A 111041-nucleotide genomic window follows, 5' to 3' on the forward strand; every position below is an offset into this window, starting at 1 on the left:
TCTGAATCTTTGAATGACAGCAGCTTCCACAGGACTATTTATGGTCTGCACTACAACCCAGAATCCTCAGTAGCACTTTGTGCTGTGGCTACTCCCTTTCTCATCCCCTTGTGCTTCTGCCCAATGCTATTCCCCAGCATGTGCACCAAGGCACCCATACATTTCTTCTGTGTCTAGACATTCTTCCCTGGACTCTTGTGCCTTTGTATGGCTCTTATGTACTTCCAGACTGTGCAAATGTCTCTTATGCTCCACCTCAGATGCAGCTGCATTTAAGTGATGGGTAAGTGATATTATCAAGACCTTATTTTCAAACCCAGTTACTTAAAATTAGGCTCCTAAATCTAAATGTAGGTCCCTGAATAAGTTGAAGTCAATTGTAAGTGTGTATCAGCACTGAAAATAAAGGCAATGTTCACAACTGAGCACACAAATGTTGAAGTCACTTTTGAAAATGTGGCCTGTCACTTTTTAGAGCCTCGGTTCCCAATGTGTGAGAAAGGTGTTGTGAGAACTGATTAACTCTTTGCAAACCGTTTCATAGATGTAAGAATAAGTACTAATCACGAGAGACCTACGCAGAAACAAAATTTGTATCTGTATCTAAAACTGTATCCACAAACATGAGCTACAGATATCCGCACTGACATCAGTGGATGCGGATACTCGCAGATATTCACAAATTTGCAGGAATCACAAACTGCTGTGATCCAGTTCAAGTGTTAAGGCCCTTCTCAGACTTTGCTAGCTGCAGTTCTCGTCTGCTGTCCCACAGACAGGAGCCCAGTACAACAGAGGATGTGAGGGCTGCAGAATCACAGTTTTGAAAGCAGGTGAAGGAAGTTAGTTTTATTTTCATTGCAAAAGAAGAAGCTTTGAGGAAACCTCAGAAGGGTCAGGTCAGGAGAAAAGTACAACCCAGATTGTTAGCATGGGTAGTGAGGCATGTTTAATACTGGTACAGGGGATTTAACACCAGGGGGATGTGAGCTAAAAATTCAGACACTGGAAGTAACTGATAGAGGCTTAGCTTGAAGTTATTTCACACAGAGACAGATTGGCTAGAACACACACCAGGATGCTATGCTACACACATGGACCATCCGACATCGTTCCTCTTCTCCAAAGCAAATAAATCCCACCCTCTCTCAACCCACAAGCAGCCTCCTCCCACACTGTAAAATAGTAATAGAGTGGTCATGCCAATTTTCTTCCACAATTTGATCTGAGGAAGTGGGTCTGGCCCATGAAAGCTCATCACCTAATAAACCAGTGGTCCCCAACGTGGTGCCCGCGGGTACTATGGTGCCCACTGGGCCATTTCTGTGTGCCCGCTGAGTGATAGGGGCTGCCAGAGCAAAGCCTCAGAGGCGCGGGCCCCCCCGCGGCTGCGGCTTCAGTCTGGGAGCCTGTGGTCTGCTGGGGACGGACCCCAGCAGACCACAGGCACGCAGATTGAAGCGGCAGCAGCGGCGGTTCCCCGCCCCTCTGAGGCTTTGCTCTGGCAAAGGCTCAGAAGCGTGGGAACCCGCCCGGTGCCCCCGGGCTGCTGGAGACGGTCTCCAGCAGACCAGGGGCACCGGAGCAGCTTACGAACGGGGCTTTCTCGCCCCGACTTCCGGGGCCAGAAAGCCCCGTTCGTAAGTGCGGATCCGACATAAGTCGGATCCGCGTAAGTTGGGGACTGCCTGTATATGATCATGGTGGTCTCTTCTGACCTTAAAGTCTATGAGTAGACTCTTGCTTTAATCACAGGCTGCTACCTGTGTTTCTTTGTGAAGAACCACAAAAGGGTTTGTTACCGAACATTGGCCTGGTCCTAAAATCATGACACCGTGTAAGAATTCCAAAGATGAAAAAGCAGAGGCAGGGACAAGAGATGTGCAGTAAGGAATCTTTACAGACAGGTGCATTTCACTGTAGTTTGAACATACACAGAGTTTTTCATCAGCCGAATACATTGCTGCATTAGTACCACTGTCTATGGCTTGACAAAGGAATCAGATTTAGGAACTGTTTTCTAAATGACTATTGACTTTGTTCTTTTTATACTGTTGATTTGCCTCCCTGATTCTATTACTGATTGTCTCTCACATGCTCCATGATCTTCAGCAGACCTTGCCAGGTCTCTTCTGCAGTAGGAATGATTTGACTGGCTGGCAGAAGGAAGCCATAACGACCTGTGTCTCGCAACTCAAAGGCGAAGGAGTATTTGATGCCATAATCATAGGACCAGTCAATGCTGCCTCCGCTGGCTTGGTCTGAAAGAGAGAGAGAGAAACCACACTGGGTGAGATGAAGACTGTACTTAGCTAGCTTGCCTCCAGGTGCACCAGTGCTGGCCAGTGGATGGAATCAACTGGAAATGCTTGGTACCTTTCAGGACCTGGTCCTAAATGAGGATGTAAATAGGCTTAATAGGGCCGGATGTGCCCCCACTCAAATGGCACTGAATTTCTGGGACAGGGCCCTATAAAGGTAACATCGGTGTGGGTCAGGCACTGGCCTATCAACAGGAGAGGGCAAAAGGCAGCAGTTGCCCCAGCGTCTGGAGATTCAAAAGGATCTGGGGCTTGTGGCCACCACTGCTATTGCCCTCCGGCCCTTTAAATTGCCACTGGAGCATGGCATGGCAGGTCTGAAGTCTGGCACAGTGTGGTCTGGGCAGTGCTGAGGGCAGGCGGTCCTGCCCCTTCCACCTGGGGACCTGCCCCTTCCAGGAGCATGGAGCCTGTCCTCCCCCCATCTTGCCAAGGGGCCCAGCAAGTCTGTCGGCCTCCCTGGTTAGGCATTAGGTCAGCTTATAAGGGATCAGTTGGCAATCAGTGAGGGATCCCATTAAGGCATAGTTACAAGGACGGACCTTCTAGTGGGATGTAGTCCCCATCTTGAGGAAGGAAGAGTGGACCTTTCTCCCAGTTCTGCCCATCAAATTCAGAGCTGCTAAATACTTACAGATAGTTGAGCAAATGGTCCCCACTTTATATGTTGTGCCATACAGTGACTTCAGAGCACTGGCAGCAGCTTTCCCCACCGCATTCTAGAGGGGTCACAGAAGAGTTGGGACGAAGTCAGATGATGAAAATTAAATGTTCAAACTCAAGCAAAGGAGCATTTCAGCCCAGGCCTCATTTAAGAAAATATCCAAACTGGTTTCACACCAACGCTCACCCACCAAAAATTAGTTGTATTGAACCTGTTAATGTCTTAATTGCTGTATAGCAGCGAGCATCCACAATTTTTCCAATTTTCTGGCAGGTGATCATAGGAATTGCCATATCAGATCATCCAGTGGTCCCTCCAGGCCAGTATCCTGTCTGGTGGTGGCTGTACTAAGTATTTTAGAGGAAAGTGCAAGAAAGCCCCATGGACAATTATAGTATAATCTTCCCATTGAGGAAGTTTCTTCCTAATTTCTGTGAGTTAGTGGTTGGCATAAGCTTTGCAGCATTCAGGAGTGCAGTTCTTCAAAAATATGACTATTGATATTGTTTTATCCTATTAGCATAACGGTGGATGTTCTCACACTTAAAGAGAACCAGCAAGAAGGGACTAGACCCAGTGTGTACTGAAAACAGCGTGAGGACACACCACCTGTCCACACAACTAGGAATTTCAAGATAATTATCTTCTTCCTTGCATTTCTCCTTTTAAAAGGACTCTGCTCTATGAGTCCTCTCCTTCCAAAATGATCTGTTCAATGTCAAATCCTTTCTCATGCCACCAGTTAATGAGTCTCCCTTTATAACATCTTGGGTCGGCCTCTCTGTCTTTTTCCTTCAGCCTTGATCTATTGGGACTTTCTTACCTAGATTGCTGTCAGGAGTGTGCTTTACATTCCCAAACCATCTGAGTTTGGACTCCCTCATAGCAAGACACGGGTGCAAAATAAGTAGAGGGAAAACAAGATGGTATATAATTTCAAGAAGAGGAACATGAAAGATTTATCCTTGACACTAGATGATCAGGCAACAACGACAATACAAAGTTTCAATTATTTGGATTCCAGAAACAAGGAAATTGGAAAATGGAGGACAAAGTTATAGGCAGTATAATAAATTCCTGGCTTAACTGGAAAGAGAGAGGACGTGTAGCACATGTGTAGTGGTCCATCTCCATCCAGTTTAACATATGGCACCAAGTGTTGGGCAGCAAAGAAGAAACATGAGGAAATTATCTGTACCACAGATGTATGAGTGTTAAAATGGATGGGTGGTGTATGCAAGAAAGACCACCTGAAGAATGGAAATGTTAGAGACTTGTTCAAGGTAACACACATAAATGACAAAATGAGGGAGTGAAGGCTCTGATTTTAACAATATTGTTTGGGGCCAGGTTCTCATTTCAATTATACTTGTGCAGCCACATTGCTTTTAATGGTGTTACTCTTCTACATGTGAGGGGAAACTTTAGCCCATGACTTTTATCTTGAAAAGGCTATTTGAATCGATGGTTCTCTAGCACTCAAAATATGGAGGGCAACTCAGTCAGGACAGAGGAAGGCTTAGGGTCAAGAAGCTGCTGTAACTCACCAGCTCATTGTAGTCAGCTGGATTGGTGCACTTATACCCAAAGGGGAACATCAGAAGCTGAGAGTAGCTGTGAAGGGTGAGGAAGGCCTTGATGTTGCCATGGTTCTTGATAAAGTTTACAACGTTTTTTACTTCCACTTCTGAGTTGGCACTGGGTCCATGGTAGGAATCAGAGCAGGGGTTGTTACTGGCTCCAGGGCCTGTTGGCACAAGAGAAGACCAAAGGCAAATCTGTAAAACCACAACTCAAGGAATTCAATGCAGATGGACACAAAGATGAAGTTGCCTAATATGGTGAAAACTCCAACACCAGGTCTTGCCTCGGGGACAAGGTCAGATACACTAGGAGATGATAGAAAAGAATTTACAGAGAGTGAACATTCGAAAAAGTGACACGTTGTTATGACTTATAGATAGCTCATGCCTTCTTTTGCTCCCTGGAAATCTATCAAGAAATTACTCTAATGAAATATGATTACTATCACCTTTTACCATTTTATTTCTGAAACTCTGATGATATTGGCTTCTACATCCATTGGGCCAGATTCTGATCTTAGTAACACCATGGTAAACATGGAATATTTCCACTGGCTTCAGGAGAGTTACCCTGGATTTACCCTAGTATATGAGAGATCAGAATCTGATCCATTCACTTTTGCATATGTAACATATGAGATGATGGCCACCATCTTGAGCGCTGTTTTTAAAACCCCGCAGCTTTGGCTTCAACCAGGTAAGCACAGGGAAGCTGGGGGGAGGAGAGAGGCGCACAGGAGCAGCTTCGCGAGCCGCACTTTTGGGGGGCAAGAGCTGGCCACGGCTGCTCTAATGGTTCAGTTGCCTATATTTTGCACGTCACCTTTAAAAAATCCCAGATTGTTCCCCTGTGACTAGTTACATGGAAAAGAAACAACTTCAATAGTGAGAACGATACAGGTTGAACCTCTCCAGTCCAGAACTCTCTGGTCCAGAAACATCTGTTGTCTGGAATGATGTTAGTTAACCAGATATCCACTTTTCACGGGTGTGGCCAAGTTTTCCACAGTCTCATAAAGTTTATTTACAGTCGCCAGTCATGGCTCTCAGTGTTCGGTGCTGTTATTTAACTCTAATTTACCCCTAAATTTCCTCTATCAGCCCTGGAAGCAGTGGCAGTGTTGGTAATGCTGCTAGACAATATTGACTTCCTGTGCTCTGGAAAATTCTCTAGTTCAGAACCGGTCAGGTTCCGAGGGTGCCAGACTAGAGAGGTTCAACCTGTAGATGAAAACTCTGCTTTTACCTCCAAAGCCTGCATCCCAGTTCCTATTTGGATCAACTCCAATGCATGAGCTCCCAGAATTCTTAGAACGGGTCTTCCGCCACATACGATTCTGAAACAAAGAAACATACCAGCTTCATAAGGAGCAAAGCTTGGTGAGCTGGTTAAAGCTTCCAGTCAGAAATAGCTACCAGACTTTGGTAAGTGAAGATCTGACTGAATTACACAATTCCCCCCTTGGGATCTATGAATCTATAAGTGCAAGGCAGAAGCCTAAAGTGACTTCAGCTAGATTGGCAAGGGGGATGGACCAAGGGAAGCAGTGGGCATGTAATACCAACAGGCAGAACAGAACCTAGGACCTCTGGAGCTTAATGTGTAAGTTTGAGTGCAGCTGGCACTCAGGCAGGGGCAGACTGGCCCGGCGGGATACCGGGAATTTCCCGGTGGGACGTTGTATCCACCCGTGACGGGCTGCCATTGCCCTGCACACTGAGCGGTTCTTCGTCAGCACTGTATGCGGTGCACGGAGCCTGACCTGCCGCTTATGCTGCATGCTGGACGTGACGCAGGGAAAGGGGGTGGACTTGAGGGGCATGCAGGGGTGACGTCATGGGGAGGGCCGTTCGCAGGCCTATTTTGATTGCCAGTCTGCTCCTGCACTCAGCTAAGGCTGTAGAGCAGACTCATCGTTCTCTCTGTAAGTGGTCTTGGTGCCACTAGATGGGGCAGTGCTCCACACCCGGCAGGTGTGTGGGTTACACGAGCACTGGTGAATATCCAAGAGGGAACAACGATGGATTAGATGGCTTGGTAGGTCTCTTTGGTGACCCTACTGTGATTCACCTTCACAAGGCTAAAGCTGTATCTGACAGATGTGGTTTGCTAAAGCTAAATTGTACATTTTTTTGTTGGCATGGACGATCACTGCCCAGCTTCCAGAAGTGCCTGATTCGGTATGGCAATGGGGATGTAATCATACTGTGGTTACTCACGTTGGTATGCGTGAATGCATATCCATCAGGGTTTGTGACAAGCAGGAGGAAAATGTCCATTTTGTTTAACAGGGAGGTGACAGACGGATTGTTCCCATACTCAGCTGCAATCTAATTAGAGACAAAATACATTCCAACATGCTTATCACAGTTCCTTCTTCCAGGAGTTGGGTTAAACAAGGTTGGGGTGCACAATACAGCTGCATTTCTCTGATGGCTTCAGCAGAGTTTATGCTCTCAGCTAAAAATAATTACAATTTGGCCCTCCTGTTGGCAAAGATAACCTTTCCAGTGCAACTCTTTCTCTGAGATCATCAACTGCACTATTAACTCTAGGAGCGTGAACCACTCTTATTCATTTCAGTAGAACGTAAGCCCTGAAAATTGATGATGACAAATAAGAGATGCTATTAGTGAGTCACTATTAGACCTTCGGCAAGTCATTTAACCTCTCAGTTTCCCATTAGTTATGAGGCTAGTAAGAGACCTACCATAAAGAGGAGCTGTGATACTGAAATAAATTGTTGTAAAGCCATTTGAGATCTTTAGATAAAATGTGCTACGGACAAGTTAAGCATTATTAACTGCACAGAAAGCAAGGTAACTGATTTTGAGTTATGTTAGATCATTATAGAATACTTGCCATGCTAATACTATACCTAATTCTGGCTGGGTTACAGTACAAGGTTAAAGTAGAAAGGAAATAAAAACATATCTACAAAAGAACATCTAGGGCCTGAGTCTCTTCTGCCTTGGATGCTGTGTCATGCTGAATTACTGACATCTGCTGTTAAAGATCTCCTGTGACTTTTCACAAAAGTGAGGTTTAAAACTTGATGTCCTGACCAAATCACATTTCTCTGACCTAAAATTCCCCTGCAGTTTCAGTTGTATACAGTAATTTTCACTACCCCTTTTAAATTTCTATGCAGTGTTAAACAGCTGCCATGTTCCACCCCACAAAATGGCATATTTCACCAGAGTGTGAAACAATCCCAATAAACATTGGTTGGTAAAGTATATGCAGTAGACCATTTTGGTATCTTTTCATGGTGATGTATCATGAAGGGGTGGACCTGACCCATACCCCACCTCAGAAAGCCACAGAGAAGTCTCCCAAGGAGACTAGCATTAGGGTTGCCAGGTGTCCAGTTTTGAACCGGACAATCCAGTATTAGAGCTTTCTGTTTGGGAAACAAATTGAGAAAATATAAATGAGAAAATAGAAATGTCCGGTATTTTCTTAATAAGGTGTAATATAGATTGTAATGTCATGTCAAGTGTGTCTGTTATTTTTGATGAAACCATCTGGCAACCCTAGCTAGTGTGACTGCAGAGAAAGCAGCCAATCAGGGGCCAGGAAGGCCTACAAAAGGGAGCTGAAGAACAGAGTGGCAGTCACTGTCTCTGGAGCTTTCAAGGTGTACAGACTGTGAGGCTGGCTGGTGGGCTGAGGAAGATCTCCAGGAGGGAAAGCCCAGGAGGCACCACTCTCTCCAAGTGGGAAACTTACCAAGAGGGACATTAGCAGAGGGCACCGGGATGGGCTCCTGTTAAGTGTGTACCCCGGAAGGGGTTTGTATTTCACACAGGGGTATGACTCGGACAATGGGCTCAGAAGCCGAAAGGCTGTCAAATAAAGAGAGCGCAGGCACATCCCTCGGCCAGATAGGGGCGCTCCCAGAAGGTGAGTGCCACCTCATTACACTATTCTTTTAAATGATTTATCAATCAATAATAGCCAGCAGCCATCCCAGGAGAAAAGAACATCGGTCCACTCAACCTTTTTAGCTGTCCACAGTGCAGTAGCCTGGGTGACCCATTCTCGGGAGTGGATACCAGCATCAATCCAAATAGCAGGACGGTTGGTTCCCCCAGTGCTGAACTGCAAAATGAAACATCAAACGTGAAAAATATTCACTACTGTGAGACCTCTCACTTCCTATCCAACTCTTTTTTTCCATCTGTCTGAAAGGATGGAAAATCAATGGGTTTGAATACAGTTATGTGGATAAAACTGATGTAATGGAGCAGTGAATCAGACCCAGTGATGGCATATTTGCCTTAATGATGCTAAAGGTAAACTCGCCAGATTTACCAGTCCATCGACTTAACAGTCATTTGCAATTCTTGCTTCAGCATCTGCTCACTGTCCTCCTCTGTTTCTGATGAGGAAGATGCTGTATACACATAATATCTTCACCAGCCCCAAATGGGGGCATTATTCATAACGGTTATTAAGACAGCCAGGATCCAGAAATTAAGAGTATGTATCATGATTCTAAACAGCATTTGTGGCATGAGAAGGGGTAAGTAAGCAACTCAGGGTATGTCTACACTGAACACTTATTTCAAAATAAGTTGTTCTAGAAGAAATATTCTATTAGAAATATAGCGTCCACACTACAGGGAAGCCTCAAAATTAGTCCGAGGCAGACTCTCCTAATGTGGACGCACTATCTCGATTTAGAGCCTCAGGAAGCACTGGAGAGAAATTACTTAGAATGGGCCTGGTGAGGAGCTATTTCGAAATAGCAGCAGTGGAGCATCCAGCTATTTCGGAAGAGGAGTTATTCCTCATGGAATGAGGTTTACAGAAGTCGGAATAAGCTGCCTGTTATTTCGATATAATTTCAAAATAATGGAATTGCTGTGTAAATGCGCGCATTGTTATTTCGGAATAACACTAATTATTCCAAAATAACGGTGCAGTGTAGACATACCGTCCGTCTCATCCATTAAAGTAGCTTTCCCATTTGGACAACATAAATTAAACATAGCCAATATTTGGAATGAGTATGTCTTCCCCCACCCTCTCCACCCCCTCCTCCCGTTTTTGCAAACCAACATTCCAGTTTTTCAGGATACTGAAGACCCTGAAATATAACACAAGATTCTGGATTATTTACAGTGATTAAAGATCCCATAACACCTTTTTGCCAGAGTCAGGGGGTTGGCTCAGAATCCAGACTCAATTCAAATGTGGATAATTCCATAAAGCTGCTTTCTGGAGTATCACTTTTCCAAAGTGTTGCTCTGTTCTGCTGTGTAGTTGCAGTTTAGTGGCAGATGGAGTGATTTCTCTCTATACATACTTTGGGATATTTTGAACTAACAGGCTATTGAAATGCAAAGTTGTTATTCTATGCACAGGAACAATACCTTGAGAATGTACATGGGCCGCTTTTCATAAGAGTCTCCAATCTTTTGTTTGCTCACGAGGTTGGGGTATTCAGCTGCAAGATCATCCAATGCTGAATAAATCTAAAATAATAATAGAGTTTATATTATATCAAATATTGTTATGCTAATCCTAGTGCTTGTTATAGTGCTTGTTCCTGCATCCTGTCTGTATTTCTCCACTTCACTTTCCACTTTCACCTGAAAACACCTCTCTTCTTTCATGCCCATACAGCTTTATGTCTTCTTCAGCGATTAGCTAGTCACATGGAGAAGGAGTCCCCTCATTCTTCACCCCTTCCTAAATTTTGCCCTCAAAGTCTTTGAATCAGCAGACCTGTCTTAACTAAGAAGGGCAAGAACTGGCCTCCTCTAAAGCCCCCACCAGCATTGCTCTGTGTGTAGGCCAGAGAAGGGGGTTCCCCTGCAAAGCCATTCTCCCAAACCAGGATATGCTAACGCTATATCTCCAAACTGATCATATAGAGCAATGTGGAAGATGATCTGTCATCTCCAACACTGAACTCACACACTGCTAGTCACAGCCAGAGTTACATGGAAGAAAGTTGTATAAAATCAGTTTTCTGGTGTACTTAGTGAGCCTATGTTTGATCTCAATCAATCCAAGGTAAATCTGCAGCTATCCCACAGAAGTCAGCAGAGTTACACTGGTGAAAAAAACAAAACAAAACAGTGTGAGATCAAAATCAGATACAGTACGTTCTAATTTGATAAGACTGTAGTATGCCTACCATTTTTATTATCGAATACAGTGCTAGGCAACCTACGGTAATGAGTGGGCTGCATGATTGGCCCTCCTTCACCTCAGGCCACAAGATTATTGTAACCAAGATGGTCTCCCAGCATAGGGTAGTTTTGCTAACTGTGCTTGTGCATGTGTGCTGTTTGAACAGTAGCAGCGCTTTGACATGGCTCTCACAGTCAACCTCACTTCACGTGCCCTGGCTTTACATGTATGTCACCTCAGTAATACCAGTTGGAAAAAAACTACGGAAATGGAAACCAGTAGAATCTGGCAATGCTATGTGGGTGACTGTAAAGAAAATGTCTTGTGGACCACACATAGAACCCCAGTGGGTCATATGTTGCCCACCACTGATCTGAAATAAGCATGACATTTAATAGCTGTACATCAAGCTATAAAATAAATACAAGAGCCTACACAATGCAGCAAAATAGGACCTGGAAACCATGACTAAATCATTGCTCTGTCTAGTTTGGTACTCTCGTTCCTGAAGCAGCAAAACAGACATTGCATGTAACTAGACCTAGCACAGAAGTGGGGAAGTTCAGCACTGGAATGGAAATGCTGCAGATCTGGAGCAAAGTGCATTGGTAGAGCTATGTGAGACCCTGGACTGAAATAACAAGAGTAACCAAATGAGAAGCATTAGTAGAGCTGTATGGAGAGGTTTGTTGAGCACCTGTGTAAAACCAGCAGACTCTGCATGAGCTAAAAGCCAGCTGTCTGTTAGCTAAGGCTGGAGAGCAGACTCATTATTCTCTCTGTAAGTGGTCTCAATGACACTAGATAGTACAGTGCACCATGCCCTGAAGGTATATGGGTTACACCTGCTTGTAATATTCCTACCTTTTAGCAAGTGAGAGTAGTCCCTCAACACCATGAGTACTAAATAAACCGATTATAAACCAAAATTGACCTACTTGTAAGGACATAAGGTATTAAATGATTTGAGAGATTCCGCTGTGGAGAATGCAGAAAGGAAGCCAAGAAGGAATTCAACATGTTTACAAAAAATATTTGAGCGGAGGTAACATGCAAGAGCAGGACAGAAGAAAATAATCTCTCTCCCAAAGAGCTGAACTTGAAATACTTACACTTTCCAAGGTGTGATAAGTTCCATAGTTGAAATTATTGGTGCCACGTTCCCTTTGTTGATTGCTAACCATCTCTTGCTTTTCTTCATCTATTGCCATCTAAACCAAGCAATTCAAATCAATGAGGAAGGCCTGTCTTTGTAGGATTTTAATCAAGTGTCAGAACTGGGAAATGAAGGGGCACCACTCAACAAAGGCTCTGCCCCCAGTGTCAGATTCTAGACACAACGGCAGAACAGCTGGAAGTTTCCGCTTACCTGCCGTGAAATAAATAACACTATTGACATTTAAATGGTCAGCATTAAGATTCAGGCACTCGTTGAGCTGAATGGAGATAGCACAGAAGGCCTGAAAAAGGAGTAAGGTTTTACTGCCAAGAGTTAGTAGTGATTTATCTGGTCTATTGGACATACAGCTCTTCAAGAGTCCCCCAGTTCAATGCCCAGCTGAGATGTTTTTCTCACCCTGAGATGTAGGGTTCTAGTAGCTTGATGGGAGCCAATATCATTCTTGGAAAAGTTAGTCGGACTTTTCATAGCTAAGTACATGATCTACAAAAAATAGTAAAAGGGAGGATCTCCCTGTGGAAAGAGGAACTTAAAATAGACCCAAATGATCTGGTACATGCTGAGAGATCAGTAGGAGGCTTTCACAAGATATAGGGAAACCTACACTGGTTGAAGTAGGCTTACGAGAGGCAGGGATCTTAGTGCGGTGCATTGCTTCTACTACAAATAACATCAATGAGCATAAATGCAGGGATTAGGGAGACAAAGCATACATCAGTGAAGTACTTTTGTCTACCTGCAGGTCTTCAAGAAGGATAGAGTACTCAATGTGGTGGGACTCCAGGAAGACTTTGACTGCTTGGAGACTGGCAAAGGGGACTCGAATATCCACAGGAAGGGCTGGGTTTGAGGGGTGTAGCCAGAAATCAAGCTGAAGAGAAGAAAACCAATACAGATTAAGGAATCATTTCAGAAAAATGGACTTTGGGGAACATCTCTCAAGAAGCCCCAAAAATGTCTAACTCCCCCGGTTGGGATAATGCCTGTGGTTTTGCAGCACTTCCGACTTTAGCATATTCCATTATCTGAGAATCTCAAATCACTATATAAGCAATAATTACTGGGCTTCGCAAGACCCTTGCAACATATAAGTATTTCTGTCCTCACTTTACAAATAGGGAAATAGAGGCCCAGGGAAAGACCAAAGCCGGCATTTTCATTGGCTTCAGCACGTCAGCAACTTTAGTGACAGGAGATTTAGTCCCAAATCTGTTACGAATGTCCTGTATTTTCCCTTTACCCATTTGTAGTTTTGAGAAATTATCCATTTATAGATGATTATATGATACTAAGTATGTTGCTTTTGCTGCTTTTATAGTATTGCATTTTTATCTTGCATATATATAATACAAATACTGTACATACAATTTTCAAGAGAATTTCTCACCAATGGTGATAAATCTAGAAAAGCCCAATTTTTTACTTCATGCTTATCTTCCTCATAATACAATACATACATACATACATTAATTAATGATCATAATGTCACTGGGAGACCAGCATATAAATATCATTCCAGTTTTAAAAAGAGGAAACAGAAGCACCAAGATTTAAAATGACTTGCTTTGGGGCAGGTACAATCAGACACAGGATTAGAACTCAAGATGTTTCCAGGGACTAGATCATACCTCGTATATAATATTGAGCACTAGCAGACTTACCTGGCGTTGACCGTGTCCTTCGGGGCAGGACCTTGGGGACGTTGGGGGTGTATATGCAAGAGGCTGGGGGCCAGAGGCATGTTCTCTCATCCTCCCATTCCCTCCCTGGGGTCTGTTCTCCTTGCCCCCAGGCCACTGCCCCAGCCCTCCAGGGCCCTGCTCTCTCCGCGTCCTCCAACGCTGTGGCCCAGGGTTGGCAGGCAAGATGGCAGAACCCCAGCCCTGCTGGCCACTACCTTGATGGTTCAGCTGCCCCCAGTGGCCATTCTGCAATGTAGTTCTCCCCTGCAGGCTCTCTGTGTGACAGGATGCAGTTACACAAAAGCCCTTGGGGATGCTTCCCAGTGTGCTGACAAATTTAAAATAACAGAAAACTCATAGCTAGTTCTAACACACTAAAAACTCAGTGTAAACTTACCCTAAAACTGTTCTTATTTCAGCTAAGCCAGAGAAGATCTTTTCCCCCTGAGGTCTCTGGTTCATTCTCTTGGGGGTGACATGCCAGCCAAAGACCCTGAAAACTTTGCCCTTTTTTAGGTGGGAATTCTTTGTTTCACATTCTCCCTTCCATGGAAAATTACCTGGTCAGACCTTACCGGTTAGGGTGGTCACATGTCTTCCTAAGATCAACCACTGCTTAGATTTAAAGGACAAAAGAGGCTGTTTACAGGTGATCACCCAGACATTGAGGGAAACACCCTTGATGGCTTTCATGTGCACATTTAAAACCATAAACCATTCCATACCCCTGTATTTCTAACTTTCCATATAAGAAAGATACATACACCAAATTAAGATATGCAGATCCAGCAGATTATGACATTAATATTGATAGGTTACATGAGGTATTTTGACCAAAGCATCTTCAAGTTATGCATATCTAGATCCATAAGTCAATTTCATACATAAAGCACGGGGGGGAGGGGGTAAAACCGTTACACGCTGCCCCCACTGGCCACTCACATATCATGTCTTTCCGGACAGCAGCCCTTTCCTTTGCATGTTATGGAAAACAGTCCTTTTCCCAGGGCTTCAGGTTGTCTTGGCACAACCAAACCTTGACCTTGTTTTTAGTTACGAGAAGAAGCAATGTGATACAATTGTGGAAAAAAGACCAAAACAGAGTTTAATTGTTCCATTCTGCTTGGCACTGGTGAAGCCTCAGCTAGAGTATTGTGTTCAGTTTGGAGCCCCACACTTTAAGAAAGATGTACACAAAGAGAGTCCAGGGGGAGTGACAAAAAAAATTCAACCTTACCTATGAGGAAAAGTTTAAAAAAACAAAAACAAAACCGTGGGCTTTTGTTTAGTCTTGAGAAAAGAAAATTGGGAGGGAGACCTGATAATAGTAAGTATGTCAAGAGCTGTTGTAAAGAGGACAGTGATTAATTGTTCTTCATGTCCACTGCAGGTAGAACAGGAAGTCATCAGCTTAATCAGCAGAAAGGGAGATTTAGGTTAGATATTAGGAAAAACAATTATGGAATCCTGAGCATTGGAAGTTTTTAAGAATAGGTTAGACAAACTCTTGTCAGAGTTGGTGTAGGCATAGCCTCAGCGGAGGCAGCTGGACTGGACCTCCCACAGTCATCTCTAGCCCTAAATTTCTACTATTCTATTCTATTATTATTTTTATTTATTTGTGGTAGTTCCCACATTGTGAAAAGCTATTTCCAACCCAAAAAAAGAAGGCATGATCCCTGCTCCGAAGAACTCACAATCTGACAGATTAACAAAAGCTGGTAGAAAGGTGTAATGACACACCTGAAGATGTTCCAGTGTTTCCAACTGTTGTAGTTTGTTAATCTCTTCTTCGCTGCTTGCCTTCACCCGAAGAACCTGGTCTCTACAAAAAATGAAACAAGCCATATCAAATGGGTTTTTGGAAAATAGATCTTGTCAGATGAATGTGTTACTATTTTTAACGAGAATACAAATTTGGCTAATAAAGACAATATAGCGTTGATGTAATATACTTAGATATCTGTGGCCACATGATATATTGATTAAAAAACTAGCATGATACAAAATCACCATGGCACATATTAAATGGAGTAAACACTAGCTAGCTAATAGGTCTCAAATTGTAACTGTAAACAGGAAATCAATGTTGAGTTGGTGTGTTTCTAGTGGCCCTATGTTATTCAATAATTTTATAAATAAGGTGGAAGAAAATATTTGTTACTAGCAGGCTGTGTCTACACTGGCATGAATTTCCGGAAATGCTTAAAACGGAACAGTTTTCCGTTATAAGTATTTCCGGAAAAAGAGCGTCTACACTGGCAGGCTGCTTTTCCGGAAAAGCCCTTTTTCCGGAAAAGCGTCTGTGGCCAATGTAGACACGCTTTTCCAGAAAAAAGCCCCGATCGTCATTTTCGCGATCGGGGCTTTTTTCCGGAAAAGACTACTGTGCTGTCTACACTGGCTCTTTTCTGGAACAGTTTTCCGGAAAAAGGACTTTTGCCTGAGCGGGAGCAGCATAGTTTTTCCGGAAAAGCAGCTGATTTCTTACAGTAAATCGTCACTGCTTTTCCGGAAATTCAAGGGGCCAGTGTAGACAGCTCGCAGCTTATTCCGGAAAAGTGGCTGATTTTCCGGAATAAGTTGCCCAGTGTAGACACAGCCATAATGTTTGTGGATGACACAAAGATGTGGGAAAACCTGTCTTATTGTGAGAGAGACAAAGGGCTCAATCTATTTAGTTTATTAAAAGATTAAGGGATTAATTGACTGCAATTTATAAGTACCTATATGGAGAGGAGAGGGTGCTTCAGTCTAGCAGACAAATGTATAACAAGATCCTATGACTGGATGATTGAGCTTGACAAATTCAGACTAGAAACAAGGTGAAATTGTTTCACAGTGAGGGTATTTAACCTGAAGGTTGTGGTGGATTCTTCATCAATGGGCGTCTTTACATCAAGACTGGACATTTTTCTTGCATTTGGGGAGGCTGGGAGCAAGCACTGGAAGCTCCCTAGAAGTGGTGGGGACTGTGACCTCACCCCTCCTCCACCCAAGGCCTTGTCCCCACTTCATCTCTTCCCCAGAGGCCCTGCTCTTGTTCCTCCTCTTCCCCTGGGTACTCCCTCACCTGCCACTCACTCCTCTTCACTTCCTCCCCTGAGGCCTGCCCACCTACCACTTACTCTTTTTCTCCTTTGCTTCAGGCCTTGGAATCTATGAATCAGCTCTACAGTTTGATGTTATAGATAATATAACATTCTTCATTCTTGTCTCCAGCTGCCAGAAACAGGTGTCCCAGACTATGTCTACACTGCAATGCTATTTCGGGATCCCGGAGGGTTAGGGTTAGGGATCCCAAAATAGCTATCCCACATCTTAGCAGCAAGCTTGTTATTTCGAAATATAACAAGCTCACTATTCCAATGTCCCTATAAACCTCATTGCACCAGGAGTAAGGAACATTTCGGAATAGCGGGTTATTTTGTAATTTGAAATAATTATGAAATAAGCTATTTTGAAAGACTCGAAATAAACTATGCAATTTGCATAGCTCAAATTGTGTAGCTTATGTTGAGCTATGGGTATAGTGTAGATGCACTCGCAGAGACCAATAATCTCATTAGAAGTCAGGGTTCACACGGTACCATCACATTGCACAAAAAGAGAGTCATTTTGCATTTATATTATTCTATCTTTCTTTCTACCCCATGTTTTCTTTGTATGTAATTTGCCTTCTTAGACTGTAAACTTTTCTGAGTTAGGGACTATGTCTTTGAATGTGTTTTTATAACACCTAGCACAATGGGGGTCTGACTAAAGCCACTAGAAGCCATTATAATATAAATATTAAATTGTAATAATTATCACAGAGTACAGTACTGTTACAGTTGGAAGGTCTGTGTTTCTGATGGTGCAAAATTGCCGGCTGAGTTGTGCTCTTATCTTGGCTAGTGATTACTTTTTTCTATTGCCCGTTGGCTTCCAATCATATGGTAGAAACGTATACAGAACAGATACAGCAGGGAAAACAGCAGTGCAAGATTCCCTTGTTAAGATATATCACTTGTAATCTGCTGGGACCACCATTAATATGAGAGAGAAGTGTCCAGGCTCCTAGTAATCCTTGGCCACTAGACTGTCCAGAAAGTTGAAAATTATGTGTTAACTAAAAAAGGCTTTTGTGATGTATGGATATTTGTTCACTGGGACCTGATATCTAGTTCCCACATTCTAGAGAACATCCATCAGATTTTATACTGCATTTTATTCAAATTGTTATAAACTTACTGAGATTAAAAGGAAACAATCTTAAAGCAGAAACATTTTAATGCAATGTGAGAATAAACCTGTGTAACTTCTGATGAATCTAACTGCGAGAAATGTGGCAGCTTCAACTAAGTTTCATTTTTCATTTCTGGGCTTCCTCAAAATTCGAAGCAAAACTCACAGGACTGTGAACAAGACAGTGACGGGCTTCAGTCAGAACCTAAATCTCAGCCTCCCTGTGCTCCGGGCAAGTTTGGATCTGGAACTCAATTCAAATTTTTCTTATGCAACCCTATTTCTATAATGAGCTAAACATTCTCAAACTCTGTGATGAGATTCAGATTCAGTACCAGAACTGTACTTTTGAGGCTGGCCCCTAGATCTATACTAAGATGAAGCAAAACCCCTGAGAAATCTGAACGTTGAGGAAATTTGAATCAACCCATACCTCAAACCCAACTTTCTTGTGAACTCAGAGCCATCGAAATAAACTGTTTTCTCAGACCCCAGAGAACCATGCTGCTGAGCCCTCTACAGCTCTGGCTTTACTGTATATTTAAGTGCATTATAAGGATCAGAACACTAGATGTCAAAACAGCATCATGATCCCCGAGTAAAGGGTCTGAGATGCACAGAAAAAGCCAGGGTAGTATTTTGTGGAAACTAATTAGCTAACAAAACACAAAATATGTGCCCCAGACCTTTTCAAGATACACAAAGATGAAAAAGAAGTTTTAGATTAGGATGGCCTTTGAATCAGAGATCTTCTATTAAAATGTAACTTACCCAACAAATGTTTCTAGGCACCAGGCAGCCCCAAAGAGGGCACCAAAGAACAAAATCAGCCTCATGTTTGAAGGGTTAGCCAGAAACAGAAGACGGATGATCTAGCAAGCAAGGCCATATTTATACATGGGGCTTGGCAGGGCCCCCCCTCTTCAACTAAAGTGGTATCTGAATTCCCATATGACTGAATTCCCACATATGTCAAAACTCTCAAGGTAGTTGATAGATAAGGGTGTCATTTCTCCTTTCGGGTATTTTCCACTCTGATGTTGTGTATTTGGCAGCTGACAGCCAAATTCAGCAAATCTGGCACAGAAAGGTGTTGAGTTCAATGTGGTCTCAGAAAAGGTTTACCTCTCAAGAAGGAGACAGTGTTTCCCCCAAGGGTACCGGAGGCATCTTTGGAAATGGACAGGAGCTCCACTGCCGGACTCTCTGCTCGCCCTAGCCATAACCCCTTTTCACAAGTATGGCTCACTTCTGACACTGCAGCGGCTCTGTCCCTGTAACTACAGTTGTTGCCATTTTGCCCAGTCACACCCTGGAACCTCAGCAGAAGTTCACCTTAGTTCCTCAATGAATTTGTCCCACTATACTTAATCTGGAGGAACCCCAGTGTTAAACCCGCTGTGGGAAGAGAGGTCTTCATTAGGCCACGTCCAGGCAAAGATATTTATATTTTAAATAAACACACTCTTATATGAACATTAGCTGTGTACATTTATTGTGCTGTGTACATTTATTGTGCTGTGTACATTTATTGCCTGTAGCCAAGTACTGAAACATGTCATTCCCTTGAACTTTCCCATGCTGTGTTTTCACACAGGTTCTGTCTACCCAGTGCAGGTGACTTCAAGCAAACAAAGGCCCAAATACAGCTCAAATGAAGGCAAGTCATGTAGTAATATGCATGGAGGAATTCTCTTCTAATGTAATACTCTTCCCGTGAGCAGGTGGCATGGGATTATAGAAATGCTGGGACAGCCATTTTCTTGTCCTCTTGGCTTTGCAGCGGAGGCAGGGCTGTTCCCTGATCCAGTGGCTCTCTGCATTCCTTTGCTTCAGTGCTTTCTTTTTCTGCCTAAGGTTAGCCATAGTGGGGATATACTCTGTTTCACTTTCCTTCCACGAGGATGCCTCTGAATCCAAGTCCTCGCTGTTGATGTCTGAGGAGTCACTATCACAAACAGTCTGCCGGTTTAGCTTTGCGACGAGCCTTGTCTGCTTCCTTTCTAAGTAGGTCCAGGCGGTGGCCTCCTCTGAACAGTGGGCAGGTTTGGCAGACTGACAGGGGTGCTTTTTAGTTTTCCCATTGAAAAACTTGCTGAAGAAATCCCAGATGCTGAACCTGCTGTGACGCTTGCAGACAGAGTCCCTGGGAACTAACAGAAGAAAAATAGTTTAGCTGCACTGTCACCCACAGTGGCCTTTATTCCATGGTGGTAGTGCTTTCAGATTTCCCTTCCTTTGTAGGGCTAGGGAGGCTGATCAAGAGAGGCAAATCTGAACAAAAAATATGTCCTCAGAAACAGCAGTGGGTAAAGCTTACATCAGTGGATAAAGACTACATCAATAAAACTAAAAAAATACATCGTAGGTGAAGTAAGATGAGGGCCTGAAATATAAGTCCATGTTTTACAGGCCTGGTGTGAGGCTCAAGCCTAGGCAACAATGGTCAAGACTTTGTTAATATAAAGCAAAGTTGAGCTGTGAGCGAGAAGAAAATGCTCATGGAAAATGGCATGAACAGAGCTGATAGTATGAAATATTAACTGGTAGGCACAGTTGTAAACCGGTAATTGGTACTAGGCACAGGTTGAAAGCACATTCCAGAGGGATGTAACAACACTTTTGTAAGAAGCACCTTGGTACCCACACACTCCCCATAGATAACAGAGACATACTGACTGAGGTTCAGGACTGGGTCTAAAATGACAGGATGATGGATAGAGATATTTTCATTGAACAACCAAGTGCAAGGTGATGGGTGGTAGCTAAATAACGACAGAAGGTGGCAACCTGACTCATCAGGTGTGTTGTGTAACTCATTTGTAGCTGTGTATAATGTTGTGCCTTGGAGGGGCTGTCTTGTTCCAGCCTAGAAGGCTGAGAGCCCTCCCACTGACTAAGCTGGTCCATTGTCACGGGGTACATATGCATAGTAGTTCAGTAGAGTCTACAGGCAACTATTACTGTTCTTCATTTGATGGTAAACCTGACCTGGTGCCTTTGATTCTTATCTGATTTTGTGGTCTTTGGGGGCTCTGTCAGACTCTGCTGTGTTGATTATGCAAAGTAAACACGGCGCACAGAAGGAGCGCATGAATATAGCCAAATGGTTATCATCACTGGACAGAGCAAGAGACCTATCAGGACACCACATTGATGACTTCTGACAACTACAGTAGGCCATGCTTCCTTTATATCTAATCCTAACGATCCCTGCTTCAGTTTAAGGCCCCCATTTCTTGTAATATGTCCTTTGTCAACTTAGTTAATGGGAGTCTCCTTTATGCTAGTGGAAATGGGGTAGGTTTAGAAGATAAAATAAAAAAAGAACAAGTTAAAAATTACTTAGAAAAGGTAGATGTCTTCAAGTCACCAGTGCCTGATGAAATGCATCCTACAATACTCAAGGAGCTCATAGAGGAGGTATCTGAGCCTTCAGCTATCATCATTGAAAAATCATGGAAGTCGGGAGAGATTGCAGAAGACTGGAAAAGGGCAAATCTAGTGCCCATCTATAAAAAAAGGGAAATAAGAACAACCCAGGAAACTACAGACCAGTCAGTTTAACTTCTGTGCCAAGGAAGATAATGGAGCAGGTAATTAAAGAATTCATCTGCAAACATCTAGAAGAAAGGTAACAGCCAGCATGGATTTGTAAAGAACAAATCATATCAAACCAATCTGATAGCTTTCTTTGATAGGATAACAAGTCTTGTGGATAAGGGAGAACGGGTGGACATGGTATATCTAGACTTTAGTAAGGCATTTGATATGGTCTCACATGACCTTCTTATCAATAATCTAGGCAAATACAACTTAGATAAGGCTACTATAAAGTGGGTGCATAGCTGGCTAAATAACCACTCTCAGGGTATGTCTACACTACCCTCCTATTTCGAAGTAGGAGAGTAATGTAGGCATACCGCACTTGCAAATGAAGCCCGGGATTTGAATTTCCCGGGCTTCATTTGCATAAGACGGGCGCCGCCATTTTTAAATCCCAGCTAGTTCGAACCCCGTGCCGCGCGGCTACACGCGGCATGGAGTAGCTAGTTCGGATTAGGCTTCTAATCCGAACTAACTGTACTCCTCGTGGAATGAGGAGTACAGCTAGTTCGGATTAGGAAGCCTAATCCGAACTAGCTACTCCGTGCCGCGTGTAGCCGTGCGGCACGGGGTTCGAACTAGCCGGGATTTAAAAATGGCGGCGCCCGTCTTATGCAAATGAAGCCCGGGAAATTCAAATCCCGTGCTTCATTTGCAAGTGCGGTATGCCTACATTACCCTCCTACTTCGAAATAGGAGGGTAGTGTAGACATACCCTCAGAATGTAGTTATTAATGGTTCACAGTCATGCTGGAAGGGCATAACAAGTGAGGTTCTGCAGGGGGCTGTTTTGAGACCAGTTCTATTCAATATCTTCATCAACAATTTAGATGATGGCATAGACAGTAAGTACTCTTATTAAGTTTGCAGATGATACCAAGCTGGGAGGGGTTGCAACTGCTTTGGAGGATAGGCTCATAATTCAAAATGATCAGGACAAACTGGAGAAATGGTCTGAGGTAAATAGGATGAAATTTAATAAAGACAAATGCAAAGTACTCCACTTAGGAAAGAACAATTCGTTTCACGCACACAGAATGAGAACTGACAGTCTAGGAAGAAGTACTCAGAAAGAGATCTAAGGGTTATAGTGGACCACAAACTAAACATGAGTCAATAGTGTGACACTGTGCATAAAAAGCAAACATGATTCTGGGATGCATTAACAGGAGTGTTGTGAGCAAGACACAAGAAGTCATTCTTCTGTTCTACCCCGCACTAATTAGGCCTAAATTGGAATATTGTGTCCAGTTCTGGGCACCATGTTTTAATAAAGATGTGGAGAAATTGGGGAAGGTCCAGAGAAGATCAACAAAAATGTTTAAAGATCTAGAAAACATGAGCTATGAAGGAAGGCTGAAGGAACTGGGATTGTTTAGTTTGGAAAAGAGAAGACTGAGAGGGGACATGATAGCGGATTTCAGGTATCTAAAAGGATGTCACAGGGAGGAGATGGGAAAATTGTTCTCCTTGGCCTCTGAGGATAGGACAAGAAGCAATGGGCTTAAACTGCAGCAAGGGAGGTTTAGGTTGGGCATCAGGAAAAACTTCCTGTCGGGGTGGTTAAACACTGGAATAAATTGCCTAGGGAGGTTGTGGAATCTCCATTCCTGGAGATATTTAAGAGCAGGTTAGACAGACATCTATGGGTATAGCTACATAGCAACATTATTTCAAAATAACTAGTGTTATTTTGAAATAACTTAATCTGCATCTACACAGCAGATAGTTATTTCAAAATAACGTCAAAATACTGTCAGGCTGAAGGACTTCTTATTCCGATTCCTGTAACCCTCATTGTACGAGGAATAAGGGCAGTTGGAGGAAGAGTGCTCTATTTTGAAATAAGTGCTGTGTTGACGCGCACAATTTTGAAATAAGCTATTTCAAAAAAAGCTACGCAATTGATGTAGCTCAATTTATGTAGTTTATTTCGAGTTAAGCCCTGCTGTGTAGACGCACCCTATCAGGGATGATCTAGATGGTGCTCGGTCCTGCTGTAAGGGCAGAGGACTGGACTTGATGACTTGTCGAGGTCCCTTCCATTTCTAGTATATATGATTCTATGATGCCCTTGATTTGCTGAGACAAAGAGGCTCCTAAGGCAGAGCTCCTGACTGTATTCATATATACTAGCTGTCCTGCCATGCTATGTGAACATCTCCACAGCAACATGCAGACCCTTGTGGGACAGCAGCACTCAAAGACACCATAACAGCATGGCAAGATAGCACTGTGCAAACATATGGCCAAAAAACCATGGACAGCCTTGGTCTCCAACAGATCATTGGTCGTTGGGGCTGAACCCAATCTGTTCCAGGAGGAACAAACCCTCCTTCTCTCTCTCCAAATGATAGCTAGATAAGCAGCACAGTCTTCCACTAGAGCCTGGAAATCCGCTAGCGAATTTCCTGTTTCTAAAAGCAGAATAACATGGGTAAGGGGTAATTTGACCCTTGGGTCATATCTCTCAAGTATTTGCATAGAATTAATAGAACGATCCTACCTTCTCTTCTTACTTTATTCCTTTAAAGTAGGGCAGGAGAACATGTGGCTTATTTAGAGCAATATTACAGCTCCCTTCATTGCCCATATTATGTACCACATGAATTCAGAAACTGCTAATCCGTGCTACCAAACATAACCAGTCCCACCTGATTGGCTCTCATTTTGCAACAGTGAATATGCTGTGCATGAACTGAGGAGAAGGCAGGATATCTAATCATTGCATAACACTGGCAGCGGCAAAACACAGATGGGCGATCTTGAAGAGGTTCATGGCTAGGTAAAAGTAAAGGCTTAGATATATCTTATATACCAAATTTGATTAACTTGGTCTAATTCCTCATTTCTTACTATGGTATTTGCAAAAAAAAACTTAAACGAGTGGTCCTGTAGCACCTTAGAGACTAACAAATATATATATATTTATGTATTTATATATATAGATATATATATGAAGGAGTAAGAGAGAGAGAGAGAGTATTATGAGCTTTCGTGGGCAAAACCCATGTCTTCAGATGAGTGGAGGAAGAGCATATAGTCTAGCTGTGTGTAGACAGGTGTAGTCTATGGTAGCTGACTACATGTAAGCTTGGAACTTCCTGCAACAGCAAATCATTGTGTAGCCTGGAGGATGGTGTATCATGTAAGACAAACAAAGATCTGTCTGTAATAAAACAATGAATCTTGCACAAGCAATCTGCCTCTCTTTTTCCAGGAGTTAGATTGCCACATTCACATTATCTCTGGGGGTATGTCTACACTACAATGTTAATTCGAACTAAGCTAATTCGAACTAACGGATCCAGACTAAAAAATTAGTTTGAATTAGCGTTTTGCTAATTCGAACTAGCATGTCCACATTAAGTGGACCCTGAACCGGGCTTAAGGATGGCCGGAAGCAGTGCCGGTAGGGCATCAGAGGAGGACTTAGAGCGTGGAGATGCTGTCTCAGGCTAGCCGAGGGCTGTGCTTAAAGGGTCCCGACCCCCACCCCGGACAGACAGTTCTCAGGGGTGCCCCGCTTGCAAAGCAGTCCTGGCTTGGATTGCCCGGACTACCCACACTGGGCACATCACAGCACTCGGCCATCAGCCCGGCTGCACTTGCCACAGGCTGCCATCTGGGGAAAGGGGGCAATTGGGGGGCTGCAGGAGAGCTTCCACCCCCAGAAGCCCGCAGAGCCAGCCCAGTCCTCCCCATCGGGGGCTCGTGCCCCATTCCTCCCTCACCTCCTTCCACTTACCCTTCCCTAGCCCCTCTTCTTGATGTACAAAATAAAGATAACGTGTCTTCCAAAATGGAATCTCTCTTTATTGAACAAAACTGGGGGAGACTGGGAAAAGGAGGTAGGAGAGGGGAAGAGAGAGGCTGGGAGAGGGGAGGGCAACTAAAATGATCAGGGGTTGGGAACAGGTCCCATATGAAGAGAGGCTAAAGAGACTGGGACTTTTCAGCTTAGAAAAGAGGAGATGGAGGGGGGACAGGATAGAGGTCTCTAAAAGCAGGAGTTGGGTGGAGAGGGTGCATACAGAAAAGTTCTTCATTAGTTCCCATAAAGAAGGACTAGAGGACACCAAAGGAAAGGAATGGGTAGCGGGCTTCAAACTAGTAACAGAAAGTTGTTCTTCACAAAGCAGAGTCAACCTGTGGAACTCCTTGCTGCAGGAGGCTGTAAAGGCTAGAACTAGAACAGAGTTTAAAGGGAAGTGAGATCAAGTCATGGAGGCTGGGTCCATGGAGTGGTATTAGCCAGGGGGTAGGAGTGGTGTCCCTGTCCAAGGTTTGTGGAAGGCTGGAGAGGGATGGCACGAGACAAATGGCTTGGTCACTGTCTTCGGTCCATCCCCTCCAGGGTCCCTAGGGTTGGCCGCTGTCGGCAGACAGGCTACTGGGCTAGATGGACATTTGGTCTGACCCAGGACGGCCATTGTAAGTTCAGGGCTCAGGGTCGGGGGTCTCAATGGACCCCCTTGATTCTCTTGCACACCTGCTCCTGGGTGGCCAGGCTGGCAGCTCTCCTGCCCTAGCCGGCCACTTTCCTGTGCCTAGTGTGGAGATCGTGGACGAGGTCCACGATGTCTGCACTAGCCCAGGCGGGTGCCCACCTCTTGCGGCCACGGCAAGCTCCCGGGAGCCGCCAGCCTGATCCCGGGAAGAGGGGGAGAGCTGGGGGGCATCGGGTGGGTGGCTCAATCCGTGCCAGGTGCAGGGTCTGCTGGCTGGGTGCTGGCAGGCTTGCACCTGGCACGGGCACCGTAGCCAGCCCGTGCCCCTTTAAGGGATCCGGGGCCGGGAGGGGGGCAATAGAGTTTCCCTGGTGTTGGCCAGAGTGGCCACCAGGGAAACCTGGGGAGGGCTAGCCTCCCACTAGTTCGAATTAAGGGGCTACACACCCCTTAATTTGAACTAGCTAGTTCGGACTAGGCTTAATCCTCGTAAAATGAGGTTTTCCTAGTTCGAACTAAGCGCTCCGCTAGTTCGAATTAAGTCCGAACTAGCGGAGCGCTAGTGTAGCGCCTATTAAAGTTAATTCGAACTAACATCCGTTAGTTCGAATTAACTTTGTAGTGTAGACATACCCTGGCAGACAGTTACTTAAATCCTTCAACCATGGTTCCTTTTACATCAGACCTTCCAATCTGTTGATCATCATTTTTGCTTTTATTTATATTCTATTTTATCACTGTCTTTCTAACAGTGAGATACACCATATCTGTACACACTGGATCAAATTTTGCCTTGCTCATGTCGGAGTTCATATGAAGTTCAAGCTGATCAGTAAAGTAATTCTGGATTTGCATTTCTATAAATGAGAGTATTTCCCCTGTTACTTGAAGTGGGGGCCTTAGGGATGCTTCATACAGAAGAATTATTATGCCCTACAACTAAAACCTTTTCTCTTTAAAGATCACATATACTTTTTAGTCATCAGTCCACAATCCCTCTTTTTAAAACTCCTTTGATAGCCTAATAAAATTCAAATTTACCTTTTGAATGGCTAGTCTCTTTGCTAGAAGGTCGCACTTCGCCCTGGTGTTTCTGGAGGATCTGTGTTTCAGAAAAATAGGAATAAATGCTGTGGAGTTTACTATTCAGAAGGATTTTTAATATTTTCTAGTCAGTGGATATGTAAACAACATAAATGGGCTAGCGAAATATGCCATCCTGCCTGTCCTGGAAAATAAAATTGATTATTCATGGAACACAAATAGCAACGGCAGCAGCAGTGCAAGCTTCTCCACATTGTTCTTCTGCTGGGTCTCAACACTGATCTAGAGGAAATCTTCCAGTGTTCAGTGTCCTGGCCTTTCTGATGCGACTGCCAATATGGGTGAGAGACTATAAGTGCTAATGAGCTTTGTGGTGGTGAGCAGGAGTGGCCCGAGGCCAGCTGCAGCAGCTGGCGCCCCAGGCGGAAGGCGCGATCGGCACCCCCACCTGCACAGCCGTCAATGGCTCATGCTGTCACAATAAAATGAATTAATAAAATAATAATACTCTTACCCAAACATAAGCACGGTTGATGAGTGTTATAGTCAAAATGCCAATACAGTATGAAAGCAGGATTTGCCCCACAATCCCACAAAAGTCTTCATCATCCCCATCACATTCCCTATAATCTGATTCTTGGCTGGCCCTGGCTTCTAGAGGACCATTATGTAAATAAAGCCACCAAAAATAAAGAAAAGGGAATCCCATTGAGTTTAGTTGATTAAAACACAGCACAATGTCATTTCTCTTTTAGAAAATGGTATAAAAGAGGTAGGGTGGATTTTGCTACACCATGTGGTACCTTGGTAACCTATTGTTGACATTTATTTGTCTTAAGAGCTATCATAAGAAATGGTCGGAACATACTGATGACATCACTCTTGGAACCATAGTAACATGGACGTGTACTCTAAGCACAAGGAAGGCCTGTTGTACTGTGTTGCGTTGCATTTGTGTGCTTAGGTCATTTAGGCCTGTTCCTGTGAGGTGCAGAGTGCCCTCAACTCCATTTGAAGTCCATGGGAGCTCAGAAACTCAGTCCTTCCTAGGATTGGGCCCCTAATGTTGCTGTATGAAAATTCTGTTTCCATTTTATGCTTCTCGTTGCCTTCAGCATAGGTGGGAGGGGAGAAAGGACAAATCGTTCGGCCTTTGTCTCCTATTTTATACCCCATATAATTTATATTTTATATTCCATGTGCTCGGAGAACTCAAGTCCAGGCATATCTGGTGGGCATTGCTGAGCCATGCAGCAAGGTTGGGCAATTCCCCTGTTGTGAGATCGCACACTATTCAATGAATAGTCATTGAATTGCAATTCCCTTGCTGGACAATGTCTGATGATAGTTGTTCGATAGCTGCCTGGGCATTGGTTACCTCCCTTGTTGTCTCTGGGGAGCTAATATCTGGGCAGTTCCGTAAGTCACCGCACATTTTAGTGACTACCATACTATACAATCTCATAACTTCAGATGCACTAATGACATAGATAGAACAATGACTTACAGCAGCTCATAACCTTGCCCACAATACCTTACATAGCGTGCTTTATATGATAGATCACAGTTATATACAAACAATGAAAATGACAGTTTGTGTCAATATCTCATCAGTTCCTAGTAGTGTATTATTGTATTGAGGTGACAGTCATACCACCATGCTATATATCATCAATACATCACTCAGCACATCATCCCATTATATGGAAACGTCCTTACTTCAGGTAGAAATATCTTTAGTGGGTATGAGTTCAACACTGTGCTGCAGGAAGATATCATAAATTGATGTGACCCTTAAGTTGATACTTTAAATCAAAACACAAAATTGCACCAATGCACAGTAGCATCATACTAAAGCTCTGTGGTACACTGGCATTGTGAAGTTGCATTAATGCAGTATCACAATGCCATAGATCCAGGTGAATGTCCTATTGTGTGTTATCAATGTATCAGTACATTAACGTCATGATGGCCTGTTACCAAGAAGTGTGGTAACATTGATTAATAATAAAAACGAGTAGTCCTGCGGCACCTCAGAGACTAACAAAAATATATATACTTTTGTTAGTCTCTGAAGTGCCACAGGACAACTCCTTGTTTAAAATTACAGACTAACATGGCTATCCCTCTGAGATTGTTTAACAATACGTCACTTATGTCATGCCACATTGGCATTTCATAGCATAATACATTGGCATTTTATAGCATAATACTGTCACAGTGGTTCCAGGCCCACCAACAAGAGGGGGCAAAGGAAGCAATTGACCTGGGACCCAGAGATTCAAAATGACCCAGAGCTCCCTGCCACCACCTTCTCTCTTGCCACAGTGGCAGCTCTCGAAACCCTAGGCCCTTTAAATTGCTGCCGGACAGCGGCGGATTTAGGGCAGGGCGAGCGGGGCAGCTGCCCCGGGCCCCGCGCTTCCCGAGGCCCCGTGCATGCGCCTTGGCACCACGGCGCATGTGCTGTGTCAAAGGGGGGGCCCCGCGAAATTTTGCTGCCCGGGGCCCTGCTCATGCGCCTTGGCACCACGGCGCATGCACTATGGCAAAGGGGGGGGGGGCCTGCGAAATTTTGCTGCCCTGGGCCCTGTGGCACTGCCGGAGCACTGTGCGGCACACTCCAGGCAGTGCTGAAGACTGTGGGGGGGGGGGGGAGGGAAAGAGCGGGGCATTGGGATCTGGGCAGCCTTGAGGGCTAGCTGCCTGTAACCCCACTCCTTCTGGGAGCGGGGTGCCGGACTTCTCACCACCTTGTCTAGGGACCTGGCGTGGCTGTCTGCTCCTCTGAGTGGTACCCAAATATATCATTAACATCATGTTGACATGCCATTGCATGATTGTGTGATGTTATGAAGACATTCTAATGTGTCAATAAGGTCAAGTTGACATGTAATGATAACATCACAAGACCTCATGTGTCACTACTGCGATGTCACATAGGATACGATAATATAACCATGACATGTCACTATCTTCATGCTACCATGTCACTTGGCATGGTAACATCACAGTGATATGTCCATATGTCATTGTTATGTTGACATGTCACTAAAGCAACATGCCAGTGTTTCACTAAAGTCATGTTGATAAGTCTCCATGTGGTGCCATAACATTACAGTGATGTGAAGTGTCATGACATGACACTGTGTGATGCATTAATATTACAGTGCCAAACCTATATGTCAGTAATGTCATGATGGCCATATCGCTGCATGGTGCCATAACAGTACAGCCACTTGCCAATGCATCACTCACATCATGCTAGAATGTCACTGTGTGGTGCAATAACATTATAACAACTTCTTTTAAAAAGTGAAGTCAAATCTGAGGAAAATTAAAAGAAAAAAAACTTTGGCACATCAGGTATATAAGTCCAATTAGGCAGACCCAGGGCTGCTAATAAAATGTCCAGGTACCTAGTGATGGTGGGGGAACTGGGCTCCAAGCCAGACCTTCAGTCCTGCCTGACTCATGCCGCCCGGGGCTCTTTTAAATTGCTGGGCCATGGGACAACTGCCCTTTTTGTGCCCCTCTGTCCTCATTGGCGGCCCTGGACACAGGAAGTTTGTTAGTCAATGGGGGCTTTGAACAATCAAGATGCTAAAGGAGCATAAAAAGAAGGCAAAGCCATTGCAGAGAAGCTAAATGGATTCTTTGCATCAGTCTTCACTGCAAAGGATGTGAGAGACTCCCACATCTGAGCCATTCTCTTTTGGAGACATATCTAAAAACCTGTCCCAGACTGAGGTGTCATCAGAGGAGATTTTGGAACAAATTGATAAATTAAACAGTAATAACTCACCAGGACCAAATGGTAATCACACAAGAGTTCTGAAGGAACTCAAATGTGAAATGGCAAACTACTAACTGTATTATGTAACCTATCACTTAAGTGAGCCTCTGTACTAAATGACTGGAGGTTAGCTAATGTAACACTGATGTTTTTAAAAAGGCTCCAGAGGCAATCTTGGCAATTACAGGCTGGAAAGCCTAACTTCAATATCAGACAAATGGGTTGAAACTAGTAGTAAAGAACAGAATTATCAGACGCACACATGGATAACCACAATATGTTGGAGTAGAATCAGAGTGGTGTTTGTAAAGTGAAATCACACCTCATCAATCTTTTAGAATTCTCTGAGGGTGTCAACAGTCATGTGGACATCGGTGATCCAATGGATATAGTGTCCTTGGACTTTCAGAAAGCCTTTGACAGAAAAGCTTTTAAGTAAAGCAATCAGTCATGGGATAAGAAGGAGGGTCCTCTTGTGGATCAGTAACTGGTTAAAAGATAGGAAACAAAGGGTAGGAATGAATGATCAGTTTTCACAATGGAAAAAAGGTAAACAGCCGGGTCCCCAAAGATTTGTATTGCGAATAGTATTGTTCAACATACTTATAAACAATCTGGAAAAGGGGGTAAACTGTGATGTGACAAAGTTTGCTGATGATGCACAGTTACTCAGTATAACTAATCCAGGGCTAACTACAAGAAGTTACAAAGAGATCTTAGAAAAATAGGTGACAAAATAGCAGATGGAATTCAATGTTGATAAATGCACATTAGAAAATGTAATCCCAACTACACATTGCCACACAAGAAAGAGATCTTAAAGTAATCATGGATAGTTCTCTTTAAAACATCCGGTCTGTTTGCAGCAGCTGTCAAAAAAGTTAATAGAATATTAGGAACCATGAAGAAAAAGACAGATAATAAAACAGGAAATGTAATGCCAATATATAAATACATGGTACACATATAACTTGAATGCTATGTGCAGTTCTGGTCACCCTACCTTAAAGATATATATATATATATATATATGCAGTGCTTTTTTTGTAATGGTACTGCCCGGTACACAGTACCGGCACCTCCAGTCAGAGCTTACCTGGAAAGAACGGAGAGTACTGCCACCTCTGTAATGAAAATGGCCGACAGTCGGCTGGGTCTTAAAGAATACCAATACCTTCTTTTTTTTCCCAAAAAAGCATTGTATATATGTGAACTAGGAAAACTTCAGAAAAGGGCAACAAAAATGATTAGGGAAAGGGAACAGCTTTCATATAAGGGAACATTAAAATGTCTGGGACTGTTTAAACTAGAAAAGAAACAATTGTGGGAGAGGGATATGAAAGAGCTTTGAAACATCATGAGTGGTGTAGAGAAAGCGAATAGGGAGATGTTATTTACTCCTTCACATAACACAAAACCTAGGAGATACCTGATGAGACTAATAGGCAGAAGGTTTAAAATAAACGTTCGGAAGTACTTCTTCATACAACACACAGTCTACCTGTTAAACTTGTTGCCAGGGGATGTTGTGAAGGCCAAAAGTATATCTGAATTCAAAAAAGAATAAGTTCATGGAGGATAGGTCCGTCAATAGCCATAAGCCAAGACAATCAGAGATGCAACCCCATGCTCTCGGTGTCCCTAAGCCACTGTCAGAATCTGGGATTGGCGAGAGGCGATGGATCATTGATAATGGCTTTGTTTCTGTTCTTTCCCTTGGATGCATCTGACATTGGCCACAGTTGAAAGGCAGGGTGCAGGGCTAGTTGGACCATTGCTAAGTGACCCTGAATAGCCACTCTTACATCCTTATGTTGTGTTCTTATGCCAGTGCTTCACTAATGCCATGTGGATGTGTCATCACATGGCAACAGAACACTACAGCCAGGTGCCAATGCATCATTAACAACTTGCTGACATGTCACCATGTGGTGCTGTACCATTATGGCCAGGCACCAATGTGCTGTTGTCATGCTGACATGCACTATATGTGGCACTGTACTGTTATGACGACATGCCAATGCATCACTGCCACGCTAGCGTGTCACCATGTGGTGCTGTACTGTTAGTGCCATATATCAATGTCATGCTGATGTTTCACTGTGTATCACTGTACTGTAAGAGCCAGGCACCACTGTCACACTGAGATGTCACTGTGTGGCACTGTACTGTTACAGCCACATGTCAATATCACACAGATGTGTCATTGTGTGGCACCGCATATTAAAACGAGGCACAACTGTCATGCTGATGTGTCACCGTGTGGAGCCGCATCGTTACAGTCATGCACCAATGTCACACTGACCTGTCACTCTGTGGCACTGGACCATTAAAGCCAGGCACCACTGTCACACTAATGTGACACTGTATGGCACTGTACTGTTACGAACACGCACCAATGCTATGCTGATGTGTCACTGTGGCACTGTACCATTATGGCTATGCATCAATGCCACACTGATGTGTCACTGGGTGACGCTGCACCATTATGCCACAGCGGCGAGGAGTCCTGTGGCACCTTATAGACTAACTGAAGTGTAGGAGCGTAAGCTTTCGTGGGCAAAGACCCACTTGGTCAGCGCTTTATGCCACATTATGCCACAGACGCTGACAGCAGCCCTGGCTAGGAGATGGGGAAGCACTAGTTCAGCCGTGGCCAACTCGCAGCTCGCGAACCGCCTGCAGCTCTTCCCCCGCTTAAAGTGTGGCTCGCTAAACCTCCCCTGTGGCTCGCGAAGCTGCCTCTGCGCCCCTAGAAATGGCCCCCTATCCCCTGAGCTCACCGGTGCCGGGAGCTGTCTGTCACGGCGAAGCAAAATGGCGCTGGCCAACAAAAGCTTTAGGTGGCCAAAAAGCCAACCTGAGTTTTTTTTAAAGGGGCAGTGTCCTTTTTTTTTTCTGGACAACTCCCCCTCCCGCCCCCTTTGTGCAATATGCACAACTATTTTGGCTCTTTGCCTGTAACAGGTTGGCCATCCTGGCACTAGTTGATGGCGGGGAGAAGGGACACTGCCAGAATACGCAGCTGCGCAGGGCACCCAAAAATTTGGGGCACCACTGGGTCTTAATGTCCAACCCCCCGCCTCTTCTGTGACTCTGCTTCCTGGAGATAGCCTCTAGTTAACAACGACCGGCCAGGGCTATTAGCAGCCCATGGAGCCTGTGGAGGAGCCATTCACGTGGCAACGAAGCCATTAAATAGGCATGTCCTGTCAGTTTCTGAATGTACCGTGCTAGGGGACAGGACCTGAATTCACGAGGGCTGTGTCTACACTGGCATGAATTTCCAGAACTGCTTAAAACGGAATACTATTCCATTTTCAGTTTTTCCGGAAAAGGAGCGTCTACATTGGCAGGCTGCTTTTCCGGAAAAGCCCTTTTTCCGGAAAAGCGGCTGTGGCCAATGTAGATGTGCTTTTCCGGAAAAGAGCCCCGATCGCCATTTTCACGATCGGGGCTTTTTTCTGGAAAAGACTATTGGGCTGTCTACACTGGCCCTTTTCCGGAACTGTGTTCCGGAATAAGGACTTATGCCCGAGCGGGAGCAGAATAGTTTTTCCGGAATAGCGGCTGATTTTGTACAGTAGAGCGTCGTTGCTTTTCCGGAAATTCAAGGGGCCAGTGTAGACAGCTTGCAGCTTATTCCGGAAAAGCGGCTGATTTTCCGGAATAAGTGGCCCAGTGTAGACACAGCCCTAGTGCTTTACATGCCTCATGGGCGTGCTGCTGAGGCTTATACAATCCAGCACAGGCCCAGCAGCTTCACAGCCCTGCCCTGAGGGGTGCCCCCTGCCAGGGCAGCCCCGCCTGAGGCAGACCCACTCAGAGCAAACTGGCCCTCGCGCCTCGCACGGGCTCCCGCCAAAACTGGGCCGTTGGGGGGAAGCGCGGGAGCCCAACGGCTTCCTGCGGCGCGCGCGCCGCCTCTCCGTCCCCATGGCAACAAGCTCCCCCCTCCCCTTTGGGAAGGCTTGGCTTCCGGCCGCCTCACGTCAGTCGGCGCAGGCGCCGTGCGGACGCGTGGGAGCCCGATGCCGGGAGCTCGGGCGGGCGCCGTGGTGAGTGGCGAGCCGGAGGGGGCGGGCTGGGCTGGAGGGCCGCTTCCCCCTCTCTTGGCGGCGGGGGGAGGGGAGCCTCTCACCGGCGGAGCACGAGCCGGCTGCTGCTGGCGGCGGGAGGGGCTCGGAGTCCAAGGCCTTGCCCCTCCCCCCCCAGTCCATTGCTCCCACGTGGGTAGTTCCTCCCCCCCCCCCCCCGCCGCGGGGCGTTGCGTGGGCGCTCCCGTGCTTGGCGGTTGGGGCACGCGCCGGCCCCTCCCCCACCAGTGAGGGTGGGCCCAGGGGAAAGGGGGCGGGGTCTGGACTCCTCGTGCGTCCCTTCGCCTGTGCTGTCCCCGTGTAGACACAGCCCCTGATCCGCCCCTCCCCCCCGCCCCCAGCGGGGCTTAGTGCCCCAGTGTAGACACAGCCCCTGATCCGCCCCTCCCCCCCGCCCCCAGCGGGGCTTAGTGCCCCAGTGTAGACACAGCCCCTGACCCGCCCCTCCCCCCCGCCCCCAGCGGGGCTTAGTGCCCCAGTGTAGACACAGCCCCTGACCCGCCCCTCCCCCCGCCCCCAGCGGGGCTTAGTGCCCCAGTGTAGACACAGCCCCTGACCCGCCCCTCCCCCCCGCCCCCAGCGGGGCTTAGTGCCCCAGTGTAGACACAGCCCCTGACCCGCCCCTCCCCCCCGCCCCCAGCGGGGCTTAGTGCCCCAGTGTAGACACAGCCCCTGATCCGCCCCTTCCCCTCCCACTGCCAGCGGGGCTTAGTGCCCCAGTGTAGACATAGCCCCTGATCCGCCCCTCCCCCGCACCCCAAGCGGGGCTTAGTGCCCCAGTGTAGACACAGCCCCTGATCCGCCTCTCCCCCTCCCACTGCCAGCGGGGCTTAGTGCCCCAGTGTAGACACAGCCCCTGAGCCGCCCCTCCCCCCCACCCCCAGAGGGGCTTAGTGCCCCAGTGTAGACACAACCAGTGCTGGGTATGCCCAGTAAAGCGGGGATGATCCATCAGGGTTGTAGTGAGCTACGGAGGAGGCGTTATAATGCACGCAGGTAAACTTCAGGGCCGGTTGTCCATAGGGTTGTTTGATTTAGATTAATTGGCTAATCGAATAGTAGTTGCAATTTGTGCCACCATCGCTTTGAAGCTTTGTGTTTCTGATTGAGGCAGCAAGAGGGCGGAGCGACTAGTCGACTTCAGCCGGTCTCCGACTTACGCCCACCTCCACTTACGACCATCCGCACTTAGGACCAAAGCGGTCGTAAATGCGGTCCCCAAGTTTCGAACGCAATCCGCACTTACGGACAGCGCAGGCACCATGTAACTCATTGGGATCCGAGTTGCGAACACTTCAAGTTACGGCCAGGTGTTTGGTCCGTAACTCGTTCGTAACTCGGGGACTGGCTGTAGTGTGTCGACTATCTGATAAGCATTTGCTTATCGGTTAGTTGACTAGTCATTCACATCCCTAGTAGGGATGTGAAAGACTAGTGAACTATCCGATAAGCAAATGCTTATCAGATAGTCCAGGGGTGGACAACCAGTTAGACACAAAGAGCCAAAAGAGCTGTGGATAGTAGTGCAAAGAGCCACACATCCCTCACCCAGAGCCAAGCCTCCCTCGCCCTAGCCCCCCCGCATACTGTCCCCCAGAGTCTGGCACCCCCAGGCCCCTTCCATTCTAACCCAATACCTGGGACTCACTGGAGCTGCCACCCCCACAGCCATGCACTTCTTCCTCCAGGAACTGGGGTGCGTGCACAAAGTGGGCATGCGGCTCCGAATGAGCCATAACCCTGAGAGACACATTTCTATGAGCAAAGAGCTTCATGTGGCGCAAGAGCCACAAGTTGACCATCCCTGAGATAGTCCCTTGACTAGTCAACTAGTCGATGCCCCCTCCCCACTGCCTCTATTTGATAGAGGCAGCAAAGGGGTGCAGAAGAGGGGTACTTCAAAGCAGCAGCGCCGCATAGCTGAGCCCTGGATCAGCTATGTGGTGCTGCCCCTTTGAAACACCGACGTCCCCAGATGAACTGGCTCCACGTGCCATTTCAAATCAGAAGCACAGCCTGCAGTCCGGAGTCAGTGGGGGACTTTTGTGCATTTCAAAGCTGGCACGCTGCATGCAGCCCAGAGTCAGTGGGACGTCCCGCTGCCCCCGGGCTGCACACGGAGTTCCGCATTCCTCCTCTGAAAAGTGCAAGAGCCGCAACGGGGGAGAGGGGAACTCTTGTACATTTCAAAGGAGGAATGCGGAAGTGCCTATCGAGTAGTCAGTGGACTACTCAATTAACTGTTACTTAACATCCTTAATCCCTAGTTCTCAATGCAGCAGTATATGTAATGCCCATTAAAGTGTAAGGGAAACTTCTTGCAATGTGTCTCATCCCTATGATTCCCCACAGACTAGAAGAGGGGGAGAAAAGTTGATGTTGGGGTTCTTTTTAAAGCATGTTTTGCTGTTTAGTACAAATTGGGATTAACTATTGGGATAAAACTGGTTTGAGCTCAGAACATGGCCCTCTTTCCTTCCTGGGTAGATTTTTGCTTCCCCTACACCCAAATGGTAAAAGCAGCTTAGTGTTTAGGGTCCTAAACAGTAGTACAGGACTATGTAGCACTTTAAAGACTAACAAGATGGTTTATTAGATGATGAGTTTTCGTGGGCCAGACCCACTTCCTCAGATCAAATAGTGGAAGAAAATAGTCACAACCATATATACCAAAGGATACAATTAAAAAAAAGTGAACACATATGAAAAGGACTAATCACATTTCTGAACAGTAGGTGGATGCGGGGAGGGGGAGGAAGGTAAATGTCTGTGAGTTAATGATATTAGAGGTGGGGAAAGGTAAATGTCTGTGAGCTAATGGTATTAGAGGACACTCTCTCAATGACTTAACCACCTGCATTCTGCTACAAAGACTATTAGAGGTGATAATTGGGGAAGCTATCTTTGTAATGGGTAAGGTAGTTGGTGTCTTTGTTGAGCCACCCCGTGTAGAGTGTCAAATTTTAGCATGAATGACAGTTCAGAGGATTCCCTTTCAAGTGCAGATTTGAAAGTCTTCTGGAGTTGGATGCAGGTAATTAGGTCGTTGAGACAGTGTCCTTTCTGGTTGAAATGGCAAGAAACTTTTTTCTTTGTGATCCTGTCTAATATCTGTTTTGTGGGTATTGATCCTTTGGCGAAGTGTCTGAGACGTTTGTCCAATGTACATAGCAGATGGACACTTTCGGCACATGATAGCATAAATTATATTTCTGGATGCGCAGGAATATGTATTCTTGATCTTATAACTCACTTGGTTAGGCCCAATAATGGTATCAGCAGAGTGAATATGTGGACAAAGCTGGCAACGGGGTTTGTTGCAAGGGAAGGTACCAGGGTTGGTATTAGTGTGATATGTCCTGTGGTTGTTGGTAAGAATCATCTTGAGGTTAGGTGGTTGTCTATAGGAGACTATGGGTCTGTCTCCCAGAGCTGCTTGGAGTTTAGTATCCTGTTCCAGTATAGGCTGTAATTTATTGATAATGTGTTGGACAGGTTTAGGTTGGGGGCTGTAAGTGATAACAAGTGGTGTTCTATTGTTGGTTTTCTTGGGTCTGTCTTGTAGTAGATGGTTTCTAGGTATTCGTTTGACTCTTTCAATTTGCTTTTTTATTTCTCCGGGTGGGTAGTTGAGGTTTATAAATGCTTGGTAGAGATCCTGAAGTTTCTGGTCTCTGTCAGTGGGATTAGAGCAGATGCGGTTGTATCGAAGGGGTTGGCTATAGATGATGGATCGTATGGTGTGTTCTGGATGGGAGCTGGAAGCATGTAGGTAACTGTATGAGTCAGTGGGTTTTCTGTAGAGAGTGGTCTCTAATTTTCCATTGCTGATTTGTACTGTGGTGTCCAGGAAATGGATCTCTCATGTGGAATGGTCCAGGCTGAGATTGATGGTGGGGTGTAGATTGTTGAAATCTCTGTGGAATGTCTCCAGTGTTTCTTGGCCATGCGTCCAGATCATAAAGATGTCATCGATGTAGCGTAAGTAGAGAAGGGGTAAAAGGGGACAGGAGTTGAGGAAACGTTGTTCTAGGTCAGCCATAAAGATATTAGCATACTGTGGGGCCATGCGTGTACCCATGGCTGTGCTGCTGATCTGGAGGTATAAGTTGTTCTCAAACTGGAAATAATTGTGGGTGAGAACAAAGTTACATAGGTCTTCTGTCAGGTTGGCAGTGGTGTCCTCTGGGATAGTGTTTCTAATTGCTTGTAATCCATCTTCATGTGGGATGTTGGTGTATAGAGCTTCTACATCCATGGTGGCAAGGATGGTGTTATTGGGGAGGTTATCGATGTTTTGTAGTTTCCTTAGGAAGTCAGTAGTGTCTCGGAGATAGCTGGGGGTATTGGTTGCGTAGGGTTTGTACACGGCTACATTTCTATCACTATTCTAAACAGTAGTGAATGTTTCACAATAGGAACTATGTGAAAAAATTGTTTTAGCCAAAAAAAGTACAGAACTGTTTACTATAAAATATTAATCTGTAATTAGAAATGTCCCCCTTAAGTGCAATTTCCTATGGACTGTTTAACATTTCTTTAGTCTGTCACTGAAGGAGAGCGACATTCTATAAATATCTCAATTCTTGTGTCTCCCTGTGCTTCTCTACAGATGATGCAGGGGGACCAGAGTCCCTCTACTTCTCTCATTGACAGAACCATCAAGATGAGGAAAGAGACAGAAGCCAGGAAAGTGGTTTTGGCTTGGGGACTCCTTAATGTGTCAGTTGCAGGCATGATTTATACTGAAATGTAAGTTCCCTAAGAGTTTTAAAACTTAAATTAATAAAAGGATGTCATTATGTTCCTAAATATTTCCATTGATTGTAGGTCAGAGGGATGACATCTTCATTTTTTTTCCCTTTCAGGACTGGAAAACTGATAAGTTCATATTATAACATTACATACTGGCCACTGTGGTATATTGGTAAGTGCACTTGGTAGTTTTGCTATATGAGGAAACAGTATCTAAATTCAATCCCTTTTTTCAGCCTTCATAGAATCAGAACACTAGAACTGGAAGGGACCTCGAGACGTCATCGAGTCCAATCCCATGCCCTCATGGCAGGACCCAGTACTGTCTAGAGACCATCCCTTATAGATATCTATCTAACCTGCTCTTAAATATCTCCAGAGATGGAGATTCCGCAACCTCCCGATGCAATTTATTCCAGTGTTTCTCCACCCTGACAGTTAGGAAGTTTTTCCTAATGTCTAACCTAAACCTCCCTTGCTGCAGTTTAAGCCCGTTGCTTCTTGTCCTATCCTCATGTTGATATTTGAGATTTTTTTACCTGCTTTTTGCTCCTACGGAAATCTGACTTCACTTTCCATGTCCAGTTTGGATTTATCTGGGTTGCATCTCCTGCTTATCTGTTACCTTAGATCAAGTTTCATGTGTGTTGAGGCTTTCAGAAAGTAAAAGACAGACTCCTTAAATCATAGAATCATAGAATAATAGGACTGGAAGGGACCTCGAGAGGTCATCGAGTCCAGCCTCCCGCCCTCAAGGCAGGACCAAGCTCCGTCTACACCATCCCTGACAGATGTCTATCTAACCTGTTCTTAAATATCTCCAGAGAGGGAGATTCCACCACCTCCCTTGGCAATTTATTCCAATATTTGACCACCCTGACAGTTAGGAATTTTTTCCTAATGTCCAATCTAAACCTCCCCTGTTGCACTTTAAACCCATTACTCCTTGTCCTGTCCTCAGAAACCAAGAGGAAGAAATTTTCTCCTTCCTCCTTGTGAACCCTTTTAGATATTTGAAAACCGCTATCATGTCCCCCCTTATCTTCTTTTTTCCAAACTAAACAAGCCCAGTTCATGAAGCCTGGCTTCATAGGTCATTTCTCTAAACCTTTAATCATTCTTGTCGCTCTTCTCTGTACCCTTTCCAATTTCTCCACATCTTAAATGATGCTATTAGGTGTATTTTGCATTTCACGTAGTAACTCTTTTTTTCAAGATGCTTACAATCTAAATGAGAGATGTGGAACTGATAAAGGATGAAAATGAAAAGTGAGAATAGACATCTGTCAGTCATAGAAAACTTTTGAAAAGGTGGGATTTGAGGAGAAGGAGTTGTAGGTTGTTCTGAACCTAGGGATATCATGAAAATGAAAGCATGTTGCAGCTTTAGAGGAAATTACATCAGGTTCATTAAACTCAGTTTTATGTTACCATGTCACCCATTTTAATACATAAATATAACACCACATTAATTAAATATAAAGTAAGCCAAATTGGGTATTGACTTTCATCCCTTTAGGCATTGCTTGTTTTTCACAAATGGTGGAGATACACTTGTAACCTTTAGCAGTGTCAACTGGTCTCGATTCCAGTATCTAAAGAATGTGAAGCTTATACAGTGGCCCTCTGTTTATGTATGTGATTTAAAACAATAATTGGTATAGTTTAAACTACTAGTCTCAAATGTATAAAACCTGTCACCAAATGAAATTAGTAGGCAGCAAGTTTTAAAACAAACAAAAGGAAGTATTTCTTCACACAACACACAGTCAACCTATGGAACCCCTTGCCAGAGGATGTTGTGAAGACCAGGACTTTAACAGGGTTCAGAAAGCTAGATACATTCATGGAGGTTAGGTCTGTCACTGGCTATTAGCCAGGATGGGTAGGAATGGTTTCCCTAGCCTCTATTTGTCGGAGTGAAATGGATGACAGGAGAGGAGTCGTGTAATGATTGCTTGTTCTGTTCACTACCTCTGGGACACCTGGCATTGGCCACTGTTGGAAGACAGGATACTGGGCTAGATAGTCCTTTGGTCTGACCCAGTGTGGCTGTTCTTATGTCTCCAAAGTTCTTTCATAAAATATGTTTCTGACCATCTTGGCTAATAGCTGTTGATTAGACTATCCTCCATCACCTATCTAGTTCTTTTTTGAACCCTGTTACACTTTTGGCTTTCAGAACATCCTATGGAGACACAGGCTGGCTGTGATTTGTATGACAATTCCTTATACATGTTGAACCTCTCTAGTATGGCAACATCCGTAGTCCGGCATGATTTTAGTTAGCTGGATGTTCACTTATGGGTGTGGCCAAGTTTCCTGTGATCCCATAAAGTTTGTTTACAGCCACCAGTCCTGGCTCTCAGAGTTCTGTGGTGGTGTTTAGCTCTAATTTACCCCTAAATGTCATTGGAGAACCCAGTAAGCAGTGGAAATGTTGGTAATGCTGCTTGACAATATTGACTTCCTGTGGTCTGGCAAATTCTCTGGATCAGCACCAGTCAGGTCCTGAGGGTGCTAGACTAGATTCAACCTATTATTTGTTTTAAACATGCTGCCTATTATATGAATGAGACTTCCCTGTTTACCTTCTCCATATATGCATGATTTCCCAGACCTCTAGCATATCTTTTTCCTGTGTAATCATCTCTTTTCTAATTGAACGGTCCCAATCTTTTTTTCTCTCTCCTCATATGGTAGCTGTTCCATAACCATCATCATTTTTATGTCATTCTATGCACTTTCTTCAATTTTAATGTACTTTTTTAAGATAAGGCAACCAGAACTGCATGTAATATTCAGGGGTGGGTGTATCATGTTTTTATATAGTGGCATTATGATGTTTTCTGATTTATTATCTGTCCCTTTGCTAATGGTTCCTACATTCTGTTACTTTTTTGTACTTTTGCCCATTGAGTGGATGTTTTCAGAGAATTATCCATAACTCTTAGGATCTTTCTTGAGTTGTAATAGCTAGTTTAGCTCTCATCAGTTTGTGTATATATAGCTGGGATTATGTTTTCCAACGGGCATTACTTTCTAACAGTCCAAGTATACTTTATGTATTGGATCACCCTTGTCCACATCAAAAAATTCTAATAGCTTGGTGAGGTTGATTCTTCCCCAGCATATAGTTCTCATCTATGTTGTCTGATCATTTTGTTCTTTACTATTGTTTCAACCAATTTGCCTGTCATGGAAATTAGGCTTACCAGTCTGTAATTGCCAGGATTACTTCTGGATCCTTTTTTAAATACCAGTGTTACATTAGCTTCCCTCCGGTTATTTGGTACAGAGGGTGAATATTATCTGGTCTTGGTGATTTAATTACTATTTAATTTGCCACTTTGAGGTGTCAGTAGAGGATGCTTTGGCACAGTCTGGGACAGTTGTTTAGTTTTGTCACCTAACTAGAATGGCATATCCTCTCCATTGACGACTGATGCAAATAATCCATTTAGCTTCTCTTTGCATAGGTCTTGTCTTTCTTGAGTGCTCCTTTAGAACCTTGATCAGCCTATGACCACTGATTGTTTTGTAGGGTTCCTGCTTCTGATGTACTTAACAAAAAAGTTTACTCGTTAGCCCTTGTGAATGGTGCATCTTTCCAAAATGATACAAAGAATCTACAGTAACTTTTGCCATGATAATAGTCATATCAATAGAGTAGGAAAACAGATGTCATAGAGGCAAGGTAGGGAAGTCATAGCAGGACCTGAAGAAGAGCTCTATTTAAACTCAAAAACTTCTCTTTCTCTCTCTCTCCAACAGAAGTTGGGCCAATAAAATATATTATTTAGCTCACTTTGTCTTTCTAATGCCTTGGAAAGAACATGGCTACAACAACACTGCATACAGTATAAGATATTAACTGTTGTTGATTTTTTTTTAATGGTGAGCAATTTAATTAACAACTGTGTATAATATATATTTTTTGTTCTAGAACTTGCACTTGCGTCTTTGTTCAGTCTGAATGCCTTATTTGATTTCTGGAGGTATTTCAAATACACTGTGGCACCAACTAGCTTAGTTATGAGTCCTGGACAGCAGACGCTTCTTGGGCTTCAGAACGCATGTAAGTGTGACCACTGTCTCTGGCAATATTCTTTAAAATGGTGTCTACAAGTGAGTTTTTGTAATTGTTTAACCCTCTGAATAGACTGTCATAGGTCTCAACCTGGCATGGTCCTCCAAACAAACACACATCTAGAAAGAGAAAAGAGGTGCAGTCTAGGGAAGTTAAATTTCGATTAATCAGCAAATCAAGTACAGTAAAACTCCTTTGGTCTGGCATCTGATGGTCCGGCACTCCTGATGGTCCGGCACCATCAGGAACCCGGAAGTGCTCCGGGCAGCCGGACCATTGGAGCTGCTCTACCCCCGGCTTCCTCGATTCAGCTGCTGCTAAAACTGACCAGTGGCTGAATCGGGGAAGCGGGGGCAGAGCAGCTGGAGTACTGCCAGGTAGGTCCCGTAGCACTACCCCTCTGGGCTGTGGGACCAACCTGGCAGCACCCCAGCTGTCCCTGATTCAGCCGCTGCTGAAACTGACCAGCGGCTGACTCCAGGAAGCCCAAGGCAGAGCTGCTCTGCCCCGGGCTTCCTGGAATCAGCTGCTGATCAGTTTCAGCAGCAGATGACTTGGGGACACCTGGGCAGAGCAGCTGGGGTGCTGCCGGATTGGTCTCGCAGTGCCAAGAGGCGGCGCTACCGGACCAACCCGGCAGCACGCCAGCTGCTCAGCCGCAGGCGGCCCCAATTCTGCCGCTGCTGAAACTGACCAGCAGCAGCTGAATGGAGACGCCTGGGGCAGAGCCGGACTATCAGAAGGGGGGGCTATGAGGGATCTGGGGTGGCATCCCCCCACCCCACCCTTCTCATAGCCTCCCCTTCTGATAGTCCGGCATATCTGATAATCTGGGTCCTAAAGGTGCCGGATTATCAGAAGTTTACTGTAGTCAATGGAATTTCAATCAACTACTCGATTAATTGATAGGGGGAGCTGCACCTCAGCCTTTTAAATGTAGTAATAGCTGCCTGCGGCTATTACTACATTTAAAAGGCATTAGAGCAGAGAGGAACTGCATCACTTCAGCCTTTGAAATTTAGCAAGAGCCCCATGGGGCTCTTGTACATTTCAAAAGCAGAAGGGCAGCAGTTGGAACCGGTGCAAGCAGGGACTGCTTCAGTCCCCATTCATGCCACTTCCCTGCTGTGCCTCCACCTTCCCTGTCCCCCGTAGAGATGGTGCTTGGGGGAACTGGCTTTTAAGCACCAGCTCTTGCTGCCTCTCTCTGAGAGAGGCAGCAAGGGGGGGAAGCAACTAGTCAAGTCACAACTCAACTATCCAATAAGCAACTATGCTTATCGGATAGTTGACTTGTCGCTTACGTCCCTAGTGTAGTCAGAACCTTCTGAAGAGTAGGAGTGTTGATTCAGAGCCTTTTGAGTGACTTCACCGTACTGCTCTCTGCAGATGCGGCAACTAAGTGAAGTGGAATGGAAATTCAGAAAATCAGGGAGTTACTTGATTACCATGTACCAGAAACGTCATGGGAAGAAATTACTGAGTGATAAAGGGTTCTTTACCTTAGCAGAGAAAGGCATAACAAGATCCTATGGGTAGAAGCTGAAGCCAGAGAGATTCAACCTAGAAATAGGGCGCATGTTTTTAACCGTGAAAGTAACTGACATTTTCAATAAATTACTGAAGGAATTGGTGGATTATCCCTCTCGTGATGTCTTCACATCAAGACTAAGTGCCTCTGTGGAAGATATTATTCAGTTAAACACTGTCAGTATAGGCTAATTGGGTTAAATTACATGGCCTCTGTTAGAAGGTCAAACTAGATGATCGCATAGACTCCTCTGTCCTTAATCTGTGAATCTGTGTCATTTCTTCTAACACCTGTAAATGAATACATATATCTAAATGGTTAATAATGTCTCTCCCATCTTTGGCCTCTGATCGAAATCAAAAGAGAATGGGGAGCCAGGGGAATTATAAAAAAATTACGTAAGGGGAGATAATCAGGGAACAGGAGAAGAAGCAAAAATGATAAAGAACAAAAAATAAAAGAGAAAAGGATGGAGAGTTTGTTTAAATGAGACATCATAGTAATCTGTCACAGGTTAAAATAGCCATTTTTGAGAGAAACCTTAATGTAAAGTATAAAAAATGACAAACAAAACATCAGTCCCTTCATAAAATATTTTGGGCTTCTAAATATAAATTTCTGTGAAACAGAAGAACATGACAAAGTAGATGTGGCAAATGTGGAATGCCCATATAGTGCTACTGTACTTGACAAATCTGAACTCTGTAGAAAGTTGCCATCAGATTGGAGGGACATCCTAGAAATCATCAGTAGAGATCTGGGCATAGAAAAGCACCATTAAAGATTGTGGCATAGTGTGAATGATCTGTATGCAAATGATCCCTTGGCTAAACTACAAAGGGAAAATATCAGTCTGTGAGTACTGAAACAATTTGGAGATGGCCTGTATAGATTGGGTTAATACAATGACATTAAAAAAGGAAACATTGAATACTGAAACGTACTACAGTATAGAATACTTTGCCAAGGAACCTGACTGAAGCATCATTACTGCAGAAATGTAAAATCTCTTGCTGTTAGGCATAGTACAAGGGTTTTAAAATAGTAGAGTCCATCCATAAGGAACAAACTCATAAAGAATAGGAAATGTTCCCATCTTGACCATAGAGAAGAACAGGGTGTGACTTGATACGTCTCTCATTACGTGTGTTACTATTATTTGTGTATACTGCTATGTTTGTAATAGTAAAGTGCCTTAGAGGTCCCAGGTGGAATCAAGGCTGTATACAGACACATAGTAAGTAATCCCTGCCCTCTAAATATGGTCTAAATAGGTAAAATAAAGGGTGGAGATAGAGGCAATAATCTGATTCCCACTTTGCAGATGGAGAACTGAGGCACAGAGTTGTAATGACTTGCCCAAAGTCGCATAGTGTGTCTGGGGCACTGTTTAACTCAAGTGTTCTGCATGTCGGTGTAGTTCCTAAACCACAAGACTACTCTTTTACTCTGGCAGCTTTAGCTTCTGTGCTTATGGCTTCGTTGCTGCAATTTATAGGCGTGAGATTACAGTGAACCCTCGTTTATCGCGGTAGATAGGTTCCAAACCCGACCGCGATAGCTGAAAATCCGCGAAGTAGGGACACCATATTTAAATACGTATTTACGTATTTATTTAACATGTATATTCAGACTTTTAAAACCCTCCCTTTACGTAGTACTGTTAACAAACCACCCTTTAATGTACAGAAAAAAGTCCGCGAAGTCGTGAATCCGCGATGGTCGAACCGCGAAGTAGCGAGGGCTCACTGTACTTTCAAATCTCCTCTTCTGGTCTCAGTGTAGGGTTTGCTTAAGATGATAAAGAAATAAAATAACAGTTAAGAAAAATGATTCACACAGCTGCTCCTTCAGCCCTAATTCAGCTTTTCTTATTACAGCAGTACAAACAACGCCGCCGCGTGAGCTAGTGACAAACAAAGTCCCTTCAACACCTTCTCCTCCAATTCAGGGTCAGAGCGTGCTAAGTTACAGTCCATCCCGCTCACCTAGTGCCAGCCCAAAGTTTGCCACTGGTTGCATGACTGGGTACAGTCCTCAGCTACAGGCTTTGTCAGGCAGCAGTGGTTCTTATAGCACTGCTGCGACCTACTCACCAAACAGCAACTACAGTAAGGTAATAGCCTTGACAACTTTCAATATAATGAGTTATTTGCTTATTAGATTGCTTGTCTTGTGTCCTACACTGCAGAACCTGATTCTGCACTAGCTTCCACCTTGTGTGTTAATTTACGCTATTTGCAAATTATGTTTGACCTAATATAATAGGATATATCCAATCTGTCACTGGTGGTAGCATTTGATTCACCTTTCTATAGCCAAGAATTAAAATAAACCAACCAGCAACTGAAACATAAAATGCTAAAGCCAAAGTGGCATATAGTCGAACAGTGTAATAATAAGTTGGCTAAATGGGGAGCAGCAATACATTAATTTAAAAAAAAAATGAAACTAACAATTAACAATCCAGTTTTATAAAATATCACAGTAATTCACACTGTTCTCTGTAGGCGTCCAGCTTCAGTTCTTCCCCTGGTGGTTCACCGTACCCCACTAGTATTGGACCAGTGGAAAGCAGCGGGTTGAGGTCTCGCTACCGTTCTTCACCAACTGTGTATAATTCCCCTATTGGCAAAGAAGACTATATGACAGACCTAAAGTCATTAGACAGCTTCCTTCGAAGTGAAGAGGAGAAGCAACATAGAGTTCAGCTGGGTAAATAAGTAGTTCTGTTTGATTTAAAAGTTGTAGTTTTTTAAGTGCATTTGCGGGAATGTATTCCAGTTCTTCTGGCATAAGCTAGAAACAAAGGTGCCAGTCTTAATGAAGTGGACTTAAGTTATTTGCATAATATCCACCTCTTAACAATCCACCTGTAGAAAGCACTATCTGAAGATGCAGAAGAAGTTAGGTATTTTACTGAGTAGGCTAAGTGAGATATGACTTCTACAATCCTTTGCAACACAGAAGCCTTGGGAAACTTTCCAGAAAATAAAACCTTGTTTTATAGATTAAAAAATGTACAGTTGTTGACACTTTGGAGACAGGCCATGGATGCCTATAAATGACAAACTATATCTGCATAAGACTCATTGGTTATGTTAGGCCAGGGGTGGGCAATATTTTTTTGCTGCGGGCTACTTCAGAAATTTTGGAAGTGGCCCTGGGCCGCTCCAGAAGGGGCGGAGCCAGGATTCTTCCCTGCTTCCCCACCCACAGACTGTGATTGGTCGGGGGTGGGGAGCACCTTTGCCTTCCCCACAAGGTTCCCCCTAGGCGCCGATGCTCCTGATGGTGGGAGGAGACTTCACGTGCTCCCCCTTCTGCCCCCAAGCCAATCAGGGCTTGAGGAGCGGAGGAGTACGTGAAGCCTCCTTCCACCCTGCCAGGAGCACATGGTGCTTCTCGCAGGGTGGAGGAAACTTCACGTGCTCCCCTCACCCCACACTGCACACTCCTGGCAGGGTGGAGGAAACTTTGTGCACTCCCCCCAGGCCCTAATTGACCTGGGGGCGGGGGAGTAGCAGGGCCTTCGTGGGCCAGATCAACCCACTTGGCAAGCCGGATGCAGCCCCACAGAGGCCCTTTTGCCCGCTCCTGTGTTAGGCCCTGGCCCTTCATCTTGATAAGAGGTGTGGCCTATGGAATCTGCAGGTGACCTGTCTTCTGAAATGATACTTTTTATTATTAATCATCTTTGTCTCAATAATATTTTACATTTGGGTTCACTGCAGTTTATGGATGTATCCCTCCAGTCAGTGCCCTGATCTGTCATCTGTACAAGAACCTCTCGCTGCTTAAAAAGTGTTTGGCAACCAATATGCAGTAATTATTTGTTTAATGGATAATTTTAGGGAGTTCAGATTCGAGCTCTCCTTCCAGCAGTCCGACTCTTTGGAACTACAGCCGTTCCATGGGAGACTATGCACAAATGCTGAGAAAGTTCCAGTATCAGCTGGCCTGCAGGTCCCAAGCCCCATCCGCACACAAGGATGAAGCTGATCTGAGCTCTAAGCAGGCTGCAGAAGAGGTAAATAGAAAACTCAAGAGAATCAGCAGTGAAAAAAAATAACAATTGTGAATTTTGCAATACTCTGCGGGGATTGGGATGCATATATTTCCCATTCACATTACTGGAAAGAGTAGGTAAATCCGATAGCATTGAATTGCCTTCAGATAATTTAGAAAAATATTTTCTTATTACAAATTTATATTCCAAACTTCAATCTGAGCTAGTTTGTTGGTGAAGGTAATGTTGTTTCCAGCAGAGGGTAATTATAAATTTGTTTGGGGTAAAAAAGTGCCTCCTGACCAAACACTTCAGAGAGTATCTGCTGTATAGAATTTTATAGTTTTATTAGAATTAATTTCATGGACAATGGCAGGAAACAGTAAACAAAGATTTAACCTTTTTCTGTCTTAATCAGTTTCTCACAGACACCTTGGCTACGTCTACACTGGCCCCTTTTCTGAAAGGGGCATGCTAATTTTCAACTTCAGAATAGGGAAATCTGCGGGGGATTTAACTATCCCCCGCGGGATTTAAATAAAGATGTCCGCCGCTTTTTTCCGGCTTGGGGAAAAGCCGGAAAAAAGCGTCTAGACTGGCCCGATCCTCCGGAATAAAGCCCTATTCCGGAGGATCTCTTATTCCTACTTTGAAGTAGGAATAAGAGATCCTCCGGAATAGGGCTTTATTCCGGAGGATCGGGCCAATCTAGATGCTTTTTTCCGGCTTTTCCCCAAGCCGGAAAAAAGCGGCGGACATCTTTATTTAAATCCCGCGGGGGATAGTTAAATCCCGCGGGGGATAGTTAAATCCCGCGGGGGATAGTTAAATCCCGCGGGGGATTTCCCTATTCTGAAGTTGAAAATTAGTATGCCCCTTTCGGAAAAGGGGCCAGTGTAGACATAGCCCTGAATTATATAGTAATATATAACAAGTCTAGATATAGTACGTCTGTCTGGAATTCTAAAATGTAGTTTAACTGAGTTCTTGGACTTTGAGAAACGGCCTCTTCTATCAGTAAAAGTGTTTGTAAAAGTAAAAATTAACAAGAAGTCCCGTGGCACCTTAGAGACTAACAGATTTATTGGAGCATAAGCTTCGGTGGGCAAAGACCCACTTCATCAGATCTGACAAAGTGGGTCTTTGCCCACCAAAGCTTATGCGCCAATAAATTTGTCAGTCTATAAGGTGCCACAGGACTTCTCATAGTATGAATCTGCAAAAACAAATATGGCTATCCCTCTGATACTTGTCAGTAAAAATTAACTACAGTTAGTACATTCAAGCTGCTGGATATATATTGAAAATCCTTCCTTGCACTTGTACATACTCAGTGGGTTTTGTGAGACTCATAGAAAAGTCTACTGCATGTCTGAGTTTAGTGTGGCCAAAAGAAGTAGCTCTTAACTTGGCTGTCTTTTAATTTAATGTTACCCCTTTTCTCTACCTTGCACATTGATTTAGGCAGTGTAACTTTCATTAATGTAAACTTTTTCTATAAATTTTGCTTACTTAGACCAGATTTATCGTCATACAAATAGCTATGGATACCAAAATAGCACGTTTGGGGTGTGTCTACACAGCAAAGTGATTTTGGAATATCGGCCGTTATTCTAAAATAACTATGCGAGTGTCTACACAGCAATTCTATTATTTCAAAATAATTTCTAAGTAACAGACGGCGTATTTCTGTAAACCTCATTCTACGAAGAATAACGCCTATTCCAAAATAGTTATTTCGAAATAAGGCATGTGTAGACACTCCACTTCTGCTATTTCAAAATAGCCCCTCACCAAAACCATTCTCAGTTATTCCTCCTGGGGCTCTAAATCAAGATAGCACATCTACATTAGGGAAACCTACCTCAGACTAATTTTGAGGCTTCCCTGCAGTGTAGACGTGCTATTTCAAAATAAGCTATTTTGGAATAACTATTCTGGAATAGCTTATTCAGAAATAACTGTGCAGGATAGACATAGCCTTGTACTTGGTATGTAGTCCTCATGAAACATCCTGTGATATATGAACATTCTAAATCCTAGGTAGGGCATATGGACATACTGTAACTAATATCAATAAGATGACATCGGCTCTAAAAGCCATGTGGTGGTCAGCTGGGTTCCTACATGTTTCCATAAGTCTTTTAAACAACTTAACTTTTTGCCTAGGTTTGGTCGAGGGTGATAATGAATCGACAACTACTCGATCATATGGACACATGGACAGCTAAGTTCAGAAATGTAAGTCCTATCATTGCTCTTTGAATTCTAATATTTCAGTACCCTGTCCTTATTTCTGCAAAACTCAGAGCGTTGAAAATTCATGAATGCTTCAGTCCCATTAAGGCTGAGGCAAATGATGATCTATGGTATACACTTGGTAGGGTGCAATACTTTCTTAATGATCTTTGATTCCTAACACAATTCTTGCTTTTTGATCTAACTGTTTTATATTAGAAAAGAGGGGAATCTAGTTGCCGCATATGTACCTAAGTAGAACTACATAGTGTATCTGAGGATAGTATATGGCTGTGCAATTACAGACTAACACAAAGCATGTTCTCAACTGGGCAATATTAAAGTTACACGTTCAATCTTAATGCCTGCATTTGCTGACTTGTGCTGTGACATCCTGGAAACTTCAAATTGTAAAGTTCATTGCAATGAAAATGGGTAGACTTGTTTTTCCCTTTTCCACAACTCAAACTGCTGACTCCGTTTTCCTCAAACATTTCAAAATAACTCACCTGGGCTGAACTGAAGCATGGAAAATCCCATCCCAAAGGATAACAGTTTCCAAAATGTCTGAGCAGCTGAAAAGTTAAAATGAAAATCCTGACATAATCTGACGTCTAAGAACTGTTATTTCTGCTGTAGCTAATGCAGATGTAACTGTACTTCAAGGCAAAAAATATTAATCAAATAACAAATTACTCCTTCGACACACTACTTGTTGGAGTGTGTGGCATCTACCAGACATGTTTGTTTTAAGCCAATAATATGCATGAAAAGCTCAAGTGTTCACAAACAATATATTTCCATCAGCACCCTTTCTTCTTAAAACAGACTGTGGGAATTATGGACACATACAAGTGTAAATTATCTGTTTGTGTGGGTCCATTGCTTCTCTACATACCATTAGTCCCCTCACCCCCCAAAAGTCTATATCATGATCTAGGAATGTTGATCTAGAACTCACTCAGTGAACTTTAAATAGTATCAGAGGTGTAGCCGTGTTAGTCTGGATCTGCAAAAGTGACAAGGAGTCCTGTGGCACCTTATAGACTAACAGATGTATTGCAGCGTAAGCTTTCGTGGGCAAAGACCCACTTCGTCAGATGCATGTCATTTATTTAAATAGTCATTCAAATTCTAACCTGCTGGTCTACTTACTTAATGATTTTGTATTTCTCCTCTGCTGCATTAAATGTTTGTTGTTCACATTTTTACTTTGTAGTCGTAACAGTGATTAGGGCAGGGGTGGCCAACCCATTAAATGAAGAGAGCCAAAGCAGCGGCAGAAAAAATGCAAAGAGCTGCACCAAATTTTTTTTTTTTTTTTTTGGAGCAATTTTGGTTGAGTAAATGGAAAAAAAAAAAGAAGAGCTCTCTACCAGCCCCCCAAAGTTTTGAATTGCCGTACCGGATGGCTTCCCTGCCCCGATGAGCACAAGGGGCTGGGGACCATTTCTAGGCGCTGGGGCAGCTTCATGAGCTGTGGAGGAGGCTTCGCAAGCCGCGCTCTAAGTGGGGAAGAGCTGCATGTCGCTCGAGAGCCATGGGTTGGCCACCCTGGATTAGGGTATAGTAACATTTCAGTCGGGCTTCCTGTTGTTTCTTACCTCTTTAATTGTCTCTTTCCTCTACTAGTGGATCAATGAGACTATTTTAGTGCCACTTGTGCAAGAGATCGATTCTGTGAGCACTCAGCTGAGAAGAATGGGGTGTCCAGAGCTGCAGATTGGAGGTATGGAGATACTATAATAGATTTGGTTCAGTTCTCATTAGTACCTGTATTCAGGATAAAAACTTCCAGTCAGAAAAGATTGTTCTTTGCAACCTTAAGAGCCAGAAACAGGGTTTTTATTAGAGAGCTAGGGTTAGACAGCAACTTCCACAGGTGCAGAATTGCAGAAAGCACAAAATCCTTGTTACAGTTGCATCAGTGAGAAGACTATGTTCATTCCAATTGAGCCTCCTGAGGCAAATCCCTTAAGACAGTAATATAGTAATATCTCCAGTTAAACTGGTGGGCTGTGTCTACACTGGCACCTTTTTCCGGAAATGCTTAAAACGGAACAGTTTTCCGTTATAAGTATTTCCGGAAAAAGAGCGTCTACATTGGCAGGATGCTTTTCCGGAAAAGCCCTTTTTCCGGAAAAGCGTCTGTGGCCAATGTAGACGCGCTTTTCCGGAAAAAAGCCCCGATCGTTATTTTCGCGATCGGGGCTTTTTTGCGGAAAAGACTACTGTGCTCTCTACACTGGCCCTTTTCTGGAACAGTTTTCCGGAAAAAGGACTTTTGCCCGAGCGGGAGCAGCATAGTTTTTCCGGAAAAGCAGCTGATTTCTTACAGTAAATCGTCACTGCTTTTCCGGAAATTCAAGGGGCCAATGTAGACAGCTCGCAGCTTATTCCGGCAAAGCGGCTGCTTTTCCGGAATAAGTGGCCCAGTGTAGACACAGCCGTGGTGTTTAATCTGAAGTAACTGCACTTATTAACGTTGCATCAACTTGCACCAATTTAACTGAATAGAATTTGGCCTTCTGTTTTATAGGCTACTTAAGCTTTAATCTCTCCTTTAAACTCTGCTGAGACATGTATGATAAATAAACCAACTTATAATAGCTGGATGGGGAGGCCGTCAGGAATCTCCTATAGACGTAGTCAAATGGAACATTATAAATGTTGTCATATCCCCTTTTTACATCATTATATGTTTCTCTTGTCCCATAGGAGGTCTTCAGGACAGGGACTGTCTTCTTGTGCCTGTGTAGTACCTAGTACAAGCGTGGCCACATGTGGCTTCCCCCCCCCCAACCCGGGTGCGGGTCGTCAAGCCCTCCCTCCCTGTGGCTTGTAAGCCGCCCCCACATCCCCAAAAACAGCCCTCTTCTCCCAGCTCCTTGTGCTCACCTGGGCAGGGGAGCCATCTGGCGTGGCCATGAAAGATGTGAAATTAAAGATGGTGTCAGCTGGTGGGAGCTTAATGTGGCTAAAAAGCTTCTAAATGTGTTTTCTTAAATGCGTTTCTTTGGAGGGGGCGTTGTTTTGTATTTGCTTGACAACTTTGCTCTTGGATCCACTGCTATTTTGACTCTTTGCCCAGAATGGGTTGGCCACCCCTTACCTAGTATGTTTTGTATGTTACAGTGATGTAAACAACACAGACCCAATCTTGCTTCTTGTGAAGTAAACTTAGGAGTAAATTACTTCTCTAAGTTCTGAATTTGGTAGTTAGCAACATCACTAGTGATGTAGTGTTCCCGCTATTCCTAGGACCCAGCTACTCAAGTGCAACAGGCAAGCAAGTTGAACAGAATGTGTCAACTCTTTGTAAGGGAGGATGCTCAGTGTACTGCTATGGCCACAGATCATACGTGCTGTTGTTCTTTTGTATTGCAGAAGCCAGTATTAGCAGTCTGAAACAGGCCGCTCTTGTTAAAGCTCCACTCATCCCAACACTGAACACTATTGTGCAGTACCTGGACCTTACACCAAACCAGGAATATTTGGTTGAAAGGATCAAAGGTAAATGGTCATCATGCACACTTAAAAATATGCTTCATTACAGTTCCTCTGTGTCACGTGTTGTCAAACACTGTCAACAAGACCTTTGAACTTGGGTCCCGGCAGGTATGAAGGAGGGGCTGCTTTTCAAGTAGTGGAAATATACAAGCATTTGTAATTTTCTTTCTTGTTGAAAGTGACTAAATGATTTGGGGTCTTAATGTAATTGACAGTATTCTTAAAACAAAAGTTTTGTCACTCATGCACCTATTTTAATGTGTGTTCAGGAAACTCATAGGATTTGATCAATCTCTTCTCTTCCTACTTTATCCCTCCCTGATTTAATTCCAAATAAAACTGAGGTTTAGGATTTAAATCTTTTTAAAAATCCTGATGGCTATTTTTAAAGTTTGCTTCATAAGTGTATCTTACTTGCATGCCTTTCTCATGTATATTGCATAATAAAGATGCTTGATGTCTGGAATAGACATAATTAGATTACCTTCTTCCACTTCCGTTTCCAGCATTGCTCCAAAATAACTTCATATAAATTCTGTTGCCTTTAGAGCTTTCTCAGGGAGGATGCATGAGTTCATTCCGATGGAACAGAGGAGGGGATTTCAAGGGCCGTAAATGGGATACCGATTTGCCCACTGATTCTGCTGTAAGTTTGCACAGTTGTTTGATGTGATTTAAAATACATTATTTTTCAGTGCCAGTAATGGGAATATGATGTAGAGATAGAGCTTGTGAATCTCAGGAACATGATCCAAATCCTGCACACCTCATTTAACCAAGTAATCCCATTGCACTCAATGAAATTACTTGATAGAATTACACAAACCAAATCTAGCCCCATAAAGATCACAAAAGGTAATGATAGTATTTTGTCACTCATATCTTCTATGCATTTGAGAGAGTTTGTCTGTCTGCCTGTTCAAGAACGCCTCCTAAACAGTAAGAGCTAGGATCACCAAATTGGATATACAGCTTCCTCCTATTGTAACTTAATGCAAGGTAAGGGTTTGGTTGTGCTAGAAAAATGGGAAGGATTCAGAATGGATTGCCTGTCATAAAAACATACAGAAAAATGACAGACTCACCAGGCAGGTGTAAGGGGCTGACTGGGGGTGCCCCCCGCCCCCATCCAGGATTACCTGAGCCCCAAGTCTCTTGCTCCCCAGGTGCCCTTTAGGAAAGGCCAGGGGGGTCTGAAGCTCCCACCCCCCATTTGTACAGGAATATAGCTGGCTGTTCCCCTTCGTCAGGGAGTGAGGGGAAAGTGCACAGTTTGCTGCATTCCTCACTCTGGCTGGGGAGTGCAGGGGGCAGATGAACCTGGACCTGCCCTAGCTGGAGGACATGTACTCCTCCCTGGGGTGTGCCCCTGGAGCTGCAGCAGCCATGAGCAGGCACTTCTCTGGTCCCAAGCTGTTGTTGAGAGAGGGCTGGGGTAGTCCCCTCTCCTGGGTGAGCCTGCATACTGAACCCCTCATCCCCAGTCCCACCCCAGAGCAATGATTTAAATGATTTGAATGATGTTTCAATTTATCTTCCAAAAAACAAACATTGAGTTACGGACCGAAGCAACTACAGGTAAATCTAGATCAGACATAAGTAGAATGTCTGATGAATAGCTATGGTAGGTGTAGCCTGACTGGCTCTGACCTCAATAAATCAATTGTTTTTCTACATTCAGACACAATTAAGTAAAATCCTCTGTATTCAAATGAATGTTCTATAAAATAATTCCTAATACAGGAAAAAAATATGAAATGACTTCAACCTTCATTAAATGTCTAATTTCAGTTCTCCAAAGCAGATGGCAAAGTAAACAGACGTGACAGAATAGTAAATGTGGATTGAATTGCCTTATACCCATTTAATCGAATATTGTTTGCTGTGAAATCCTAAATGACTAAACTCAAAGAAGTAAATAATGTAGTTAGAGAGAGACTCCGGTGTGGATCAGCCCAGCAACGTCAAAGGCTGTGGATAAGCATTTCTCAGCAAAAACTGTGACATGTACTTGAAAAGAGTGAATTAAAATACTACTTCTGTTGTCAAAAAACTGACACAACATAGCTGCAAAGAATAATGACAAGTAGCTGAGTGACACAATTTTGGGGTTTATTTTTCTTGCTGTCTGCAAGAGAAGATGGCTGGTGTTCTGTCTAGAATCAAGTGGCTGTCTACCAATTCTTAAGAGAAAGCACTTGTAGTTCTGAGACAGAACATCATATCATAGAATTCGCTTCCCCCTCCCTTCCACGACCAACCAGATGAGATGCCATTGGAGACTACTTTAAATATCTGAATACTCAGAAGACTAGTACTAATAAATCACCCCAAACTTCTGTAAATCCCTGAATGAGCTTTTAGTCTATAATATATTAAATGAATATTAAGGGAATGTTAAAATTGCAAACTTCAAGAAAAAAAGTCAACAGGTGCAAAATCGGAGTATGTGCAATATGAATAATATTACTCTAAGAACCTTAATGTTGTGTACACATTTAACACTAACATTTAGTAGGTACAGTTTTGTTTTATCTGCTTGCTATTCTGTAGTAGTTTTAGCACACTTTCCCATATATAGGGTGACATTAAGTTTTACAAAAACCTCACGGTGGGAGCATATGGTTTGCTAAGCCATGGTTGGTTAGACTCTGTCGATCTAAACCAAACCCTCAAAGTTGATGGTGAGGAACAGAAGTAGGAGGAGAAGGGGGCAAAATAAATATTCTGGTTTGGGACATATGTTTACTACTGAATTCTGCAACTTGGTTTTGAGGTTCAAGAATAAAAACGTTGTATATCTGAGCCTCAATGCAGCCATTGACATGCAGCCATCTCTGGAAGGGAAGGAACATGCCACATGGCTGACGTTTTGCTGTTCGGCTGACGAATGAACTTTGACTTGTCAACATCTTGCATAAATATTCTGGCCAGTGTTGGGCCACTGAGAATGGTGAAAGCACTCCACTGTCCTTTTTAAAATGTGCTGGGTTCAATCATTGCTGTCATAGGATCACTGTCTCTTGGATTCTGTAACTAGTATCTGCAACTGTTTAACTTCTAAATTCCAATTTATTTTTCTTTTCAGATCATTATGCACGTGTTCTGCACTTATCTTGACTCCAGGCTGCCTCCTCACCCAAAATATCCTGACGGCAAAACATTTACCTCGCAACACTTCATTCAAACACCAGATAAGCCAGGTATTGGCATCCTTGGTTTTGTTTGCTGGGATTGACTGCTTGGGTCATGTTTACTGCCTTTGTGTTCATATTATCTCTCAACTTTTCTTTCATAGATGTTTCAAATGAGAATGTGTTTTGCATCCACCAGAGCACCATCAATCCTCCTCACTATGAGCTTATCTATCAGTGTCAAGTCTACAACCTACCCAAGGTATGAAAGCTGCACAAACTCTGAAGAGTAGCTGATATTGATTAATTATCTTTTTTGAGCGGTCAGGTTTATTGACCCGGAAATTGTCTTTGAATATAGCAGAATTGCGTGGAGCATGCAAGTTAACTTGTTCTATTGACAACCCCTGATATATAAGTTGCTACTAAATAAACTCGTGAAGTCATTCTGCCGCTCTACTCTGCACTAGTTAGGCCTCAGCTGGAGTACTGTGTCCAGTTCTGGGCGCCACATTTCAAGAAAGATGTGGAGAAATTGGAAAGGGTACAGAGAAGAGCGACAAGAATGATTAAAGGTTTAGAGAACATGACCTATGAAGCCAGGCTTCATGAACTGGGCTTGGTTAGTTTGGAAAAAAGAAGATTAAGGGGGGACATGATAGCGGTTTTCAAATATCTAAAAGAGTGTCACAAGGAGGAAGGAGAAAATTTGTTCCTCTTGGTTACTGAGGGCAGGACAAGGAGTAATGGGCTTAAAGTGCAGCAGGGGAGGTTTAGATTGGACATTAGGAAAAAATTCCTAACTGTCAGGGTGGTCAAATATTGGAATAAATTGCCAAGGGAGGTGGTGGAATCTCCCTCTCTGGAGATATTTAAGAACAGGTTAGATAGACATCTGTCAGGGATGGTGTAGACGGAGCTTGGTCCTGCCTTGAGGGCGGGGGGCTGGACTCAATGACCTCTCGAGGTCCCTTCCAGTCCTATTATTCTATGATTCTATGAATAACACCATTACCATGAAATGTCTCAGTAGAGTACCTAAGGCAGTAGCTTCCCCTTATTGTATGTTTTGGATTTTTTATTTTTTTTTATACGTTGCTAGTGTTTGAAATAAGTAATATAGGCCAAGTGGTCTGTGTTGATTCTTCTGCGCTGGCATATCTCTTGTCTCTTACCAGCAAAAGTCTGTGTTGGGAAAACTTTCCATTCCCGGAACCAAAAGATTAAATTGATGTTGTACTACAAAGTGATAAGCATTCGATCCCTGATCAAAACTTGAGCCCTAGTTCCAAAAATGATTGGCAATTCCTCGAGTCTTTAAAAGAGTGGAAGGTCATAATCCAGCCTAACAAATTTTCTTTTTTTGCATTTGTTTCACTGGAAGATGTAAGTTGGGTCCCAAAGCTAACTTAAGTTCATTATGGAGTCCATTATGGTAGAGAAACTCATAATATTATTCCTTTGGTAGTGGCTTTCCTTTATATAGCAACTTCTTATCTCAAAATAGTTTGCAGGCTAGAATACAAACTCCATAATGACATTTTGCCAATAAAGTGCAGCCACTTCTGGTGTTAAATGTGATAGCTATTTAACAGTGCAAAGTACCATTACACAAAAGCTTAGGCCAGGAAGTGAAGGGTATTTTCTTTTAAATAAGAAATTTGTGCAGAGGTTTCAGACTGAATTATTTATTACTTAATCTCCATCCTCTTCTCTTCCCGTGAGTTCAGGGCAGAAACAACATGTTCCACACCTTGCTTATGTTCCTGTGCATCATAAAGACAAAAGAATCTGGGATGCTTGGGTAGGTATAAAATGCCATGAATCAATGTCTTAGTTATATTGAGAGCAGTAACACTCCCTATTCTAAATATGCAGCTTAGCTGCATGGAGACACATCTTAAGTTCCTATAGACATAGTCTGTATTTCTTTGCTGAATGGAAATTTTCTTGCTGGTCTGCAAACGTCTTATTTCTTTCACTCATTCGCAACGCTCTCTTTTGGTTGCCTCCTTCGGTCCTTTATGATATGTTTAGAACTTGCATTTCTATCAACAATACAGAATATTATTTTTTCTTTTCAAACACAAGACAGGAAAGGAAGTGTTCTTCTCTCCTTTTGAACTAGGATACAAATCTACCTTAATCCGACCCATTTTCACTTTCCATTGACAGCTAGAAGTTTGCATTTCAGGGTGGACTTTTCTAACACATGATCCTTGATTCTGAAAAGATTAATTCAGGGCAAATAATTAGGACTGAGAATTAAAAGCATAAAAAGTACTATGGGTAACCATGTGTGCTTAATGTCCTACAGAAATCTGAGATAGGAACACTTAAAGGAGCTCTAAAGAGTATCAAATTGATTAAGCAAGGAAAATTAGCGCATTAACATGAAATAAAAGATTTGTTTTAATAGCTTCTTAAATGTATGTAAGCCTCTGGATTGCTGGCTGATGCAATTTGTGGAATATTAGCCTCTTAGTAACTGCCTGGCTAGATCCTGGCCTGAAATTCCCTGCCATCAAGAAATGTAGATATAATTATGATGCCATCATTAGCCACTAATCTTTTCTTATGCTGCACCAGAAGCAATTTTGAATATGTGATTTGGGCAACTGGGCTTACATTGAAATGAAAGTGAAGTCCAGATTTTTCTGTTTAATTCCTGTAGTCTTGTACTCTATTCATAGTGAAGCACAAGAGCTGAATAGAAAGAATCTTTGGCAGGGGTTGAAAGAATTGCTGAACAGAAGCTTGCAACTTGTCCTGGCAACATTTTTTTAATAATAAAACTTTGCTTGAAATGTAGGCTTGGGATTATTTTGATTTTATTATTATTATGTCTTTGTTTTTGCAGGCGAGTAAATCTTGGCTTATCAGGAGTGAATGTTCTATGGATCTTTGGAGACTAGTACATCGTTGTTCCCCAAGGAGGGCCTCCTCCATAACATACTGAAAAACAGTTGTGCATCTTGACAGAACTGAGCAGATCATTACACGTTGTGCCTAGAACATAAGCCTACAATGATACACTGATGTGCCTTGTGGACGTAGGACACCCTTGCATTCCATGCACTGTTCTTGTGAGAAGCTGCTCCAGCACTGAAATACTTCTAGCAGGTCGTCTTCTCTTATCTCACAAAGGATGTCTCTTCACGACTTCCCACTTTCACAAGCCCTACTTTAAAAGTTGCCAGCATTCTGCTGGCTGATTTGCTCTTCAGAGGCGTTCACTTCTGATACTGGAATTAGAAGCAACTCGACTATACCCAGCTGTGCTCGGCCACCTTGCAGATTGGGTCATGAGCCCGTTTCATCTGAATGGCAGGGTAGAATACTACAGTGCAACTTGGGCTGCCCTACTAGGGTTGTACACCCCTGCTTGGTACTTGTTGCTGCAGTGCTGCCATTTGAAAAATCAATCACTGCAAGCTCGGCGAAGTACGAGATTCCCCCCCCCCCCCCACACACACACCAGGAAATGCCACATAACCGAGATTCTGTTCGGCTGATGTTCAGAAATGCTGTGTTAATCGCCTTTACGATCTTTAATTAAAACTATCATTGGGGTACCAATGTAGTGGGATTTTGTGGCACTACCACTTTTTTTTTTAAGTGACTGCACTGTAGGTGTGAGAGAGAAAAGACTTCAGACCCTACACACCTGCTAACTTAAATTTTTATGCGCCTTTTAAAAACAAAATAACCCAACAGCTCTTAAACTTGAGTGTATTTGGGGAAACAAAACATTGCTGATGTCTTGACTGCAACTGATGTGTTGCCCTAACCTCATTATTTTTAACATTTTTCTTTAAGTTCTCACATTGGTATTTTTGGTGCTAACCTCCTATTTTTTTGAGGTGTTTGAACTGTAAACATTTACTCTAGAATGGAACAGCTTCGGCGTCTCTGCATAAGAACAAACATTTTACACTTTAATAAGGTGTCCGAGGAACCCAAAGGGACATCCTTTCCTCCACCTCCCATGTTGCCCCACATTCCTGTGAGTTTCTTTGTAACCATAGACAAACAGATGCAACTTGACCACAGTGAGTCATTGGAGGGATTTGTGACTCTGTATTTTTCCTTCCTGGAGCAGATAGCAATGACCCAGAAACAAGAATCAAATTTGTGAGTTGAACGTCTGTTCTGTATGGATGGCATGCCAGTATAGACCGTCAGGCAGCCAACACCTTATTTTGTGAAAAGGGGCCTGTTTTGCTCATTACTACAAGTATGTATAATGGTGGGGTGTCCCTGAATAACCCAACATGTCTGGGTTTTTTTTATAGTCATGTAAGCAATTGCTCTGCAATGTAGAATACAGGCAGTCCCCGGGTTACGTACAAGATAGGGACTGTAGGTTTGTACTTAAGTCGAATTTGTACTTAGCTCGGAACTGGCATCCAGATTCAGCCGCTGCTGAAACTGACCAGCGGCTGACTACAGGAAGCCCGAGGCAGAGTTTCTCTGCCCCGGGCTTCCTGGAATCAGCTACTGATCAGTTTCAACAGAAGCTGAATCTGGACGCCTGGGACAGAGCAGCTGGGGCGCTCCTGGGTAGGTCTCCGCAGCGCCGCACCTCAGCACTGCGGGGACCAACCTGGCAGCCCCTCAGGTGCTCTACCCCAGGTGTCCCCAAGTCAGCTGCTGCTGAAACTGATCAGCGGCTGATTCCAGGAAGCCCGCGGCAGAGCAACTCTGCCTCGGGCTTCCTGTAGTCAGCCGCTGGTCAGTTTCAGCAGCGGCTGACTTGGGGACGCCTGGGGCAGAGCAGCTGGGGTGCTGCTGGGTTGCTCCAGTAGCGCGGCTCCTCAGCTCTACTGGAGCAACCCAGCAGCACCCCAGCTGCTCTGCCCCAGGCGTCCTGATTCAGCCGCTGCTGAAACTGACCAGCAGCGGCTGAATCAGGACGCCTGGGGCAGAGCAGCTGGGGTGCTGCCGGGTTGGTCCAGTAGGGCCCAGAGCGGCACTGCGGGACCAACCGGCAGCGCCCCAGCTGCTCTGCCCCAGGAGTCCCGAGAAAAGCCTGGTCTGCTGGGGGGAGGGGGGGGTGCACTAGCTGCGCCCCCCCCCTCCCCCCCCCAGCAGACCATGGAGACGCGGGCGGCGGGACTGAGACACACCGCGGTCCCGCCACCCGGGTCCTCCGCGGCTTTGCTCCGTGTCTCCCTGGTCTGCCGCCCCCCCCCCCCCCCCCCCCCCCCCCCCCCCCAGCAGACCAGGGAGACGCGGAGCAACTTTTCTCGCCCCGGAGGACGAGGGCGGCGGGACCTCGGCGCGTCTGGGCGGTCCCGCCGCCCACATCCTCCGGGGCGAGAAAAGCCCGGTTTGTAAGTGCGGATCCGACATAAGTCGGATCCGTGTAACTCGGGGACTGCCTGTAGTTGCTCCTTGGAAAAAAATGAGTTAAACTTGTTTTAAACAAAATGGATTCCTACATATATGCCAAGGTTTTTCCTATAGCAATAAGGAATCCATTGTAAATCCTGGTAACCAGGGAATTTTTAAAATGTGTACTATAGTGGTTTTTAAAAAGTAGCTTCTGAAATTGTCCCCAAAATATCTGGTAAGGGCAAAGTTAAGGGTCGTCCTGTTTCACTACATCTCTTGTCGTGAGGTTAGGGTAGGGTTGCCTATTTAGTTTTATCCTTTCCATTTCTGGTCTTTGTGGGTTGAAACCTTAACGTCACTGTGTTAAACTGTCAACAATGATTCTCTGTAGGATTCTGCTAAAAAGTACTCCTCGAGGATTCAGTAAAAACTGGCTGGTGAGACTTGTGGAGAATACACAAGAATCGTATTAGTTTTACAATGACTACGCTCTTTTGTACTGGTTTCAGTTTGTTACTGAACTGTGAATTGCCTACCTAGACAAGAGCAGGGTGGGGGAGGGGAGGTTGGACTGGGGTTTTTTTTTTTTTTTTTAGTGCATGAGCCTAATTTACTCCCATTGCAAGAACTGCATCTTATTTGGGACAACTTTCCCAAGGAGGTATGAATTTTTCCAGGAGATCAGACTGTTAACCATGTTTAATTTGGTACCTGCATTAAATGGGTTCATTTTGTTAAACACTTGTGTGTGATTCTGTGCAACAACAAATGGCATATTTTATCTTCTAAATATGTTTACACACCCTCTATCATGTAGTTGAAGACTTATTTCCGCATTAGTTCACTGTCAGGTTTGCATGGCCCTTCATCTGTATCAGAGTCACTAAATTTCACTGTGTAATGTGGCATATTTCGCTTAGATGGCTAAAAACAGATAAATTACTATTTGAATGGCATTTATTTAAGGCAACAAGGAAATTACTTTTGTCTGGCAACAGTCATGTTCTCATGTTAGTGCATCAAATTTTCATACCTTGCACATACCTTGTGGGTGGGCGATTCAACCAGCAACAGGAAACTCGGCTAGTACAATTCTAACGCCTCTAGTGCCAAAATTTATCACATAGGTTCCAACAGATACTTGCTTCTTTATGATCTTTCAGATTGTTTGGGGACGAAGAGAAAAACAGATTAAAGCTTTTTTTAAAAAAAAGGATGCAAAGTTAAAAATTCACTTGGGTTTTTTATGTGAAATCTGAACAAAGTTAGCCAATAAGTTATTTACATAAGTTTTCAGGGATATCTTATCCAAGGGCTACTCTTTTCTTGAAACCAACATAATATATATTATTAAAACAAAAACAAAGATGATATTAGTTAGGCCTTGTCTGCACTACAGAGTTTTGTTGACAAAATAGTGGAGGTGCACACACTACAGTGCTCCTACTGACAAAACTTTCATGCTTTGCCAACAAAACCAAACCACCTCAGCATGAAGCGCATAGAGCTTTTGGCAGCTAAATTATGTCAACAAAGTAGACACTGCAGTTACGTCACTATAAATGGTCTCCAGGAGGCACCCCACACTGCCATTGTGACTTCTCTGGTCAGCAGTTCAAACTCTGGTTTTGAAATTCCACTTCCTGTCTGCATGCCTGGGTGCGCTCATATCACATCTTCCCAGCTGACCCTGGTAGCTTCACACCCCAAATGCTTTCCTGCTTGGGGCACACTGGAGAGCTGTTGGAGATGCTGAGTGTATGGGGAGAGGAGGCTGTGCCGTCCCAGCTCCTCTCCATCTATTGGAACTGTGATATATATGCTCAGATTTCCCTTGGCATGTTAGAGAAGGGTTATGAACAGTACACAAGTCCGTGCCATGCAAAGATCAAGGAGCTGAGGCAGGAATACCAGAAGGCAAGGGAGGCAAACGTTGGCCCCAGTGCTGCACTGTAGACCTGCCAATCTATAAGGAAGGTGATGCCATCCTTGGTGGTCACTCCAGGTCCAAGAGTTTATGGATACATGGTGAGCTTAAGACAGTGGAATCAACCCCAAGGACAAAACTGGACGAGATTAAATTGGAGGATGAGATATGGGATAGACAAAAGGATCGTCTAGGAGTCAGGAGCTCTGCTAGACGTCAGCAGGTTTGCAATACTCCCAGTGCTCCATCTCTGGCGTACATGATGCAGGAGAAAGGAGCTCTTTGGGTTGATGCTGCTCAGTCATACAAGGTAGAGCTGTTCTTTGTTATAGAAGACATTTAGGGGTAAATTAGAGCTAAATAACAGCACAGAACACTGACAGCCAGGACTAGTGGCTATAAACAAACTTTATGGGACTGCAGGAAACTTGGTCATGCCCATGATAAGTGGACTCCAACTAAGGAAAATCATGCCACATTGTGGATGTTGCCAGACCAGAGAGGTTCAACCTGTATGTGAAAACTATTATCAAGTTCCCTCTCGATCTTTTCCAGACTAAACAAACAAATTCTTTCGATCCTCCCCCATAGGTCATGGGTTTTAGACCTTTAATCATTTTTGTTGCTGATCTCAGTTTGGGCCACATCTTTCTTGAAACGTGGCACCCAGAACAGGACACAATACTCTAGAGGAGGCCCCATGAGCATGAAGTAGAACGGAAACATTACTTCTTGTTTCTTACTTACAACACTACTGCTAACACATCCCAGAAAGATGGGGGGTTTGCGACAGTGTCACACTGTTAATTCATGTTTAGCTTGCAGTCCACTATGACCCCCTAGATCCCTTGCTGCAATACTCCTTCCTAGGCAATCATTTCCCATTTTGTATGTGTGCAACTGATTGATCCTTCCTACGGGGGTACTTTGCATTTGTCTATTGCTTTCATTCTGTTTATTTCAGGCCATTTCTCCAGTTTGTCCACATCATTTTGAATTATAATCCTACCCTCTAAAGCACTTGCAGCCCCTCTCAGCTTGGTATGGCCTGCAAACTTTATAAGTGTACTCTCTGAGCCATTATTTAAAGTGTTGATGAAGATATTGTACAGAACTGGACCCGGAACTGTTCCCAGTCGTTATGCCCTTCCCACGTGACTTTGAATTATTGATAACTCCTCTCTGGGAATGGTTATCCAACCAGTTATGCACCCACCTTATAGTAGCCCCATCTAGACTGTATTTCCCTAGTTTGTTAAGGAGAAGGTTATGCAGAGAATATCAAAAGCTTTACTACACTCAAGATATACTGTATCTACCACCACTTCCCCCATCCACAAGGCTAGTTACCCTGTCAAAGAAAGCTATCAGATTGTGTTTGACACCATTTGTTCTTGACAAATCCATGCTGTTACTTATCACTGACTTATCTTCCAGATGTTTGCAAATTGATTGCTTAATTATTTACTCCATTATCTTTCCAGATATAGATATTAAGCTGACTGGTCTATAATTCCCCAGGTTGTCGTTATTTTGCTTTTTATAGATGGGTAAATACAATGCCATTTTCTGGTCTTCTGGAATCTCTCCTGTCTTCTATGACTTTTGAAAAATAACCACTCAGATATCTTTTCAGGCAGCTCCTTGAGTCTTCTAGCATGCATTTGATCAGGCCCAGGTGACTTGAAGACATCTAACTTGTCTAAGTAAATATTAACTTGTTCTTCTCCTGTTTTAGGCTCTGATCCTACCTCATTTTCATTGTATTCAACAGCCTTGCTGGAAGATTTTTCACACCCCGAGAAACATAGTTATCCTAATATAGGGCTATAGCATAGACCTGGCTGGCCTGAATCCCTCTGTGTTGTAGGATCACATTTATATATAACCTGGAAGATTTACTCAGGTCCTTAACAGAAAGCAGTTGGGAGCCCATGAGCCAAGTGCTCTTGGCTGCCAGCCTCAACTTTAGTTGGGGAGCAGGACAGGATTAAGTCCCCACCCCCAGCCGGACACTTAGGGGTACGCTGCACCCGGGCGCACCGACTTACTTTCCCCTCTGATTGTAACAGCTTTGACTTAAGAACATAAGAACGGCCGTAGTGGGTCAGACCAAAGGTCCATCTATCCCAGTAGCCTGTCTGCCGACAGTGGCCAGCACCAAGTGCCCTGGAGGGGGTGGACCGAAGACAATGATCAAGCGATTTGTCTTGTGCCATCCATCTCCAGCCTCTGATAAGAGGCCAGGGACACCATTCCTACCCCCTGGCTAATAGCCTTTTATGGACCTAACCTCCATGGCTACGTCTAGACTGGCATGATTGTGCACAAATGCTTTTAACGGAAAAGTTTTTCTGTTAAAAGCATTTGCGCAAAAGAGCGTCTAGATTGGCACGGATGCTTTTGCGCAAAAGCATCTGTGGCCGTCCTAGACACGATTTTGCGCAAGACAGCCCCAATCGCCATTTTTGCCATCAGGGCTTTTTTGAGCAAAACAGTTCTTCCCTGTCTACACTGGCCCTCTTGCCCAAAAACATTTGCCCAAGAGGGCTTTTTCCCGAGTGGGACCATCAGTGTATTTGCACAGGAACACCGACAATCTTACATTAGATCGTCAGTGTTCTTGTGCAAATTCAAGCGGCCAGTGTAAACAGCTGGCAAAATCTTGCCAGTCTAGATGCACCCCATGAATTTATCTAGCTTCTCTTTAAACTCTATTATAGTCCTAGCCTTCACAGCTGCTTCTGGCAAGGAGTTCCACAGGCTGACTATGCACCGTGTGAAGAAGAACTTTTGCTTATTAGTTTTAAACCTGCTACCCATTAATTTCATTTGGTGTCCTCTAGTCCTTATATCAGGGGCGGATATAGGGCAGGGTGAGTGGGGCGGCCGCCCCGGGCCCTGCGCTTCAAAAAGCCCTGCGCATGCGCCGGGGCGCCACCGCACATGTGCGTTGCGTCACCGCGCATGCACCGTGGCAAAGGGGGCCCCCGCAAGATTATGCTGCCCTGGGCCCTGCAAAACGGTCATCCGCCCCTGCCTTATATTATGGGAACTAATGAAGAACTTTTTTTTATTCACCCTCTCCACACCACTCATGATTGTATAGACCTCTATCATATCCCCCCTCAGTCTCCTCTTTTCCAAGCTGAAAAGTCCCAGTCGCTTTAACCTCTCCTCATATGGGACCTGTTCCAAACCCCTAATCATTTTAGTTGCCCTTTTCTGACTTGGCCCCATTACAGAGAACAAGCGCCAGGTTGGGGAGGGAGCAAAGCAGAGAAACAAGCTACAGATTGGCGGGTCTCTGTAGATGCACATTTGATCATGAGCTTCCTACAGCCCCCCCCCCCCCCCCAATTCCCAGTGACTCTGACCAAATAGCAGGCAGAGGCTCTTGCTCCACTACCTGCTAAATGATGGCCAAGTTGGGGAAGCTGTTTTCTTTCCAGCCAGCTACCAATAGCGTCAGGCCAATGCCCACACGTCAATTACGAGAGACACAATTTCTAAACAGGGGGACAACCGCCCTTCCCCTGATTGGGTGGGACAGTCCTGACGGGTACGTTTCAAGTGCCGGTCCCGTGGCCCCATGACCCTGGGACAGCGTTTATCTTGGATTCCCTGCAACACTGCTCTGCAGCTGCTTGAGGTTGGGGAGAGTGCCAGCCTCTTTCCAGGGGGAGGGAGGCAGGTGGGTGTTAGCTCCCTCTCTTCATGGGGTCCCATTCCGTGCTCTTCCTCTTCCCCCAGGTCCCACTGTAATAAGTGCTCCCCAAGGAGCCTAAGCTGCTGTGGGAAGCCCTGGAGTCTGAATCCTCCATCTGCCCTGGGCATTGGATCATAGGTGGCAGAGACAGGGCTGGGGCAGTTCTTCTAGCTTCTCTTTAAACTCTGTTATAGTTCTAGCCTTCACAGCCGCTTCTGGCAAGGAGTTCCACAGGCTGACTATGCACTGTGTGAAGAAGAACTTTTGCTTATTAGTTTTAAACCTGCTACCCATTCATTTCATTTGGTGTCCTCTAGTCCTTATATCAGGGGCGGATATAGGGCAGGGCGAGTGGGGCGGCCGCCCCGGGCCCCGCGCTTCCTATCCAGGGCTCCCCACAGCATCCCAGATTCTCCGGGTGGCTCTTGCTACTTCCCAGCTTTCTGGTTTTCCAGGGGGCGGGGCCTCAGGCAAGCGGAGGTGGAGCAGGGGGCGTGGCCATAGAGCGGGGCGGAGCTCTTGTGTCCTGTTTTTGCATTTTGAAAAGGTGGGTCAGCCTGAGTCATGGACATGAACCTGCTTAATACCGTAGACATCTGGCAGTAGGGGCTCCTGGGGCAGGTTGGTGGAGAAGCCCCAGGTTTAACAGGGTGGCCAGGTGTCGGGTTTTGAACCAAGCAGTCCAGTATTTGAGCTTTCTGTTGGGGAAACGAATTGAGAAAATAGAAACGAGAAAATAGACCTGTCCGGTATTTTCTAACTAAGATGGAATGTCGATTGTGATGTCATGTCAAGTGTGTCCGGTATTTTTATTGAAACCATCTGGCAACCCTAATTGCCCAAGGGAGAACAGTGGGAGCTCTTCCTGGAGGGGGGGGGGCTGCCAGGAGAGGCTGGCTGGGGCAGGGCTCCCACTGTCAGCCAGATTTGCGTCCCTTAAAGGCTCAGACACCAGAAGGGAAAGACACGGACCTCACTTTGCGTTCAAAACAACCCTCTTGAGTTTTAAGCCAGCCTCAGGATTTTAGGGGAGTCTGAGGCCTGCTGGCCAGTAACCCCCTTGCAATAGCCCTGCGCCCTTGTAGGAGCAAGCCCTTGCAGGAGATGCAAGATGCACGCGAGAGGTGCAAGGTGCATGCACAGCCGAGGGCCCTGCGGGGGGGGGGGGGGAGAGCGGGGCAGCTCCATAGCGCGTGCATCCCTGGAGCTCAAGCACCCGAAGCATGAACTCTCCGACTGCAACCCCTCACTTACTGCAACCCCACTGCTGCATCCGGCCGGGGCACGCGCAGGGTGCACGCGCCCCTTGGAACGCTGTGCCCCGGCGGGGGGGGTGCAATCGTCCAGCCAATGCATCCTCGAGAATCAGTGACCCCCTCCTCGGGGTGTGTGGGGGGGTGTGCGCGGGTGAATGCAAACCTCGCAGCTCCGTGCACCCGGGGATGGGGGGGTGCGGGGTGAATGCAACCCTCGCAGCTCCGTGCACCCGGCGGGGGGAGGGGGTGCGGGGTGAATGCATCCCTTGCAGCTCCGTGCACCCGGCGGGGGGAGGGGGTGCAGGGTGAATGCAACCCTCGCAGCTCCGTGCACCCGGGGATGGGGGGGTGCGGGGTGAATGCATCCTTTGCAGCTCCTGGTGGGGGGGTGGGGGGTGAATGCATCCCTTGCAGCTCCTGGCGGGGGGGGGGGGGCGGGGTGAATGCATCCTTTGCAGTTCCTGGTGGGGGGCGGGGTGAATGCATCTTTTGCAGTTCCTGGCGGGGGGGTGGGGGGCGGGGTGAATGCATCCCTCGCAGCTCCTGGCGGAGGGGTGGGGGGCGGGGTGAATGCATCCCTTGCAGCTCCTGGCCGGGGGGGGGGGCTGAATGCATCCTTTGCAGCCCCGTGCACCCCCCCCCCCATGGATTCTCCTCCCCTCCCCCCAGCCCGGGGGCGGGGGGAGCGGGGCGGTGCCAAGCGCATGCTCCGCGCTGCCCTTTAAATCCCCCGCTGGGGCCGGGCTCCCGCACGTGCTGCGCCGCGGCGGGGGGGGGAAGCTGCCGCGCAGTCGGCGCTGCCATGGCCAGCGACTCGGAGCCGGGCCGCCGCCGCCGGCGCTACACGCACGATACCTTCGGTGAGCGGCCGGGGGGGAGCGGGGCTGCCCCGGGCACTGGCCGCCCCCGTGTCCCGGGGCTCTGCCTCCAGCCCGGGGCTGCTCCGGCCCGTGTAAACGGAAAGCGGCGCGAGTCTGAGCCCGGGGGGCCGCCCGGAGCCGGTCCTGCGCAGAGCCGGGCGGTGGGGGGCTGGCTCCAGCCCCACCGCCTCTCCCGGGGGCGTGTGGGCGCCCTGGCCCGCTGGAAACAGCCCAGGCGGGGATCACTCGGGGACCGGGGGGACCGGGCGCCCCAGCCCTGTGAAATCAGGGTGGGGGGGTCTTCAGGGGGCTGGCTGGGGAGCCTGCCAGTGCGGAGACCCCCTGAACTGGGGCAGGGGGTGGGTGGCATCGGAGGGGGCCGGAAACCTTCCCCGCCCTGCAAACGTGGGCTCACCGAGCGGGCCCGGTTCTGAGCAAAGCGGGTGGCAGCGCCCGTCCCTGTGCCAGGCGAGGAGCCGGCTGCCGCTAGCCCTGGAAAGCTGGCAGGTGAGTCTCGCCAGCCTAAGCGCGGCCGCACTGAGCCAGGCCAAAGGTCCCCCTGGCCCAGTGTCCCGTCCTCTTCGTTCCCTCTAGGACCGCGGCTTCCAAACTCCCGCCTGCCACCGGGTCAGCCAGGGGGATCCGCTGAGCGGGGCGGCTCAGCCAGCCACCTGCCTCTCCTGCCACTGCAGGTGCCACAGCCCGGCTCCTGGGTGTGGGACAGACAAGGCTCCGGGCCCTGTCCCTGCCCTGAGTGCTAGCGCCACGCTCCCATTGGCTGGGAACCCACTTCTGGGGTGCAGGGCGCAAGACTCTTCTGCCCCAGCCTTGACCCTCCCCCCCCGAAAGCCGGAGCCACCTCCTACACCCTGAAGCTCTCATCCTCCGCCCCGTCCCGGAGCCCCCCCCGAAAGCTGGAGCCACCTCCTACACCCCAAAGCTCCCATCCTCCGCCCCATCCCGGAGCCCACACTAGTCACATTATATTGGGTATCCACCGTTTTCTTCAACTGGGTATGGTGATTGGTTCTGTCGTGAGCGCAGGGGACTGGATTTGATGACCTCTTGGGGTCCCTTCCAGTTCTGGTATTCTATGGGGGAGAGGGGAAGTTTGAAAACCACTAGTCTAGAGTACTTGGCATTAGCCATTGTCAGCACAGGTAATCCTCCAGCCATCCATCCATCCCCTGTTATGGTCTGACAGAGGCTAGGGACACTGTCTCCAACTATTCGGAGAAGGGGAGCACCAAACAGTTTGGGTGTGCTTCTTGCTGTGACTCTACTCTAGCAGAGCGGAGTCCCTAAGAAAATCCTCTCCAGGTAGGAGTGTAAGGCTGAGAGCAGTAGTATTGTCAGCCCCAAACTGTTAGCCGTCATTGCATTGGTTTTAAGAATCCCTTGGCAGGGAGGGGGGAGGCTTAGTAACTTTTTATTATTGCCAGTCTCTCGCCTGTATACGCGCCAGATGTGCACTTTTTTTCTCTGCAACGGCAAGGGCTAGAAATATAAATTGAACATTGATACGCTCTTGCAATAGCATGATTCCGGCAGCTGGGGCTTTAAGGGAGGGGGGAAAAAAATCTAAAAAAATGGAGACGGCTAATACCATTGTGAGTGTTGGCACCTTGGAAGTGTGAAAAATAAGCTAAAATTCTTTCCGATCCCGTAATCACTAGGACTCTTTCAATGTATGGATGTGCCCTTTCTTTGTCTAATCTGCCTTATTGTGTTAGGGCCTGAAAGACTCTGTTATAAAGCATGAATAGCTCCGACTCAGAAGACCAAATGTTTAGTCAGATTTTATTAGGCTGAAACCCAGGGGCATCCGTACGGCTCAGGGGGATGGTTCAGCGTTGTACAATATCATTCAAGGCCTTGCAGAGGGCTGGAAAAGAATATTTCTGCGTGTTGGGGAATGAGAGCACAGTTTAGACAATTCCAGCTTGGATATTCCGCTACCCTCCCTTCCTCTCCCCTACCTAAAAGCAGGTAGACGGGATGCATTCATGCTGCAAACTAGTGTCCCCCGGAAACTGACTTCATCGAGCACCGTTCTTGGGGGAGGAGGATCGAGCCACTAAACGTGAAGGGGAAATGGCATGATTTGAAATCCGTACGCTGTTGGTGAATGTTTAGAGTTTTTTTTTTTTCTTGAGGGTGACCAATGGGTTAAACCAGCTGCAGGCTTGGTCTCGGAAGCCACCCTGACCTTATCCCTTTAATTGGTGTAACCTATGATGATATAATTAATTAGTTTGGCAGAGATCATGTGAGGCTACTTCCAAACCAGCCCTGGGTGCTGTGATTTGTTCTCCTCACTGTCATCGGATTCGCCCTGTTGGGTGGAAGTGGAACTTGGTTGGAGTTTGGGGGTTGCTTGGTGGGTTCTTGGCCCTGGTGGCAACAAGAGTGTTTTCCTCTCCTTCCTTGAAATTAATCTCTCTAGGCCAGGGATGGGGAACCTAAGGCCTGGTTTGCCTGGATCTGTCCCCTGAGGCTTGGGGCTTATCCCCTGCCCAGCATTGGGGAGCCTGCAGTGACATTCCAGCCCCTCTCCCTGCCATCCCCCCACAGGATTGGAGCACCCAATCTACTAGTTTAGGCCCCCTTTGGCTCTGGTGTGAGTGGGGAATATTTCTCCTTCTCGGGGGCCACATGAGTGAGGGTCTAGGGGGTTTTTTTGCTTCTCACTTGTGTGTGGCCCTTGACTTTTTTTTTCCTCCCCGTGGGTCAGTAGCCCCGACCCAGAAAAGGCTCCCCACCCCTGTTTTAGGCCAAAACTGCCATCGGAAAGAAAACAAGAGGGCTTCATAACCGGGGAAGGGAGGAATTGAATCTGGAGCTTTAAGTGTTGCTCAACTTCCTTGCCCAAAGCGTGAAACCTTCAGCTTATCTTACCCCTGTCTAGAGACTGCCAAGCCACTGCTGATTGTAACCGCGGAAGCAAACCTTCCAGGTATCCAAAGTACTGCCTCCTTTCTAGTCTCGCTGTTCCTTTGGAACAGGATGCATCTGTCAGCTGCTCTGTAAGTCCACAGAGCAGTGAAAATGGGGACCCTGACTTACGCTAGACAATCCAGGCAGAACCCAGCAGTTGTCCTTCACTGGAAAAAGTTCTCAGGTGTTTGTTGTGGAGGAGTTTCTCGAACATCTCTCTTGATTTAGCCTTTCTTACCCTGTCTCCACGCTACCGCACCGTTCCCCACCAGCCAAAATGATTGAGTTTTCAATAATTCCGCTGTCTGGTGCCCATCACTTTTCCCAGTTAAAAACAAGTAGTCATGTGGCACCTTAGCTCTGGTCTGCACTTAGGACTTGATTTTGAAATTGCCCTCCTTCCGTCAAATGTATCAATGGAGCATCCACGTGACCAAACCCATTATTTTGAAATAACGGGCCACTTATTTCAAAATCTGTACTCTTGCTTTTCTTGGGGGAATAATGCTATTTTTGAAATAGCTACCGGTATTTCAAAATAGCATTCGTATGGATGCCCCAGTGCCGCTATTTTGAATTAGTTACTCTCCAGAGTAATTTCAACTAATTATTCCCCATGCTTCCTGGGGCTCTAAGCTGAGGTAGCACGTCCACATTAGGGATTTTAAATTTAGTTTCATCAACTAGTCAGTTTGATTTTTCTGTCGACGAGTTAATTAGTCGATAAGCAGGAGAACCACAGCGGGGGTAGGTCCCACTACGGGAGCTAACCCGGCTGTGGTTCTTCCCTTTAAATGTATTAAGAGCCTATTGGCTCTTAATATACATTTAAAAGGCTGGTGTGCAGTGGGGGGGACCCGATGCGAGCTGGAAATTAGCTTCTGATTTTTAAATGTACAGTATTAAGAGCCGGTAGGTTCTTAATACCTTTAAAAAGCACAGGCGCAGTGTGTCTAGGACTGGGTGTGAGCCAGGAATCAGCTGATTCCTGGCTTGCACCCAGTTTTCGCTACCCTCCTCCCCCGTCCACCGCGCACATGGTGCTGGGGGGAACTGGCTTTTAAGCTGGCTCCCCCCAGCACCAGTTCCTGCTCCCCTCCCACCTTGCTGCCTCTGATAGAGGCAGCAAAGTGCGGGAAGCTACTAGTCAGAGGACTAGTCAACTATCCAATAAGCTTTTGCTTATCGGATAGTTGATTGGTTGCTTACATCCCCAGTCCACATTGACAGATCCTGCCTCAGACTAATTTTGAGGCTTCCCTGTAGTGAGGACGTGCTATTTTGATTTTGTAAAATGGGGAGTTAAGTCGAATTTAGTTAATTTGAAATAGTTTCCGAGTGTAGACATGCCCTTCGGTGCCACAGGACTACTCCTTGTTTCTGAAGTTCGACTAATACAGCTTCCCCTTTGAGAGTTTTCTTCCCAATCACATTTACTGCCCCCGGAGGGCGACTAGCACCTTTGGTCACTCTCCCGTTTGTTGTCTCTTCCAGATTTCCCCAAGGAATTTGAGCACAGGGCCGACCCTCATCGGCGAGGATCACTGTGCGACCGGCACTGTGCTGCCATTAACGCCAATGGAGACCTGGGGGACATGCATTCGGGATCCCATCAGCATGGCATTATCACCCCTAGGATACTGCCAGGTGAGCAGAGCGGAAAAGGTCACCTGGACGTCAACCACCGTGCGGTGTTGGGGCTACAGCCTGGAGTTGCCTTCTAAGCCAGTGGGCCCCAAATTTACGGGTCGCCTCCTTCCCCCTCGGCTCGTGGCCAGGGTTTCAGCTGGGCCAGGCTGGGGTTACAGCCAGGCTGAGCTGCGACAGAGTGGTGCTCCCTCTCTGGCGTGGCCCTGTCCCACCCCCAAGAATGTTCCTATGTGCCCCACAGTTTTGGGGGGGCAGGAATTGCTCTTTCTAGAGCAATGGAAAAGGGTAACAGGTCTCTTTTTCATACAGTCCCTTCTGAAAGTCGGGGGTGTGCTGGCTGATGCTCTGTAGCTAACCAACTGCAGATAGCCCAGAGAATGCAAAGGGGTCTATCTCTGCCCACACACCCGCTCTGGGGTCACGCTCCAGAAACTGGCTGGACCCTGTGGCACTTGCCACGCAGTTAGGTGCAAGGGAAGATAAGTGGTGCCTCCCTTCACCCCCGAGAGGCAGGCAGTTTGCCCGCTCAGGCATCATGATGGAAAACTGGGTCCAGAACCCAGGAGTCCTGGACTCTAACAGGTGCTCGCTAGCTGGGCAGATCTCCTGAAACTCTACTATGGAAGATGGGGTCTATTGGGACGGTGATGCGGAGCCCAGCGGGTAGTGATCAACGGCTCGATGTCAGGATGGCGGTCGGTTTCTAGCGGAGTGCCCCAAGGTTCGGTTCTGGGACCGGTTTTGTTCAATATCTTTCTTAATGACCTGGACGAGGGGATGAATTGCACCCTCAGCAAGTTTGTGGATGACACTAAGCTAGGGGGAGAGGTAGATACACTGGAGGGCAGGGATAGAGCCCAGAGTGACCTGGACAAATTGGAGGATTGGGCCACAAGAAATCTGATGAGGTTCAACAAGGACAAGTACAGAGTCCTGCACTTGAGATGGAAGGATCCCAAGCATTGTTACAGGCTGGGGACCAACTGGCTAAGTAGCAGTTCTGCAGAAAAGGACCTGGGGGTTACAGTGGATGGCATATTAGGTTGCATTAAGAGGAGCATTGCCAGCAGATCCAGAGATGTGATTATTCCTCTTTACTCGGCTCTAGTGAGGCCACATCTGGAGTACAGCCGCTCCCCAAGTTACAACCAGCTCCACTCACAACCATCCGCACTTACGACCAAAGCGGTCGTAAATGCAGAGCTGAGTTACGAACAGCGATCCACACCTTACAAACAGCGCAGTTGCCATGTAACTACAGGATCTGAGTTGCGAACACTTCAAGCGTATTGTGTCCAGTTCTGGGCCTCCAGTTACAGGAAGGATGTGGACACATTGGAGAGGGTCCAGCGGAGGGCAACCAAAATGATGAGGGGGCTGGCGCATCTGACCTACGAGGAGAGGCTGAGGGATTTGGGTTTGTTTAGTCTGCAGAAGCGAAGAGTGAGGGGGGATTTGAGAGCAGCCTTCAACTTCCTGAAGGGAGGTTCCGAAGAGGATGGAGAGAGGCTGTTCTCAGTAGTGACAGATGGCAGAACAAGGAGCAATAGTCTCCAGTTGTGGTGGGAGAGGTCTAGGTTGGATATTAGGAAAAACTATTTCCCTAGGAGGGTGGTGAAGCACTGGAATGGGTTCCCTAGGGAAGTAGTGGAGTCTCCATCCCTAGAGGTGTTTAAGTCTCGGCTTGACAAAGCCCTGGCTGGGTTGATTTAGATGGGATTGGTCCTGCCTAGAGCAGGGGGCTGGACTTGATGACCTTCTGAGGTCTCTTCCAGCCCTATGGTTCTATGATTCTATCATTCTTTATAGCAAGCACGCTAGGCTTTCTGTCTTAGGTCTTAAAATGGAAGATGTAACCTGTTCCGCTGCAGGCAGGCTAGCCGAGCACCTACCAGGGGAGGGAGGCTGATATCTGGCTGCAAAAACCATCGCTTAAATAGTGACTGACGAGCGCACGGGAGAGGCCGGGCCAGAGCAGAGGAGCGATGCAGGAGGCATTGAGCTCTGGCCCCGGCGTTGCTTGTGGGTGCTGTCGGTCGAACACGGTGACGGTTCCTTGACTTCAGTGAACAACCGGGGGAGCAGCAATGAAAGGGTTAAACAACCTCACAACCCTCTGTTAAAGGCTGCTTTTCCCCTTTCTCTATCCCTGTGGCCTCTCAGTGGGAATACTGGCCGCGTGGGGAAGAGGTCGGCGTTGCGTGTGTACCACTAGAGGATGATACGCTGTGGGTGTAACCCCCCGCCCCTCCCACACACACACACACACAGTTCTGTCTGGCTAATGCCCCCTGTAGGGTGTATTGAAATTGACAAATGCATAATCAGCTCTTTGTTTTTCCTCACATCTGCTTGGTCCAGTACGTTTCCTTCTCCCTGGTCAAGCTGCAGAGAGGGGCTGGGCTTTGAGTGCCTGAGGCTGGCGGGGAAGGACCGGCTGTGAATAATTCATTACATGTTCACCAAAGCACTTGTGACTTTTGGGGCCCTGGCTGTGTTGAACAGCAAGCCATGGGGGGGGGGGCCTCAAACATGGGGGGGAACCACCTGTCCAATGAGAGCGAGCGTGGTTGGGGGCTCCCCTCTCCTCCAGTTGCAGTGGTACAAGACCCTGTTGCAACTCTAGCAAGTCACCAGAAAATGTTGGCAGGGAAAGTTCTCTATGGGACTGAATTGGGGTGCCTGGATAATCCCCCCCCCCCGAATACTCCAGGAACTGGCACATGAAATCTCACAATTACAGGCCTGATGCAGGAGAGGGTGCAAGCCTGCCTGTATTCAGGGGGAGTGCGACGGGTACGAACACCATCCCCACACCCCCCAAGTAAGCATGCTCCAGCCAGTTAGGGGAAGGCAGGAGCAGCGCGCTGCCCAAGCCTCCCTCCCCCATGCGCCAGCCGGCCAGGGGAAGACTGGGGCTGAGTCTCCTTCTCTTTCTCTCCCTCCCCTCCAAGAGCGAGGTTTGGGGTGGGATTTGGCTTTGCTTGAGGGGGGAATCAGCTCCAGCTTTCCCTCAGCCAGCCGGAGCATGCTTCCTTGGCGGGGGAGGGGGGGTATATTTGCACCCTTGCAGTCCACATTTCCCCAAAAAGCACACCCTCCCCACACAGAAATTCTTGCATCTGGGCCTGGGGTGGGTGAGGTTCTGTGCCCTGCGCTGTGCAGCGGAGCTGAGATCAGGAGGGTCCTTTCTGGCCTTGAGGCCTGAAGAAAGGCGCTATTAGCATCTCTGACCCAATTTAGCTGCTGGAGCCGGTCAGCTCCTTGGGGGCAGCCTGCCCGCCACGTAACCTCCCGCAGGCGCTCTGGGTTGTGTGATCCGTGGGCTGTAGCTTGGAGTCACTGGCTTGGGAGGTCAGCGGTGGGTAGCCGGAGTAGGCTCGTCACGCGGCATTGCTCCTGCTGCCTGATTCAGTGGTAAATGTAAGTGGGAGACGCCCTGCTTGGTGGGATGACTTTTTGGACTCTCCTGCTGCTGTGTGGAGACTTGTGAGTTGGATCCCCTCTGAGCTCCGGACAGGATCTCGAGCCAGCGGCTCTCGTGGGCTCCGGCTGGAGCTGCAGCGCGTCTCCTCTTGGGCTTACCCTCGCTGATCTCTTGCACAGTGATCTCCACGCCTCCCTGCTGCCCGCACCTCTCTGACGAGGTGCAGATGTGCGACGGCTGCCTGGTGAAAACCACCATCACGGCGGAGAACGAGGTGGAAGCCAACAAGCTCTCCAACAACTACAAGGTTTGGTCCGTCTCCGCCTTCTCTCTCGAGTTGTGCATGTGGGGGGGTGGGGCAGGGGGCATCAGGCCAGAGTCTCACCAAATGCTGCAGCCTCTCTGCTCGCAAGCAGGGGTGGCTTCAGAAAGTCCTTCTCTGCTGGGCTGTTTCCTTCTCCTGGTGTGGTGGTTTGGATTCCCCGCAGAACCAGGGCTCCCCTCCTACTGGGGCCTAGCACTCATGATACCAGTGATCTCACTCTGCTGTCTGAGAGGAAGCATGTCCCAGTGGTTAGAGCACTAGCCTAGGACTTGACCCTTGGTAGCAATTCCCTGCTCTGCTACAGGTTTTCTTGTGCCATTGGGCAAGTCACTTAACCTCTGTGCCTTAGTTTCCCATCTGGCGATTTCCCACAGTGAGAACAATTCCGGCAAACACCAGTAGATTCTTGTATCAAATCCAAAGAAAAAAGGGGTGGGTGTGTGGGTGGGTGGGACATGCGAAGTCACTGAGTGTTAGCTGGAATCCTTCATTGTCAATCTGTGACCGTTCACCCTGATTTCCATTCTTAACCCAGATAAGAGTCACAACCCCCTTTCCTCCGCTCCTTCTTGTCGTCCACCAGTTTTGCTCGTCTACTGGTGTTCCCGTCAGCAGGCCAAGTAAGGATCACGTTGGCTCATTTTAAGACTGAGTCTCTTGGTTTGATTTAAAAACCATTTGCTGATAATCCTATCGGTCTTAGAAACTTCCCCTTACCTTATTACAGGTTAAACCTCTCTAGTCCAGCACCCTCAGGGCCTGCCCGGTGCCAAACCAGAGAACTTGCCAGACCACAAGAAGTCAATATTGTCTAGCAGCATGACCAACACTTCCACTGCCTACTGGGCTATTGGAAGACATTTAGGTGTAAATTCGAGCGATTCACTTCCTTCCGGGCTCAGAAGCAATGGTGCGGTGCCTTCCCGGGTGCAGAGAGGCCTCCCTTTCTCTAAGAAAATACAGACGCCCTGTATATGAGTCAGGGAATGGCTCTGCTCTCCCAACCCTGCTCACATGATTCTCCCCTTGGGAGGGAGACCAGACAGTGGGACACTAAGCATGTTCCATGTACTGCTGGAAGCGGCATGGGGTGTCGGACTTGCAGGAACCTGTATAGAATACAGTGGAAGGGTAGATGCCCTACCTGTGGCAAAAGGACTGTTGGTGTCCTGCCCACCCATCCCCCACATCCCGATGAATGACAGATTGTGCAGATGCATCGCCCTTCCGCTGGAAAGGGGTGATCTCATGACCGCCCCTTCTGACTTGCGTTAAATTGCAGAACGGGCACGTTGGGTGCTTGAAAACCCAACCTTTGTGTGTTCCGTAAAATTGTCATTTCTCTCACCCCCTTCCCTCGTGAATCGGAAATTCACTTCGGTTGAGCATAAATCTGGAGCACCTCCGCCGAGTTGCTGACTGCTGATCCCTGCCTGATCCGGGGCTGCGGTTGCTGCCTCCGCACTCAGCGGGCTAATTGGAGCTGAGAGGTCGCTGGGAATGATGAAAAGGCTTTTCATGGGAAAGCCGGGAGTGAACACTCTGCTGCATAGCAACCAGTCACCAGAGCCAGCTGGGGTGGTGGTAACGGACAGGCAGCGGGATGGGCAGCCTGCCTCAGACAGGTAACACGGCTCTCTTCTCATGCTGGCGGTGCCAAAGCCTGACACACAAGCTGGCTTCTGAGACACTGTAGCCTCTCGCCGTTCTCTCGCGTCATCCAGAAGCTTGGCTTGTAAAGCCCAAATAAGTCAGGCAGGCCCACGCTTAATGCCACACCAATGCGGCTGTGGCACATCAGGGAAGACCCTCCCTCTCACGTTGGCCTAGGTACCTCCCCACCCCAAGAGCCAGTAGCTCCGGCAATGGGAGAAACTCTCCTGGTGTGGACAGTGCTGTGTCAGCAGGAGTGAAGGGGAAGGATTTTTCTTAAACTTGCATGATGGTGACACTGGTGAAAACTGGTCATGTTGACTTGGCCTTACGCCATCCATTACTCCCCTTCTGGGGGGGGGGGAGCTACAAGCGCAGCATTAGGTGGCTGTAAGCAACACAGTATTCAACTTCCATCCAGTTTTTAGGATCCGAATGAAAGGCCAGGACCTGCAGTTATGGGGGAGCCGAAACGACTAGTGATCGGAGGGCTCATAGCTGCCTTCCTTCCCCGTTTTAGCTGAGGGATCGAGGGCTTGTACCCTGATGTCTGTGGGTGTGGAAGTAACAGCGGGAAGGCAAACTTTTAGGCAAGGGTTGGGGATGCATGAAGCTTAGACGTGGGAAGTGCGTGTAACCGGTGTCTAATACCAGCACCTGGGGGTCAGCCCCCTCATGACCTGGCCTCCTTGGTCTTCTCTGGCCCCCTCATGACCTGGGTCGTCTCTGGCCCCCTTACCAGAGCACCTGACTACATAGCTTATCCTCACAGCCCCCCCGTGAGGTAGAGCTGGGCTCTTGTCTGCGTCTTTCAGATGAGAACTGAGGTACTGAGGCAGGGCCGTGCAGAGTCTGTGGTGAAGAAAATTCAATCCCGACCTCCCATCCGAGGCTTGTGCTCTTACCATTAGGCTGTCCTACTGTGCTATGGGCAACTGGGAAACTCTCTCCTCTTCCTCCCCTCCCCCATTCTAAATCTCGTGCTGACTTCACTTACCAAAGCACTATGAGTAACTTGGTCCGTTCCAACTGGGACTCCTTGGCCCAAATGTTCAGCTGGGGAAAATCCTTCTGACGCTCCCCCAGGGAATTCTCCCTTGTCCCAGGAAGACTAAATGCCTGTAGGTACCATTACACTGCACAGTCTGAGCCAGCTCTGTTGACTTGAAACTTGAGACCCTCCCCTTGCCTGGAAGGTCTGTGCTGCTGGTAGTCCCACCAGTCCGAGTCAGTTGACCCAGGCTCTGAGAGACGATGCCTCAGGCTTGTCCTTGCACACACCCCGTCCTTGTTAGTGAGGAGTAGCTGGACCCTGGATTCGCTGTGGTCAGTGTTGTGTGAGACTCACACTCAGGATCTTTCACTGCCGTTCTCGTCTGGGCAGGGCAGTAAGGAAGCCGACTGAGGTTTCTGGGGTGCTGTCAGGTGGGTGAAGGGGCGTTGTCACGGCTGTGCTGGAGGCTGTTGTCTGCTCATCCCAGACCAACAGTGTCTCTTGATCTCTGGAGTCAGCCTGGCACTCCTGCTCTATGGTCTGGCTGAGCCACGCCAGCTCCGCCTTCAGCCTCACTGCTTGCTCCTGTACGATCCCGTCCTAGAAAACAGAGGCCTCTTGTGAATTAGCAGCCGCTTGCCTAATATCATGGGGCAGCCCCTGTCTCCTGCCCCCTCTGTCTGCCCACTGCACGTTTGAGATGGCTGCAGTGTAATGACTAGCGTCACTGTCATGCAACTACATATCTGACCAGTCTGGACTGAACTCAGGTGGAGGATGGGTTGATCAGCAATGTTCCCTCAATTTTTTTCCAATCCATGTGCAGGATAACATTTGTTCTGTGCACTGAGGTATGTGTGGATGTGCACCACCAGTAGACACACAGGTTGCCGACTTAGCACTCTGCCAGTCAGCTGGGCGGCACTGGAATCTCTCCTGGGCAGCCGCCCAAGCGCTCAGCTTAGGTGGGGCTGGTGGGAGGAGGGTAACCTGGCCCTTCCTCCCCCCACTGAAGAGCATCTTCTGAAATTCCTTGTGGTAGCTGACCTGAGACACCCGGCAGCCCCTCTGGCTAGCAGACGGGAGTGAGACCTGCTCTTGGGAAAGGCTTATTAGACAGGTGCAGTCATCTGGGGTCTGACTCCCTTGTCTCCTTCCTTCGCAGTTTGGCTTTAAGAAATGGAAGAGCCATGTGACAGCCAGGCCGTGGGAAGACCGGTCGGAAATCGTGAAAGAGCTCTACTCGGACCTGAACGTCGTGAAAAGTCCCGTAGGTAGGGAACGATGCCCCGCTCCTACTGGCCAACCTAGTTAAGACTTGATTTAAACTCCCCCTTGTAATAGAGTATCTTTAAATCCCTCCCCCAGACGGTTAGCAGTGTTTCTCAACCTTTTTTAGAAGTACCCCTTTAAAAAAAAAAAAACTATAAGTACCCCCAGTCCCTACAGTTTTCAGACACTGTCTTTTTCTACCATTGCAACACATTGGTTTAAACAACTTAATCGTAGCTGGGCAGGTGATGAAATTTTTGGGTGTAAAAAGTACAAAAAAAATCAAATGATGTAAAACTTAAAACAAATTCAGTTTTCTCCAAATTTCAGTTGTTGACGTACCCCCCCCAGATTTCGAGTACCCTGAAGGTGCTTGTACCACTGGTTGAGAAACACTGCACTAGCGGTCCTGAGAGTTCTGTTGGGATCATTTATCTGCAAGGCCAGCAGAGGGCGCCTGGAATCCATCGACCCTAACGTGTTAGCATGTCTGGCAGGTGATGGTAACAAACTCCTATAAACTGACTTGGCCCTCGGGTGGTGTGTGTGTGTCCAACTCCAGGCCTCCAGTCACACCCTCCTTAAGACCATCTTCTGCCCAGGGGAGCACTTGTCTGCCCTGAGCAGGAGGCCGGGTGACTGTACTGCCGGTGTTTGTAATACGATACACGCCAGGCCTGCCCGTGGGAGCAGCAGCAGGGTGATGGTGGCAGCCACTGCTCTCCCTGTCTCTCTATGAAAGGGTATGAGTCAACAGTGTGCCCTTGTAGCCGAGAAGGCTAATGGCATATTAGGTTGCATTAAGAGGAGCATTGCCAGCAGATCCAGAGATGTCATTATTCCCCTTTATTCGGCGTTGGTGAGGCCACATCTGGAGTACTGTGTCCAGTTCTGGGCCCCCCACTACACAAAGGATGTGGACACATTGGAGAGGGTCCAGTGGAGGGCAACCAAAATGATGAGGGGGCTGGAGCATATGACCTATGAGGAGAGGCTGAGGGAGTTGGGTCTGTTTAGTCTGCAGAAGCGAAGAGTGAGGGGGGATTTGATAGCAGCCTTCAACTTCCTGAAGGGAGGTTCCAAAGAGGATGGAGAGAGGCTGTTCTCAGTAGTGACAGATGGCAGAACAAGGAGCAATGGGCTCAAGTTGTGGTGGGGGAGGTCCAGGTTGGAGATTAGGAAAAACTATTTCCCTAGGAGGGTAGTGAAGCACTGGAATGGGTTACCTAGGGAAGTAGTGGAGTCTCCATCCCTAGAGGTGTTTAAGTCTCGGCTTGACAAAGCCCCGGCTGGGTTGATTTAGTTGGGATTGGTCTTGCCTAGAGCAGGGGGCTGGACTTGACGACCTTCTGAGGTCTCTTCCAGTTCTATGATTTCCTGCCTACACGTCCTTCTGTGTTGTACGGACCCTTTGTTTGCAGCAACCCTGCAGAGCTCTCAAGTGCAGTGTCTAGTGTGCAGCATCCCCACTGCTTATGTGGCTGCTTTCCGGAGTGGGCAGTGTAACCTTCGGGGGATGCTTGTCCTCCTCTTAGAAACAGAGCATGCTGCCACTTGGGCTTGGTGCATTCTCTTAAGGGCTGGGAGCTAGGGCCTTAGCTGTCAGCATCCAAAGTGAGCTTGCAGGTCCGATCCTGGGGCATATGGATCCCATGGCTCAGGAACAGAGTAAGAACGTCTCACCCCAGCCAACAGGGCCCTGTGTGCGTGTGTGTTGCATCCACGGCTGACGTCTGCGCCCCAAGTTCCCACTGCTTAGGAACATAAGAATGGCCGCGCTGGGTCAGAGCTGTGATCCATCTAGCCCAGTCTCCTGTCTTCTGACAGTGGTCAATGCCAGGTGCTTCAAAGGGAATAAACAGAATGGGGCAAATGATCGAGTGATCCATCCCCTGTTGTCCAGTCCCGTATCTGGCAGTCTGAGGCTTAGGGACACTCAGAGCATGGGACTGTCTCTACCCCAGCTTACTAAAAATCATTGATAGACCCATGAACTCACCTAATTTTTTTTTAAATGCAGTTATACTTCACCACATCCCCTAGCAGGGAGTTCCACAGTTTAACTACATTATATGGAAAAGTACTTCCTTTTGCTTCTAAAGCTGCTGCCTAACTTCATTGGGTGGCCTCTGGTTCTTGCTGCGCAAAGGAGTAAATAATACTCTTATTCTTAATATCTGCGGTTGAGATCTATACAATCATGTCTCCTCTTAATTCTCTTCCAAGCTTAAAAAGTCTTTCAAATCTCTTATGGCAGCTGTTCCTGAAATCACTTTTCTTCCCCCCTTCTCTGTACCTTTCCCATTTCTAATAGCTTTTTTTAAACGGGGGTGGTCAGAACTGCATGGCATAAGAACAGCCGTACTGGGTGAGACCAAAGGTCCTTCTAGCCCAGTATCCTGTCTGCCGACAGTGGCCAGCACTAGGTGCCCCAGAGAGGGTGGACCAAAGACAATGATCAAGCAATTTGTCTCCTGCCATCCCTCTCCAGCCTCTGACAGACAGAGGCCAAGGACACCATTTTATCCCCTGGCTAATAGCCTTTTATGGACCTAACCTCCATGAAATTATCTAGCTTCTCTTTAAACTCTATTATAGTCCTAGCCTTCACAGCCTCCTCTGGCAAGGAGTTCCACAGGTTGACTACACGCTGTGTGAAGAAGAACTTCCTTTTATTAGTTTTAAACCTGCTACCCATTGATTTCATTGGTGTCCTCTAGTTCTTCTATTTAGGGAAATAATAAATAACTTTTCTTTATCGGCCCTCTCCTCACCACTCATGATTTTATAGTATTTTATAGTATATTCAGGATATGAGCCAACATATATACTGAATATACTATAATCAGGATATGAGCCAACAATGGCTTTACATAATAGCATTTGTTCTATCCCTGTCCTATCAGTTACTACCATTGTTAGCTGCTTTGACAGCTGCTGCACATTGAATGGATGTTTTCAGAGAACTATCTACAGTGATTGTAAGATCTGTCTGAAGAGGTAACAGCTCATTTAGACTCCACTTGCTATGTGTAGTTGGGATGAAGCTTTCCATAGGCATCATGTTGAATTTTATCAGTATTGAGTTTATCTGCCATTGTGTTGCCCAGTCAGTGGTTTTGAGATCCCTTCAAAGCTCTTCAGAGTCCGCCTTGGACTTACAAAACTACTTAGAGTTCTGCTCTGAAAATTTTGCTAACTCACTGTTTACCCCTCTTTCCAGATAATCTATGAATGAACAGTCCTGATCCCTGTGAACGCTGCCATTTACCAGTCTCTGTTCTGGATGCTGGCCATTTATTTCTACTCTTTGTTTTCCTCTGTCTCTCAACTAGTTACTGAGCCAGGAGAGGACTTTCCCTCTTATCCCATGCCTGCTTTCTTCGCTTAAGAAGCTTTTTTTTGGGGGGAGAGGGAAATAATCAAAGGCTTTCTGAAAGACCAAGTACACTAGATCCATTGGATCACCCTTGTCCATCTGCTTTTTGACACCCCCCTCGAGGAATTTGAATACATAGAGGCAGGATTTCCTTTTACAAAAGCTGTTGGCTCTCCCACACCTAATCCTTTTCATTTGCATGTCTGAATTCTGTCCTTTACAGCAGGTTCAACCAGTTTGTCTGGTAGTGGCGTTAAGGCTACTGACCTGTAATGTTTGGATCACCTCTGGAGCCCCTCAAAAATAGGGCTGACATGAGCTGACCTCTAGTCACCTGGAAATCTGCAAATTCATCCTGGAGGCTCCTTCAGAAACTCTTGGGCAAAATACCATCTGGTCCTGGTGCCTTATTATAAATGGCAAACGAAATTTCATGTGGATAAGTGTAAAGTAATGCACATCAGGAAAAATTAACCCCAACTATATGTACAGTATGATGGGGGGCTAATTTGGCTACGACAAATCAGGAAAGGGATCTTGGAGTTATCGTGGACAGTTCTCTGGAAACTTCCACGCAGTGTGCAGCGGCGGTCAAAAAGGCAAATAGGATGCTAGGAATTATTAAGAAAGGGATAGAAAATAAGACGCAGAATATCTTACTGCCCCTGTATAAAACTATGGTACGCCCACATCTTGAATACTGTGTACAGATGTGGTCTCCTCACCTCAAAAAAAATATTTTGGCCTTGGAAGGGGTTCAGAAAAGGGCAACTAAAATGATGAGGGGTTTGGAACGGGTCCCATATGAGGAGAGGTTAAAGCGACTGGGACTTTTCAGTTTAGAAAAGAGGAGACTGAGGGGGAATATGATAGAGGTCTATAAAATCATGAGTGGTGTGGAGAGGGCCGATAAAGAAAAGTTATTTATTAGTTCCCTAAATAGAAGAACTAGAGGTCACCAAATGAAATTAATGGGGAGCAGGCTTAAAACTAATAAAAGGATGTTCTTCTTGACACAGCATGTAGTCAACCTGTGGAACTCCTTGCCAGGGGAGGCTGTGAAGGCTAGGACTATAATAGAGTTTAAAGAGAAGCTAGATAATTTCATGGAGGTTAGGTCCATAAAAGGCTATTAGCCAGGGGATAAAATGGTGTCCTTGGCCTCTGTTTGTCAGAGGCTGGAGAGGGATGGCAGGAGACAAATCGCTTGATCTTTGTCTTTGGTCCACCCTCTCTGGGGCACCTGGTGCTGGCCACTGTCGGCAGACAGGATACTGGGCTAATGGACCTTCGGTCTGACCCAGTACGGCCGTTCTTATGTTCTTATTACTGTTTAATTGACCATTTGGTTCCAAAATTCCGAATGGATTGAAGTGTCAAATGTCCCCCCCCCCTAAAAAGAATGGCTCGGGGTGGGCATCTCCTTCGCATCCTAGGAAGTGAAGATGGATGCAAAGAATCCATTTAGCTTCTCCGCATTGGGCCTTGTCTGAGTGTTCCTTCAGCACCTGGATGGTCCAGTGGGCCTCACTGACTGTCTGGCAGGCTTCCCGCTTCTAATGTCGTAAAACTTTTTTTCCTGTTGCTCTTCAAAATTTTTTTTTTTGCTTGCCGAATTATACTTGGCTTGCCAGAGTACTGACTTCCTGTTTTCCTCTGTAGGATTTGATTTCCAGTTTGTAAAGGGCTGCCTTTTCCCTCTAACTACTTAACTCTGTTTAGCCATGGTGGTGTTTTGGCTCTTGCTGTTTGTTTTGTGGGGGGCGTTTTTTAAATGTGGGGTATACTCTTAATTTGAGCCTCTCTCATGGTAGCCTATAAAACCAGCATCCATGTAGCTTGTGACTGTCCTTGTTACGTCACTCCTGTGTGGTTCCCATTTCTGAAGTCAAACTGTGAACCTGGTCTCTCTCTCTCTTTTTTTTTTTTTTTTTTTTTTTTTCCTTCTAATGAACTAGAATTGGCAGCACTGGTGCTACTTTGCCCATTCTGTACTGGTCCTCTCTGCTGAGATGGCTGATGGCCACTTCTCTTCTCCCGTGGGAGAGCCCTTTGGGCCAGGGCTGAATACAGTAGCAGGGATTTTGGGGGAGGAGGGTTGGCGCTGCTGTCCATGATGCACCTTGGGGCTCAGAAGAACTAATCGGTGCTTCCTAGCTGGGCCTATGCTCCTTAGCCAAAGAAATACACCAATGGTAAGCAGGCAGCCACAATATGCAGAACTTCAGGTCCCTGCCATGCGTCTATTCTCTCCCCCATAAGTTTCCAATGACCGAGGGGAAGAAGGGGTGCTGTTGCTGCCTCCTAACAAGGGTTTCTTCCCCTCGTTGCCCGTGGCTACTGGGCGTGGGAAATACAAGGCCTGCCTGCTTTCAACCAGTGGCACGCGCAGCCAGGAGATGGAGCCTTGTGCTCTGAATGTCCCTAGTGTGCGGGCTACCGCCTGGTTGTGGACAACGGGATGGATCGCTATTGCCTGTCCTGAGGGAAGGAACAGAAGCACCTGGCATTGGCCACTGTAGCAAGACAGGATATCGGGCTAGATGGCCCTTGGGTCTGATTCAGTCTGGCCTGTCTTGTGTGCTATTGCTGGAGACGCTTTTCTGATCTTAGCTGCTCTATCTCCTCTCTCCACCTTGGGGCACAAAAATCCTCCTTATTCCCTCCCACCTCGAAATCAACTCGATGGTGGCTTTAAGGGCTCTGGAATAGTAGCAGACTGACCTGATTCCAGGCAGCTTGGGGGAAAGCTGAGCAGCAGCAAAGGCACCGGAGCAGTCTGTCTGCAGCCTCAGGAAGACTGCACTGCCTCACGTCCCAGTTGCCAGCTGTTGGCGTTGCAGATACATGGGCTAGAAACCCACTGAAGACTGCTTGCGTTCTGCAGAGGGGCTTAGCCACCTCCCCCCACCTAGCAGGGCTCTTGAGTTATGGATTCCTAGCCCTAGCTCTACATATTGCCTGTCTTTGGGACCAGATCTGTTCAATATCTTCATCAACAAGTTAGATATGGGCACAGAGGGGATGCTTATTAACTTTGCAGGTGATACCAAGCTGGGAGGGTTTGCAAGTGCTTTGGAGGGTAGGGTCATACTTCAAAATGATCTGGACAAACTAGATAAACGGTCTGAGGTAAACAGGATGAAGCTTAAGGACAAATGCAAAGTGCTCCACTTAGGAAGGAACAAATAGTTTCACACACACAGAATTGGGAAGCGACTGTCTGGGGGGAGTCCTGCAGAAAGGGATCTAAGGGTCATAGTGGACCACAAGCTAAATGAGTCAACAGTGTGATGCTGTTGCAAAAAAAGCAAACGTGATTCTGGGAGGTATTAACAGGAGTGTTGTGAGCAAGACCCGAGATGTCGTTCTTCTGCTCTACTCTGCACTGATTAGGCCTCAGCTGGAGTATTGTTCAGTTCTGGGCACCACATTGCAAGACACATTTGGAGAAGGTCCAGAGAAGAGCAACAAGAATGACTTCTAGAAAACATGACCTATGAGGGAAGACTGAAAACTGGGCTTCTTTAGGAAAGAGAAGACAGAGGGGACATGATAGTGGTTTTCAAGTACCTAAAAGAGCGTTACAAGGGGGGGGGGGATTGTTCTCCTTGACCTCTGATGACCGGACAAGAAGCAATGGGTTTAAACTGCAGCACGGGAGGTTTAGGTTGGACATTAAGAAAAACTTTTTAACTGTGATTGAACACTGCAGTAAATTGCCCAGGGAGGTTGTGGAATCCCCATCTCTGGAGATATTGAAGAGCAGGTTGGACAGACACCTGTCAGGGATGGTCTAGATGGTGCTGGGTTGTGCCATGGGGGAGGGGACTGGACTCGATCACCTCTTGAGGTCCCTTCCCGTTCGAGTGTGCTAGAATTCGATGATATTTAATGGGTAAGCAGGGCTGTTGCTGGGGCTACTAATTCAGCTCCTTACTCAGGATGTGGAAGGTTAACCAGCAAGCTGCATCCTTACCAGGCGAGGTTACCAGTTCTGGTTAACCTAGAGGGGCTGGAGCAGCTCCCCAGGCAGAGGGCTGCTGCAGCCCCTGTCCGTGGCAGACCTGGACGTGATCCCCCACCCCCCTGCAGGTTACATGCTAGCTCTCGCCCACAGAGACACCGCCTCCCTTTGGAGCGGGGCCGGCAGCCGTCCTAGCCAGCCTCACTCTCTAGGGGGCAACTTTGCTGCAGTGTCGATGCTTCTTCCGGGGGGGGGGACCAGGTGCTGCCGACCCCACTCCCAGGGAGGTTTTGCTGCGGGCTCTGCAGTATAAAACTTGTTTAAACTTTACAGCCGAGCCCGCCGGGCGGGTAACCACTGACTTTAGTGGTTACTCAGTCACGTTGCTAAACGCACTCGTGCATCCCTACTCCTGGCGCAGAATTTTGTCCTTGTGAAGTAGATGTGATGATTCCCAAAGCAGCCGGACCAATCCTCAACTTGCCTCTCGTCGCTTCCCCACAGGGAACTCCTTGCGTCCTTGTGTCTTCTCTTTCCCAGGTTCCACCGTCACCTGCGGGAACATCCTCTACCTGCTGCTGTTTGGATGGTGGCTCTCCCTCCTCTACCTCCTGGTTTCTGCCCTGATGTTCCTCACGGTCCTGGGAGCGCCCTACGGTGCGTCCTGCCGACTCGTGAACTGTAGCGTGTGTTATCGTAGGCCTAAAAGCCAGGGACCACTGTGCACTGGACACGACGCGATCCCTGCTGGGAATCTGGGCTGGCTTGTTAATCCCTTAGATGGCCAACTGAGTTTTCTGGCACTTGGTCATATTATAGCTTGTTACCTTAGTGTAGCACCCTAGTGCTTGGGAGATTAGCTGGGGGCCCTGGTGTGCTAGCTGCTGTACAAACCTAGCAAATTTAATTCTTCCTTCCCCTTAGAGCACGGGTTCCCAAACTGGGGGGCATGAAGAAATTCCGGGGGGGGGCGTGAGGCAACCCAGCCTCCCCTCCCATCAAGTTTTGCTGCCCTGTTTTTTCCTTTGGGTTTTTTTGCTTGCAAGTTTTGCTGTGGGGGGTGGGATGAGGGTTTTTCAAAATAGTGTGTGTGTGTGGGCGGGGGGAACCACTGCCTTAGAGCATTAGATCACATCTGTGGGAGGGATGCAGGAGCTACACAGGGTCTTGGGAAGCAACATAAGACACCCAGTAACTTAGATCCAGGTGATGGAGAACTCGCAGCCCTTGAGCAATTAACAGGGGGTAACAGATTGTTGGGATGTAGTAAATTCTCCATCGCTACAGTCCCACTGAAAGACACTTCAATCCAAGTGCAAGTTCTTGGGCTTGATGTGGGAATTGTAAGATGAAATCTGGCCTGCGGAGTGCAGGAGGCCAGCCTAGCTGATCCTGCTGGCCTGAGCCTTGTCTTGGTGAAAGATTTCCTGTGTGCTGCCTACAGCTAACTCCACACTCCAGGCAGCATGCCCCTCTTCCAAGATCTGTCCCTCTCCAGTGGAGACATAGGAGTTTTGCAGCAAGTTCATTTGCTGCCTATGTAACACATCCAGGGGACAGATTTCACCGCCCTGCAGCAATGAGACTGCTTCCCCCCCAAAAAAAATCCTGTTCCCCCAAACCTGCCTTCAGACCCTGCTGATGGCTCTGACATGAGGACACTTGGGTTCTACTCCCAGGCCTGTGACCAGGCTCATCGTGGGGGGTGAAGCGAAATTGCTGGACGCTGCTCTTCTTCCCCGCTGTAAAAGGGCGTTTCCTCCCTGCTGGGCAGGAGAACTTGACCAGGGGCTGCCCTCCGCTGGGACTTGATTTGCTTTCCTCAAAGGCCCCAGAAATGTGTGAGAAGCAGGCAGGGTCCTGCCACAAGGACCAGGCCGTTTAGTGCAACATGGGAGGTTATAGACAGGAAGGTCGTCTTGGGTAATTCTTCATTTCCATTGGCTGCCTCGTCTCCCCCTCCCTTCTCGGTAGGTAGAACCGCTGACCTAAAGGCTGCTGGGGGGCCCTGGGGTTCCCTGGGCGGGAGGGAGTCTGTCTCCTGAGCAGAGAGCCAAAGGATTCTGAGGGAATTATCCCAAGGAGCCCGGTTCGAGCCCGGCAGGTGACGTTTCTCTTCTGCCCGCAGGGAAGCTGTGCTGGAACCTCGCTGGGTATTTCCTCTGGCCGTTTGGCAAAGTGATTCAGAAGGTAGTGGGGCATGGCGGGGTGGAAAACGGGCCGCCTGCTTCGTCTCGGCGGGCGCTGTGGCAGGGTCCGTGCCCAGCTCTGGACGGGGGCGCCCCCCAGCCAACTGGTGCACCAACTGCATGAGCATGGCCTCTTCCCTGCCCCATCCCTCTAGCGGTGGGGGGGAGGGAGCTGGCTGGCTTGCCCCGTGCATCCGGCCGGAAAAGGAGCCAGTGATGGGAAAGATCCCGCATCCGTACCTAATGCAGCTCAGGGCGGCGGTTACCATGGTAGCAATGATCGCGGGGTCCCCTGCTCCCCAGCAGAAGGTGCAGGCCTCTGCTGTAGCACCGGGCCCTGAGCCAGCCTAGAGCTGCCAAGGGCTAGTGTAAAATGGTTGGTGCAAAGCCAGAGGGGCCACGTTGGCCTTGGCCCTGCAGCGAGGCAGCACCAGCCTCTGTGGAAGTAAACTACTCTCCTGGCTGAGTCTCGGCCTGGCGGGGGCGGGGGAGGAGTCCTCCGATGTCCTCCCGACTCTCGTGCTCTCCCCTCTCCCAGACCAGAGGCTGCTCTCGGAAGTGCAGCATCAAGTTCAGCAAGTGTGAGGTCATCTCGGAGGTGAACGAGGCGAAGGAGAGCACCCCGCTGCTCATCCACCACGAGACGGGCCCCGGCGCCCCGCCGGCCCCTGGCAGCCGCGCTGAGGCCACGCACTGGGTAAGGCCCCTTCCCCGGGAGGCAGGGGATGGGCTACGACAGCCTGGCCCCAGCCAGCTCCGCTGGGACTGAACGTTGAGGCACCTCCCCGGCTCTCGCCCGCGAGGGGTCTGCGTCGGACTCCCCTCCGCAGAGGGGCCAGTGGGCGCTGCCTTCCCCTTCCTCTTGTTGGCAATGCTCCCGCGCAGGTACCTAGTGCCGCTCAGGGCCGACTAATCCAGTAGGCACAGTGCCTGGGGCCCACAAAAATGTTTTAATTTCATTTTTTTCCTTCTGATTTTAAAAAACTTTTAGCACCCATGAAAATCTATTCAACTTTGCCTAAAACAGGGGGGAAAAAGTTGAAGTATTTAAAGTTATATCAAGAATTTTTTAATATATTTTTTTTTTTTTTTTTTTTTTATGGAGGAAGGGGCCCACGGAAGTCATAATGCGGCCCTGGCCGTGGTTACCATGGCAGTGAAGATTGCAGGGTCCTCTCTGCTCTAACGCAGGGCCCTGACCCAGCCTAGCGCTACAGTAGGGCCCTGCCGAGGGCTAGTGACCCCCGAGGAGGGGGAACCTCCTGTGCTGGATCAGCTGTGGCTTGGCTCGCAGCTGGGTCTATAGCCGTCCCTCTTGGCGTGGGACAGCGCCAGCAGGGACACCTGTCTGGTTTCTGCGTCCCTGGGCCAGAGGAGGGATCCACAGGGCCCCCGTAGGTGTCCTCCAAGCGTACGGTCCCTGTAACTGAGGCCTGGGGGTCGTGGTCTGAGCTTCCATGGTCTGGAAGCGTCTCCGTGGCTGCTCACGCAGTCCCTGCTTTGCTCTTCCTCCCCTCTCAGCGGCGTGTGAACACTTACCTCTGGCTCCTGCTGGGCTACCCGGTCCTCGCGCTCGCCCACAGCCTGGTCTGCTTCGTCGCCTGGCTCTTGGTGTTCATCATCCCCATTGCCAAGATGAACGCCCGCACCCTCACCACCGTCCTGCTCCTGCCCCCGGAGCACGTGCACGTCCAGCGGATGAGGAAGGTTGGTGCTGGGGCCCTGCCCCTGGGGAGGCGGCGGAGGGCGGCGTCTAGAGGGAGCGGCCCGTAACCTTTCCCACCCGTGACCGGCAGGGGGGCAGCTGGACCGGGAGGACGGAATGGGGGCTCTCCTCGTCCGTCTCCTTCCTGGCTGCAGAGCAGGCCGGGCCGATCCAAAGCGACTAGCCTGGACCTCCAGACAAACCTGCCCTAAGACCCTCGTTAAAGGACCCTCCATCCCCAGAGAAGGGCAGAGGGGAGTGTCCAAGCCCAGTGACTCCATCAGCGTTTCCCCTTGTCCGAACACCCTCCCCTCCTTCGGGAGAGCCGCAGGGCCACGAGGAAGCCGGGGAAATGATGCCAGGCCCGGCCCTGCCTGGAATAGCCAGGCTGGCGTCCGGTTGGCGGCAAGCCTAAAGCCTGGCCTCTCTCCCCTCAGACAGAGGTGCCGCTGGAGGCTGAAGTCATCCTGTGCTGCTACCACGCCGTCAATGCCTATTACTACAAATACGCGGTGGACGGGATCAACGTCTTCGCTGTCAGTATCCTTCGGGCGGGCGCGCGGCGTCGCCGGGCAACGCGACGGGCAGGCCGGGGATATGGAGGAACCAAGGCCCGATGGGGATCCTCCCCCCCCCCCCCCCCCAGAGCTGTGAGGGCAGCCTCTGCCCTGCAAGCTCTCCACTCCTGGTGCGTGTCGAGCAGCAGGCGAAGGCAGGGCCAGGGAGGGAGGGACTGAGCCTGGCTGGAGTGTGAGCGTCGTACTGTGCCTACTCTGGCAGGGGGGCTGGCCAGGGAGTAGGCAAAACGGGAGGTGGGCCTTGCGGCCGAGGAGCAAGACTGGGAGATGGGCTTGCTCCCTGGATGGTGAACCTTTGCAGCTCTGCCTCTGGAGGCGTGGCAGCGAAGCACGCCCACCTCCCAGGCGCTCTGGTCCTGGGGCCGGGTGCCGCACGCCTGCCTGGAAGGCCCCTTGACCTGCCGCCACGCAGATCTGCTGCCACTCGTCATTGTGACGCTGGTGCTGGGCTACGTCGACAGCCACAACCGTCTCACCAGCTCCCTGGTGAAGTTCACCCTCTCGCTGCTCTCCATCATGCCCCTCTCCTACTACATCGGCATGGCCATCGCCAGGTGAGCCGGCGCCTTCCCCCACGTCCCACAGGGGCCAGGCAATCCCGGGTGTTAACGTCCCTCCCAGGTCGGAACCCGCATCGCAACCTCTCACCAGCAAACGGCACAGCCTGGCATGGGCTCCCCCCCACCCCCTCCTTGCCATCCTTGCCGGGAGGCGTCCAGCCGCTGCTTGGGCAGAGTGTCCCTGTGGCAGGCAGCCGGCTCCTGCCAGCTGCAGCACGAACGCCTCATGGGATTCTTGGACTCCGGAGTGTCGCTGGCGCCTCGTGCGCTAGCCAGGCCCTGCCGCCTCCTGGACTGTGCAGCCCTCCTGTGCGGTGGTGGATTAGCCCCTGGCCAGCGAGGCCCGTGCCCAGAGGCCAGGCCAGTCTGGGGGCCCTGGCAAAAGAGGCCCCCTGCACCAGACCTGTTCTGCCTGGTGCTGCTGCTGCAGAGGGGGGTCAGGATACAGAGGGCGTACCTGGCTCTGTCCCCCTCCTAGTCAGCGCTCCAGCCAGGACGCACCGGGAGCTCGCCCCACAGCCCAGCTGGAGTGCAAGGTGGGGTGGACTGGGCAGAAGGAGCTCCCCCCCCCCCCATTTTGTTCTGGCCCAGGGCCCCTCGACCCGAATGTGCCCCTGCTCCTGCAATAGCCCTGCAGGCAGCGCTAGAAGGGAAGGACCCTCAGTCTGCTGCAGGTGAGGCAGCGCCTCTGATAGCGCAGGGCCCCCAGTGGCAGCCCGGGGAGTCCCAGAGACCTCGCCCGCGTCCGGCAGCTTTTGGCCAGCTCATGGGTTTCCCCCTCTGGGCTGAGAGTGCCGTGCAAAGATCTGGAGAGCACCGCGCCATCCTGGTTGCCCTAGGAGAGACCCTTTTGAGGGCTGGAGCCGAATGGCTCCAGTGTAGAAGATTGAGCCTGTCTCAGGAATTCTCCTATTCCTGCTGGCTCCACTCTGGTGCTGTCCCCGATCTCCCTGCGCAAACTAACCCCCGTGTGCCTTAGTATTTCAGCTCAGAGCAACTTCGCGGTGGGGGCGGTGGTGAACGCCTCCTTCGGCTCCATCATCGAGCTGACCTTCTACATCACGGCGCTGATCAAAGGCTCCCGGGAGGGGAACAAGTGTTACGAGGAGATTGTGAAGTCGGCCTTGACGGGAACCCTCTTGGGCTGCGTCCTCTTCATACCAGTGAGTCTGGCCGGAGGCGCGTGGCCCGGGGCGGTGCTCCAGGCTCGGCCGTCGACACGGTCCCTGGGAGCAGGCAGCTTCGAACTTGGTCCGACCTTTCCTCTTGGAAGCGGCCGCTGCTGCTCACACGCATGGGTTGCACGACTGAGTGGCCTGCAGGGCCGTGGGGGGGGGGGGGAGTCCCCTAGCTAGCCGGGCTGCCGTGCAGACAGCACACCACCTGGGAGGGTGATGCACGCGCTTCCTCTGTGCCTTTCTAGGGCTTGTGCATGGTGATCGGCGGCATCCGCCACCAGGAGCAGAGGTTTAACAGCAGATCGGCTGGTGTCAGCTCCGCCCTGCTCTTCTTATCCGTGGGAGGTAAGCGAGGAACTGGCCCAGCGCTGGAGCTGCAGGTACAGGACGGAGGAAAGGGGGTGTTTCTGGCCAGCCTGGACGGGGGGGCAGCACCCACTCTCCTGCAGAGTTTGCCTGCTGCTGGCTCTCCCATCTTCAGGCCTCTCTATGGCCCCTGGCCCTGTGTCCTTGGGCTCCCGGGTGGGTTGGGAAGTGCCTGTGAAAGGGAAGCTGTTCCCCAGCAGCTGGTCTCCCGGGTCTGGTTATCAGCTGGAGGGGGCTAGGAATTGCTCTTAGGCGGCTGCTGTGGGGGCGGATCTGCATGTATTTGCCTGCCGCACTTCAGTGGGACTCTGCTCTGCAGCTCAGTTGGATCAGGCCAGAATGTGGATTTTCCCCCCAACTTGTCTCGGTCCTGTGCTATTGCCCGTGTCTCGCCTTGGGCCAATGCTGGTGATGGCGCGGAACCCCCCCCCCCACTCCTGTCTGTGCCTCACTCCCTGCCTCTCTCCTGCCAGGCGTCTTCGCGCCGACGCTGTTCTCCAAAGTCTACGGGCGGCTGGTCTGCGGCGAGTGCCAGAACATCACCCACAGTCTGGCTGGCCACTACCTCTGCCAGAACTGCCACTTCGACCTGGTGGGTGGGACGCCGGGACCTCGCTCTGCGTCTTGGCTCTCGCGCAGGCCTGGTGGCGGGGCTCTCCATGCTCTGCCACGCGTGCGGGGCCCAGGAACGCCTCCGAGGAGTGTGGTGTGTCCGACCAGGGCCACGTTTCTTCCCGGGGGTGCTGAGTGTTACGCGCTAGCAGAGTTCCAGTATCTGCTTCAGTGGGACCAGATGCTCAGAGAACTGGCTGCTTCCTTCACTCTGCAACGGGGCCTGGATTTCAGGCCCCCCGCCCCCGTTCGGCCTGCACTGCGCTCTGGATGCAGGGAAGAGCCTCGGTCTCTAGCCCTCAAGGGGTGTCCACCCCCCCCCCCCCCCCCCTGTGCCCCGGTTAGTTTCCGCAGTGCGTGCAGAGTCACTCCATCTCCCGTTACAGCAAGTAACCGTCACGGATTTGGGGCTCTGCTCCCGTCTGACAAACGGCTGCTCCCCAGCAGCCGTCGGGGGTGAGGGTGGAGATCAGGGCTGCCGTGCATCCTCGTCATTCGCCAGCCATCCTGCACTGAGGATGTGGCACTTAGGCCGGTGGATCTCCGGCACTAACCAACCCTCTTGTGGCTCTTGTTTTGTAGATGGAGCACAACGGCACCCTCTTCTACAAACACGTCCAGTAAGTGCCTGCCCGGCTGTCCCAGCACGCAGACGGAGCGGATCAGCCCTCCCTGCTACTGGGAGCAGGGAGGAGCCCCGCTGCGAGGGGACGCCGTCGACTTCGACCTGTGCCACGGCACGGAGCTTCCTTGTCCGCCTCCCGCTCGCTAGTCCCCATCCGGGCACCAGTCTGGCTCTGCCAGGCTGCAGTGCTCTGACCCCTGCGAGCTGCCTTGCTTCCATTCTCCTCTGTGCCAGGCTCGCCAGAGCTCTGCGCCGGCCCGCTCTAGGAGAGCAGGTGCTGATCTGGGCTCTGCCACTGGCTTAGCCAGATGGCCTCTGTCTTATTACCTGTGAAATGGGCCTATTGTTGGTCTCCGGGTGGGGAGTGTGGACTTGTCTGGAGAACAAGTGCTGGTCTCAGCTGAACCCCCGCCCCTACGTCCCGCCGGCCTCAGACACGACAGGACCCATCGCTCTGCCGCTCCTTCCTGCTAGCGCAGGGCGCCAGGACGCAGCGTGGAGATGGGACTGTCCTGGCAAGGCAGCCTCCCGGAGAGGGGGGAGGAGGGTTAATTCTTCCTTGGGCTCCCTCCCCGCAGCCTGGCTCTGCTGCCAGCGTCTGCTTGCTCTGCACACTCCTGCGTGGGGCGCTTGTGCTGATCGGGGCTTTCTCCAGCAAGCTCTGAGTGCAGGGATCCTGGAGTGGAGGGGGGGCTAGAGGAGAAGCCTACCCCTTCTCCCACCCCCACCCCCGCCCCAGGGCCCCCTTGGGGAAAGGCCAGAGGAGACTTCCTGGGAGTGGCTGGGGAGGGCAGCAGGGTTTCTGCGTCCGGCCCCAGCAGGTCTGGTGTGTTGCAGGCCCCTGGTGTACACAGTGTCCCTCCTGCTCCCTGCCGCCTACATCATCGGCCTCCTGTTCACCCTGAAGACTCACTCGCACATCTACGACATCCACATCAGCGACTGCCACAGTGAGTCCCCGCCGCGGCCGGCCCGGGAGCTGGGCTCCCCTGGGTCCAGCTCAGAGCGTTGGCGGGTGGATGCCGGGCTCTTCGCTGCCCAGGGCGGGGCATTGGGAGCCAGGACTCCCGGGGCTACTCCTGGCAGTGCCGCTGGCTCTGTGCACTTGGGGCTGGGACCTGCCCTGGCGTGCTGCGAATGCACCGCCGGCGCTGTAGGAGTAAAACAGCCCCCTCCTGCCGCAAGGGGGGCACCCAGGGGAGACTGGGTGCTCTCCCGGTCGGCGCTATTGAGCCCCACAGGTGAACTGACATTCAAGTCCCCAATCCGGGGCAGGGAACGGTAACTGAACCTGCCCATGCACAGGCTCCAAACCCCCAGACTCGGGGGCAGAGCGAGGCTCCTGGGGGGCAAAGCTGGCTCCACCCGAAGCTCGGGTAGCGTCTCCCCTTCCCGGGGGTAACCGGGCGGCTGAGCGGGACCCTAGGCTGCAGCTCTCGGGTGGGGCTGAGTCGACGTGGGACTCCCTCGTGGGCCGGGGCCGGCTCTGCTCACGCACCTCCTTGCTTTGCACAGTGCCCGGTCACCACCACAGCGCCGTGGTCCACTGGTCCCGCTGCAGAGCCCTGCTCATCCTTCTGCTCTCCACCCTGTGCATGTCGGCCTGCGCGGACCTGGCCACGGAGCACATCAGCCCCATCCTCTCCAACTCCACCGTCTCGCAGGTGAGGAGCCAGCCCTGGAGAGCCTGGCTTGGAATACAGGGGAGTGGGTCTAAACCCAGAGCCGGGGGCCACTGACCTGAACGTTCAGAGGGGGGAAGCCTCTGGCTGGGTCCGGGGGAGTTGGCACCATTTAGTGACCCGGCTGGGTTTGAGTGGGCCTGGTACCGCTAACGTGCTGGACTAGGGAGGGCTGGCTCCTCCCATGAGTGGCCAGGCTGGGTCGAGCCGTTGGTCCCTCTAGCCCAGCCTCCTGTTGCCAGCCGTGGCCAGTGCCAGGTGCTTTAGAGAGGGTGAACGGAGCGGGCCATGAGCGAGTGATCCCTGGCTTGGCATCCCACGCCTCTGGCTGCCGGGGGCCTCGGCCAGGGGACTGTGTGGGGTAGGCGGAGGCTTTCTCGGGGGTACGCCAGCTCCTCCAGTTCAGCATTTCTCACCCTGGGGGTTGCAAGGCCCAGGAAGCTCACAGGACCTGTTTTGGGGTGGGGGGGGGGAAGCAGGGCAGTTTCCTGGGCCCCACACCAGGGGGCACTCGAAGCTCCCCGATGGCACGGCTACAGTGGTCTGGGAAGGCTGAGAACCACGGGCTGTAGAACACTCGCAGCTGGGGGGTTGCATCCCTGACCCTCATGGACGGACCCATCTTCCGTGAATGCTCCTTGGTACCAGAGTGCCTGCCCAGCCCCATGGGAGGGGGAGATGCCGTCTGTGTGCTCACGCCTGTCACCGGTCACGCCGCATCTCCTCCAGGTGCATGTGTTCCTGCAGGGCGCGCTGGCCCTGGGGGCACACCCATAGACCCCCTGGAGAACCACTCAGCCCCCTGCCCGGGCGCTGGATCTAGGGCAGTGTTTCTTAACCAGTGGTACGAGTAGCCTCGGGTACTCGAGAGAAGTCTGGGAGGTACGTCAACACACCTGAAAAATGAAGAACTGAATGTTTTACGTTTTATGGCGCTTTTACTATTTTTGTACTTTTTACACCCAAAAATTTCATCGCCCATCCAGCTACGATTAAGTTGTTTAAACAAATGTTGCAATGGTAGAAAAAGAAAAATGGTCTGAAAATGGTAGGTGCGGGGGGTACTTAGACACTTTTTTAAAGGGAGTAGTGATAGAAATGTAGCCGTGTTAGTCTGGGGTAGCTGAAGCAAAATGCAGGACAATGTAGCACTTTAAAGACTAACAAGATGGTTTATTAGATGATGAGCTTTCGTGGGCCAGACCCACTTCCTCAGATCAAATAGTGGAAGAAAATAGTCACAACCATAGATACCAAAGGATACAATTAAAAAAAATGAACAAATATGAAAAGGACAAATCACTTTTCAGAACCGGGGGGGAGGAAGGAAGGTAAGTGTCTGTGAATTGATATTAGAGGTGGGGAGAGTGGGATGTCTGTGAGCTAATGGTATTAGAGGTGATAATTGGGGAAGCTATCTTGGTAATGGGTAAGATAGTTCAAGTGTTTGTTCAGTCCTTCTCAGATAGTGTCGAATTTTAACATGAATGACAGTTCAGAGGATTCCCTTTCAAGTGCAGATGTAAAAGGTCTTTGTAGCAGAATGCAGGTGGTTAAGTCATTTAGAGAGTGTCCTTTCTGGTTAAAATGGCAAGAAACTGTTTTTTCTTTGTGATCTTGTCTGATATCTGTTTTGTGGGTATTGATCCTTTGGCGAAGTGTCTGAGACGTTTGTCCAATGTACATAGCAGACGGACACTTCCAGCACATGATGGCATAGATTATATTTCTGGATGCGCAGGAACAGTTGAGACACTAATCTAGAGCAGCGGTGGGCGCCCTGCTGCCCACCAGGGTTCTGTGTGTGGCCCACGAGCCCTTTTGCACAGTTGCTCCCCTGCAGGGTTGCCAGATGCTGCAAGTCTCCATCCGTATAGGCTGTTCCCAACCCGTATTACTGCCGTGACCCCCACGTAAAGCCGGGGCATGTCAAGTGAGGGGCGGGCTGCAAGCCGGACGCTCCCTCTGTAGCCAGTCAAACCGCTGCTGCGGTACAGTTGGCCTGCCCCCTGCAAGTTCTAGGTACCAAGTGCAGGGAGCAAAACTCCCCCATCTCGGGAGACCGTCTTGGTTGCGACCGTCTTGCTGGCCTCGACTGCCCACCACTGACCTGAGGCTGCCCTAGGCCAGCTGCTTTTCTTCCCAAGGAGCAGACGCCCCGAGCTGGGAGCCCGCTGCCGTACAGCGCAGGCCCGGCATGGCCACGGAGGGGGCAGAGCAGTTCGCTGGCCCTGCGCTGACTCTCTCTCCTTGGCAGTATTTCATCGGGGTGACGGTGCTGGCCATGGTGCCCGAGCTGCCCGAGCTCGTCAACGGGATCCAGTTTGCCCTGCAGAACAACCTGAGTTTGAGGTGAGTTCCCCAGCCCTGGCAGGGCCTCTGCGGGTGCTTGCGCGTGGCCAGAGGCTGGGGTTTGCCCAGGGCTTCCAGGAGCAGCGTGAACGGACGCCGAGTCGTCTCCACGTTGCCCAGTAGGAAACCTCTTTTAAAGCTCTGAGATGCGGCTGGTACGTGAGCTAGAGTTCTAGGTGCACCCGGGAACCCTGCAAGATGGGTGGTCAGTAAGCAGCCTGCAGGCCACATGCTGTTTGTCAGGGTTAGCCCCTGACGGGCTGCCAGACTCACCTGCAGCTCCCAGTGTCGGCAATTCGCTGTTCCCAGCCAGTGGGAGCCGCGGGGAGCCGTGGCCCAGCCCGGAAGCCGCAAATGAACCCTGTCGAGCGGCACCTGGGCAGCAGGATGCCTCTTGCCCATCCCTGCTCTAGGAGGAAGGGCTCCCATCCAGAGATGCACCCAGCAGAGTTGCAGTGTTGGAAATCATCTGCAGGCTCTCCGGAGGGGTTGGTGGAAATCCACTGCTGGCTGTAATTGAGGTCTTGGCTCCCAGGGGTGGGATGTAGGGGGAAGGGAAGAGCCGTCTGCTCCCTGGCTCTGGTTATGGAAGCATGGAAGATCCAGTCTTCCTAGAGCCTTAAATGTCTAAGCCAGCCTGTCTAAACTCCAGAGTTAAGGGTTCCACATCCCCACTCCCTGCTGCTGGAGACACCCTGACATGGGCCAGGCTGCAAGGAGCTGCTGGGTGTGCCCCCGATCCCGGGAAACTGCTTGGTGCACTGCAGCTCTCATGGACTTTGGTGGGAAGGTGGCGCTGGGCATGCCAGGATCCATAGCTAGCGCAGGAGTTACCTGGCCTGGAGCCCATAGTATCACAGAACACTAGAACTGGGAGGGACTTTGAGAGGTCGTCGAGTCCAGCCCCCTGCCCTCACGGCGGGACCAAGCACCGTCTAGATCAATGTGTGTTAAACTTTTCAAGATCGCGAAACACCAAACAACTTTTTTTTTTATGGGGATCACCAAGGATTTTTTGTTGAACAAAAAGAAAGGCTTACCCCTCTAAGGGCGGCCATTCCCAGGGGGAAAGTTGTGGACCCCCCTCCCTCCCAAAAAAGAGACTGGGAAAAGTTGTTGAGCAAGACAAAGCAACAAAAATGGACAGGGAATAGAAGTTAAGCAAAAAAGACCGAACAGTTTGCCCTTTTATCAGGAGAAAAGGGCAATGCCCTTTTAAGGGTGGCCATTTTAAACTCTGTTCTCCACGGCACACCTCCAACTGCCTCGTGGCACACCGGCGTGCTGCGGAACTTTAATACTTTAAGACATGCTGGTCTAGATCATCCCTGACTAACTCGCTCTTCAATATCTCCAAAGATGGAGATTCCACAACTTCCCCAGGCAACTTATTCCACTTTCACCACCTGGTAGAAAGTTTTTTCCTAATGTCCAACCTAAATCTCCCTTGCTGCAATTTAAGCCCCTTGTTGCTTGTCCTTGTCCCATTGCTTCTTGCTAGAAACTGATCCCAAATATGATTTCACAAGGAGAAGATATCTGCTCCATCTCCACCGTCTTGAGTGCATGGCACTGCCCCTCCCTGACAGCTGGACCCTCTCCAACTTATGATGGGTCCCCCTGTGTGTGGGAGAAGAGCCCCAAACCATAAATGGGGCCTCCTAGCCCATGCTGGAGCTCTGGAACGCTTCAGCGATCAGGGACTTTGAGGTCGCGCGTCAGCACGAATCTTTACTCTTGCGCTGTTTGAAGAAACCGGCTGGGAAGTACCCGGGGCTATTGTCTGGATAGTGCTCTAGAAGGGGGTCTGACCTCTGCCCCTTGCAGGGAGCTATAGCTCGAACGCAGTTAGGAGCCTAGAGCTTGGGCTAACTTGCTGTGTCTGCTCCTCTTCCCTAGCATTGAGATCGGGAGCTGTATCGCTGTCCAGGTCTGCATGCTTCAGATACCCATCCTGGTGCTCTTCACCGTCTTCTACGTAAGTCGTGGCACTGGGGCCGTAACCGGATACTCCGACGTCTGTCCCTCTCCACCAGTGGGCTCCGGGCTTTGGGGAAGCAGCTGTGGCTGCAGGTGTTCGTGACCACGGCATGCTTAAGGCCATGCAAGTAGGAACATGCTGCCGGTGGTGGTGAAAGGCGCCGGAGAAGAGGTGTGACTAGGCTATGCCATCCTGAGAGCAGGAATGGGGCAGGCAGTTGCAAGACCGGCTCCCCCCACCTGTCTGGCTTTCAGAGCTAGTCCCTGGTCCCCTCGCTGCGGGCAGGCTGCAGACAAGTGACTAGCGCCCTCGCTGTCTCTCTACCTGCTCATACTTAAAACGGAGCTGACAAAGGATCGGTGAGTCTTGCTAACACGTGATCCAGAGCAACAAGAACCAGCCTCCCCCTGCCCCCTAGGGATGGGGGACATGGCAGGCTAACGAATTTTATCCTGCACGTTGACGAAAGTTGTTTCCTTTTGCGCTGTTGGTGCATCGCTTGGTTGTTCAGACAGAGTGGGGTGGGTGAGGGAGTCCCCAGGTGAGGAACGGGGCCTGTCTAAACGGGTGGAACCAGCGTTCTGACGTGTGTGTGTGTGTGATCGCCAGGGCTGACGTGCCGGGGTCCTAAAAGCTGCTCTCTCCCTTTCCACAGCCGACCGGCTTCACACTCGTCTTCAGTGACCTCCACGTCTACGCCAGCATGTTCAGTGTGGTTCTCATGAACTACACCTTCATGGACGGCAAGTGTGACTACTTCCAAGGTAAGGGCCCTCGGGGAGGCGGGGGGGGGGTTTCTAACCCCCTCCCTCCGCCTCTGACAACGTTCCCGTGCTTCTCGAGCACGCTCGGGCCAGGGATTGACCGTGCAAAGGGGCCTCACCGTGTCCTGTGTGCGTGAATCCCAGTCAGTGGCTCTAAGGCTAGAAAGTCTTCTCTGCTCCCGGGGGAAGGGCAGCTTTCCTTCATGCTCCTCCCCAGAAGTTCCAGACCCTCCAGGGGAGGCCACAAGCTCTACAGGACCCTGGGAAGGTGGGGGGGGGTGAGGCTGGCTCTGTGCTCCCAGAAGGGGCGGAGCCTTGGGCAGAAGGGGCGGGGCCATAGCAGCCAGGGATTCAGGCCTTGTCCCCAGGCCCTGAGAGCTGCCCTGAGTGTGCAGTGTAGCAGTTTAAAGGGCCTGGAACTTCACCCTGCTGCTGTGGGAGTCAAGTGGCTGAGTTCATGTAACTGGTGGGTGACTCGGCCCCCGCAGGCAGTCGCTCTGGAGCAGGGATTGTCCTGACCTGCTCTTATCCAGCTCCCAACGGTCCCTTCCCTTGTCCGTGTGAACTCCCGGATTCCGTCCGGAGCAAATGGGCAGCTGTTCCAGCCAGTGCAAACTCCTCTGTCCCAATTCTCCGTCCCTGTTCCAGGGCTGGACTCCCGTTCTCCTAACTGGCTGTTCTCACTGCCCCAGGTACGGTGCTGGTGATGGTCTACTTCATCCTCATCGCCGTGTATTTCTTTGCTCCTTCTCCTGCCGGCTGCTGAGGCCTGTTGCCATGGGAACTTGCGTGTTGACTTTAGGAGAAGGTTCCCCCCACCCCCGGGCAGCTGTTGCCAAAAAGTTTAGTGTCTCGGATGCTGGCTGGTTTGGCTTTCACGTGAAAGCGTCTGTTGCATGAAGCCGAGGAACCTGCCCCGGAGCGTGGTTTTCCTTGAGTTTGTGTGTTAAAAGCCGGGATTGAATTGGGAATGGCTCAGCACTGGGGAAGGGGGTGCTGTCAGGCTGGCCACTCACTCTGAACCCCAGAAGGACCCTGGAATGATGCCTGCTGTGACCAAGTGCCGAATCTGCTGGATTGCACACGGGGGAAAGTCTGGCCGAAGCTTTCGACCGCTGAAGGAGGCCGTCTTCTCTTTCTGCGGGGAAAGCCAAGGTGCTGTGGTGAAACAGACCTGGGGAAAAGGCCTCTCCTATCCTCCCAAGCCCGAGTGCTCCCTGCGTGTCACACCTCAGCCTTTGCCACCAGCCGGTCAAACACGCACAGGTGGCTTTTGCTCTGACTTGAAGTTGGTGGGTTTTTCCAACTGTTCTGATTAAAGCAGTTTTGTACAACCTTGATGTGGTCCTTATCTGCTGGGGGGGGAATGAGCCTGATCTTCTAACCAAAGGTCTCTGCAGGGAGGCAGATTGTAGTTAACTGACTTATCAGGTTCCTTGTGCCACTAAATGACTGACAAGTCAAGTTCTGAGCCCTGCCGCTGGCTCCCATATAGTGGCCCTGGTGGAGGCTGCAGAAGCAAACTTAGACCTTTTCCTTGGGCTACGTTAGCCTCTCTGCTACCGCGTGATGGAGGGACATAGGTGGCTAACAGGCAGCACCTGGCTTCTGCCTCGGTTTAGTCCATTTTGCCTTGTGGTCTAGAAGAGCTGTCGGGTGTTCTAGTTAAACTTGGCTGCTGGAGCCCTCTGGCCAGGCTAGGGAGAAACAGCCTGTGCTGCATGGGGAGACGCAGTTTCCTAAACCTCCCTCCCTTTGCACCCTGCTCCAGAGACGGGATTAGTCGGGCCCCAGCTGCAGGAACAAGGCTTGGGCCTAGGTATCTTGTACTAGCCCTACAGCTGTACGACTGGGTTTCAGAGCCCCCTCCCTGTGGCCTTGTTCATGCCGAAGGCTGTTCCCTTAGTATGGATTCACGTGGTGCAGAACGCTGCCACAACGGCAAGGCGTGGTTGCCTCGAATCGGACCCAGCCCCGGCTGTGCCCAAACGCCCAGGGAACACCAGCACCACCTTTCCACAGTGCTTTCCCTGGCATCCTGCTGCACCTCCCAGTTGGTGGCTGGTGTGTGTTCAGGGGCATGCCTGGTACTGCAGGTGCAACTGCAGCCGTGCCGCAAGCTCAGGTTGTGGGGGTGTCTCTACAGGGGCTGCCTGCAGCTAAGGGACCTGGACACTTCTGATCTTCATGTGTCTGTGTCTTAGCAGAGGGCTAGTGCCAACCTCCCTGGGCACAAGTGAAGCTAATGTCAGAAGCCCTGCTGGGGGGGAGGGGGGGGTGCTGAAGCAGCATCAGTAAGAAAATGATGCTGTGTTCAGTACAAGGCTGAGCTGGGACTTGCCACACCAGGGCCCCTTACTGAAATGGGGACAAGCAAACTGGGCATAGTTGATGTAGGCCCCAGGTGCCTAAGAACTACGGTCGCATAGACAATCCTAGAATCCCAGGGCTGGAAGAGACCTTAGAAGGCCATAAAGTCCAGCCCCCTGCCCAAAGCAGGACCAACCCCAACTCAATCATCCCAGCCAGGGCTTTGTCAAGCCGGGACTTAACCTCTAGGGATGGAGATTCCACCACCGCCCAAGGGAACCCATCCCAGCGCTTCCCCACCCGCCTAGGGAAATAGTTTTTCCTAATATCCAACCTGTTGTAACTTGAGCCCATTGCTCCTCATTCTGCCCCCACTGCGAACAGCCTCTCCCCAGCCTCTTTGGAACCTTCCTTGAGGTAGCTGAAGGCTGCTGTCAAATCCCCCCTCACTCTTCGCTTCCGCAGACTAAACAAACCCAAATCCCTCAGCCTCTCCTTATAGGTCATGTGCTCCAGCCCCATCATCATTTGTTACCCTCTTCTAGACCCCCTCCAACTGTCTACATCCTTTCTGGGGGGAGAGGGTGTGCCCAGAACTGGACACAATAATCCAGATGTGGCCACACACCAGTGCTGAATAAAGGGGAATAATCACTTCTCTAGCTCTGCTAGCAATGCTCCTTCTAATGCACCTCAATATGCCATTTGCCTGCTTGGCTACAAGGGCACCCTACTGACTCTCATCCAGCTTCTAATCCACTGTAATCCCCAGCTCCTTTTCTGCCACACTGCTGCTTAGCCAGTCGGTCCCCAGCCTGTACCAATGCTTGGGATTCTTCTGCCCTTGGGACAGGACTCTGCACTTGTCCTTGTTGAACCTCATCAGGTTTCTTTTGGCCCAATCCCCCAATTTGTTTCTTCCTCTTGGGCACCTGACATGCATAAAAGGTTCAGTTTACCAGTGTGGTTCCTCTGGAGTATCTGAAATTCAATGTGATGCCCCGTGCATGGGTCACCAGCCAGGTTTGCTCAGAACTTTGCCTCCACCACACCCAGTAGCCTTTGCCCTCATCACCGGGAACAGGACCAGGCTCAAGCTACGAAGAGGGGATGGAAAGAGTTTGACCCTGATGTGCAAGGCTGGGCTCTCTAAGAGCCATGTTACTGCTGGGGCTTCTTGCTCGCTTCCTTCCTCCCTCTGCTACTGCAGGCTGCTGGGTGGTAGCACCAAGCCCAGGAAAGGCCACAAGGCTCCAGGAAGGGAGCCTGGTTAGCACAGAGCATGCTCAGTACCGATGGAATCTTGGAGAGCTGGGGCTTTGGTTGCTGGGGGCCAGCTGGCTCCTGCCATCCCAGCTGGGCTGGAATAATTGGCTGCTGTAAGACACCGTTCCCCTGCCCCCCAGCATGCTGCAGTTCAGCAGCAAGGAGCCCCAGGAGCAAGCTGGCTGCACTGGCTGTTATGCAGTCATGTAGGTTCACCCCCCGCCTACTGGCTGAGGGAGATTATCCCATCTAGGGGCACTGAGACACCTCACAGAATGAATCTGCTCTACAGCCTTAGCTGAGCACCAGCTGGCCTTTAGCCTCAGCTGTAGAGGTTCACACCCGGTTCAGTTCTGCCTGTCGGTATTACACCAGCAGGACCTATTCTCAGCTTCCCTGACTGATGGGTGTCTATCCACTCTGCTCTTCAATAGCCCCCAGGACGAAGATTCTACAACTGCCCTGACAGGTAAGCTGGTTTCCCTAGAATTTAAGCCCATTGCGGATTGACCAATTCAGGAGAACAATTTTTCCCCCTTTGTAGCAACGATTTAGGCTCTTGAAAATGATCACATCCCTGCTCAGTCTTCTCCCGATTGAAAGAACAGGGTTTTTTCATTGGCCATGGTTTCTAGACCTTCAATCATTGTTGCTCTTCTCTGGACTATATCCAATGTGTCTACCCGCTTCCTGAAATGTGGCATCCAAAACAGGACACAACACTCCAGTTGAGGCCCAATCAGCACAGAGGAATTACAGCTCACACCTTGCTTTTAACACTCCTGCTAACAAATCCCATAACGAGGTTTCCTTTTTTAAAACATTGTTGACTCCAATTTAGCTTGTGGTCTATTCTGACCCCTAGATCCCTTTCTGCAGGATTCCTTCCTAGACAGTCGCTTCCCATTCTGTGTGAGAAACTGATTGTTCCTTGCTTGGCATTTGTCCTTCTTGAATTTCATCCTATTTCAGACCATTGCTCCAGTTTCTCCACATTATTTTGAATTTTAATCCTATGCACTGAAGCACTTGCCTACGTGTGCTTTCTATGTCATTACTTAAAGCACTGCTGAAGACATGGAACAGAACTGATCCTTGGGGGACAGGCCTTGTCCAGTGGCCTGTGAACCCCTGAGAACTATGCTCTGGCTACGTCTACCCTGCAGGCTTCTTGAGCAAGCACAGCCATTCTTGCGCAAAAACTTACAGCATGTCTACACTGCACATGCGTTCTTGTGCAAGTAAATTTACAGTAAAACATTGGAACAGAGGGCTTCTTGCGCAAAAGTGATTCCTCTCCCTGCGAGAAATAAGCCCTCTTGTGCAAGAAGGCAGTGTGGATGGGCAACAAGGGTTTATTGCGCAAGAAATCCTTATGGCTAAAGTGACTATCAGAGCTTTCTTGTTCAAGAGAGCATCCACACTGCCATGGCCGCTCTTGTGCAAAAGCACGTGGACGTGTGGACGCACTCTTGCACGAAACAGTTCTTGTGCAAGAAGCCTGCAGTGTAAACGTAGCCTCTGAGAGCAAGGTATCTGCCCCGGTAGCTTCTAGAGCTCAGCTCCATTTTTGCACTGGTGTAAGTCGCTACGGGAAGGGACCGGGTCTCTCCCCATGACTGCTCAGTGGCCTTCGAGTCAGAGCAGCAAACTTTCCTCACAAAACAGTTTCTAGTTGGAGATGTTTTAAGGGCAGCCTTTTGCTGAAACAAGCCGGGCTAACGCGTAGGCCTTTAAGACAGAACCCCACTCCCATGCCTGCCTTGATAGACTACTCTTCTGCCAGCCAGGGACAACACCTCCCTCCCAGGCACAGTCAAAGGGCTGGTTGCCAGGGAGCAGAAACGCTAGTCATGCAACCGCCAGGATGTGTTTGGAAGGCTATTTAGTAGCAGATGCAGCAGGCAGGAGCAAGAATGCATCAACTCCAGAGAGCTGAGGTTCAGACGAGAAGCAACTCGAAACAATCAGAATTATTTCCACTCGTGGGCCAGCACGTTCTTTCCTAAATCCACACTGGCTGCACGTAGCATGCTTAATAAAAGGAGAGTTGGAGCCAGTGTGGACAGACAAGGGGGGGGGGTCTCATCAGGTTTTCAACCAAAGTGAGAGGA

General features: G+C 48.4%; 4 protein-coding genes across 8 annotated transcripts; 2 read left to right on the forward strand and 2 right to left on the reverse strand.

Annotated features, from left to right (window-relative positions):
- Positions 1-1882: 1882 nt before the first annotated feature.
- On the reverse strand, positions 1883-18696 carry CPA2 (carboxypeptidase A2). Its single transcript, XM_006120320.5, has 11 exons — positions 18577-18696; positions 15322-15403; positions 12633-12767; positions 11829-11927; positions 9951-10052; positions 8572-8673; positions 6789-6899; positions 5815-5905; positions 4533-4732; positions 2956-3040; positions 1883-2261 (listed from the first exon to the last, which is right to left on the reverse strand). The coding sequence occupies exons 1-11, from the start codon at positions 18639-18641 to the stop codon at positions 2077-2079; spliced, it is 1257 nt and encodes a 418-aa protein (XP_006120382.3). The 5' UTR covers positions 18642-18696; the 3' UTR covers positions 1883-2076.
- Positions 18697-19279: 583 nt separating this feature from the next.
- Positions 19280-28252, reverse strand: SSMEM1 (serine rich single-pass membrane protein 1). Its single transcript, XM_025183215.3, has 3 exons — positions 27421-28252; positions 26904-26964; positions 19280-19958 (listed from the first exon to the last, which is right to left on the reverse strand). The coding sequence occupies exons 1-3, from the start codon at positions 27613-27615 to the stop codon at positions 19471-19473; spliced, it is 744 nt and encodes a 247-aa protein (XP_025039000.1). The 5' UTR covers positions 27616-28252; the 3' UTR covers positions 19280-19470.
- A 6407-nt stretch (positions 28253-34659) lies between these two features.
- Positions 34660-64142, forward strand: TMEM209 (transmembrane protein 209). 4 transcript variants are annotated; one of them, XM_075925285.2, is made up of 15 exons: positions 34660-34760; positions 39412-39551; positions 39668-39726; positions 43501-43632; positions 47056-47291; positions 47686-47890; positions 49030-49205; positions 51354-51425; positions 53055-53151; positions 54810-54935; positions 55481-55578; positions 58021-58135; positions 58231-58328; positions 59792-59870; positions 60927-64142. In XM_075925285.2, exons 1-14 carry the CDS (start codon positions 34734-34736, stop codon positions 59843-59845), a joined length of 1635 nt encoding a protein of 544 aa, XP_075781400.1. In that variant the 5' UTR covers positions 34660-34733; the 3' UTR covers positions 59846-59870; positions 60927-64142. The 4 variants fall into 4 exon arrangements, with proteins under 4 accessions (XP_075781400.1, XP_075781386.1, XP_075781393.1 ...); XM_075925271.2 differs by having other exon boundaries at positions 59797-59870; XM_075925278.2 differs by having other exon boundaries at positions 47059-47291; positions 59797-59870.
- Positions 64143-71015: 6873 nt separating this feature from the next.
- Positions 71016-106685, forward strand: LOC102448560 (uncharacterized). Of its 2 annotated transcripts, none has more exons than XM_075925316.2 (20): positions 71016-71155; positions 75587-75739; positions 79349-79476; positions 83307-83415; positions 91264-91416; positions 92888-92949; positions 93487-93645; positions 94470-94655; positions 95091-95193; positions 95644-95785; positions 96771-96954; positions 97215-97314; positions 97809-97927; positions 98530-98567; positions 99410-99522; positions 100088-100236; positions 102512-102606; positions 104506-104584; positions 105243-105351; positions 106044-106685. In XM_075925316.2, the coding sequence occupies exons 1-20, from the start codon at positions 71098-71100 to the stop codon at positions 106115-106117; spliced, it is 2313 nt and encodes a 770-aa protein (XP_075781431.1). In that variant the 5' UTR covers positions 71016-71097; the 3' UTR covers positions 106118-106685. The 2 variants fall into 2 exon arrangements, with proteins under 2 accessions (XP_075781431.1, XP_075781436.1); XM_075925321.2 differs by having other exon boundaries at positions 91300-91416.
- Positions 106686-111041: the final 4356 nt, after the last annotated feature.

Source organism: Pelodiscus sinensis, chromosome 1 (genome assembly GCF_052426305.1).
Source record: "Pelodiscus sinensis isolate ZL-2025 chromosome 1, ASM5242630v1, whole genome shotgun sequence".
NCBI classification, from domain to species: domain Eukaryota; kingdom Metazoa; phylum Chordata; order Testudines; family Trionychidae; genus Pelodiscus; species Pelodiscus sinensis.

Coding starts and splice junctions, on each gene's coding strand:
- CPA2 (XM_006120320.5), bottom strand. CDS start 18,641: ATGAGGCTGATTTTGTTCTTTGGTGCCCTCTTTGGGGCTGCCTGGTGC. Junction 8,674..9,950: donor GGCCCATGTACATTCTCAAG/GTATTGTTCCTG, acceptor TTCATTTTGCAG/TTCAGCACTGGGGGAACCAA. Junction 3,041..4,532: donor CAGCTGACTACAATGAGCTG/GTGAGTTACAGC, acceptor TGACCCCTCTAG/AATGCGGTGGGGAAAGCTGC.
- SSMEM1 (XM_025183215.3), bottom strand. CDS start 27,615: ATGGGATTCCCTTTTCTTTATTTTTGGTGGCTTTATTTACATAATGGT. Junction 26,965..27,420: donor TCAACCGTGCTTATGTTTGG/GTAAGAGTATTA, acceptor TCTGAAACACAG/ATCCTCCAGAAACACCAGGG. Junction 19,959..26,903: donor AGAGACTAGCCATTCAAAAG/GTAAATTTGAAT, acceptor TTCTTCTGTTAG/TTCCCAGGGACTCTGTCTGC.
- TMEM209 (XM_075925271.2), top strand. CDS start 34,734: ATGCCGGGAGCTCGGGCGGGCGCCGTG. Junction 49,206..51,353: donor CTAAGCAGGCTGCAGAAGAG/GTAAATAGAAAA, acceptor CTTTTTGCCTAG/GTTTGGTCGAGGGTGATAAT. Junction 58,136..58,230: donor TCAAACACCAGATAAGCCAG/GTATTGGCATCC, acceptor TTTCTTTCATAG/ATGTTTCAAATGAGAATGTG.
- LOC102448560 (XM_075925316.2), top strand. CDS start 71,098: ATGGCCAGCGACTCGGAGCCGGGCCGCCGCCGCCGGCGCTACACGCAC. Junction 96,955..97,214: donor GCTGCGTCCTCTTCATACCA/GTGAGTCTGGCC, acceptor GTGCCTTTCTAG/GGCTTGTGCATGGTGATCGG. Junction 97,928..98,529: donor AGAACTGCCACTTCGACCTG/GTGGGTGGGACG, acceptor CTTGTTTTGTAG/ATGGAGCACAACGGCACCCT.